At 35.1% G+C, this 144,179-nt stretch overlaps 1 protein-coding gene across 3 annotated transcripts; it reads right to left on the reverse strand.

The window, feature by feature from the left end:
- Positions 1 to 28,765: 28,765 nt before the first annotated feature.
- LOC102968613 (butyrophilin subfamily 1 member A1-like) lies at positions 28,766 to 105,401 on the reverse strand. 3 transcript variants are annotated; one of them, XM_015542397.2, is made up of 13 exons: positions 105,211 to 105,401; positions 94,236 to 94,583; positions 88,268 to 88,549; positions 86,212 to 86,325; positions 58,242 to 58,262; positions 43,011 to 43,031; positions 41,587 to 41,607; positions 38,905 to 38,925; positions 32,065 to 32,085; positions 31,961 to 31,987; positions 31,787 to 31,813; positions 30,082 to 30,240; positions 28,766 to 29,349 (listed from the first exon to the last, which is right to left on the reverse strand). In XM_015542397.2, the coding sequence occupies exons 1-13, from the start codon at positions 105,275 to 105,277 to the stop codon at positions 29,291 to 29,293; spliced, it is 1,188 nt and encodes a 395-aa protein (XP_015397883.2). In that variant the 5' UTR covers positions 105,278 to 105,401; the 3' UTR covers positions 28,766 to 29,290. The 3 variants fall into 3 exon arrangements, with proteins under 3 accessions (XP_015397883.2, XP_015397882.2, XP_015397884.2); XM_015542398.2 differs by lacking the exon at positions 28,766 to 29,349 and adding an exon at positions 29,807 to 29,914; XM_015542396.2 differs by lacking the exon at positions 28,766 to 29,349 and having other exon boundaries at positions 29,658 to 30,240.
- Between the last annotated feature and the right edge of the window lie 38,778 nt (positions 105,402 to 144,179).

Consider the following 144,179-nt stretch of genomic DNA (forward strand, 5'->3'; position numbering starts at 1 on the left):
CACATTTCACACACACACACACATATATATATACACATATACATATTCAAACAACGCTAGCAACATGGATGAACGTGGAGTACATCAAGATAAGTGAAATCAAGCAGACACAGAAAGACACTGTTTAGTTACAATGACGTGTGGAATCTGAAATGGTCAACCTTTAGAATTAGCAGAATCGTGGTTGTCAGCAACTAAAGAGAGAGACAATGGGAAGATGTGGGTCAGATGCTACGGTTTCCATTATACCTAATGAATAGTTCTGCAGATCTATTGTACAGCAATTTAAATGTAGTTAATAACGTTGTATATTTGAAATCTTCTATTAGAGTAGATGTCACCAGATGGTAGTATGGTAGTTGATGGATTTGTCAATTAGTAATTTGATTGTAGTGGTTATTTTATTTTTTATAAATTTTTTTTAACGTTTATTTATTTTTGAGACAGAGAGAGACAGAGCATGAGCAGGGGAGGGTCAGAGAGAGAGAGGGAGACACAGAATCTGAAGCAGGCTCCAGGCTCCGAGCTGTCAGAACAGAGCCCGATGCGGGGCTCGAACTCACGGACCGTGAGATCATGACCTGAGCTGAAGGCTGCTTAACCGACTGAGCCACCCAGGCGCCCCTGTAGTGGTTATTTTAATATGTAAGTATCTTAAATCCAGTTTACACCTTAGATACACACAATTTTTGTCAATTATACCTCAATAAATCTTGGGGAAAAGATAAGTTGTTACAAGATTGAATGGGATAATTTATACTGGATATTTCAATTGTGAGCTGCATGAGTGATCAGTGAACAGTCTGTAACATTTTTTAGCATTTTTATCAGCACCATTGCCACTAAAATCTACAAAGTTACCATCGTATCTTTTTTTTATCCACACACCTGTCATTCTTAGATTTCTCAGTGACATTGTTCCCAAAATGTTTCAATGTTTTCAAAGAACATCCTATGATGATAACACAGGTATAATTATTATTTAACTGGAAATTTAGTGGTATACAAAGAGTTTTTCTTTTTTTTAATGCAAAAATTAAACACATAAAGGTGTACAATTGGGAAAATTTGTGTTAAAAATAATCATAATATCTCCACTCTACTTATGAATACCTAAATTATTTCCAGAAGGTGTCATTTACATTAGGAAATATATTACCGTTTCCATAGACAGATATATTTAGTCATTACTATTTGACTTTTATTATAAATTCTGATACTTTTGAATAAAATCTAGGCAAGAAATCATTTAATTAGAAATGACAGACTCATATAAAGGGAAAAATGTGCATAAGCAATAATAAGTTTACCTTGGGAACCATTAAACCACTTTGTACTCATTGACAAAATAATCCTAGTCCCCAATCCAAGGAAGAAAAAGGAAATGTTATTGCTGATTGGTGGCCACATGAGAGCTTCATTCATTGAATTTCATGTGAGCCCATCTAAAGCCTTTCCCAATATGACTTAAACCTGTCTCTTACAAAGACCCTCATTTCCTCCTATCCAGAGAGTATGTTTATGAACTAGCTCCAAAACCACTTTTTAAAAATCTATTTATTTTTGAGAAAGAGAGAGAATTGGTGAGCAGGGGAGGGGTGGAGTAGGAGGGAGACAGAGAATCCAAACAGGTTCCACTCATCATGGAGCACAACACTGGGCTCTTGCCATGAACCATGAGATCGTGACCTGAGCCTAAATCAAGACCCAGATGCTTAACCGACTGAGCCACCCAGGCACCCCAATACCACTTTCTATTGTAAAAAATGCAACTCCAACTCCACATTAAATCTTCTAATCTGAACTTGGACAACTCTCACATAGATTATGTCACTCTTTTTCTAAACTGACAACCTTAAATCTGGAATGATTTCATTCCAGTCAATAATATATAATTCCAAAAGAATTAACTCGATAGGATCATCTATGTGACCTCATCATATGCATGCATGAAAACAGCTCTATTTTTGTAGAATAAAATCTATGTTACATGCACTATACCAAAGCAGTCTTTATTTATCTGCAATCTTTCCCATTGGCAGGGAGTGCATTATAGGCTCTAGACACAGTGTACCTTTCCTTTGTCAATGGATAATATATATCTTTCAAAATCAGTTATTTTTTTCTAAAAATGTCTTGGTTCAGACAAAGTCTTCTCACACTTGCAGGCCCATTTGCATTCATATAAATATTTACTATGTATTTTATCACAGGGATTTATTATTTTTAAAGTGGCCATATTTTCATGAAATTAGTGTCTACTATAAGTTTTCTTTACCATAAACCCAGAATAGAAGTTCATAGATGCTCATAGAAAATATCAACCATTGATTATAATATCAATTCCACCATATTCTACTACCACTTCACAATAGCTTATTAGGTGTAAAACCATTTTTTTCCAGAAAAACATAATGTTTTGTTTTAGGCTTAAAGAGATTTTTATGTTTTTTTAAAGTATACAAGTGTATAAACAATCTCTTTACTTCTTATTTTAATTATATATAAAATTTAAAAACAAATTATAATAAATATATAAAATATATAAAAATATATAAAATATAAAATATATATTATTTTTATATATATATATAAATTATTGTATATATATATAAAATATATATATATTTATATAAAAATATATAAAAATATAACAAATGTATAATATCTCTTAAACCAAGTTTAGTCAAATAAAATTTTCCTTTGAAATTCCATAGTTAATTAGATGATTTAAAATGTATCAGCTGCTTATTCTAATAGCTTACTAAAAATAGTTTTTTATTAAATCTAATCAAAATTATGTTAAGCACTTGCAGAAGTATCTCAACTTTTAAATGATTAATAAATTTGGGGCGCCTGGGTGGCTCAATCGGTTAAGCGTCCGATTTCGCTCAGGTCACGATCTCGCGGTCCTCGAGTTCGAGCCCCGCGTCGGGGCTCTGGGCTGATGGCTCAGAGCCTGGAGCCTGCTTTTGATTCTGTGTTCACCTCTCTCTCTGCCCCTCCCCCGTTCATGCTGTGTCTCTCTCTGTCTCAAAAATAAATAAACGTTAAAAAAAATTAAAAAAAATAAATGATTAATAAATTAAAATACAATGGAGACATGTACCTTTTATTATCTCTCACACTTACACACTTACTAGTTTGAATAGCTGATATTGGTCCTCCAGTCTTCATATGAACAAAGTCATTTTTTCTGAATAGACTTCTTTGAATATTTTTCAAATCAATGTTTATATTTATCTCTCATCCCTGCACTTGACATTTTAGATAACTCCATAAGGACTCAACAGCAATCATGATTTCAGGACATCATGGAGATTAAGGATAACACTTGGTGTTTTTTTGTGTGTGTGTGTTCATTTGGGAATGTCCACTGAGACTTTAATAATGTAAGTTAAATCACCAATAGCTCTGCATGGCCTTAGGCCAAAGTTTGGAAATGAGTTCTAATAATTTGTGTAGTTGTTTTCATAGTTGTGTTAAAGGTCAGTTCAGTGGGTTAACAAATATATTTATTCAGACTTTTTGAATATTATTTCTCTTGTATATATGTTCTTTATATATATTGGATATTACCCTCTTATTGGATATATCATTTGCAAATGTCTTCTCCAGTTAAGAAGATTGCCTTTTTATTTGTTGATAGTTTCTTTCACAATGTATTTAAAAAAACATTTTTGGTGTATTTCCAATAGTTTAATTTGGATTTTTATTTCCCTTGCCATAGGAGTGATATGTGTCTATGGCTAATGCCATGGAAATTACTGCCTATGTTTTTTTTTTAATCCATTTTGGTGTTTTTTTTTTTTTTTAATTTTTTTTTCAACGTTTTTTATTTATTTTTTTTGGGACAGAGAGAGACAGAGCATGAACGGGGGAGGGGCAGAGAGAGAGGGAGACACAGAATCGGAAACAGGCTCCAGGCTCCGAGCCATCAGCCCAGAGCCTGACGCGGGGCTCGAACTCACGGACCGCGAGATCGTGACCTGGCTGAAGTCGGACGCTTAACCGACTGCGCCAGCCAGGCGCCCCTTTAATCCATTTTGAGTTTATGTTTGTGTATGGTGTAAGAAAATGGTATAGTTTAATTCTTTTGCATCAAACTGTCAAGTTTTCCCAGCATCATTTACTGATTCACTCTTGGTAGTGTGTGTATTTCTGAAAATGTGTCCATTTATTCTTGGTTACCCAATTTTTAATGTATGGTTATTTCTATTCAATTCACAATTATTTGACTTCTATACAGTTTATAATAATGTACCCACTCTCTTCGCTGATACTGATATTTTGAGCCTTCTGGTTTTGTTTTGTTTTGTTTTTGTTTTTTGGTTAATATTTGGTAAATTTTCTAAGAATCATGTATTAGTTTTGATGTTTTCTTTGGTGTTTTTTTCTATACAATATATTATTTACCTCCACTTTTTTTGTAAGTTATCTCACACCCAAAGTTGGGCTTGAACTCACAACCCCGAGATCAAGAGTCACTGTTGTGAGGCACCTGTGTGGCTCAGTCAGTTGGGTGGCAGACTTCTGCTCAAGTCATGATCTCACAGCTAATGGGGTTCTGTGCTGACAGCTCAGAGCCTGTAGCCTGCTCCAGATTCTATGTCCAGATTCTCTGTCTCCCTCTCTCTCTGCCCCTCCCCCGCTTGCATTCTGTCTCTCAAAAAATAGATAAACGTCAAAAAAATAATAAAAGAGTTGCATATTCTACCTATTGAGCCAACCAGGTGCCCCATCTCTTCTCTGTATTTTTTTTTCTTTCGTTACTTTTGTATTTTTTTCCGAGTTAAGTTATAACATTTATTTGTTGATTTGAGACCTTCCTTATTTTTAACATGTATTTGTTTACTGTGATAAATTCCCTTTTAGCACTGCTTTTTCTCAGCTTACTAAGTTTCAGTATCTTTGTTTATATCTTCATATGCCTCAAGTTGTTTTTTTGTGAATCTCCATTGTGATTTCTTAAACTTTCTATTTAATAGTGTATTGTTCAATTTTCATATAATTATAAGTTCTAGTTTTTCTTCTGTTATTCATTGCTTGCCTCTTTATATTTTTATCACAAAATTTGCTTTATATGATTTCAACATTTTAATCTTATTACAATGTATTTCATGATAAAATCCAGGATGTGGTCTATCGTGTCCATACGGATTTAAGAAAATTGCATATTCAGATGTTGTTCAGAGAAGAGTTTTGTTTGTATCTTTTAAGTCTGACTAGTTTACAAGTCTTTTTTTTTTTTTTAATTTTTTTTTTTTCAACGTTTTTTATTTATTTTTGGGACAGAGAGAGACAGAGCATGAACGGGGGAGGGGCAGAGAGAGAGGGAGACACAGAATCGGAAACAGGCTCCAGGCTCTGAGCCATCAGCCCAGAGCCTGACGCAGGGCTCGAACTCACGGACCGCGAGATCGTGACCTGGCTGAAGTCGGACGCTTAACCGACTGTGCCACCCAGGCGCCCCGACAAGTCTTTTTTTTTTAATATCTCTTTTATCTGGTTGTTCTATCCATTACTGAAAGTGGGATACTTGAAGTTTCAACTGTTCATGTAGAATAGTATCCAATTATTTTTCCATTCAATTCTTTCAATATGTGCTTCACATATTTTGGGAATCTGAGGTTTGGTGCATATATGCTTATAACTGTTATATATTCTTAGTTTAAATTCAACTGTAAATCATGTATAATGTCCTTCTTTATCTCTTACAAATAATTTTGGACCTAAGTTACACTTTGTCTGATATTAGTGTAACTATTTTTTTCTGGCTATACTTTTTGTGGATTATCTTCTGTTTCACATGCTTTTATTTTCAGGCTATTGAGACTATTTTTTTGAGACTTTACATATATGAAGTGAATCTCTAGACTGCATGCCCTTATATATGTATAATGTTTGTATGGCAAAATTGGGATATTTAATCCACTTACACTTACAGTAATTTCTGATGAAGATTGACTATATGTTGCCATTTTGCCATCTGATTTCTGTATATATGATAGTTTGTTTGCTTCTTATTTTCCCCAGTACTCTCTTTTGTTCATGTGTAGTTTATTTTATTTGTAGTAGCAATTTTTGATTCCCTTTTATTTCCATTTGTATATACTCTATAGTTATTTTCTTTATGGTTACCACTGAGATTACATGTAATATTTTAGAAGTTTATCAATTTAATTTGAACTGATACTAACTGAAATTCAATCACATATAGAAACTCTATTTCTATACATATTTCCTCCTCACTTTAGGTTATTGATGTCACTAATTCTTTATATTTTGTGTAAAATTAGGTTTACAAATCAATATTAGAGTAATATCAACTTTTATATTTTCCCATGTATTTAAGTTACTGGAAAACCTCAGAATGTCATATGGCTTCAAGTTACAGTGTAGCATCATATTATTTCAACCTAAAGGTCTCCTTTTGATAGTTCCTCTAGGAAAGGTCTATTAATAATGCATTTCTATTGCTTTTGTTTACCAAAAATATCTTTGTTTCTCTCTTTCTTTTTTGAAGGGAAATTTTCCAGATATAATTTCCGTTAGAAGTTTGTAATGCTGTCATCATTTTTAATATATTTCTCATCATGTTCAATTCTCAATCTCTGCTGAGAACTCAACAGATAATCTTACTGACAATCTTAAATTTGGCAAGTTTCTTATGTCTTGCTGTTTTCAATAGTTTCCTTCCATCTTTGGTAGTTTGATTAATTGTAGCTGTTAGTGAATCTTTTTGAGGTTATCCTAGCTGCAGTTTGTTGAGTTTCTTGAGTTTCTTGGATTTTATATTCATGTCTTTCATCATATTTAAGAAGATTTACCTATTTTTTATTCAAGCAATCTCTCTGCCCCTTTAACTTTAATTTCCTCTGGGACTCCTATAATGCATGTATTGTTCCACTTGATGAACTCCCACTTAAACTCTTTGTTATGTTCCCCTTCATTCTTTGGTCTTTCTGTTCTCAGAATTTACATATATGTTCCCGACTTTGTCTTCCTTATTTTTTTTCTGACTGTTTAAATCTTCCATTTTATCTCTCTGGTAAATTTTCATTGTAGTTTTTGTACTTTTCAGCTTTAGAATTTCTGATTTGTTTCTTTTTTAGGATTCCCATCTCTTTTTTATATATTCTCATTTTATTTATATGCCATTTTAAACAAAATCCTTGACTTATTTTTTTATTTGCCCATCTGATTATATTAAAGACAGTTTAATATTTTGTCTAGCAATTCTTCTGTGTTTTTTCAGAGACATTTTCTATCGATGTATTTTTTTTCAAAGTATGGTCCATGTTTTCCTACTTTTTTGTAAGCCTTACGATTATTTTGTTGTTTTTGTCAAAAAAAAAAAACAGGCATTTGAAAAAACTGCCATCTCTAAGTTTATACAGACTTCCCCTTGTATCCATCACTATAGTACCACACAAGTAGTTTTACTGCCTTTAAAACCTGTGCTCTGCCAATTCATTCCTCTCCTACTCATGACACTGGCAGCTACTGAACTTTTAATGTCTCCATAGTTCTGCTTTTTCCAGAATATTGTATTGTTGGAATTACATAGTATATACAGTCTTTTCAGATTGGCTTCTTTCAATTAATAATATACATTAGAGTTCCTCCATGCTTTTTCATGAATTGATAGCTTATGTCATTTTATCACTGAATAATATTTCATTGTTTGGATGCACCACAGTGTATCAGTTCATCAAATGAAGAAGATCCTGTTTGCTTTCAAGTTTTATAGTTATAAATAAAGCTTCCATAAACATCATGTGTGCATTTTTGTGTGGACATATTTTCAAGTTAATGACTGCTGGGATGTTTTAAAATATGTTTAGCTTATTTATTAAGAAATTATCAAACTATCTTCCAAAGTGATTGTGTCATTTTGCAAACTTCCCAGCAACAAATGATACCTCCTATTGTGCCACGTCTTCAGCAGCATTTAGAATTGTTAGTGTTCTGGATTTTAACCAAATATGTATGTAATGTTATCTTATTTCTCTTTTAATTTGCATATCCCTGATGACACATAGATCTGAAATCAATGATTAAATTAAATTAAATCAATGATCACATTTATTTATTTTTTGTTGTGTATGTATTTGTATCTATTTATTTATTTATTTATTTATTTATTTATTTATTGAGATACAGAGACAGACAGAGGAGGGGCAGAGAGAGGGAGACATAGGATCCAAAGCAGGATCCAAGCTCTGAACTATTAGTACAGAGCCTGGCCCCAGGCTTTGAATCCATGAACCATGAGATCATGACCTAAGCCAAAGTTGGACCTTTAACCAACTAAGCCACCAAAATGCCCCGATTTATTTTCTATATTAATTCAATTATAGTTAACATACAGTGTTATATTAGTTTGAGATCTACAATTTAGTGATTCAACAACTGTTCATATTACTCAGTTCCTATCAAGATAATTGTACTCTTAATCCCTTACACTTATTTCACCTATCCCCCAACCCACCTCCCCTCTGGGAACCATCTGTTTTCATTTTATGTGTTTCATAATTCTACATATTAGTGAAATCATATAGTTTTGTCTTTTTCTGACTAGATTATATTGCTTAGTGTCCTGCCCATTTTTTACTGAATTATTTGTTTCTTTTGGTGTTTCATTGTGTAAAATCTTTATATATTATAAAGAATAACCATTTATCAGATATTCATTTGCAAATAGCCTCTCTCCTTCAAAAGGTTGTCTTTTACGCTTTTTAACTGTTTCTTTTGTTGTTCAGAAAGGTTTTATTTTGATGTAATCCCAAAGCTCATTTTTGTTTTTGTTTCTCTTATCTCAGGAGACATATCTAGAAAAATGTTGCTATATCTGATGTCAGAGAAATTACTATTTGTGTTCCCTTCTAGGACTTTTATGATTTCAGGTCCCAAATGTAACTACTTAATCTATTTTGAGTTGATTTTTTTTTTGTATGGTGTAAGAAAGTGGTCCAACTTCGCATGGTTACTTTTGCATGGAGCTCTCCAGTTTTCCCAACATTATTTGTTGAAGAGATTGTCTTTTCCCATGGGATATTCTTTCCTACTTTGTCAAATATTAATTGACATGTTAATGTGGGCTTATTTCTGGGTTTCTATTCTGTTCCATTGATTCATGAATATATTTTTATGCCAGTGCCATAGTGTACTACTACAACTTTATAATAGAACTCGAAATCTGGAATTTTGATACCTCTAGCTTTGTTTTTCATTTTCAAGAGTGCTTTGTCTATCCAGAGTCTTTGGTGATTCCATATAAATTGTAGGATTGTTTCTTCAAATTCCGTGAAAAATGCTGTTGGTAATCCATTAAAAATGGATTGTACTTAATGTGTAGATGCTTTATGCAGTTATACACACTTTAGCATTATTTGTTCTTCCAATCCATGAGGATGAAATGTCTTTCCATGTGTTTGTTTCATCTTCAATTTCTTTTATCAGTAATTTATAGTTTACAGAGTACAAGTGTTTAGCCTACTTGATCAAGTTTATTCCTAGATATTATATGATACTTGGTGCAATAGCAAATGGGATTCGTTTTTTTTTTTAAATTATCTTTCTGTTATTTCATTAGTGGAATACATAAATGCAATGGATTTCTGACCACTTATTTTGTGTCCTACAAACTTACAGAATTCCTTTCAGTTCTGGTGCTATTTGTTAAGTCCTGATGGTTTTTTATATAGTATCATGTCATCAATACATGTTTAAAGTTTTACTCCTTCATTACCATTTTGGATATCTTTATTCCTGTTCCTTGTCTCATTGGCTAGGACCTTAAGACCTATATTGAATAATAGTGTTGATAATGAAAATCTTTGTCGTATTCCTAATTTTAGGTGAAATAAAGTTTTTCCCTAGAGTAAGATACTTGCTGTGCTTTGTTGTTGTTGTTGTTGTTGTTCCATATACAACGTTTATTAGTCAGGGTTATGTTCCCTTGAAATTTATTTTGTTGAGGGTTTTTATCATGAATGGATGTTCTACTTTGTAGATGTTTTCTCTGAATCTATTGAAATGATTGCATTTTTTATGTTTTATTTTGATGTAATGAATCACATTAATTTGAAAATATTGTACCAGTTTTGCATCCCACAAATTAATCCAACTTGATTGTGGTAAATGACTTTCTAAATGTATTGGTGGATTCTGTTTGTTGATATTTTGTTGACAAATGTTTGCATATATATTAGAGATACTGGCCTGCCATTCTCTTTTGTTTATACTGGGGTTATCTGGTTTTGGTATCAGGGTAATTCTGCGCTCATAAAATGAATTTGGACATTTTCCTTCCTTTGGTTAAATTCTGCAATATTTGGAGAAGAATATGTAATCCATCTCCTTTAAATGCTTGGCAGAATTCACCTGTGAAACCATCTGGTCCTGGACTTTTGTTACTTGAGACTTCTCTGATTAATGATTTAATTTCACTGCTGGTAAACAGTCTGTTCAAATTTTCTATTTCATTCTGATTCAGCTTTGGAAAGTTATGTGTGTTTAGGATAAATTTCTTCTAGTTTGTCCAATTTATTGGTACTTAACTTTTTATAATATTCTCTTTTTATCCTATATATTTCTGTGGTAGCAGTTGTTATTTCTCCTCTTTATTTGTGATTTTGTTAACCTGAGTTGCTTACTTTTTTTTGAGTCTGGTAAAGGTTTATCAATTTTGTTGATCTTGTCAAAGAACCAGTCTCTGTTTCTTTGTTCTGTTCCATTTTGGCTTGTTTTTCTTTTCTTTTTTTTTTTTTTTTTCTTTTGCTTTTAGTGTCTTTATTTCTGTTCTAATACTTTCTCCTGTTCTAATACTTATTATTTACTTCCTTCTACTGCTTTTGTTTTCTTTGGTTTGCTTGTTTTTTACTTCCTTTATGTGAAAGATTATCTTTTTATTTTAGATTAGTCATGCTTCATGAGGTAGGCCTTTATTGCTATAAACTTCCCAATTACAACAGCTTTTCCTGCATCCTAAAGATTTTGGACCATTATGTTTTTATTTTCATTTCATGCATTCATAACTTCCTCCTTGTTTTCTTTGTTAAACCATTAACTGTTTAGAAGCATGTTATTTAATCTCCACTTGTTTTAGCTCTTTCCGTATTTAATCTTGTGGTTGATTTCTGCTTTCATGGAGTTGTGATCAGAAATATGTGCAGTATGACTTCTATCTTGTTTTAATTTGGGGAGAATTGTTTGTGATCTAATATGTGATCTATTCTGGAGAATATTCCGTATGCTTTTGGAAAGAATGTGTATTCTCCTGTTTTAGAATAGAAAGTTCTGAATATATCTGTTAAATCTCTCTGGTCCAAAAATCAGTCAAAGCCACTGTTTCCTTGTTGATTTTCTGTTTGATCTGTCCACTGATGTCTGTGAAATTTTAATGTCCCTTATTATTATTATATTACTCTTAATTACCTCCTTTGGGTTTGTTATTAACTGCTTTATAATTTGGATACCTCCATGTTGAGTGCATAAATATTTACAATTGTTATATCTTCTTGTTAGATTGTTCCATTTCTGATTATGTATTTTCCTTCTTTGTCTCTCTTTACAATCTTTCTTTTTTAGCCTATTTGGTCCCATATAAGTATTACTATCACTGCTTTCTATTAACAATCTTTTTTCATAATGAATTCTTCTCAATCCCTTTTCTTTCAATCTGCATGAGTCTTTAGGACTGATGAGACTATTTTAGACAGCATAGAGATAGAGCTTGTTTTTTGCCCATTCCTTCACCCTATGCCTTTTGATTGCAGAATTTAGTCCATTTACATTCAAAGTAATTATTGATAGATATGTATTTATGGCCATTCTTTTACTTCTTTTGTGGTTATTTTGGTAGTACTTTTGTTTTATGAAAAGTCTTTATTTAAATTTCCATTAGTGAATATACAGTGTAATTTTACTTTAAGGTATGTGGTATAGTGATAAACACTTCCATACAACACCTGGCGCTCATCACAAGTCCACTTCTTATTCTCCATTACCTATTTAACCAATTACCCTGCCCAATTTCCTTATGATAACTATCCATTTGTTCTCTACAGTTAAGAATCTTTTTTGTTTCCCTCTGTCTTTTTTTTACTCTTTGTTTTCTTTTTCTTTTTCCTTGTTTCTTTTTCTTAAATTCTACATATGAGTGAAATTATATGGTATTTGTTATTCTCTGACTGATTTTGCTTAGCATTACAGTCTGCAGCTCCATCCATGCCACTGCAAATAAATTATCTTGTGTTTTATGACTGAGTAATATTACATATATATACATATATGTGTATATATGTGTATATATACACAAAATATATATATTTATATATATTATATTATATATTATAAATATATATTTATATAATATATATAATATATTATATATATTATATAAATATATTATATAATATATATAAATTTTATATATAATTTATATATAATATAATATATAAATTTATATAATATATAAATATATATTAAAATATATATTATATATAAATAAATAAATGTAGATAAATATAATGTATAAATATATATAATATATATTATATATATAATACTATGCATTATTTATCTATTTATAAGCCAGTGGTCACATGGGCTGTTTCCATAATTTGGCTATTGTAGATACTGCTGCTACAATCTTTGGAGTGCATATAATCCCTGAATTAGTATTTTTATTTTCTTTGTGCAAATGCAGAGTAGTACAATGAGTACTACCCATCATAGGGTAATTCCATTTTTCACTTAATATTAATTAATTAATTTATTTATTTATAAAATTTTAGTTAATACACAGTGCACTGTTGGTTCCTGGAGTAGAATTAATTCATACACTTGCATACAACACCCGAGCTAATTACAACAATTGCCCTCTTTAATGCTCATCACACATCTAGCCCATCCCCCACCCACCTCCATCCATCAACCCTCAGTTTTGTCTCTATCATTCAGAATCTATTCTGACTTGTTTCCCTCTCTCATTTTTGAAGAGGCCCCATACTGTTTTCCAGAGTAGCTGACCAGTGTGGATTCCCACTAACAGTGCAAGGGAATTCCCCTTTCTCCACATCCTGGCCAATACATGTTGTTTCTTATACTATTGATTTTAGCTGTTCTGGCAAAAGCGAGATGACATTTCATTGTACTTTTGATTGTTGAGAATCTTTCGTGTCTCTGTTGGCCATCTGGATGTCTTTTTTTCTTTTCTTTTGGAAAAAAAAATGTCTGTTCCTGTCTTCAGCCCATTTTAATTAAATTATTAAGTTTTTAGATGTTGAATTTCATAAGTTCATTACATTTTTTGGATACTAACCCTTTATCAGATATTTTATTTGCAAATAACTTCTCTCAACTATAGGTGCCTTTTACTTGTGTCGATTGCTTTCTTCACTGTGCAGAAACTTTTTTCTTTTGATGAAATCCCAATAGTTTATTTTGTTTAGTTGCTTTTGTTTCCCTCACATCAGAAGATATATTTAGTAAAATGACTTTTTTGGCTCACCTGGGTGGCTCAGTTGGTTAAGCATCCGTCTTTGGCTCAGTTCATGATCTCACAGTCCATGAGTTCAACTCCCACATCAGACTCTGTGCTGACAGCCTGGAACCTGGAGCCTCCTTCCGATTCTGTGCTCCCTCTTTCTCTGCCCCTTCCCTGCTTACTCTCTCTCTCTCTCAAAAATAAATAAACATTAAAAAATACATTTAGAAAATGACCTTGCTAAAGCTGAAATCCAAGAAGTTACTGACTGTGCTCTTCTCCTCTAGGATTTTAGTGGCTTCCTATCACATTTAGCCTTTTAATTTATTTTGAAATATTTTTGTGTATTATGTGAGAAGTAGTCCAGTTTCACTCTTGTGAATGTAGCTATCCAGTTCTCCAGACACCAATTGTAGAAGTGACTGTCTTTTTTTCCACTGGATATTCTTCCCTGTTTTGTTGAAGATTAATTGACCATATATTTGTGATTTCACTTCTGGGTTTCTATTCTCTTCCACTGATATGTGTGTCTGTTTTTGTAACACTACTATAGTAGCTTGATAAATAACTACTACTTTGTAACAACTTGAAGTCTGTAATTCTGGAATTGTGATATCTCCAGCTTTGCTTTATTTATTTATTTATTTATTTCCCAGATTTCTCTAGCCATTTGGGCTCTTTTGTGGTTCAATACCAGTTTTAGAGTTATTCTAGCTGTGTGAGTATTGATTGTATTTTCATAGGGAGTGCATTAAATGTGTAGATTCCTTTGGGTGGTTGAGACGTTTTAACAATATTTATATTCCAATTCATGAGCATGAAATCCTTTCCATTAGTTTGTATCATCTTCAATTTCTCTCATCAGTGTTTTATATTTTTCAGAGCACAGGCATTTCACCTCTTTGGTTAAGTTTGTTCCTAGATATATAATGGCATTTGGTGCAGTTATAAATGGTTGTGTGCTTTTTGCACTGTGCTGTTTTTTTTTGGCTGATCTGTCCTTGAGACAAGTCATCTGCAGAGGCTCTCCTTGCCAGGTGCGGGCAGTGTTTGGTCTCTTGCCCGGAGGTGACAAGTTTTTCCTCGGTGTACTTTGGTCTGCTTATGACGTTAGAACTGACATCACTTCCACAGACCTGTGTGGCATCCCCATTGTGTGGGTCTTTTTCTCTTCTCTCACAGTGTCTGTAGCGTCCTTCACTCCCACATAAAGTCTTGTCTTATGTTTAGCTACAGATAATATCTTTGCTCCTCCTACTTTTTCTGATGTAGCCTCTTCTCTACATTTAGTTGTGGTTTATTCTGCCAGTGTTTTGGTCCTTTTATGGGTTGTTTACAAAAAATGAGTGTTTTCTAATTGTGTCCATAGCACAAGGTGAGTTTAGGATCCTCCTACTCTGCCATTTTCCCTGAAATCCACAATTAATTATTTTGAAGAAAAGAAAAGAAAAGAAAAGGCAAAGCAGCCTCGAGTTCTTTTCCAATAAGGTGATCCAGGTATACTCTGGACTCACTTCCTCCCTTCCACAGCAATTCTACAAACGTATTTAAAGAAATTCCTCCTGAAGAAATATGGGTTGAGTGAACAGCATCTACACTTCAAAAGATAGAAAGACCATATATAGAATGAAAAGAAAGATGGAAACTTGGTAACAAAGGAACCTCCCACTCCACAATGCTGTGAAATATAGTCAACCAGGACACTACTAAGGGAACTTGAACTGATTTTTCTGCCCTAGGGCAGAAAATAAACACAACTTATAAGTGCACATACAATGTAAAATGATGTGGGGCCATCAGTCAAAAGATTAGGAAGAATTCATGACATGTTTTCAGTGCAAAAGGATGTTTTTATTAAAGTACAGGTACAGGATGAATGGGCAGAAAGAGTTGCGCTTCTTATTGTGAGGAGTGACTGATTATTTTTCATTACTTTGGTTAAGGATAAGTAACTCTTAAGAATTTGTGTGTTCAAATGAGGTTTAAAAGACTTTGTAGGTCTGGCTATTGTAAACATAAGATTACCTTTTATTATCTACTAACACATTAGTCATGAGACCCTTTAGAAATGTCTTCTGTATGTTTCAGATGTGCATCTGCAGGACCCATTTTGTAAGGTTATTCCTTTTGGTTCCATTCTTTCTGCCTTTGTTTTCCTCATCATAAAAGTTTCAGGACTTGAATTTCTACAAATGGTAGAGAAGCTGCTGAAACTCTCTCTGGGATGGAGAGGTTTGTGAGAACCAAGGTTTACATTCTCCTTCCAACTTAACAGCATGGACAGTAGTGCAGTTACCATTTCCTACCCTGTCTGGCAATTAAGTGACTCATGGCTATTATCAAACGACAAAAGATAATAAGTATTGGTCAGAATGTAGACAAAAGTGGATATCTGTGCATTGCTGGTGGAAATGTAAACTGGTACAGCCACTAAATACAAGAGTATGGGAGTTTCTAAAAAAATAAAAAAAAATAGAAATAATACATGATTTTACAATCCCAATTCAAGTTTATATCCAAAGGTAGTGAAATCCATATCTTGAAGAATTATATGCACTCTTATGATTATTACAGCATTACCTGGAATAGCTAAGATATGGAAAGAACCATAATGCTAATTAACAAATGAATGGATAAGAAAATATTAAAAAAGAAAATACTTCCATTTGTAACAATATGTGGGGAGATTTGGGTCAAAGGCTATAAAATTTCCATTATGCAAGATGAATAAAAGCTGGAGATCTCTTCTACAATGTGAATATTGTTAATGATACTTTATTGTATGCTTGACATTTTCTACAAGGGTTAATCTTAAGTGATCTCACTAGGAAACCAAGAAGAAGGAAGAGGAGGAAGAGGAGGGGGAGGAGGAGGGGGAGGAGGGGTAGAATAAGGAGAAGGAGAAGAAAGGATAAAAAAAACAAAGAAGGGAAGAAAGAAGGAAGGAAGGAAAGAAAGAAAGAAAGAAAGAAAGAAAGAAAGAAAGAAAGAAAAGAAGACAACTGTGTAAGTTGATGGATATATTAATTAGCTGGTTTGTTGTGATTATTTAACAGTGTATACATATATGAAAACATTAAGTCAAAATTTTATTCATTTTTTACATTAATTTTGGTGAGATAGATTTTTATTATATATATATATATATATATATATATATATATATATATATAATTTTAAAAAAAATACATCCAAATTAGTTAGCATATAGTGCAACAGTGATTTCAGGAGTAGATTCCTTAGTGCCCCTTACCATTTAGTATATCCCCCCTCCCACAACCCCTCCAGTAACCCTCAGTTTGTTCTCCATATTTATGAGTCTCTTCTGTTTTGTCCCCCTCCCTTTTTATATTTTATTTTTGTTTCCCTTCCTTTATGTTCATCTGTTTTGTCTCTTAAAGTCCTCATATGACTGAAGTCATAGGATTTTTGCCTTTCCTGACTGATTTCACTTAGCATAATACCCTCCAGTTCCATCCACGTAGTTGCAAATGGCAAGATTTTATTCTTTTTGATTGCCAAATAATACTCCATTGTATATATATACCACATCTTCTTTATCCATTCATCCATCGGTGGACATTTCCATACTTAGGCTATTGTTGACCGTGCTTCTATAAACATGGGGGTGCATGTGTCCCTTTGAAACAGCTCACCTGTATCCCGTGGATAAATGCCTAGTAGTGCAATTCCTGGGTCATAGGGTAGTTCTATTTTTAGTTTTTTGAGGAACTTCCAGACTGTTTTCCAGAGTTGCTGCACCAGTTTGCATTGCCACCAACAATGCAAAAGAGATCCTCTTTCTCTGCATCCTCGCCAACATCTATTGTGGCCTGAGTTGTTAATGTTAGCCATTCTGACAGGTGTCAGGTGGTATCTCATTCTGCTTTCGATTTGTATTTCCCTGATGATGACTGATGTTGAGCATTATTTTCATGTGTCATTTGGCCATCTGGATGTCTTCTTTGGAGAAGTGTCTCTTCATGTCTTTTGCCCATTTCTTCACTGGATTATTTGGTTTTGGGGTGTTGAGTTTGATGAGTTCTTTATAGATTTTGGATGCTAACCCTTTATCTGATATGTCGTTTGCAAAAATCTTCTCCCATTCTGTTGGTTGACTTTTAGTTTTGCTGATTGTTTCCTTTGCTGTGCAGAAGCTTTTTATTTTGATGAAGTCCTAGTAGTTCATTTTTGCTTTTGTTTCCCTTGCCTCTGGACATGTGTTGAGTAAGAAATTGCTGCGGCCAAGATCAAAGAGGTTTTTGCCTACTTCCCCCTCAAGGATTTGATGGCTTCCTGTCTTACATTGAGGACTTCCATCCATTTTGAGTTTTGAGACTGTTTTTATTCCATTGGATATTCTTTCCTGCTTTGTCAAAAATGAGATGGCCATACGTTTGTGGGTCCATTTCTCGATTCTCTATTCTGTCACATTGATCTGAGTGTCTGTTCTTGTGCCAGTACCATACTGTCTTGATGACTACAGCTTTGTAGTATAGTTTGATGTCTGGGATTGTGATGCCTTATGCTTTGGTTTCCTTTTTCAAGATTTCTTTGGCTATTTGGGGTCTTTTCTGATTCCATACAAATTTTAGGATTATTTGTTCTAGCTCTGCGAAGAATGCTGGTGTTACTTTGATAGGGATTGCATTGAATATGTAGATTGCTTTGGGTAGTATCAATAACAATATGTGTTCTTCATATCCAGGAGCATGGAATCTTTTTCCATTTTTTTGTGTCTTCTTCAATTACTTTCATAAGCTTTCTATAGTTTTCAGTGTATAGATTTTTCACCTCTTTGGTTAGATTTATTCACAGGTATTTTATGGTGTTTTGTGTAACTGTAAATGGGATCAATTCCTTGATTTCTCTCTCTGTTGCTTCATTGTTGGTGTATAGGAATGCAACCAATTTCTGTGTGTTGGTTATATATCCTGCAACTTTGCTGAATTCATGAATCAATTCTAGCAGTTTTTTTGGTGGAATCTTTCAGGTGATCCATATAGAGTATCATGTCATCTGTGAAGAGTGAAAATTTGATTTTCTCCTGGCCGATTTGGATGCCTTTCACTTCTTTGTGTTGTCAGATTGCAGAGGTTAAGACTTCCAATACTATGTTGACTAACAGTGGTGAGAGTGGACATCCCTGTCTTGTTCCTGACCTTAGGGGGAAAGCTCTCAGTTTTTCCCCATTGAGGATGATATTAGCATTGGGTCATTCATATATGGCTTTTATGATCTTGAAGTATGCTCCTTCTATCCTTACTTTCTTGATTGTTTTTATTCAAGAAAGGATGTTGTATTTTGTCCAATGCTTTCTCTGCATCTATTGAGAGAATCATATAGTGCCTGTCCTTTCTTTTATTGATGTGGTGAATAACGTTAATTGTTTTGCAGATATTGAACCAGTCCTGCATCCCAGGTATAAATCCCGCTTGGTTGTAGTGAATAATTTTTTTAGTGTGTTGTTGCATCTGCTTGGCTAATATCTTATTGAGGATTTTTGCATCCATGTTCCTCAGGGAAATTGGTCTATAGTTTTCCTTTTTAGTGTGGTTTCTGTCTGGTTTTGGAGTCAAGGTAATGCTGACTTCATTGAAAAAGTTTGGAAGTTTTCCTTCCATTTCTATTTTTTGGAACACCTTCAAGAGAATAGGTGTTAACTTTTCCTTAAATGTTGGGTAGAATTCCCCTGGAAAGCCATCTGGCCCTGGACTCTTGGTTTTTTGGCAGATATTCAATTACTAATGGTAGTTCCTTATTGGTTATGGGTTTGTTCAAATTTTCTATTTCTTCCTGTTTCAGTTTTGGTCGTGTATATGTTTCTAGGAATTTGTCCATTTCTTCCAGGTTGCCCATTCTATTGGTTATAATTGCTCATAATATTCTCTTATTGTTTTTATTTCTGCTGTGTTGGGTGTGATCTCTCCTCTTTCATTCCTCATTTTATTTAATTGGGTTCTTTCCTTTTTCTTTTTATTCAAACTGGCTAGTGGCTTATCAATTTTGTTAATTTTTTCAAAGAACCAGCATCTGGTTTCATTGATCTGTTCTGTTTTATTGGTTTCAATAGTATTAATTTCTGCTCTAATCTTTATTATTTCCTTTCTTCTGCTGTTTTTGGGTTTTACTTGCTGCTCTTTTTTCAGCTCCTTAAGGCTTAAGGTTAGCTTCTGTATCTGAGATCTTTCTTCTTCTTTAAGAAGGCCTAGGTTGCTATATACTTTCCTCTTATGATTGCCTTTGCTGCGTCCCAGAGGTTTTGTGTTGTGGTGTTATCAATTTCATTGACTTCCATATACTTTTTAATAACCTCTTCAACTGCTTGGTTAGCCCATTCATTCTTTAGTAGGATGTTGTTCAGTCTCCAAGTATTTGTTACCTTTCCAAATTTTTTCTTGTGGTTGATTTCGAGTTTCATAGCATTGTGGTCTGAAAATATGCACGGTATTATCTCAATTTTTTGTACTTACTTAGGGCTGATTTGTGTCCCAGTATATGGTCTAATCTGGAGAATGTTCCATGTGCACTGGAGAAGAATGTATATTCTGCTGTTTAGGACGAAATATTCTGAATATATCTTTTAAGTCCTTCTGGTCCAGTGTGTCATTCAAAGCCATTGTTTCTTTATTAATTTTTTGATTAAATGATCTGTCCATTGCTTTGAGTGGGGTGTTGAAATCTACTATTATGGTATTATTATCAATGAGTTTCTTTATGTTTGTGATTAATTCATTTATATATTTGGGTGCTTTCACAATTGGTGCATAAATGTTTACAATTGTTAGGTCTTCTTGGTGGATAGACCCCTTGATTATGATATAATGCCCTTCTGCATCTCTTGATACAGTCTATTTACTTATTTATTTATTTATGAAATTTTGTTCATTATTTATTTATTTTTGACACAGAGAGAGACAGAGCATGAATGGGGGAAGATTAGAGAGAGAGGGAGACACAGAATCCGAAGCAGGCTCCAGGCTGTCAGCTGTCAGCACAGAGCTGGACTCGGGGCTTGAACTCACAGACTGTGAGATCATGACCTGAGCCAAAGTCCAACGCTTAACCAACTGAGCCACCCAGGCACCCCAGTCTTTATTTTAAAGTGTATATTGTTTAAGTATAGCTACCCGGCATTCTTTTGTTGGCCATTAGCATGGTAGATGGTTCTCCATCCCCTTACTTTCAGTCTGAAGGTGTCTTTAGGTCTAAAATGGGTCTCTTGTAAATAGCATATAAATGGATGTTGTTTTCTTATCCATTCTGTTACCCTATGTCTTTTAATTGGAGCATTGAGTCCATTGACATTTAAAGTGAGTAGTGAAAGTTATGAATTTATTGCCATTATGATGCTTGTAGAGTTGGATTTTCTGGTGGTGTTCTCTGGTCCTTTCTAATCTTTCTTGCTTTTGATATATATATATATATATATATACACAAATATTCATATTTTCTCCCCTCAGAGAGTCCCCCTTAAAATTACTTGCAGGGCTGGTTTAGTGGTCACAAACTCCTTTAATTTTTGTTTGTCTGAGAAACTTTTTATCTCTCCTTCTGTTTTCAGTGACAGCCTTGCTGGATAAAGAATTCTTGGCTGCATATTCTTCTGATTCAGCACACTGAATATATCCTGCCACTCTTTTATGGTCTGCCAAGTTTCTGTGGATAGGTTGCTTCAAACCTGATCCATCTTCCCATATGTGTTAGGGACTTATTTTCCCTTGCTACTTTCATGATTCTCTCCTTGCCTGAGTATTTTCTGAATTGGACTATGATATGCCTTGTTAATGGTTGGTTTTTGTTGAATCTAATGGGGGCCCCTTGTGCTTCCTGGATTTTGATGTCTGCTTCTTTCCCCAGGTTAGGAACTTTTTTCGCTCTGATTTGCGCACATAACCCTTCTACCACTATTTCTGTCTCTTCCTCTTCTAGGACTCCTATGATTCTGATGTTCCTTTTTAATGAGTCACTGATTTCTCTAATTCTTAAATCGTTCTCTTTTGCCTAACACCCCCTCTTTTTTTTTTGCTTCATTATTCTCTATAAGTTTATCTTCTATATTGCTGATTCTCTATTCTGCCTCATCCATCCTTGCTGCCGCTGCATCCACCCATGATTACAGCTCAGTTATACAATTTTTAATTTCATTCTGGCTATTTTTTACTTATTTTATCTCCACAGAAAGGGATTCTAATCTATTTTTTACTCCACCTAGTATTCTTACTATCGTGATTCTAAATTCTGGTTCAGACATTTTCCTTGTATCTGTGTTCGTTAAATCACTGGCTGTCATTTTTTGTGTTCTTCCTTTGGGAGTGAATTCCTTTGTTTTGTCATTTAGAAGGGAGAAAGGATTTAATGAGGTAGAAAAACTGAAATTAAAAAAAAATAAAGGTAAAAAAATGTTAAAATTAATAATTAAACACACACACACTCAAAAATTGAATAGATGATACTGGATCTTAGGTGTGTTTTGGTCTGGGTGTTGAAAGTGGTTTGACAGATGAGAGAAAAAAAGGGGGAAGGGGAAGAAAAAGGAAATCGTTTGAGAATTTGAAAAAATAAATACACTGAAGTAGAGTAAACTGAGATGTTGGAGGTAAAATAGAATTTGAAAAAAAATATACACAAAAGTAAAGAATATAGTAGAAAAAAATTAAAGAAAAATATTTTAATAAAATTAAAAATAGATGCGATTTTTTCCTTTTTCTGTGTTCAAGAAAAAAGACAAAAACAAAAAGAAAAAAATGAGAAAAAAATTTAAAAAAAATTGTGAGGATAGTCAGAAGATGGCGGCGTAGGAGGACTCTGGGCTCACTGTGTGTCCTGCTGATCACTTAGATTCCACCTACACCTGCCTAAATAACCCAGAAAACCAACAGAAGACTAGCAGAGTGGAGTCTCCGGAGCCAAGCGCAGATGAGAGGCCCATGGAAGAGGGTAGGAAGGGCAGAGAGGCGGTGGGCGCTGCACGGACTGGCAGGAGGGAGCCAGGGCAGAGGGGCAGCCCGCCGGCCAAGCAGAGACCCCGAGTCTGGCTTGCAAAAGTGGAGGGGCCGGATGGAGTGTGTTCCAAAAGCAAGCAGGACTTAGTATCTGGGAGGTCATAAGTTAACAGCTCTGCTTGGAAAGAGGGAAGGCTGGAGGGCAAAAGGGAGGGAGAGTTGCTGAGCCGCAGGACTACAGAGCTAAGTCTGGTGGGGAAAAAAGGCGCTCGCCAGCGCCATCTCTCTCGCCCATCCCCCAGCCAAAACCCCAAAGGAAACCAGTTCCTGCCAGGGAACTTGCTTGCCCTGTGCAAACACCCAACACAGTGCTTCTGCAGAGCCACCTCTCCGGCAGCAGGTCTGACTCCCTCACGCTGCCACAAGGCCCCTCCTGAAGTGGATTACTGAAGGAGAAGCCAGCTCAGCCTGCCCCTCCTGCCCCCATGCACCTTGACTACCCACCCCAGCTAATATGCCAGATCCCCAGCACCACAAGCCTGGCAGTGTACAAGTAGCCCAGACAGGCCAACCTACTCCAGAGTGAATCCCGCCCCTAGGAGAGGGGAAGAGAAGGCACACACCAGTCTGACTGTGGCCCCAGTGGTGGGCTGGGGGCAGACGTCAGGTCTGACTGTGCCCCACCCACCAACTCCAGTTATACACCACAGCACAGGGGAAGTGCCTTGCAGGTCCGCACCACTCCAGGGACTATCCAAAATGACCAAAAGGAAGAATTAGCCTCAAAAGAATCTCCAGGAAATAACAGCTAATGAACTGATCAAAAAGGATTTAAATAATATAACAGAAAGTGAATTTAGAATAATAGTCATAAAATTAATCGTAGGGCTTGAAAACAGTATAGAAGACAGCAGAGAATCTATTGCTACAGATATCAAGGGACTAAGGAACAGTCAGAGGGGCTGAAAAACGCTTTAAACGAGATGAAAAATAAAATGGAAATGACCACGGCTCGGATTGAAGAGGCAGAGGAGAGAATAGGTGAACTAGAAGATAAAATTATGGAAAAAGAGGAAGCTGAGTAAAAGAGAGATAAAAAAATCCAGGAGTATGAGGGGAAAATTATAGAACTAAGTGATACACTAAAAAGAAATAATATACGCATAATTGGTATCCCAGAGGAGGAAGAGAGAGGGAAAGGTGCTGAAGGGGTACTTGAAGAAATTATAGCTGAGAACTTCCCTGAACTGGGGAAGGAAAAAGGCATTGAAATCCAAGAGGCACAGAGAACTCCCTTCAGACGTAACTTGAATCGATCTTCTGCACGACATATCATAGTGAAACTGGCAAAATACAAGAATAAAGAGAAAATTCTGAAAGCAGCAAGGGGTAAACGTGCCCTCACATATAAAGGGAGACCTATAAGACTCGTGACTGATCTCTCTTTTGAAACTTGGCAGGCCAGAAAGGATTGGCACGAGATCTTCAATGTGTTGAACAGAAAAAATATGCAGCTGAGAATCCTTTATCCAGCAAGTCTGTCATTTAGAATAGAAGGAGAGATAAAGGTCTTCCCAAACAAACAAAAACTGAAGGAATTTGTCACCACTAAGCCAGCCCTACAAGAGATCCTAAGGGGGATCCTGTGAGACAAAGTACCAGAGACGTCGCTACAAGCATGAAAACTACAGACATCACAATGACTCTAAACCCGTATCTTTCTATAATAACACTGAATGTAAATGGATTAAATGCGCCAACCAAAAGACATAGAGTATCAGAATGGATAAAAAAACCAAGACCCATCTATTTGCTGCCTACAAGAGACTCATTTTAGATCTGAGGACACCTTTAGATTGAGAGTGAGGGCCTGGAGAACTGTTTATCATGCTACTGAAAGCCAAAAGAAAGCTGGAGTAGCCACACTTATATCAGACAAACTAGACTTTAAATTAAAGGCTGTAACAAGAGATGAAGAAGGGCATTATATAATCATTACAGGGTCTATCCATCAGGAAGAGCTAACAATTATAAATGCCTATGTGCCGAATACGGGAGCCCCCAAATATATAAAACAATTACTCATAAACATAAGCGACCTTACTGATAAGTATGTGGTAATTGCAGGGGACTTTAACACTCCACTCACAGAAATGGATAGATCATTTAGACACATGGTCAATAAAGAAACAAGGGCCCTGAATGACACATTGGATCAGATGAACTTGACAGATATATTTAGAACTCTGCATCCCAAAGCAACAGAATATACTTTCTTCTCGAGTGCACATGGAACATTCTCCACGATAGATCATATACTGGGTCACAAAACAGCCCTTCATAAGTTTACAAGAATGGAAATTATACCATGCATACTTTCAGACCACAATGCTATGAAGCTTGAAATCAATCACAGGAAAAAGTCTGGAAAACCTCCAAAAGCATGGAGGTTAAAGAACACCCTACTAACGAATGAGTGGGTCAACCGGGCATTTAGAGAAGAAACTAAAAAATATATGGAAAAAAAGAAAAATGAAAATACAACAATCCAAATGCTTTGGGAGGCAGCGAAGGCAGTCCTGAGAGGAAAATACATTCCAAATCCAGGCCTATCTCAAGAAACAACAAAAATCCCAAATACCAAATCTAACAGCACACCTAAAGGCAATAGAAGCAGAACAGCAAAGGCAGCCTAAACCCAGCAGAAGAAGAGAAATAATAAAGATCAGAGCAGAAATAAACAATATAGAATCTAAAAAAACTGTAGAGCAGATCAACGAAGCCAAGAGTTGGTTTTTTGAAAAAATAAACAAAATTGACAAACCTCTAGCCAGGCTTCTCAAAAATAAAAGGGAGATGACCCAAATAGATAAAATCATGAAAGAAAATGGAATTATTACAACCAATCCCTCAGAGATACAAGCAATTATGAGGGAATGCTATAAAAATTATATACCAACAAATTGGACAACCTGGAATAAATGGCAAATTCCTAAACACCCACACTCTTCCAAAACTCAAGCAGGAGGAAATAGAAAGCTTGAACAGACCCATAACCAGCAAAGAAATTGAATCGGTTATCAAAAATCTCCCAACAAATAAGAGTCCAGGACCAGACGGCTTCCCAGGGGAGTTCTACCAGACGTTTAAAGCAGAGATAATACCTATCCTTCTCAAGCTATTCCAAGAAATAGAAAGGGAAGGAAAACTTCCAGACTCATTCTATGAAGCCAGTATTACTTTGATTCCTAAACCAGACAGAGACCCAGTAAAAAAAGAGAACTACAGGCCAATATCCCTGATGAATATGGACGCAAAAATTCTCAATAAGATACTAGCAAATTGAATTCAACGGCATATAAAGAGAATTATTCACCATGATCAAGTGGGATTCATTCCTGGGATGCAGGGCTGGTTCAACATTCGCAAATCAATCAACGTGATACATCACATTAATAAAAGAAAAGATAAGAACCATATGATCCTGTCAATCGATGCAGAAAAGGCCTTTGACAAAATCCAGCACCCTTTCTTAATAAAAACCCTTGAGAAATTCAGGATAGAAGGATCATACTTAAACATCATAAAAGCCATTTATGAAAAGCCCACAGCTAACATCATCCTCAATGGGGAAAAACTGAGAGCTTTTTCCCGGAGATCAGGAACACGACACGGATGCCCACTCTCACCGCTGTTGTTTAACATAGTGCTGGAAGTTCTAGCATCAGCCATCAGACAACAAAAGGAAATCAAAGGCATCAAAATAGGCAAAGATGATGACAAGCTTTCACTTTTTGCAGATGACATGATACTATACATGGAAAATCTGATAGACTCCACCAAAAGTCTGCTAGAACTGATACAGGAATTCAGCAAAGTTGCAGGATACAAAATCAATGTACAGAAATCAGTTGCATTCTTATGCACTAACAATGAAGCAACAGAAAGACAAATAAAGAAACTGATCCCATTCACAATTGCACCAAGAAGCATAAAATACCTAGGAATAAATCTGACCAAAGATGTAAAAGATCTGTAGGCTGAAAACTATAGAAAGCTTATGAAGGTAATTGAAGAAGATATAAAGAAATGGAAAGACATTCCCTGCTCATGGATTGGAAGAATAAATATTGTGAAAATGTCAATACTACCCAAAGCTATCTACACATTCAATGCAATCCTAATCAAATTGCACCAGCAATCTTCTCGAAACTAGAACAAGCAATCCTAAAATTCATATGGAACCACAAAAGGCCCCGAATAGCCAAAGTAATTTTGAAGAAGAAGACCAAAGCAGGAGGCATCACAATCCCAGACTTTAGCCTCTACTACAAAGCTGTCATCATCAAGACAGCATGGTATGGGCACAAAAACAGACACATAGACCAATGGAATAGAATAGAAACCCCAGAACTAGACCCACAAACGTATGGCCAACTCATCTTTGACAAAGCAGGAAAGAACATCCAATGGAAAAAAGACAGTCTCTTTAACAAATGGTGCTGGGAGAACTGGACAGCAACATGCAGAAGGTTGAAACTAGACCACTTTCTCACACCATCCACAAAAATAAACTCAAAATGGATAAAGGACCTGAATGTGAGACAGGAAACCATCAAAACCTTAGAGGAGAAAGCAGGAAAAGACCTCTCTGACCTCAGCCGTAGCAATCTCTTACTCGACACATCCCCAAAGGCAAGGGAATTAAGAGCAAAAATGAATTACTGGGACCTTATGAAGATAAAAAGCTTCTGCACAGCAAAGGAAACAACCAACAAAACTAAAAGGCAACCAACGGAATGGGAAAAGATATTTGCAAATGACATATCGGACAAAGGGCTAGTATCCAAAATCTATAAAGAGCTCACCATTTTCTAAATCTTATTCTACAGGAGAGTTTAATGTTGGTAGAAATATGCCTCAATATTATAGATGTCTTTTCTCCTTAACATTTATCAATGTCCTCTAGGTAAAGGTTACCAGGAAAACACCTGTAATTGGATGAGTTGGGTATATTACTCACTGAAGTAAGGGAAAACATGCATTGTAGGGAATTGTGGAGTTTTGGAATGAGAGGGTTTTAAAGGTAACAGGAGTCAGAACATTTTTACTTAATTATTATTGAAGTGAGCTACATTTATTATTATTATTATTATTATTAATCTTATAACAAGAGTGAGATTTTTTTACTTGATCATTGTTGTAATGAGCTATATATAGAAATCATTTCAAGCTCATTTTTCCCTGTTTAGTTCTTCAAAGGCCCCCAAATATCTGAGGACTTTTTTCCTGCTGTTAACGTGAGGAAGGTGAAATATGTCTGTATTTTGGCTTGTCAAGACTCTGTTCTCAGCCACCAGGCATCTTGTGATACACAATGTGATTTCCACTAATATACTAATATGTATTCACTTTTTCAGGCAGCATCCCAGAGGGATTCTTTCTCATGAACCATATTCTATCCTTCAGGAGACATGAGATCTTCCCCCAGAAAAGCTCTAATTGCAAAGATCATACAATGCAGCACTGCTCCATTATGATACAGAGTAGCTACTGACCCTTCTCTCACTATCAATATTCAAGACAGAAGGCAAACATAGGTCCATTGTGTTCTTTAGATTTCATGAGACAGACTATCTTCTTAATTTTTTCCCACATGTTTTAAGTGAGGGGCAGGCAACCATACCAGCTCTTAATTTTCGGGGACAGCACCTCAGAATACACCTACAGTTCTCTCCTAAATTATCCATGTTCTCTCTTGACCTTATGAAATATTCCATGAATGTGAGCTGTTAGATCCACTTAATCATATTTAGGTCACATCTCTTGAAATAACTTAATGACAATAGGTTCAGCATTGATTTAGAACAGTTCATTTATTATTTGTTTATTAACTGATTAATTAATAAGTTAATTTTTCTCAAAAATTTTATTTTAACATTTCCTTACTTATATATTATATATTTTATTATAATAACACCAAATGGCCTGCTGGTGCATGAAGAAAATCCATGGCAGCTCCTCCTGTCTGGTTACTTAAGCTACTTAGTCTGCAGCCTAATTTAAAACCATTCTGTCTGAGCCCCATAGGTCTTCTTCTACTTTCTCACCCAGACCCAGTCTTTCTGCATTTTGCATGTTGTCTTGATTGTAATAATTTACAGCTATGCATGTGGGAAATTCCATATTCTATAGATCCCTTTCTCAGTGAGAGTTTTCCTGATGAGTAGACTGAAGTGAACCCACTCACTATTGTTCTGTATCTGGATACCTTTAGCCTTTCCCACACAACATTTTGAAATTAGTAACAATTTATCAGTGTTTGACTGTTTATTAGCAGTACCAGATACACAGTTACAGTTACAGATAATCAATCTAAGGTGTTTTAGATTATGGATACCTACAAAACATATATACAGTACCTAATAAGCATTTGTTAAGTAGATGAATAAATGATACAATTATATTAAATTAAGTTGGAGATTGTGTACATTTAAACTTCAAAAAAGAAAGGAGGTAAAAAAGTAAAGAAATGAGTAGTTGGAAGATATATTCACTTGAAGTTTTTTTTTTGTAGTGAATATTACATAGTCTGGGTTTAGAACTCCCTTGTCAAAGCCATCATACTCCTCTAGGTTTGGGCAAAGTCAATAAGGTATGGGCTCGAGCCAATTTCCTGACGATGTGGAGCAGAGTCCATGTCTTCTTCCATCTCAAAAGATGAATGAAGGAGAGACCATACCCATGAGGGTCAACTGGGAATTAACTTTCCTTCATCACTTGCACAAGTAGATGCTTCTTTTGGGTTTTGTATTTAGTTCTGTGGCCTTGAATAGTCATCAAGTAAGTTCTACATCATGTAGTTTAACTCAAACAATTCTTGTCCATTAACAAAAGATATATTAGGAACTGAAATGATAAAAAGTTATAAATTATGGCATCAAAATGATTTTTAGATTTTAGATTTATTTGAAGGGAGAAGTCCATCATTCTAAAATAAAACATTTTTGTTTTATTTAAATATTTATATATTTATTTTTATTTATTTATAAATAAAAATTTCCCTGCTGAAACTAGGGATTTTTATGAAGTTTGTAAATATTGTAATATACATATATAATAATATAATATAATATAATATAATATAATATAAATATATTAGAATATTTACAAACTTCATAAAAATCCCTAGTTTCAGCAGATTCAAAATAGGGCAATTTTTGCTCAGTCACATAGAATGTCTTCTTCCTATGGCTTTTCTAATATGACCTAAGGGCAGGATGGTGAGAGGGTGTTCATTTTGACCATTGTAGAGGGGGCCAGGATAAAAGTATGGCCTCAGAGAATCTGTGAAGCAGTTTCTATAAGTGTAGATGTGAGAAAGATTGGTCACATTATAAAACGACACTCTTCCAGCCTCATAGTCCAGGAAGATACCAATAGTCTCAGGAGATTCCTCGAGGTGGAGTGTTTTCTGTGGGTTTAAAAGAGCTTGATAGTCATTGTTTCTATTCAAGCCTATTGTCCAGAACCCAGTCTCAGAGGACACCATGATTTCTCCCCGTCTGCAGACAGAATCCTTACAAATGCCTAAAGTCCATTTTATTTTCTTTTTCACACTCACTTCCCAGTAGTGTTTACCTTTGGAAAAAATTTGCTGACCTAATACACAGACCAGGTTATCAAACCGCTGTTTTCTTTTGGGTAGTTCCTGAAAGGTATCACCTCCTTTCACACTTTTGTTGTCATCAGTAATTTGGAGATATGGGTTAGCTGTGTCTGGATCCAGGGTAACATTTTCTATAGAAGAACATGTTGTCAGTCTTGGCTATGATCAATAATATTCAACAGTAATTAATGCAATATACAAGAGTCCTTCCTTTATCTAGGAACTTTTTCTGCTTACTGGTACATGAAGCACATTTATAAATATTCAATTTTCAAAACAAAACATGAAATGAAGAAATATTTTCATTTTGTAGTTGAGACAACAAATACTTAGAGAAGTTTGTCCAACAATGATTACTAATATCCATCAATGTTTGGCTTCAAGTCCAGACTTACCTGATTCAATTTGTGAATTAACTGAAGACAATTATAAATATTTACATTGATTCTCAATGTTTTGACAGTTTAAAATTGTTATAAATCATCAAATGAAATTTATCTAGATTTACTCAATTAATTTTCCTAAAACTGCTTTCATATAGGTGCAAAATTCAGATACATGGATACAAAAATAATTTTTAAAGTGTTGTATGCTAAGTATATAAACACACAAAGCAAAGCTAAACTTGATTCAGATATTTACCTAATTACACAGGATTCTGTTAATGTACACTGTATGTATTTCTCCTATTAATTAAGTGATCATAGTTATAAGTAAAACTAAATTCTACTTGTATTAGTGTAACCACAAAGAAAATTCCATTAGTATTAATGCAATATTAAAAATAACTAAAGACTCTTAGTCTTAGCACTGTAAATATAAGATTGTATGCACTTAAAGCCATTGCAGCTTAGTTGCTCATGGGTATTTTTCCAAAGCAATATCTGATATCTAGACTATACTTAATTCAATTGGTAAGAGTGCCTCTAAAGTTGTCTCATGAAAGTAAATATTATGTAAATTAGTCATATAAACTGGAGAAATCTCCTAATAATATTCATTATATATATATATATATATATATATATATATATATATAACAGTATATTAATAAATACCTGGCATTTTTTCCTCACAGTGTATTTGTGTGAATCAAATGAAAATACTTTGAAATCATTAATACAAAGTTAGAAAATATAACACAAATTGTTGTTGTTCCTAATATTAAACAGAGGTCATATATTTGGCAATTTGTTAGATGTCAAAACTTCTGGTTTTTCAATTTGACAAATTAAATGAAGGGCCACAAATTTTGGTTCCTTGGAAATTAGTAGCATTGCGTCAGTAGCCTCCATCCTAACATAGTAACAAGGCAGCCTGCCCTTACCCCATTCCCTGTCAGCTACACCCTAGAGACATTCCCCAATGAATTTCTGGTTCTGAAAAGCATGTTAGATGATATCATTTTGGGCTCTAATGTTCTGCTTCCATCCATCACTGAACCTCAGAAGCAGGACCATTTGTGATATATAAGGAGCTATAGCTATAACATACTCAATAATAAGCATTACAAAGTGGAAATTTTGGAGAAAAAAAAGGGATGTGTGTGTGTGTGTGTGTGTGTGTGTGTGTGCGTGCGCATATGTTTGGTGTGAGTTTGTGAGACCCCTTGTCTGGTGGCCCAGTGTACTGGCTAAAAATAAGAACCAATATCCAAATACTTCAGTCTCTAGTTACCTGCATAGCGTCGAGCATATTTCAACCCTAAAATTAAAAAAAAAAAAAGAAAATAAAAGAAAAAGAGTATAGTTTTGTAAACAAGGTTTACCAATGAATAAAACAAGAAAAGGATGAGTGGTCAAAAGGCAAGTGCATGAGTCAGGGCTAGAGATGGTCATTTTCATTACTCACCTTCTTCTCCCAAGAATTTTATCCTTTCTGAAAGAATGAGATAGAGTAAGAGTTTGTTTTGAAATATATTTACATGTCTATCCTCACAGAGAAATATTACTTACCAAGTTCTTCATGAAGCTTTCCTGAAATGCAAAACAGTGACAAGTCTTGTGAGAATTTGGTCAGGACTCATTAACTAGACTCTCTTTCTAAATTTTTTTAGTGTTTATTTATTTTTGAGAGAGAGAGAGAGACAGAGCATGAGTGGGGAAGGAGAATAGAGAGAGGGGGAGACACAGAATCAGAAGTAGGCTTCAGGCTCTGAGCTCTGAGCTGTCAGCACAGGGCCCAATGTGGAGCTAGGACTCATGAACCATGAGATCATGACCTGAGCCAAAGTTGGATGCTTAGTGGACTAAGCCACCCAGGTGCCCCAACTAGACTCTCTTTCTAATCTTTGCACATGTAAATTGCTTGGGAAGAAGAAAGAGAAAGAGAGAGAGAGAGAAAGAGAGAGATTGAATTCAAGTTATATATTTGGAAAATAGGTATTTAGAGTCTTTGGCTGCCTTTGCTTTATCGTAATTCAAAGGATCATAATGCAAAATTTTGACAAGAAATAGCCTCTCCCAGGTGTTTGTATTAAGCCTATGGACAGACTGCCCTCATCAAAAGAACAAAAAAAAGTATAAATTTAAGAAATTAGCATTGAAAACACCAGTGAGTTTGGATATAATTTCTTTTTCTCCGCACCTTAAGAATTAAAAACTAAATGCAGTTAGTTCAGCTATAATGTTTGTTTTGAAAATGTAATTTAGTCCTAACATATTAAGAAAGAATTTCAGTATACTATGAATTTTTTCATTTTTTATGTGTGATTTTTATGGGATAGAAAACTGTACCCAGTTTAATCCACAGGTGCAGTAACATATAAAATATATAAACACACATACACACATACACACACACAGAAAAATACTCCCATACACACATATGCACAGATGTCAGAAGGACAATGAGATACACCCACCCACAAATGGCATTACAACTCTCTGTCCTGACACATCAGAGTAACTACAAGATTCCAGCTTCACCAATGGTATAGGGCTCCATGCCCTTCCTTTCTTTGGCTTTTAACCCTATTTATTTTCTGTTCATTTCCTCTCTTTCTACTTTCTTTCACCACTATTTATTATCTTCCTTTGCATGAGTTGTTGGGCATGCTGGTGGAGGTAGGGGCAATATATGCTGTCACATGTCTTTTTCATGGTGAAGTGCCATAAGGTTATAGTATTTAGGTATTTCCTGGCGATTTAAAAAGTAGAAAATTCTGTAACCTGTTTGCTAGGTTTTATTTTTTAAAAATATGTCAACAACAAGATTTTTGGCTACCGTGCCTGTAATGTCATGTTTATGGATGGAATTTATTTCTACAAAATTCATATGCTTTTAAACACAGTGTAATAATATTAGAAAGTTGGGGCTTTGGAAAGTAATTAGGTCTTTACAGTGGAGCCCTCATGAATAGGATTAGTGCCCTCATAAGAAGAGCCATGAACACTTGTTCTTGCTCTCATCTTCTGCCTTGTGAGAGAACAGTGAGAACACGGCCATCTGCAAACAAGGAAGTGGACTCTCAGACACCAGATTTGCCGGTGCCCTGTACTTGGATATCCCAGCTTCCAGAACTGTGAGAAAAATCAACAAAATGAAAAGGCAGCAATCAGAAAGCGAGACAATATTTGCAAATCATGAGGAAAGAGTTAATGTAGAAACCATATAAAAACATATAGGACTCAATAGCAAAAAGCAAACAATCTGATTTTAAAAAATGGACCAAGGGAATGAGCAGACATTTTCCCACAGAAGACATACAAATAGCCAAAAGAACAACAGGTACATAAAAAGATGGTCAACATCACTATGTATATTATTATTATTATTGTCACTGTTTATTATTTATTGACGGAAAAGAAGTAAATGCCAGTTGTAACCACATGAATGAAAGTGAATTGCGATGGCATTATGCTAAATTAAGTAAGTCAGAAAGAGAAAGAAAAATACTGTGCGATATCACTTATATATGGAATTAAAAAAAAAAACAACCTGAAGTCATAGAAACAGAGAATAGAATAATGATTACCAGAGGCTGGAGGTAGAGGGAATTTAAGAGATTTTGCCCAAGGGTATAAACTTAAAACTGGAAATGAATAAGTTTTTGAGATCTGTTGTACAGCATAATAATTATTGTCAAATACACAGTATTAGAAAAATCAAAATTGTTAAGAAGATAGATCTTGATTTTTCTTACTCAGTAAATAAATCATAATTATGCAACATTATGGAGTTGTTAGTTAATGCCTTGGTGATAATTATATTGCAATATATAAATGTATGGAATCAACACGTTGTATACCGTAAACTTACACAATGTAATTTGTCAATTATATCTCAATGAGAAAGATAAAAAATAAGCACAGTTTAATTTAATTTAATTATTTTATTTTATTTTATTTTGGTTTTAAAGAGCTGTTTCAAAGTTGCTAAGAGACTAGATTTTAAATATCCTCACCACAAAAAATAAATGATAATTATGTGATGTGATATTGATGTGAACGTTACCAGGTTATAGTGTGGTCAATATATTCCAAATAGAAATGTATCACATTAAAAAAAAAAAAAACAGAATTCTTAGGGATATGAGCTTTGCCAGATATAATGTTTAATATGTGTTCAATATAGTGTTCAATATGTACCTGAAATTGATATGTGACTTAAGAATATTTAGCATCCAGTTATCAATAGATTTTTTTTCCTTTGCAAAAGTTTTGCATTTACTAGGAAAAAAAAGTTTTTTTTTAAATTTTTTAAATTTTACTTATTTTTAAAGAGAGAGAGAGAAAGCATGTGCAAGCAGCAGAGGGGCAGAGAGGAAGGGTGAGAGAAAATCCCAAGCAGTCTCCACACTAATGGTACAGAGCCTGACATAGGGCTCAGTGCGGGGCTCAAATGCACGAACTGTGAAATCATGAACTGAACTGAAATCAAGAGTCAGATGCTCAACTGACTGAGCCACCCAATAACCCCCAAGGTAATTTATTTTAAATAAAGTCTACTATCAATATGTGGGTGCATCATGCATTCAGAATCAAAATGGTGATTTTATTTTATAATCCAGACAACAAATCATTCTTCTAAGAAAATTATAATAATTATTTATCATTTCACTATAATATAATCATGATTTATCATTTAATCTTTTTGTCTGTTTTTGTGCTACATATGTAAGCACAAAAATATAGGCACTACCACGGGAATCACAGTCATGTAAATTAAGGAAGAAATTGATATTCAAAGATAGGGCATAGAGTTGTAAGTAATATAAAAATTTATGAAACACAAATTGTCATGCAGTTAGAAACTGCACTTATGTGAATAGATAATAAAATTTTAAACTAGAGTCTCATGGTGGCCAGCTAGAGTTGGTTCAAAATATGAACAGAGCTTTTTCCAAATATAACCAAATTATATCTCTCCCAAGTGTGATCTGTGTGATATCAAGAAAGTACCATAAATTAGGTTGATACTGTTATTTACAATGTGATGGATAAATGAGCTAACGTGAAAAAAAAATCTGCATTCAGCATCTGGTATTTAACTTATCTGACATGTCCACAAGTAGCATTTATTACTTTTTATTCATGATATTCCTAATTTAACTGCAAAAATTTTCTACTTATCCAGCACATTTTTTCCTGAGACTCTTTTTTAGACAAAGCACTATTTTCATTGTGATGAATAAGACCCAGTTTCTTCACCCACAGAGGCATTAACAAGCTGCCTGACAATTGAAGCACCATTCCAAAATCAAGGTGCTTTAAGAGAAGAAGGGCCATCCGAGGTATTTGTGCTCATTTTCATAAGGGTTATATTCTTTGTGTTTAATTATAAACATAATTTGTTACAAAAATGATATGTATCAATTTATTTTTAAAAAGTCAAGGAAAGAAAAAGGGACCCATTAGGTGTCTATTACCCATCTATAATCCCTTTAAAATATCTTGCCATCTTCTCATTATCTAAATATGCAGAATAGTTTTACCCCACAATAGTGAAAGGAATAATCTAATGCATGTTTTTCATAATGTCCTCTATTTTTTCGAGATTAACTGTAACATTTTAATGAAAATAAACACTATTCTATAGCATAATTAACTGATTTATTTTTAATTTTTTTTAATTATTTTTTTTTTGAGAGACAGAGCATGAGCAGGGGAGGGGCAGAGAGGGAGACCCAGAGTCTGAAACAGGCTCCAGGCTCTGAGATGTCAGCACAGAGCCTGACGGGGGTCTGGAACTCACGGACTGTGAGACCATGACCTGAGCTGAAGTCAGATGCTTAACCGACTGAGCCACCCAGGCACCCCTTAACTGACTTATTTTTAAATAAAACTTAATAAACTTTATTTTTTAAGCGTTGAATTACTGATTTTTCCCTTATTCTCATAAAATTAAAAACAAAATTATTGTTCATTTATAAATCCCATCCTTCAGGTGATCTGACAGAAAGGGAATAAAAGACAAATGATATACAGAAAAATGACTGTGTCAAAAAATGTATAAAATAAAAATGCAGTTTGTGACTATAAAGAGCAAAGACAAAACAATAAATCAAAAACAGAGAATGAAGATTAAGCCTTTTTTTTTTTTTTTCCAAGTGTCACTGAGGGATTGGTTCTAATTATCAGAAGTTTAGGCAATTGAAGAGATTACTAATGTTAAGAGAGTTGATGAATTAAGTATTGAATTTGATTACCAACTTAGTGAATAAAATCACTGGATCCAGCTGTACAGGCCACTAAGAGGGGCATTTTGTTTGTATTTCCTTCTCCATTACCTCCCACTCCACCCTCCACATTGAATTATTCATTATGGTCATTTGAGTCTAGCTCCATCCTAGGTTTCCTGCTCTCCCAAGCCCTTCCACCAACCTCCACCCTTCATCACCCTTCTTCTGAGTCTTGCTCATTGACTGTGGAAGCTCCTTTACTGGTCTTCCAATGCCCACTCCTGCACACGTCAATGGATTCTCTAATGCAGTCTTTTTAAAACTCAGATCTTATAATTTTTATGTTGAATACCTACTTACTCAGAATTCCTCAGTTCCTTTCACCACTCATAAGATAAATATTAAATTCTAAAATTAAAAGGTTGGTTATTATCTGCCTTCTATCTACCTCCTCAGTCATAGTTGCTGCTAGTTCATTGGTGTATTATTTTATTAATTTTTATTCTTGTTTTAATTTTAGGTACATGACAGAAAGAAATATGTGCTCCATATTTGCCTATGTATTACTATTGTAAAGCACATTTTTTAAATGTAAAGAGCATTAATAAATAAATGTAGGTTGTTGGTGGTGAAGATGATGAGGAGGAGGACAATGATGACAAATATTTTTTTTTTCCTCTCAGGATATGTCCCACATGACAAACCTACCTTTGTTAAACTATAGATAAATGCTTTCATTCTTCCATGAATCACGTTTAATTTTTTTTTTGATAAGAGAAAAGATACTTGTTGGTATTTTTTATGAAATGAATTCAAGTTTTTCTTTACTCCAAAGAAGTATTAATTCAATTCTGGGAAAATGAGTTGAGAAAAATTATTGGAAATGTAACAAATATATGTATAGTGGTTTCAGATTTGGATTAATTTGTAGTTAATTCTGATTTCAGTCAGGATGGGCTTATGTTATATAGACCCATTCAGAGTACTTTTACATTTGATCAACAGCTTTCCTTAAGTGAGAATGTTTGTTGCATAGAAAATCTAAATCTTAATAGTATTCCAAAATTAAACACAGCAGGGACATAGGCTTCCAGGTCATGGAAATTAGAGTCAAAATTAAACCATAGACTTTACATAGGATTTCTCTTTTCCATTAAACTACCGATTTTACACAGACTGTACACAAACATGTACAGACTTTTAAGACCTGTTTATTTAGTTCAGTGTATATCTCAGAGTAGATTGTCCTAGCTTTTCTTTTTCTTTTTTTTCTTTTTTACCACTAACCATATAATCTGTTCTCTACCTTCAAGAAAATAACATTTTGAATTGAAAATCTTGTCACTGTACCCCTTTTTAGAATTTATATGATTTCCTTATTTTCTTGGATAATATTCAAAATTCTGTTTCTTAGAGAGCATTCAAAATTCTTAGAATGGTAAGGAGATGTTGCATTTACCAGCCTTTGCCTACGTATAGCCTTGTCTAGGTTTTCTGAACCAGAGGCACCTGGCTAATATTGCCTCTTCTAATAGAACCACAGGCTCACCTCCCCTCAGAGTTTAGTGCATGTTGTGCTTTCTGCTTTAAACGTGGTAGTTCTCTCTTTGACCTACCTGTCCTTTTCAATATCTCCAGCCTCTTCTGCATTGACTTTCTTTAGCAAATCTAGAACCCCATGTCTAAGCCCAGTCCAACTGTTGTACTATCCATGGCATCATTAACCTTCCTCCATAACAAATATTAGAATATTTGGTTTTTAATTATTATTTAAATGTGGAATTTGTATCATTCTTATAGCAACTTCCATAAAGAAAGATAGTCCTTTTGTCTCATTGTTTCTTAAGCACTGACTGTAAAATAGTCAATTACTATATATACAAAAGACAAATGACCTCACTGAATGGCACTGAATGTAAGACCTGAGTTCCAGCGCTAATGGCACACATGGATTCATCTTGTTCTTCTGTATTTATGCCTAAAACTTTGTCTTATAAATAGTTATGTTCACTTTTTAAAGTAGCAGGAAGATACTTTACTTGTTTCGAAAACTTTTAGGTCACACATGGGGTGCCTGGAATTTGTTCTTTAATAATAATGAAAGAACATCAATATTGGAATATTGATATCGGATATTCAAACACTGCTTCAGTCAAATATAAATATCACTTACCGTTCTTTTTTTCTATGTTCCCTATATAAAGAAATAAAGAAAGAAAATGTATGTCAGAACGTGTCCTCTTATCCCTATTCATGGAATATCTGTCCTATTACTTGGTCTCAATTTGAAAACAGAGACCCTGAGAAGAAAGACTTAATGATCCAGTGTATATGTGTGACACAGAGAGAGATAGTTATTTCCTGAATAATAATAATAATAATAATAAACATAAACTAAATACATACTATTTGACTTGTAAATGTGTTTATGTAGATATAAAATACGATATTAAAAGTGATCTCTTTTGGATGATGTCTCAAATTTGAGAATATAAGTGCCAAGGACCTACAAATTCTACCCATTCTTTCCAGGATAAGAGGGAAGTCTGAAAGTGGCCTTCAGACCCTCATTTTATCACACTTCATTTAGAATACCTGGCAGCTGATAAGAAGGAAATGAGGGGGGCCTTCTGAGAAAGGAGGATTTACTGAAATGGAGGGTTTGGTTTACCTTACTTTGCATTAAAGACGTGGTATATTTGGCATACTCAGCTCTAGCAATATATCCTTTATTTGAGCAACCATAAAAACTTAAGGTGTCTGTCTTGGATTTTTAGAAATAAAGAGGTACTTTCCCGCTTCACACCTTAAAATGTTCCAAACTACAGGCTGTTTAGATGTACAGTCTTGGAAACATACCATGTTTATCTTACATTAATATAAACTTACTGCAGATTTGTCTTCCAGAATGAACGCCACATGGCTGCAGACTTAGGGTCGATTGGAATTTCAATGGATTGTACCCCCAACCACTTCGGGATAACCCATTTCTTTGAGTGTTTCAGAGAAGAGTCAGCAAAACTGTTCACAAGGCCTTTCTTGAGAATTTTCTTAAGTAGATAATAATATAGTATGTTTCTTGACATTACCAAATTTATTTAAACAAGTATATTTTCAATAGCTGTTTATTAAACATTTGAGCAAACGTGAGTATAGGGCCATAGTTATATGTGGCTTTATAACTGGTTTGTAGAATAACTTAGAAATCATCAAGTTTATGCAAAAATCAGCCTTATTTAATCTCACTGTAAACGTTTCAAATAAATTTCCCAGAATTATTTTTTCATGTCTATTTTGAGTATTAAATTGTTCAGGCCATGCAATGGCCCATTTCCCTTCTGCCTCAGGTCTCCTACCTTCTCTCACCTCCCATGAAACTTGTGATTCCTCCAGGAAAGAGAACTGAAGGTGGAGTGGAGTGGGAGTTTGTGTAAAGGAAGGAGAAAAACTTGTCTCACATGAGGGTCGTCTGCGTGCTTAGATGTTCAAATTATCACTTTCTTTTGGAGAGGATTTTGGTAGATTCCTTAAGGTCCTCCCTGTCAATTCCCACATGAACGATAGCCTTTCATGGGAGAGGAGTACTTAGTAACTCTCTTAGGAAGTGTTCCCTCCACATCACTCTCTTGAGGTCACATAGAGCCTAACTGAAAGTCTCATGCCAAATATATTTCTAGGCACCTCCAGGACAAGATTCTTCACCTTGCCTCACTTGGCCTAGAGTTGCATGGCCAAAGACATGAGATTCAATTCAATATAGTATTAAGGAAATATAAGAAATTAATTTTGACATAAGTGTTTCTCCAAAAATTAGGTGTTATGTTATCTTTAAACCCTAGATCAGGAAATAAAACATTAGGTCTGTTTCCCAGCTAATATTTTCTTTCATACATAATCTAGAAAAACAAGGAGCAAAACAATTTGACAAAGAAAAATATAAATACAAATAATTTTTTCCACTCAACAGATATTTGTGGACTGGCCGCCCTTAGCTCCGCATGGATCAGGCTCCCTCAGTAAAGGAGGACACATAGCTCTGACCTGTCACATGCACAGATTACCATGAAAAACAATAATGAGAGAATGCATGGCTGTGGGATACCATAGACTACTCATATCCCTCTCTCAACTAGTGAGGGTTCACCAGGTTCCCACAGGAAAAACAGAGTTAATTAGGAAATGATTACAGAAATAAAATATTTCAGGAATAGAGAAAAACAAGTACAAAGGTACAGAGACCAAATTACCATAAAAAATTCTCCTAAAAACAAGGCCAAGAATAAAGAAAAATCAAAACAAAAATATGCATATGGTATATCAAAGCTTATGCATATCATATTTTTAAAATTTTATATATCATATAGAAAAATGCAAAGTCTTTAAAAGTGCCCAATATTGATGGTGATATATTTGATTGGCATCCTATTGTATAAAATAGAATTAGCATTAATTGTTATTTAATAATATAGATTCAGATATTAGAAGAAACCAATATGAAGATCAAAATTCAGGTATTAATTTGTATTTAAGAAGTAATAGTAGAAAAATCATAAAGGAATATCTGAACACCTCATTGAGACTGTAAAAAATAAAACAAATAATAAACAGGAGAAAGATTTCAACAAAGATGCCACAGTGTGACTCTTAAAATGCAAATCATTTATAGAACTTATAATTTATAATGTTACAAAATACAAAATAGTTTCAACTTATGACTAATCATATATAGAGAGACTGCTTAAAAGAAAGACCATTTAAAAAATAGTTTATGATATGGAATCAATTGCTAAATTTTAGTTGACCAATATACTTTTCTATGATGTCTGCCGCTAAAATTTAAGCAAATACTACTCACCTTTCTGTTCACGTAAGAGCTCTGTGTAAAAACAAATATATAATAAAGAATTCAACAAAGTATATATGGAAGAATTTCTAAAGAAACAGACTTTACTCAAATCTTTCAACATCTGACTTGGTAAAATATTAGGCAAGTAGGTGAAAATTAAAAGCTAGAGAAGAAAAAACAAAAAAAAAAGAAGGCATTGTGTACATTATCTCAAATAGATAATTTCTAAGAGACTGCATAGTATCATGAAATATGCTCATAACTCCATCATCTACGGTCTCCTTTCTCCAAGAACTAAGTCAGTCCATGCTGTTCCATCTGCTGATTGTGTGGATGTCATCCTAGAATATTTCCCAAGCAAAGTTCATCCAGATTACACATGGGGTTTGAACTACAAGAGACTGGGACAAGATCAGTGAGCCTTTGAGAGGAGAATATATCCAGAGCCAGAAACAACCTGAAACAGCTAATTAGTCTTTATTGCTCATCCCAAGAAGAAATCCTGGGCATTGAAAGACATAATTTTCCTCTAATGCTTCATCTAGGAGCGTAGTCTGATGATAATACAAACAGCAATTTCTACTTTGGGAACTGGTGTGTGGTACATGAGGAAAATTTTTTAAATTTGAGTGGGTCAGAATAGGTAAGAAAGAATCCTCAAGACATGAAGAAATTTTGAAAATGCAGACGAGAAAAAAAAATGTTCTCCAAGTACATTTTACACAAGCTTCCTTTTCTCAATTCCAGTGAAAGTGGGTTAGCAAGTAAAACATGCACTTCAAACAAACAACAAAAAGTGAGAATAGCTAACATTAGTAGAGATTTGAATAGTAGACAAGGCTGTGTTGTGCATTGAAATGTAGCACCCTGTACCTTTTCAGTATATCTGGTAGATTTAACTGCAGACCTTCCTTTAGTATTTTCCTCAAGTATTACCCAGTTTCTCCTCTCTGTAGAATCAAAGCAACATTTGCAAACTTCAAGGGATTAGACACAGCATGACCTAACAGAGCTCATGGACACTGGAACAACCTAATTAAGAAAAAATGAGGGGCGCCTGGGTGTCTCAGTCGGTTGAGCGTCCAATTTTGGCTCAGGTCATGATCTCGCGGTTTGTGAGTTCGAGCCCCGCGTCAGGCCCTGTGCTGACGGCTTGGAGCCTGGAGCCTGCTTCAGATTCTGTGTCTCCTCCTCTCTCTGCCTCTCACCTGCTCATGCTCTGTCTCTGTCTCTCAATAATAAAGTAAAAACCTTTAATTTTTTTTTAAAAAAGAAAAAAATGAAAGGAAATGCACAATCCCAAATTCCAAAGTGGTATTTATATACTTATATCTTTACCAAGTGTTTTTCTCTTAAAACTTTCCTTCAAAAAAGGCCTGACTTTTTATACTGTGATCAATATGATATACACAAGGAAGTAATGAATGACTTACCATATTCTTTCCGGAGTTTACCTTTAAGAGGAAATACACAAATTAGTTAGAGTGAAACTAAAAATTCTGAGAGTTCACTGCTCTGTGAAGGTGATGCAGTTTATTACAGATGGAGGTTGGAAACTATATTTTGTATCTGTGAGCCATGTGTTGTGCAGCTGGATAACAAGCAAATACAAGTTTCATCCTCATAGAGTTTATTCACAGAGTTTTGAGAACCTGTACTATGATTCAGAGAGGTCTGAGTCATGACCCTCTAACACTGCTCAGGATGATATTCTCTCGAGAATAGTGGACCTGTTGGGTATTTAGTAGTTCTGAGCTGTCTTACATTAAAATATTCCCAAAGGACAACACTGTAACAAGTATTGCCAAATGCTTTTAAAATTTTTCAAACTGTTTGAATAAATCTCTTTCTGACACTATTAACTACATTTATGACAGTTGGAGGAGGTCATTCAAAGAGAATGAGAGTAAAGTATGTATCTCCAAAATCATATCTCTATGCTTAGGAGAGTGCAAAATGTTATTATCTTAAACCCTTGTTCACACAGCGAGATTTTTTTTTAACTGAAGCATAATTGACCGGATATACTTTATTAGTTTCCACTACCAAAAGGTAGTGATTGAATATTTGTTTTATGAAATCATGAGTAAATTGAGTCTAGTTATTATTGACCACCATACAAATATAATAGAATAGTATTGACTATATTCCCTGTGCTGTACATTATATACCCGTTTTTATTTTATTTTTTACTTCTTTTTTTTAATATGAAATTTATTGTCAAATTTGTTTCCATACAACACCCAGTGGTCATCCCAACAGGTACCCTCCTCAATACCCATCACTCACCCTCCCCTCCCTCCCACCCCCCATCAAACCCTCAGTTTGTTCTCAGTTTTTAAGTCTCTTACGTTTTGGGTCCCTCCCTCTCTAATTTTTTTTTCCTTCCCCTCCCCCATGGTAAGTGAAATAAGTCATACAGAGAAAGACAGATACCATATGTTTTCACTCTTATGTGGATCCTGAGAAACTATACCCGTTTTCTAAATATATTTTGTTACTGAAAGATAGCACCTGTTATTTCCCTTTACTCATTTCATTTATTCCCTCACCAATATCCTCTATAACAACCATCAGCTATTCTCCGCATCTAAAACCACAGTTTGTTTTGTTCTGTTCCTTAGTTTGTTTTAATTTTTATTTGTATTTAAAAAATAATGTTTATTTATTTTTGAGAGTGAGAGAGAGAGAGAGAGAGCACAAGTGTGGGAGGGGAGGAGAAAGAGAGGGAGATACAGAATCCAAAGAAGACTCCAGGCTCTGAGATGTCAGTACAGAACCCAAACTAGGGCTTGGACTCACAAACCACGAGATTATGACCTGAGCAGAAGTCAGACGTTCAATCAACTGAGCCACCCAGGTGTCCCTGTTTTGAGTTTTAGATTCCACATGCAAAAGAAATCATATGGTATTTGGCTTTCTTCATCTGAACTATTTCACTTAGCATAGTACTATCTAGGTACATCCATATTGTCTCAAATGGCAATATCTCATTCTTTCTTAATTCATTTTTATGGCTAAGTAATATTCCATTATATAGATATAAACATATATATATATATATATATACACACACACACACTATGTTTTATTTATCCATTCAACAATCATTGGACATTTATGTTTCTTCCATATCTTGGCTATGTAAATAATGCTGTAATAAACATAGAAATGCTTTTTAAATTTGTGTTTTTAATTTTTAGATAATTACCTTGTACTGGAATTACTGGATAATGTGATAATTCAATTTTATTTATTTTGAATATCCTCATGCAGTTTTCAATAATGGCTGCACCAATTTATATTCCCACCAACAGTTCACATTATCCCCTTTCCACATATTTACGATTTGTTGTTTCCTGTCCTTTTGATATTAGTCATGGTGATAGATGTGAGATTATATATTACTGTGGCTTTGATATATATTTTCTTAATGGTTAGTGATGTTTAGCATATTTTCCTGTAACCATTGTATATCTGTACGTCTTTTTTGAAAAGTCCAGTCAGATCTTTGCCCATTTTTAAATTGGGTTGCTTGAGTTTTTAAAATTTTTTTTTTTCAACGTTTTTTATTTATTTTTGGGACAGAGAGAGACAGAGCATGAACGGGGGAGGGGCAGAGAGAGAGGGAGACACAGAATCGGAAACAGGCTCCAGGCTCCGAGCCATCAGCCCAGAGCCTGACGCGGGGCTCGAACTCACGGACCGCGAGATCGTGACCTGGCTGAAGTCGGACGCTTAACCGACTGCGCCACCCAGGCGCCCCAGGTTGCTTGAGTTTTTGATATTGAATTGTATGAGTTTGTTATATATTTTCATAGTGAATCCCTTATTAGATACATAATTTGAAAGTATCTATTCCCATTAAGTGGGTTGTGTTTTCATTTTGTTAATAGTTACATTGGCTGTGAAAAAAAAATTGTTTGATATGGTCCTAATAGTTTGTTTTTGTTTTTGCTCTCCTTGCCTGAGGAACCAGATTCAAGTAAATATTGCTCAGACTTTTGCCAAAGAACTCACTGCTTATGTTTTCTTCTAAGACTTTTATGGTTTAGATATTACATTTATGTCTTCCCACCCATTATCAATTTACTTTTGTTTATGGTGTGAAAGTGGTCAAATTTCATTTTTTTGCAAGTATCTTTTTAGTTTTCTCAACATCATTTATTGAATGGATAGTTTCCCCATTGTATATTCTTGCCTCTTTTGTCACTGAATAATTGTCCATATAAGTGAGTACTTATTTGGGGGCTATTCTGTTGTGCTCATGTATCTATTTATCCACATTTGTGTCAGTAAAGTACCGTTCTCATTATTATAGCTTTACAGTACATTATGGTATCCAGAAGGGTGATACCATGAGCTTTTCCTTCCTTTTCAAGGTTTCCTGCTTCAGAGCTAAGATGATTGCATAGTAGGAGAACTTTACACTTTTCTCATTACTTAAAAAAAACTAGATGGCTGTCAAGTCATTCTGAATACCTATGAAATTGACCTGAAGACTGACAGAACAACTTCACAACTAGAGGGAGAGAAAAGGCGACATTGAGGAAAGTAGGAAATGCAGAGACATGGTTTGGGGGAGACATGGATCCTGGGCACTGTGGAAGGGAGGGACCCCTGGTTGAAGAGAAAGACGAGAGAGAGAGAGAGAGAGAGACAGAGACAGAGACAAAGAGACAGAGAGAGAGAGAGAGAGGATTATGCAGGGGAATGCACAAGGAGGACACTTCCTCAAAGCCATTGACTGGGAATAACAAAGGAGCTTATTTCCTAGAATTTTTTTTTTTTATACAATAGGGCTTAAAGCCTGGAGTTTTTAATGTCAGGGGGCTTAACTGGGATACAGAACAAAAAGTACTGTCCTACTCCTGTGGAGAAGGCAGGCAAACACTACAAGGGCAGGTGGCTTGGCTGGAGGAATGCTTGGGGAACACAGGTAGGGATTGTTATTCTTCTTGGAGCACTTGAGTGACAGATGGCATTCATAGGGACCCCTCTACAGGGACAAAAGTGTCAGAATGTTCCACTTCCCTCCCACACCATTGATAATAATTACAAAGCCTTCTGTCAAAGGCAGCTCAACCCTGACACTGTCTTCCTGGCCTGTGATTGCCCTTATCAGCAAAACCTGCATCAGTCTCAGTGAGATGAGATCCTCTTCCAGAAGACCAGTGCAGCCCCTGCCCAAACCATGTCCCTAAAGTCTGTTGTTTTCAAAGTTGGGAGCCTTTACTGGAATGGACCCTGCAATGCTCATTGCTAGAAGACAGGCAAACTACCTAGGGACAGACAACATGGAAATGGGAATCTGGAAAACACAGGGAGCACACAGAGGGGAGATTATTCACTCTTCAGTGAGTGCTTCTCTGAGAGCACCAGACACAAGAACCCCTCACTGGAAACAAAGGAGTTGGTTGGTGATATCTGTCTCCCTCACCACTCAGTATAAACACAGAACAACCTTTAGTAAATACACAGTGCTGAGACTGGCTGCCTACCTTGCTTACACCAAGTCTCACACCCCTGTGCTCTGCCAATATTTCCATTCCCTGTCAAGTGTGCCTCAGTCCCAGCAAGGCAGGTTCCTTCCTCAGTGGACCAACAGAAATGCTGTCCACACCATGTCTCCCAACCACAGTGTCCTGCAAGGCTTCAGTTCTACTGGAAGTCACATCAGCTATCATATAATAAGCAGACCAGAGCATACCTAGTTAAAATTTGCCACACTCTGGCAAACAAAAACTCAAAAAGTAGGGATTGAGGGAACATACATCAAAAAAATAATGGCCATATATGAAAGACCCATAGTTAACATCATCTCACTAAAGAAAAATTGAAAGATTTTCATCTACAGTCAGGAACAAAACAGGGATATCCATTCTCATCACTGTTATTTGACACTGAAAGTACAAGCCTCAGCAATTACACAGTTAAAGAAATAAAAAGCATCCAAATAGATAGGGAAAAAGTCAATCTTTCACTACTTGCAGATTAAATGATATAGACAACCCAAAAGACTCCATCAAAAAATTCCTAGAAATGATACAGGAATCCAATAAAACCACAGGATACACAATCAATGTACAGAAATCTTGTACAGAAGTACAATGTATAGAAATGTGCAGAAATGTTGAATTCCTAATACATCAACGATTAAGCAGCAGAAAAAGAAACTAAAGAATTGATCCTATTTATAATTGCACCAACAACCATAAGATACCTAGGAATAAACCTAACCAGAGAGGTGAATGATTTGTAATCTAAAAACTACAAAATGCTGATGAAAGATATTGAAGAAGACACAAGGAAATGGGAAAAAATTCTATGCTTATGGTTACAATGAATCCATACTGTTAAAATGCCTCAGCATTTTAGAATGCATAAGTATTCTATGTTGTAAAAAGATGTTGAGAATGGACATACTTGTCATGTTCTGAATGTGGAGGAAAAGTTTTCAGCTTTTCACCATTAAGTATAATGTTAGCTGTGGGTTCTCAAGTAATCAATCTAAACTTACTGCTAAAGGAGCTAGAAAGGGAAAGGACAACCAAAAATGCTACTGAAAATGAAGATTAGAGCAGAGGTAAATGAAATAGAGACAAAAGTTGAAAATATAAATGAAACCAAGAGCTGTTTCTTTGAAAAGTTAGACAAAATTGGTAAATTTATAGCCAGGTTTATCAAGGGAAAAAAAAGAGAGGACACAATAAATAAAATCAGATAATGGAAAAAAAACACAGCAGGTATGCAAAGATTATAAGAGAATATTATTTAAAAAAATGCCAACAAATTGGACAACCTAGAAAAAAATAGGTAAATTCCTAGAAAGATACCAAGTTCCAAAACTCGATCAGGAAAAATAGAAAATTTGAAAAGCCACTTAATAATAATAAAATTAGTAATTAATAAACTTTTAACAAACAGGAGTCCAGGACTAGTGGTGTCACTGGTAAGTTCTACCAAACATCTAAAGAAGCATTAATACCTATTCTTCTGAAACTATATTAAAACATAGAATATGGAAGAAAGCATCCAAATTCTTTCTATGAGGTCAGCATTACCCTGAGACCAAGCCAAAGGTACAGAAAAACAGAACAAAACAAAATACTAAAAATAAACAAAAACAAACAAAAAACAAACAAAAAACAAAAATACAACTACAGGCTAATATCTATGATGAACATGCGTGAAAATTGCCAAAAAAAATATTAGCAAAGCCAAATTCAACAATACATTAAAAAAAATCACTAACCATGATCAAGTAGTAATTATTTCAGGGATGCAAGCATGTTTTCACCATTCACATACCAATCAATGTGATTAATGTCATTAATAAGAGAAAGGATAAAAAACATATGATCATCTCACTAGAGGAAGAAAAAGCATTTGTCAAATTATGACATTCCTTCCTGATAAAAACTCTCAACAAAGTGGATTTAGAGGGAAAATATCTCAACATAATAATGGTGATATACAAAAAATTCAACCTTAACATCATACAATAGTGAAAAACTGAAATCTTTCCAAGTTTTGAATATGACAGGGATATTCAGTCTCACCACTTTTATTCCTCATAGTAGTGCTGAAAATCCTAGCTGCCACAATTAGACAATAATAATAATAATAATAATAATAATATATTCAAATTGCAATGACATAAGCAAATGGAAAAATGTATTATGCTTACATTTTAGAATAATTTATATATTTAAAATGTCCATCCAACCTAAAGCAACCTAAAGTTTCAGTACAAATCCAACAAAATGCCAATAACATCTTTTAAGATAACTTGAACAAATAATCCTAAAACTTTTATGGAATCACAGAAAAAAAAAACTTGTATAACTAATGAAATCTTGATTTCAGAACAAAGATAATGGAATCACAATGGCAGATTTAATGATAGACTACAAACTGCAGTAATCAAGGCAGTATAGTACTAACACAAAAATAGACACATAGATCAATAGAATAGGATACAGAGCACAGAAATAAGCCCACATTTATATAGTCAACCTATGACAGAAGATGCAAGAATATATCATGAGAAAACAAGGTTTTTCAACAAGTGGTGTTGAGAAAACTGCACAGGTATATGTGAAAGAATGAAACTGGACCACTTTCTTACACAATACACAAAAATACAATAAATATGGATTGATGATCTAAATGTGAGACCTGAAGTCATAAAGCTTCTAAAAGAAAACAGAGGCAGTAATCTCTTGGTCATTAGTTTAGCATCATATTTATGAACATATTGCCCCAGGAAAGGAAAAATAAAAGCAAAAATAAAGTACTGGGACAACACTATGGTAAAAATTCTTCAACAGAAAAGGAAGTCATCAACAAAACATAAAGGCAAATACTTGAATGAGAGAAATTTGCAAATAATATATCCAAGAAGAGGTTAATATCCAAACATGTAAAGAATTTATACAGCATGAACAATACCAAAAACAATCTGATTTAAAAATGGGCAGAGGACCTGAATAGACATTTTTTTTCTAAAGAAAACAAACACATTGTCAACATATACTTGATAATATATTCAACATTAGTAATTATAAACAATTTACAAATCAAAAACACAATAAGATTATCACCTTACACTTGTTCGAATGGCTGTTTCCAAAAAAGACAAGAAATAACATAAGATGACGAGGCAGTAGAGTAAAGGGAACTCTCAGACACTGTTGGTGGGAATGTAACCTGGTGGAGCCATTGGGGAAAACAGTATGGAGATTGTGCAAAAATTTAAAAATAGAAACACCATATGATCCATAAATCCACCACTGGGTATTTACCTCCAAAATGAAAATGCTATTTTTTTAAATTTGAGTTTCAAGTCTTTACTTAAATTCCAGTTAGTTGAAATACAGTGCAGTATTGGTTTCAGAAGTAGAATTTAGTCATTCATCAGTTCTATAGATACCCATTGCCCATCACAACCAGTGCCCTCATTAATACCCATCACTCATTTAACCCATTGGTCAGCCCACCTTCCCTCCAGCAACCCTCAGTTTGTTGTCTACTCAAGAATCAGTTTTATGGTTTACGTCTCTCTCTTTTCCCTTCATATGTTCATTTGTTTTGTTTCTTAAATTCCACATTTGAATGAAATCATATGGTATGTGTCTTTCTCTGAATGACTTATTTCACCTTGCATGATAATCTCTAGCTAAATCCATGACTTCCCAAATGGCAAGATTTCATTCTTTTTTTTATTGCTGAGTAATATTCCATTATACACACACACACACACAATTACATTATACATTACATTACATATACATTATGTATATGTATATTTTTTCACATGTTCATTATTGATTCATCAGTTTATGGGAATTTGAGCGCTTTTTTTTTGCAAATTTGCATAGTTTGGATATATTAGATAATGCTTCTAAACACAACAGATGCATGTACGCCTTTAAATCAGTATTTTTTGTATCCTTTGGGTAAATACTTAGTAGTGCAATTGCTGGATCTTATGGTAGTTCTATTTTTAACTTGAGGAATTTACATACTGTTTTCCAAGTGGTTCAACCAGTTTGCATTCCCATCAACAGTGTAAGGGGGTTCCCCTTTCTGTGTATCCTTGCCAACATCTGTTTTTTCCTGTGTTGTTAATTCTGGCCCTTCTCACTGGTTTGAGGTGATATTTAATTTTACTTTTGATTTGTGTTTCCTTATTGATGAGTGATATTGACCATCTTTTCTTGCTTCTCTTAGCCATTAACACCTTTTTTTTAGAAAAAAGTGTATATTCATATCATTTGTCCATTTTTTAACTGTATTATTTGTTGTTTTGATGTTGAGTTTGAAAAGTTCTTCATCTATTTTGGATAATAACCCTTTACCAGATATGTCAATTGTAAATATCTCCTCCTATTCCAAATGTCTCCTTTTAGTTTGATTGTTTTCTTCACTGTGGAGAGGCTTTATCTTGGTAAATTTCCAATAGTTTGTTTTTGCTTTTGTTTTCCTTGCCTCTGGAGAAACAGCTAGTAATGGCCAATGTGAAAGAGGTTACTGCCTGTTTTCTCCTCTAGGATTTCAATGATTTCCTCACTAACATGTATGCCTCTCACCCTCTTTGAATTTACTTTTGTGTATGGTATTCAGAGTGGTCCTTTTCCTTCTTTAGCCTCTTGTTTTCAAGTTTTCCCAACATCATTTGTACAAGAGACTGTGTTCTTCACATTGGATATTCTTTCCTGTTTTGTCAAAGATAAGTTGCCCATATAGTTGTGGGCCCATTTCCGGGTTTTCTATTCTTTTCCATTGATGTATGGGTCTGTTGTAGTGCCAGTATCATATTGTCTTGATCATTACAACTTTGTAATATAACTTGAAGTCTGGAATTATGATGTCTCCAGCTTTTCTTTTCATTTTCAAGGTTGTTTTTGCTATTCCAGGTCTTCTGTGGTTCCATAAATTCTTAGAAATATTCCATTTCTCTGAAAAATGCTGGTGTATTTTGTTAGGGTTTGCATTAAATATGGCAATTTTTTTGGTAGTATAGACATTTTGACAATTTTCTATATTCAGTATCATGTTGTCTGCAAATAGTATTTGACTTCTTTGTTGCCAATTTTGATGCTTTATATGTCTTTTTGTCGTCTGATATCTCAGGCTAGAATTTCCAGTAGTATTTTTAATAACTGCTGAGAGTGGGTATCACTGTACCCATGTACAGGCGTACATGCTCCTGTATCATGGAGGAAAAACTCTCAGTTTTTCTCCATATCAGATGATATTAGCTGTGTGCCTTTTCCTTATGGCCTTTATGATGTTGCAGCATGTTCCCTCTATCTCTACTTTATTGAGGTTTATGTTTTGTTTTTTTTTAATAATTGATGCTGTACTTTGTTAAATTCTTTTTCTGCATCCATTTAGAGGAATGTATTGTCCCTATTCTTTATTTTGTTAACGTGGTGTATCATGTTGATTGATTTTGCAAATATTGAAACACGCTTGCAGCCCAGGAATAAATCCCACTTGATCACGGTGAATAATTCTATTTCTGTACCTTAGATTCAATTTTCTACTCGAGGGATATTGTTGAGGGATACTGGCCTTTAATTTTCCCTGTTTGTGGGATTTTTATCTGGTTTTGGAATCACAATAATGCTGGCCTCATAGAATGAGTTTGGAAGTTTTCTTTCCATTTCTATTTTTTGGAACATTTTTAGAAAAATAGGTATTAAGTCTTCTGTACATTTTTGTTGAAATTCACTTGTGAAGACTCTTGCCCTGAACTGTTTTTGTTGGGGGATTTTTGATTAATGATTCCATTTTTGTTGTTGGTGGTGGTTATTGGTCTGTTCAAGTTTTCAATTTCTTTCCATTTAACTTTGGTAGTTTATATGTTTCTAGGAGTTTGTACATTTATACCAAGTTGCCCAGTTTCTTGACATATGATGTTTCATGACATTCTCTTATAATTGTATTAATGTAGTGTTTGTTGTGATCTCTACTCCTTTATTTGTGATTTTATTTATTGAGGTCCTTTCTCTTTCTTTTTGATAAATCTGGCTAGGAGTTTATAAATGTTATTAGTTTTTCAACCAGACCCTTTTCCCATTCGTCTGTTCTTTTTTTCCTCATTATTTTCTCTATCATAAATTTCTGCTCTAATCTGTCTTAATTATCTTATTCTGCTGGTTTGAGGCTTTGTTTGTTGTTGTTTACATAGCTCTTTCAGGTGTAAGCTTAGTTTTTGTATTTGAGATTTTTCTTACTTCTTGAAGGAGGCTTCTATTACTCTATATTTCCCATTTTCTACAGCTTATGCTTCATCCCAAAGCTCTTGGGCCATCTTGTTTTCATTATCATTTGTTTCTGTGTATTTTTTTTATTTCTTCTTTAATTCCCTGGTTGATCCATCCATTCCTGAGTAAGATGTCCTTTAACCTCCATGTATTTTTGATGTTTCCATTTTTTTTTTCTTGTGGTCGATTTCAAATTTCATGACATTGTGGTCAGAAAACATATATGTTATGATCTGAAAGTTTTTTGTACTTGTTGAGGCCTGATTTGTGACAAAGTAAGTGATCTATTCTGGAAAATATCCCATGTGCACTTGAAAAACATGGTAATCTGATAGTTTAGGAGGAAATATTTTGACTATATCTGTTAAGCCCATTTGGCTCAGGGTGTCATTCAAAGCTATTGTTTCCTTGTTGATGTTCTGCTCATATTATCTTTCCATTGCTGTAAGTGAATGTTAAATTCCTCTCCTATTACTTTATTATTACCAATTAGTTCCTTTATGTTTGTTATTAATTGTTTTATAAATTGCAGTGCTCTCCTTTTGGGTGCATAAATATTTACAATTGTTAGAGTTTCTTGTTGGATAGCCTCCTTCATTATGATACAATGTCCTTCTTTATCTCATATTATAGTCTTCAATTTAAAATGTAGTATGGCCGGGGGTGCCTGGGTGGCTCAGTCGGTTGGGCATCCAACTTCAGCTCAGGTCACGATCTCATGGTTTGTGAGTTCCAGCCCCGCATCAGGCTCTGTGCTGACAGCTTGGAGCCTGGAGCCTGCTTCGGATTCTCTGTCTCTGTCTCTGTCTCTCTCTGCCCCTCCCCTGCTCATGCTCTGTCTGTCTTTCTCTCTCTCAAAAAATAAATAAATGTTAAAAAAAATTTTAAAATGTAGTATGTCTGTTATAAATATTGCCAGTAAAGCTTTCTTTTGACATCTATTTGCATTGTAAATGTTTCTACATCCCCTCACTTTCAGTTTGCTTGTGTCTTGAGGTCTAAAATGAGTCTGTTGTAGTCAGCATAAGTGTGTCTTTTTTCTTACATATCCATTTTGACACATTGTTTTTTGATTAGATCATTTATTCAATTTACGGTGTAAATTTTTTTCAGAATAATTATTGATATATCATAATCAATGGTCTTAGTGCTGTTGTAGTGATTGTTTTGTAATTATTTTGAGAGATACTCTCTGTGTCTTTCTAGTCTTCTTCCCATTGAAAGAGTCCCCTTTCATAATTCTTGCAGGACTGGTTGAGAGTACTCTATTTGTTTCTGTTTATCTGTGAAACTCTTTATCTCTCCTATTCTGAATGATAGCCTTGCTGGATACCTCACTACTGACTGCAGATTTTTCCCATTCAGCACATTGAATATATCATGGAGCCCTTTTCTGGCCTGCCAAGTGTCTGTGGAGAAAACTGCTGCTAACCTTATTGGTCTACCTTTATGAGTTAGTGACTTCTTTTGTCTCGTTGCTTTTAAGATTTTTTCTTTATATTTTGCAAATTTAGACACAATATGTCTTGATTTTTACCTGCTTTTGTTCGTTTTGATGGAAGTTATATGTGCATCCTGAATTTGGAAGTCTATTTCCTTCCCCAGATTGGGAAGTCTTCAACTATAATTGTCTCAGACAAACCATCTGCCACCTTGTCTCTCTCTTCTTCTGGGACTGCTATTGTAAGAATGTCATTACATTTAATGAAATCACTGATTGCATATGTCTACTTTCATGGTTCAAAATTTTCCTTCTCTCTTTTGATCAGCTTCTTTATTTTCCATAAATCTATCCCCTTTGTCACCTCTTCCTTCCTCTGCTTCTTTCATTCTTGTAGTCATTGAATCCAGTCAGTTTTGAATCTCCATTATTGTATGTTTCATTTCAGCATGATTGGTTTTAAGATCTTTTCTATTTGGGGTAATAGGCTCCCTGGTGTCTTCTATGCTTTTCTCAAGCATAGGTAGTATTCTTATAATTGTTGCTTCAAATTGTGAATCATGTATATTACCTGTATCTGTTTCAAGTGGATCACTGGCTGTGACATTTTGTTGTACTTTTTTTGGGGAATGAGTTGGTCTGTCTTGACATTTTGTCTAAGTCTCTTTTCTTCTGTGTTAGGTACGTCTGTTATGTTTTGTGCTCCTGAGAGTAATGGCTTTATGAAGAGCAGGTCAAATCATGTCCAGAGACCCATGCTTCAAAATGTATCTGTGGTGTGGCACTCTGCTGCTGTTATGCATGCTCTATTCCTCAAGTTAGTCCTCTTGAGTTGCTCCTGCCAGCTGTGGGGAATGTATGGACCTTGGCCACAAATTGTCAAATTTTAAATAGGTGTCCTCTAATCTACTTGTTAATAAGGATGTGAGTCTATTGCCCTTATACTTCCCCTTATACATGAATCTTTGCAGAACTCTATGATTGGTAGAGGTGGTGCATAAGAAGGATTCTGCTGGTCCTCTGGAGGGGACCTGCTTTACTAGTCCTTTGACACACTTGCCAGAGAAAAGTAGTACCAGTAGAATGCCGGACAGTGGGGCTGGGTGTAAGCAACTGAAACAGCCAATGTTGTCACTGTGCTGTTTAATGAAGTTAGTTTATGCTGCAGGACAGAGGAGGAAAATTATCACTCCAGCTCCATTGTCCCCAGAATGGGGAGTTTCTGCTGTCTGCAGTCAGGGAAGTTCTCCCAGAAGAGCAGATAATTTCCCCTTTTGTGTGATAGTTTTTTCGAGACTGCTGTTTTTACACTGTTTCTGGTTTTCCTGCCTGACTGGAGAAGCACATTGTGCTTTGTTTCTATCCTGGCCAAGCCAGCTGAGTTTTAAAATCCAAACTTTAGGGACCTGGTGTGGTGGCAACATATATAACGTTACTTAGCTTTAAAAAAATAATGAGATCATGCCATTTTCCAAAACATGCATTGTTCAAGAGGGTATTATGATAAGTGAAATAAGTCAGACAGACATGTACCATATAATTTCACTCTATGTGGAATCCAAAAATTCAAAACAAAAAACAAAAACAAAACAAAACAAAAAACAAGGAAACAAGGAAACAAAGAAAAGGCAAACTCTTAAACACAAACAATAAATTGTTGCCACACAGGTGGTGGGTGTGGACAAGGGCACAATAAAAAGGATTAAGAATGCAAACATCTACTTATAAAATAAATAAGTCACAAAAATGAAACGTTCAACCTAAAGAATATAGTCAGTAATGGTATAATAGTGTATGGTGACAGATGGTGACTATACTTATTGTGGTGAATATTGAGCAAAGCATAGAAATGTCAAATAAATATGGTGTACACCTGAAAAATTCAATAATATATGCTAAATTCAATTAAAAAAATACATTACAAAAAAAAAAAACAAAAAACAAAACAGTATTTTCTTTCTATATGGAAAGCTGTCTCCAGAGATGGCACTTAAACTTCTACTGTGTCTAAAATCTCCTACTTCCCAAGATACCTGTGTATATGATTAAGCCCAGAACTCACAATTCAAAATTCCTGCAATAGGGTACTACTTGTCTTCAATCTCTGACTACCCCAGATTCACATTATCTTTTCAGCTCCAGGGGCCTGTCTCCCCAAAGGCCTAGACTCATTCAGCTAGACTGTGTCCTGGGAATAGGACTAGGAATAATGTTCAATATCTACATCTTACAGTATTGCACTCATTGTAACTAAATGCAAGTACATGCATCTGTCCCAGTCCAAAGTGACAAAGAGAGTGTAATTTCAGTTTTCAAAAGTGCTCTGGTCTTTCCTAATGATTCAACACTTTTCAGTACTTAATAACTTTTTTCATTGATATTGTGATTTCTTTAATTTTTTAATGTTTATTTATTTTTGAGAGAGAGAAAGAGAGAGAGAGAGAGGAGGCGCAAATAGAGAGGGAGACACAGAATCCGAAGCAGGTTGCAGGCTCCAAGCTATCAGCACAGAGCTCGACTTGGGGCTGGAAGTCATGAACCATGAGATCATAACCTGAGTCAAAGTCGAACTCATGAACCATGATATCATGACCTAAGCCGAAGTCGGATGCTTAAACAACTGAGCCACTCAGGCACCTCGATATTGTGATTTCTTAACCAAAGCAGAAGAATGCTTACTTACCTTAGAAACAAGGCTTGGTTTACTCCTAGATATCTTACCACTTATTCTCAAATTGTAATACCAAAAGTTAAACGGCATCAATTTCCATGTAGCCTGGGAAGCTCCATGTTTTTTTCCTGGATTTGATCTGTTTCTTGTGCATTAATACTCTGTATTGCTTTAGTCCATCAGGTAATTATAAATAAAATTTAAATTCTAATGTTAATGGTTCTTAATAATTTTGTAAATTATCAAGTAAATTTTGATACAGCCACATTCTTCATGGTGTGGCTCCTGGCTGCACAGCATTGGCATTTCTCATATGGGACCTTGTTAGAAATGACAATACTTGAGCCTAACACAGAAATATTGAACCAAAAATTAAGGGATGTGTCCCAGTATTATGTGCTCTCCATGGCATTCTGATCGATTCTTGGTTTTGAGAACATTTACTTTAGCTGGTCCTTAGAAATAACTTAATGAACATAACAGTACATTGTTTCTGCCCTAGTTCTCTGAAACTGACAAATCACAGCTCCTCCTTAGGGATGTTGTTAGAACAATGTTCATATATATTAAACAGTTAAATAGCCCTTACTTAAGTTCTTATCCTGGGCTCTCTTTTTTAACATGGATAAGATTAGTCCTATGGCAACTTGCCTTGCATACACAATTCCTGCAATCTTTTCTTTGGATTCATGTTGGTCAGGCACAACTGGAATTTGTGACCCTGTCCTGTAAACAAATGCTTGAACTGCTCTGAGTTAGAAGTAAACCAACTCACCATGCTTCTTCTTGAGTGAACCTAAAAGGAAAAAGAAAAAGAAAAAGAAAAACAGACAAAAATGAATTTATTAGTAGAACTCATCTATGGTGTGGTTGAGCTTCTCTTTTGGCTCACAAGAGGATACTCTATTAATCCAATTTGACATTCAGGTTTTTAGAGAGTTTCCTTCCACTGTTTGAAAGCATCATGAAGTTTTGTGTGTGCGTGTGTGTGTGTACATATATACCTATATTTTAAACCTAAAATAGTAGAATAAAGGATTAATAAAAGGGGAAATAAAGGTAAAACTTTAAAAGACTTTATTTTTTTTTTACCATTTATTTATTTCTGAGAGACAGAGAGAGACAGAGCATGAGCAGAGAGAGAGGGAGACAGAATCCTAAGCAGGCTCCAGGCTCCGAGTTGTCAGCACAGAGTCCGATGCGGGCTCGAACTCACAAACCGCGAGATCATGACCTGAGCCTGAGTCGGATACTTAACCGAGCCACCCAGGCGCCCCTAAAAGACTTTAAATCAATAGCCTGGGGTTAATTATTTCTAACTGCAATGCAATCATTATAGAGAAAAATACCTTATTATTTTAAATATTGTAAATATATATATATATATATACACACACACACACACACCATATGTAAATTATATAAATATATAAGAATATATGTAGGATAGATAGATAGGAAGATAGATAGATGATAGATAAATATAATTATAAGATACCATCTGACTTCTTAATTATTATTAAGTGTATAATCTTTGGCAGTAGTACATTCCACTGTTGTGCAAATATCACCACTATTTCTGAAATATTTTTATCACCCTGCACAGAATATCTATATTAATCAGTAACTTCCCACTGTCTCAAACCTCCAACTCCCTTTAACTCTATGTCTGTTTCTATAAAATCTGATTAGTCTAGCTATTTAATATCAGTTAATCATGCAATATTTCCCTTTTTGTGTCAGGCTTATTTTACTTGGTATAATGTTTTCAAGGCTCATTCATGTTGGACTATATATCACAATATCATCCCTTGCTATGAATAATGAATAATATTTCACTATTTTATGTAATATAGTTAATTTGCCCATTCATGTAATGATGAACATTTGTGTCGTTTCTATATTTTGGCTGCTATACATAATGCCACGATGAACATTGGCATAAAAAAACTCTTCAACTCCTTGTTTTTAATTATTTGGAGGTATGTTACTAGGAATGGAATTACTTGATCATATGGTAATTATATTTATAGTTTTTTTGAGGAACTGCCAAAAGTTTTCCACAATGGCTGCAGCATTTGAAATTTGAACCAGCAATGTCCAAGGGTTGTAATTTCTCCATATTCTCCCCAACACTTGTTATTTTCACTTTTAAAAATAATATAGCCCTCCTAAAAGGTGTGAAGTGGTATCTCATTGTGGTTTTGGTTTTCATTTCCCTAATGACTAATAGTGTTGAGCTTCTTTTCATGTACTTCTTTGCCATTTTATATCTTCTTTAGAAAAATATGTATTTTTTTTTCTATTTTCAAATTAGGGTTGTTTGTTTTGTTGTTGAATTTGTAAAGTTCTTTATATGCTCTTGAGATAAAACCCTTATTTGATATATATTTTGCAAATATTTTCTCCCATTCGGTAATTTGTCTTTTATCTCTCTTGGTAATGTCCTTTGATACAAAGTAGTTTTAAATGTCAATGAAGTTCTGAGCACCTTGCTGGCTTAGTCTGTGGAGCAGGCAGCTTGATCGTGCAGTTATATGTTTGAGCCCCACATTGGGTGTAGAGATTCCTTAAAAATAAAATCTCTAAAAAGTTAATTAAAGAAGTCAGTGAAGTTCAATTTATGTGTTTTGTTTCCCCCTTTGGTGTTTGTGCTTTTGGTGTCCTGTTTAAGAGTACAAGGTCATGACTTGCCCGTGTTATTCATTCTATACTTTTTTTATTAATCTTTATTTCACTGATATATTTTGAGTTAGTTTTTCTATATATATGAAGCAGAGATCCAACTTCATTCTTTTGCATGTGGAAATGCAGTTATTCCAGAAACACTTGTTAAAGGGACAATATTTACACATAGAATGGACTTAGAGCTTTTGTGAAAATTCAATTTGCAATAAAGGTGTAGGTTTACTTATAGACTCTCAATTCCATTTCATTGATACAGATATGATATACATGATAAAGAGATGAAAGATAGATAGAAGTTAGACAGATAGATATTTATTCAATAACCACACCTTTTTGATTACTGTAGCTTTGTAGTAAGTTTTGAAATGAGAAATTATGCTCCTTCTAACTTTGTTCTTCAGTTTCAAGATTTTTTTGTTGTTGCTATCCATGGCCTCTTGTGATCCATAAAAATTTGTATACCAGCTTCCCCACTGTAAGAAATGAACTTGGAATTTTGATAGTGATTGCATTAAGTCTGCTGATCACTTAAGTAATATTGGCATCTTAATCATATTAAATTTTCATTTTTATGAATTTGTGATTTCTTTCCATTTGAAGTCTTTAATTTCTTTCATAAATGGTCTGTAGTTTTTAGTGTGCAATTTTTTACATCCTTGTTTAATTCATTTCTCCTTGCTTAATTTTTCTAGACACTATTGTAAACAGAACTGACTTTTTAATATATTTTTTTCTGATTTTTTTTCAGGTCTATAAATATATAACTAATTTTTGTATGTTGATTATCTACCCTATGAATTTGATAAATTGATTCATTATTTCTATTAACTTTCTTGTGGGTTGTTTGATTTCAACATAGAGGATGATGTCATCTGTGAATAGATTTTGTTTCAATTTTTATTTTCCAATATGAATATCTTTTACGTATTTTTCTTTTCCAGTTGCTCTGGATAGAACTTTCAGTACAATGTGTTGAATAGACGTGGTAAAACTGGCAAATTGTTCTTGTTCCTGACTTTAGGAAGAAAGCTTTCAGTTTTTCCCTTTTCATATAGTGCAAGCTTGTGGATTTTGAAAACCTTCCCTTTCTTATGTTGAGATAATTTCCTTATATTCGTATATTTATTAATGCTTTTAATAAGAAAGAGTGATAGATTTTTTTTAAATGTCTTTTCTGTGTCGCTTGAGATTATCATGTAGGCTTCTACCTTTAATTCACTAGTATGGCCAATTACATTATTTGATTTTCTTATATTGAAACACTCTTGTATTCCCGGGAAAATTCCACTTGGTTATAGTGCATGAATCTTTTCATATGCTGTTTAAGATGCTTTTAGATTCAGTTTGGTTGCATTTTGTTAAATACTCGTAAGGATATTAGTCTGTATCCTTTTTTTCTTTTCTTTCTTTCTTTCTTTCTATCAATCAGGCTTTGGTATCAGGGTAATGCTTGCCTCATAAAATGATTTATGGAGAGTTCTGGACTCTTCTATTCCTTGGAAGTGCTGTGAAGCATGGTTTTTAATTCTTTAAATTTTTATATAATTCACCACTGAAGTCATATTGCCCTGAAAATTCTTATTTTGAAAGACTTACGTTTACTTATTCAATTTTGTTACTTTTTATAAGTCTGTTGTGATATGGTAGATTATTTTGAGTCAGTTTCGGTAATTTTTGTGTTTCTAGAGATTTGTTCTATATGTCTTGATTATGCAATTTTTGGTAAGCAATTGTTCATAATATTCTCATTGTAACTCGGATTTATTCACAGATCCTAGTACTGTCCCCTTTCATTTATGCTTTGTTTGTATTCTCTTTTCTTCTATTTTTCTTTCCAGTCTAGTCAAATGCTTCTAAATTTTTTGACCTTATAAAAGGCACTATAAAGTGCCAATTTATTTTTTTTCTATTCTATATTGTTTCCTTTTCTTCTCTCAGCTTTTCATTTAAATTGCTCTTTTTTTTTTAATCTTCTACTTCCTCATGTCTAATTTTATTTACTAAGGATGTTCTTTTAGAACTGTGTTGTTTACAACTATAGTTTTCTCTATGGCCACTTTCTTCACTGTATTCCATAAACTTTGTTATGTTGTGTTCTTTTTCACTTTCATTCATCTATATTTTCTAATTTCTATCATAATTTTTACTAAATTGTTTTGTATTGTTGAGTTTTGACATATTTCTAAATTTTCCAAGTGACGTTTAAAAAGTCTAAATATGACTTCAAACTTTCAAAGTGGATTAAGGCATGTTTATTGAGTCACCATCCAATTTACACTTGTAATGAAGATCAGTCACCCCAACCAACACTGTAACTTTTTTCTGCCTGTTGGCTCAGACACATAAGGATTCCTATGTGGCCAGGTGGCATTCTCAACTTCCAGTTCTGTTGGAATTATTGTTGTATATCCCAATGGAACATTCCTCCCTCTGGAACAAAGTCTGCTAGGCCAACAGAACATAAAGTCATGGGAACAAAAATTAAAATTTTGTTTATCGTTCACTGTAGGTAACTGTGAATGATGCCACTCCATTGGCTCTGCTTTGATTTCAAGATTTGTGAATTAAGATAATCAGCACCATTGATTGAATGCTGATTCAGAGCAGACACATTCTTCAGGAGAAAGTTCTCCTGGTCCTGTGAATATTGCAACCTACTTGGTGTTCTACTTGAGCATTTAAAGTTTATTTACTACCTTTCCCTTCATTGAGATATCACATTGTTCCATAATATTGATGACATGCTGATTGGACTTAGTGATAAATTGTAACAACTATTCTATACTTATCAGTAAAAAAGGGGGTGGAAACATTTCAGACTAAAATTCAGGGCTTGTCTAGAAACTTCTAAGGGTGCAGTGGTTTGGGACATGTTGAGATATTCTTTCCAAGGTACATGATAAGTTGTTACATCTGGACCTTCCTACAACCAAGAATGAGGCACACCATTCATTGGGCAGCATTGGATTTGGTAGGCAATATTTTCCCCAGTTGGGTGTGTTATTTTCTCTCATTTACAGATTCAATAGTCTGCTCATTTCGTGTGGGACCCTGAACTAGGTAGGTCTATATTATTGTGGAAGCTGTTTTGTCTCTACTCTGGTGAGACACAGTGACATTTTTGGTCTCCTAGACTTAGTGTAGGTTCAGATATAGTGTGTAGTCGTCCCAAATTGTCTGTTTATTTCCCTTACTGCAATGTACATTTACTCTGGTAAAAGTCTTAGAACCCTTGGGGAAAGTCTGTGAGAAAGTTTGAGTATCAATTTTCAGTAATATGGTGGAGTTCATTCTCAAAGAAACACAAATTGCCATTACTTAAGGACTTTGATCTATAAATTGGCTTAAATCAGAAAATGATTGAATGACTGTGACTATGTTTTTTTATGATTTAAGTTAGACTTCTGTTTACCTGACTTATAACTTTTCTGCTTGTACAAATCAAGCAAAATTTTAGCAGACTTCCTATTTTACTTCTAAGACCACCATGTTTAGTCAACAGCATAAGTCTGCATGAGTCAGACTCCTAAAAATGCTGCTTTGACTCTGCTGTCCATTACAGTAGTCCCACCCCCTGTGACTTTGGAGGTTGAGTGCCTCCACTTAACCCTTACCACCTTGGGGTCTAATTCCTCCCACTGCATTTAAAATTTTCAAGTAAGTGACTGAATTTACCACTGTGAATTCTGACCCAGAAAGATGAGTGATCACAGTACACTTCAAGGATGTTCTTAATGAGGCTCGTCTCATAAATTTATTCCTCACAGTTATGATGTGAGGCATGTCATTTAGACCCTCCTAGCATGGGTGACTGGTCTTAAAAAACAAATTCATTCTAACTTTCTAATCTACCTAAATCTTCGAATTCCTTCCTTCACATTAAAGAAAGTAATGTCTGGTATACCCAGTTCACTTACATTTGTTGTTCAGTGTTTCATCCAAACAAAGTGCTTTCTGACCACTTGAGTTGCAACATTAATTAAATGCAGACTTCATACCAATAAAGTTTACCTGATCCAAATTTATGTCCCTTCTACAATTATTCCATACACTTATTATCCATTCCCACTCACATTACATGCATTATTACTTGTATTAATTAGAAAACTTAAGTTTCTAATTTACACTCCTTTAGATTGTATCACACCTCCACATGGGTTACACTTTAATACCAAATTTAGGATTCTGCTGGGACTCAAGTCTAATTAGAAGTATAGAAGCAAAAAGGTGCTATAAGTCTTGTGAGAATCACCATTATCTTGTAAGGCAATTTCCTCAGAGGAAACCATTATTAATTTTAGGTAATACAGAGTTAACCCCCATCAGGTGGAGGTGGACTCAGAGGCCAGTGTGGGTAAGGATGCCGCTGCTACTGGGGTTATGCAGGACACTTCTGTGGGCTGGGAGGTCAAATCTAGAATTGAGGAGGGAAACCTTCATGGAGGTAAGTTAGTTTCTTCCATTGGTTAAAAAAAATCAGAACTTAGGGGCCACATGTTCCCAGGTTCACCAGGGTCTCCCCACATACCCATCTCAACATATAAAATTCCATTCTCCTTCACCAATGTTGTCACTTTAAGAGTGGATGACATTTAGGGGAGCCTGGGTGGCTTAGCTGGTTAAGCATCCAACTCCACCTCTGGTCATGATCTCACAGTTCGTGATTTGAAGCCCCACATCAGGCTATGTGATGGCAGCTCAGAGCCTGGAGCCTGTTTCAGATTCTGTGTCTCCCTCTCTTTCTGTCCCTCCCCTGCTTGCACTCTCTCTCTCTTTCTGTCTCTCTCAGAAGTAAATAAACATTAAAAACATTTTTTTTTAAAATTTTAAAAAAGAGTAGATGACATTCAGTACTGGGAGTTTAACTTATGTTTCAATTCTCCTAGTCACAGGCTGAGGTTCTGTGTTTGGTTTTAAGCAATTTTAACCATGCAACTACAAGAAGAAAGGGACTTCTTCAAGGCACACATAGAAGTTCTTAGATTATTTATGTCACACTTGAGCTGAAATTGTAGTCCCTGAGCTCATCTTTTTCTTGCATCACTTTGCCTAGTGGCAATAGGAGTAACCAAGCAACATCATTACATTTTTAGTTTAAAAAAAATGAAAAATATCATATGCAGTCATGCAACTACTTGTTTCTTATAAGTGGTTGATTAGGAATATCCAAAGCAGATATTTTGCATATTTCTATAAACAGTCAAAAACATGAACTATCTGTGCTCTCTTTACTACTGGAAATAGAGTCATTAATATATTTTTTAAGTTTATATTTTTAGAGGGAGAAAGAGCCAGCGAGCAGGGGAAGGCGCAGAGAGAGGGAGAGAATCCTAAACAGTGTCTTTAGTGTCAGCACATAGCTTGACACAGGACTCAAGCCCATAAACTGGGAGATCATGACCTAAGTCAAAATCAAGAGCAGAAGCTTAAAAGACTGAGCCACCGAGGTGCCTTAAGTCACTAGTTAATCTTCAAATCTAATCAGAACCAACCCATCCTTAAAATGATGTTTCTCTAGATCCACTCTTAGTAAAAAATTCTGTATTAGTCCATGTTCTCCTGGAAACAGAACCAATATGGTATAAACTGATAGGTGATAGATCATATACATATCTCTATCTATCTATCTATCTAATCTACTGGTAGGGAAAAAGAGATAAAGAAAGAGGAAGAGAGAAAGGAAAAGAAATTTAATAATGTAGGCTTAGCTCACACATTTCTGGAGGTTGAGAAATCCCAAATTGGCCACTTTTAGGCTGGAAACCCAGAAAACCCCATTGTGTAGTTCCAGTCAAAATCTAGAGGCCTAACAAGCATGACATCCAATCACATAAGTCTCAATCTGAGTCTGAAGGACTAATAGTTCAGTAGCCCAATGATGTAAATTCTGGTCTGAGTCCAAAGGCCTGAAACTCAAGTGCATCAATATCCAACAGTAGGAAATGGATGTCCCATTTCAAGAACAGAGTCAATTCTCTGTCATTCACCCTTTTTGTTCTATTCTGGGCATCAATGGATAAGATGATGACTACCTGTATTGGTGAAGATTATCTTCTTTACTTACTGTATTAATTTACATGTAAATAACTTTCATAAACACTCCTACAGACAAATCCAGAAATGCTTTATAAGTTATTTTGACATCATTTAACTTATTCAAGTTGAGACACAAAATTTACCATTACAGTGTTCCACAAGTCCCTTAGACTGTTAATTTTTCTATATATTTTTTTTGCTTTTCAGATTTAACATTTGCAATCATCACTAGTTATTTAGAACATGTATTCAAAATGCATTTGAACCCCTCTAGTAAATTTTAAATTTTATTTATTGAATTTTATAGCTCCACAAGTTTTGTTTGATTTTTTATATTTTTGTATTTTTATTAAAATTTTATTTTGTCCATTCAGTTTTTCTGGTTTCCTTTGTTCTTCCCTCCTTCCTTCCTTCCCTACTTCCTTCCTCTAATTCTTTCCCTTTCTTTAATATTTTTTTTATTTACATTTTGAGATAGTGAGAGACAGAGCACAAGTGGAGGAGAGGCAGAAAGTGAGGGAGACATAGAATCCAAAAATACTCCAGGCTCTGAGCTGTCAGCACAGATCCTGATGAGGGACTTGAACTCAGAGCCTTGAGATCACGACCTGACCTGAAGTCGGACACCCAACCAACTGAGCCACCCAGGTGCCCCCATCCTTTCCGTCCCTCTGTCCTTTCCTTCCTTCCTTCCTTCCTTCCTTCCTTCCTTCCTTCTTCCTTCCTTCCTTCCTTCCTTCTGTCCTTCCTTCCTTCCTTCCTTCCACCATTCCTTCTTTTCTTCTCTTTTCTTTTCTTTTCTTTTCTTTCATTCTTTATTTCTCTTTCTTTCTTTCTTTCTTTCTTTCCTTCTTTCTTTCCATAGTGTTCTTTAGCTATTTGATTATATTTTAAAACTTGCTTTAGAGTCCTTTTTTGGTAAGTCATAGCTCTTCTTCAAGAATATTTTGTTGAAGTTGTTGTTTAGTTACTTTCCAAAGTTATTCATTAATTTAGTTTCTGCTTACTTGTTGTAAATTTTTTATTTTTGTTCAGAATTCTGAAAAATTGGTTATGATCAATTCTGAGACTTTGTTTTGATGTTTCTATATGGGAATGAGAGCTTAGGGTTGGCAACTCTGTCATTTTGTTCACTGTTTGGAAAACAGCTTTTAAATGCTACTTTCGCTTTCACAACTGCTGATGCCAATTTTTTAGAGGGTAAGATTAGTGCGGGAGAAAGGTTGACATTCATCAAATACATGGTGATTCTAAGACTGTTGGTTCATATTGTCTTTAAATATCAATACCTTGATCAAAAGTACACATGCACTGAGCACCAAGACACTAAGTAATTTTTTTGACAAAATGATTAAAACAATTTTCTTCCCACAAAAGTACTGAAATCACACCTGTAATGTGCCTGTCATGTTCTTAATGTACAACCATCCTGATGCATAGTATTTCTTAATAAATGCATCCAAAATAAATGAATAAACGTGTATCCTTTAGTATGAGTGTAGCAGATCATTGGTAAGTCACTCTTACAACCTATAGTACACAGTTACAAGTTTAATTTGGTTTTAACATTCAGAAATATGTACAGAGACCCAAAGTAATCTGTTTTAAGAAAAGTAATTAATTGAACAAATTTTAAATATATATTACCAACAATAAATTATATGACTATTTAATTGTTTTTTTCCCTGGAGTTAGCTCAAGCTAATATCTGTATTAAAAAAATAATATAAAATGAAAATAGCAAAAAAAATTTATTGTGGATATGTTTGGAAAATGGTGATGTAGTAGGACTCTGAACTCTTCTCTACCACGGATACACCAAATCTACACACTGAATTTATAGAGTAATTCCTCCTGAAAAAAAAGAGGTGATGGGTTACTGGACAGTTTCTACATAACAAAAAGATAGAAAAGGGCAAGATATATGGAGATATAGAAATAAACAGAATCTTGCCCCCAGTGCTGTAAATTTTAGTGAAATAAGATAGTACTAAGTAACTATGAGCAGATTTGTCTGCCCTAGGGCACAAAATATTCCAGTAGTTTATAGAGGTAACTAGAATATAATGGAACCTGCCCTAGAATCCTGCCAAATAGTGCAGGAACTGGTAGAGCTCCCTCTGTGTGGGAGGGGCTGGTAGCACCACTGTTTGTCCCACACCATCGACTTTAATACTGCATACAGGGACATAGTTTAAGAAACATAAGTGGCTTGCCTCAGTGAGCCCCAGACTCCTGACCCATGCCAGCCCTGGACATTTTGTAGCACATAAAAAAAGCTATAGTTTAAAAAGGCCAACTAGAATAGAGAAGATCCAGCCCTAGAATGCCACCAAATCACACAGGAGTTTCTGTGACTATCTATAGATCCAAGGGGCTGTCAAATATAATGCTTTATATTCTTTCACCCACCCTTAAGGATAAATACAGAGCCAAGTGTAGGAAGCAGGTTAGCATCAAAGTTGTCTTCCTAACTTGTTTACACCAAGTGCAACACCCCTGAACTATGATGGGATTACCCTTCTCACTCAAACTTGCCTCAGTCCTAGTGCAGTAGGCTCCACCCCCATGTGACCAGCATAAACCCTACCCACACCACATTTCCCAACCAGAGAGTTCTGAACATCCTCTGTTCTTATTGAGGTAGTGTCAGGTCTCATTTGAGAAGTAGACCAGAGTCTCACCTCAAACACTGCCCACAGAAGGCAAGGGGAGCCTCCTAAAATGACTGGTCTAAAAGTTATATCATCTAAAGCACTATAGCAGAATACATATAGCACTCATACAAGAAACTTCATGAAATGGCAGGTCCTAGATTATACACAGTCTGTTCTTCATAAAGTCATTATTTTCAGGTGCAGGAGACATAACCAGCTTTTCTGACATGCTGTAGAGGGCAGGTAATTAGACAGAATGGAAGGGTGGATGACTGTGCCTCAAATGAAAAAATAAGATAAGGCCCTGATCAGAAATCTAAGCCAAACAAATAAACATACCTGATGGAGAATTTAAAACAACATTCATAAGGATACTCACTAGGCTTGAGAAAAGAATAGAAGACATCTGAGAGAATCTTACCATAGATACAAGAGAGTGAGAAAAGAATAATTAAGAAATTAAAAATGTATAAACAAGGTTGGAAACAGGCTTGATGAAATAAAGAGAAGGATGCAAGAAGCAGAGTGACAAATTAGTGACTATTTTTCCATAGAAAAAATATGGAAAATAATGGAGCTGAACAAAGGAGAGAGCAAAGAATTATGGAACAGGAGAATAAACTTAGGGAACTCAGTGACTACATCAGACGTAATAACATTTATATTATTGGGGTCTCAGAGAGGAAAAGAAAAATAAGGGGGCAGAAAATTTATTTGAAGAAATAATATCTAAACAACTGCCTAATCTGGGGAAGGGAACAGACATCCTGATCCAGGAGGCAGAGAGAACTCCTATCAAAGCAACAAAAGCAGGCCAACACCAAGTCATATTGTAATTAAATTTGCAATATACACTGACAAAAGTAGTCCTTAACATACAAGGGAAGACCCATATACTAGGGGCAAATCTTTCCACAGAACTTTGAGTAGAAAGGAAACATATAAATTAGCAGAACTGAAATTGGAAGAAATAGAAACCTTGTTCAAAACAGTAAACAAAAATAAATTGAATCAGTAATCAAAAAAAACTCCCAATGAACAAATATCTAGGGCCACTTATATTCATAGGCAAATTCTATCAAAAACTTAAAGACGAGTTAATAACTGTTATTCTCAAATTTTTCACAAAAAAAATAGAAAAGGAAGGAAAACTTCCAAATTCATTCTAAGGGGCCAGCTTTGCCATGATACCAAAACTGAATAAAGTATTCACTGAAAATTAAACTACAGTCCAATATCACTGATGAACATGGATGCAAAAATTCTCAATAAAATACTAGCAAACCGACACACACACACACACACACACACCTTTAAAAAACTCATTCATATGATCAAGTCAAATTTATTCCCGGGTTGTAAGGGAGGTTCAATATTCATGAACATGTCAACATGATATACCACATTTAAAAAAAAAAAAAAGAAAAGAAAGAATAGGAATCATATGACCATTTCAATAGATGCAGAAAAAGCATTTGACAAGGTAGAGTATTCATGATTTAAAAAAAAAGTTGAAAAGTATGTTTGGAGGGAACACATCTCAAAATAATGAAAGTCATAAGGTAAAATTCACAGCAAATATCCTCAGTGGGGCAAATTGAGAACTTTTACTTTATGGTCAGGAAAGAAAGACAGTGCTGACCATTCTCATAACTTATTTAACATAGTACTGGGAGTCTTAGCTATTGCAATCAGACAATATAAAGAGAAAAAGACATTTAAATCAGCATAAGGAAGAACTCAAACTTTCAGTATTTGCAGATAACATGATGCTCCACATAGGAAACCAGAAATACTCAAAAAACTACTAGAACTGACATACAAATTCTGTTAATCTGCAGGATACAATATCAACATATAGAAATCTGTTACATTTGTATAAATCACTGCAGAAAGAACAATTTAAATAACCAATCCCATTTAAAATAGCACCAAATACAATAACATATATACAAATAACCTAACCTAAGAGGTGAAAAACCTGTTTTCTGAAACGTATAAAACACTCATGAAAGAAATTGAAGAGGACACAAAGGAATGGAAAGACATTCCTTGTGCATGGATAGGAAGAACAAATATTGTTAAATGTCTATATTATCAAAAGCGATCTACACATTTAAGGTAATCCTTATCAAAATACTAACAGCATTTTTCACAGATGTGCAACAAACAATCTTAAAATTTGTAGGGAACTACAAAGACCTCAAAGAGGCAAAGCAATCATACAAAAGAAGAGTAAAGCTGGGAGAATTATAATTCCATATTAAGTTATATTACAAAGCTGTAATGGTCAAAACAGTATGTTAGTGGCACAAAAGTAGACACAGGGATCAATGGATCTTAACAGAAAACCTAGAAATGAGCTCAAAAGTATGTGGTCAATTAAACTTTGACAAAGCAGGAAAGGATTACCACTACTAAAAGAAAGTCTCTTCAACAAATCATGTGAAGAAACTGGACAGCTACATGACAAAGAAGGAAACTGGATCACTTTCTTACACCATTCAGAGAAGTAAATTGAAATAAGAATAAAGACCTAGATGTGAGACCTGAAACCATACAAATCCTAGAGTATAACATAGGCAGTAGTTTGACATTGGTCATAGTAACTTCTTTCTTGATATCTGTCTTGAGGCAAGGATAACAAAAGTAAAAAAATAAATAAATAAATAAAGTATTGGGGCTTCATCAAAATAAAAACCTTCTGCAAAGGGAAGGAAACAACAAAACTAAAAGGCAAGCTATGGAATGGGAGAAGATATTTACAACTGACACAGGTGAGAAAAGAGTTATTATCCAAAATATATAGAGAACTTACAAACTCAACACCCCAAAAATGAATAATCCAATTATAGCATAGGCAGAAGAAATGAATAGATATTTTTACAAAGGAAACATTAAGATGAACAAAGACAAGGAAAGACGCTCAACATTAGTCAGCATCAGAAAAATACAAATGGAAACTACCATGAGGTATCACCTCACAACTGCCAAAATGGCTACAATTAACAACACAGGAAATAGCGTTCCTTCATAGGATGTCGAAAAGGCAATTGCTCATGCACTGTTGGTGGGTATGCAAACTGGTGCAGTCACCCTGGAAAATAGTATTGAGGTTTTTCAAAAAGTTAAAAATAGAACTACCCTATGATTGAATATTTTCACTACTTGGTATTTACCTAAAGAAACAATACTACTAATTCTGGGCTATATGCACCCTGATCTTTGTAGCAGCATTATCTACAATAGTGAAATAGTGTAAACAGCCCACATCTGTCAAGTGATGAATGGATTATATATATATATATATATATATGTAACAAAATACATATATACAAAATAACTACATTATGTATATATATATATATGTATATATATACATATATATGTAACAAAATATATACACACAATAACTAAAATTATATATATATGCAACTGTAATAAAATAGATATACACATAACTGCAATTATATATATGTATATACATACACACACATACACACACACACACACACATATATATATATATATATATACATACACACAATGGAATATAACTCAGTGATATAAAAGAATTAAATATTTCATTTGCAATAATATGGATGAATCTAGAGAATATTATGCTAGGAAAAATAAGTGAGTCAGAGAATGACTAGTACCATATGATTTCTCTCATATTTGGGTTTTAGAAACATACCAAATGCTCAACTAGGAAAAATAAAGAAATTGAGAGGGGAAAATCAAGTAAAAGATGTTTAACAATGGAGAACCAACTGATGGTTGCCAGAGGAGAGGTGGGTGGGGCAATGGATTAAATGATGGAAACTAAGGAGAGTAGTTTTGATGAGCACTGGTGTTATATGGAAGTGTTGAATTACTATATTGTGCATGTGAAACTAATATAACCCTGCATTCCAAATAACTAAATTTTTTTAAAAAGTTAAAAGAAAGGAGCAACTAAAATACAAAGGATCCAGCCCTAGAACTCTACCAAATGGCAGGGGAGCTAATGAAACTCACCCTTGGTCAAGGGGTCTTCATTAAAACACAGGTTATATTTTCCCTCCATATTAATAGTATGGATAGAAATAGAGTCCAGAACCTTTAGCTGGCTAACTCCTTAGTGATCCACAGACCTAGTCCACACCAGCCAGCCACTACACAAATGATGAGCCAGTGCAGTATACACCAGGGCACACTGGGTCTACACTCAGCACAGCTCCAGCTGAATCACCATGATGTCACAGGTGCAAAACACAGTGGAACGCTCCAGGACTGCATCAGTCTGACTCCAAACATCTTACCAGGGAAAGCCCTGACACAAAATGTCCAGGGAACACCTGGCCAGAACCCACCTCAGATACGGAGCCCTGCCAGAGACCCCTAAGTGTGGTGATCCCAGTATTACCACAGCCAGATCCCACTTAATATTTGGCTACACCTTTATGGCAGCCAGAGTATATTGAGCACTATGCTCCAGAGCCCATGGAAACCACAGTTCCAGCCATCCAGCCAAATGCACTAAAAACAGTCTACACAGAGGATAACTATACACATGATCATTTCTTCAAGTTCAGGAAAACGAGCTGTTTTGCCTAATTCATAGAAAGAAACACACACACACACACACACACACACACACTAAATGAGCAAAATGAGAATATGTTCCAAATGAAAGAAGTAGAAAAAATGTCAAGAAAACAACAGAATGAAATGGAGGTAATCATATACCTAATGAAGAGTTCAAAGTAATGTTCCAAAATATTCTCACAGGTGTGGAGAGTAAATGAACTCAGTGAGAATTTTAACATATGTAGGAAAATATAAAAATCAGAGTTGAAGAATACAGTGACTATAATAAAATTGTGCGAAAGGGAATCAACGGTAGCTTAGGGAATACAGGAGACTAGACCAGTGATCTTGAAGACAGAGTCATGGAAAGCACCTAAGAAGAAAAGCAAAAAGAAAAATAAATAAAAATGAGGGTAAACTAAAGGATCTATGAGATAATATCAAGTGAATAAGTGTTTGCATCATATGATTTCCAGAAAGAGAAAAGAGAAAGGAGGCAGAAAACTTACTTGAAGAAATAATAGTGGAGATATTCACTAACTTGATGAAGGAAACAGACATCCAGGTACCAAAGCTCAGAGACATCCAATGAGGTCCACACCATGACACTTAATAATTAAAATATGGAAGACTAAATATGAAGAGATAATTTTAAAAGCAAAAAAAGAGGGGTGTCTGGGTGGCTCAGTGTGTTAGTGTCTGACTCTTGATTTTGACTCAGGTCATGATCCCAGGTTGGTGAGATCAACCCTATATAGAGCTCCATGCTGAGGGTGGAGCCTGACTGAGATTGTCTCCCTCTCCCCCTTTGCCTCATCCCCCTTTGTACTAAATACATACATTCATACATACATACATGCATACATACATACATACATACATAAATGCAGAAATATTGGAGCAAGTAGTTACTAAAAAGGAAAATCCCAATAAGTCCATTAGCTGATTTTTTTTAGCCGAAACATGTAGAGCAAAAGGGAGTGACCTACTGTATTCAGAGTTTTGAAAAGAAAAAAAAATAAATAAAAACTACAACCGAGAACAGTGTAGATGGCAAGGCTATCATTCAGAATTCAAAGAGAGATAAAGACTTTCCTAGAAAAAGGAAAGTTAAAAGAGGTTATAGCCACTAAACAGGCCTTACAATAAGTGTTAAAAGGACTTTTAAGTGAAAACGAACAGACCATAATGAGAAGGAAGACATTTATAAAAGGAAAAAAAAATCATGAGTAAAAGCAAAATACAGTAAAGTTAGTAGAGCAGACATGTAAAAAGTCAACATAATGATTAAAAAACAAAACTATTAAAATCAATTATATCTAAAAAATTTGATAAGGGGACTCACAACATAAAAGGATGTAAAATATGACTATATAGATAGAGAGATGATATAGATAGATAGATAGATACATAGGTACATAGATACATAGATAGATATAGAGATAATAGAGAGGTGATATAGATGATATAGATAGATATCAATAGATTGATGATAGATGATAGAGATAGATAGATATAGATATATATAAATGTAGATGTTGATGTAGATTTAGATGCAGATGCAGATATAGATATAGATAGATATATAAAATGGAGAGTGAGAAGATAAATGAAGTTCATTTAAAATGTATTTGAATTTAATTGAACATGAACTTATGTTAAAATGTTATATACTTAAGATCTTATGTATGAACCTCATGGTAACCATTAACCAAAAACTTATACTAGATATTACAAAAATATAAAGAAAAAAGCCAAGAATTCCATTAAGTAAAGTAACGAATCACAAGAAAAGAGAACAAGGGAGGAAATAAACTGAGAAAGATGAAAAAAGCTAAGAAAACAAATAAAAGCACAATAATGTACCTATCAATAGTTATTTAAAATATACTGTTCAAAATGCTTCAATGTAAGATGTTGTATGATAGAATGGATTAAAATAAAAGACCCATGCATATGTTGCCTGAAGGAGACTTACTTTAGACATAAAGACATATAAAGATCAAAGTGAAGGGATGTAAAAGTATTTGCCATGCAAATGTAAGTGAAGAAAAATGTGGGTTAGATGTACTTATACAAAATAGACTTAAAAACAAATATTCTAGGAAGTGAAAAAGAAAGACACTATCTAAAGATAAACAATCCAAAAAGAGAATATAGCAATTGTAATTATCAATGCACTCAATACTAGAGCACCTAAATACACAAACCAGATATTATCAAACATAAAAAAAAGAAATTGACAGTAATCCAATAATAGTAAAGGACCTTAGTACCCCACTAATCTCAATGGAGAGATCAGCAGGGCAGAAAATCCATAAGGGAACAATGTCTTTGACTGACAAATTAAACCAGATGAACTTAACACATTTATACATAACATCCTATTCAAACATAACAATACACATTCTTTTCAAGTGCACAAGGAACATTCTCCAGAATAGATCACATTAGGACAAAAGCAAAACAAAACAAAACAAAACAAAGCAAACAAGCAAACAAACAAAAACTCAATAAATTTAAGAAAATTGCAATCAGGAGAAGAATGTTTTGAACCAAAACAGTAAGAGACTAAAAATTACTTACAAGAAAACAACTGGAAAACACACACACACACACACACACACACACACACACAGACACAAGCATGAGGAGGCTAAACAATATGTTCTTAATCAAGAAATGGGTAATCTAAGAAATCAGAGGAAATAAGAACATACATGGAGACAAATGAAAATAAAAATACAACTTCTCACAAACTTTGGGATTCAGCAAAGAGTTCTAAGAGGGAAATTCAATATTATAGATGCCTGCATCAAGATCAAGAAATACATAATAAACAATCAACACTTCACCTAAATGAACTAGAAAAAGAAGAAGAAACAAAATACAAAGTTAGTAGAAGGAAGAGAATAATAAAGATGAGAATGAAAATAAATAAAATGAGACAAAAATAGAAAATATCACTGAAACCAAGAGCGGGGTCATTTGAAAAAATAAACAAAATTGATAAACCTTTAGATACACTTATTGAAAGAAAGAAAGAAAGAAAGAAAGAAAGAAAGAAAGAACCCAAACAAATGGTATCAGAAATGAAAGAGGAGAAATCAAAACCAACACCAGAGACATATAAAGGATTATAATTATGCCACTATGAAAAAATAGACACCAACAGACTAGACAACCAAAACAAATGGATAAATTCCTAGAAACATAATATTCCAAAACTGAATCACAAAGAAACAGAAAATCTGAACAGTCCAATTCTGAGTAATAATATTGAATTGGCATCCAAAAACTCTTGACATACAACATCAGGACCAGATGTATTCACAAGTGAATTGCACACATAATTTAAAGAAGAGTTAATACTGATTCTGCTCAAACTATTCCAAAAAATGTAAAATGAATTAATTTTCCAAATAATTCCAAGATTAAAAAAATGGTTTCCTTTATAGCAAAACCAAAGACATTAAAGCAAACAAAACAAAACAAAACAAAAGCAGGTCAATATTCCTGATGGACACAGATGCAAATTCTCAACAAATTATTACCACACCACCTTTAATAATATCTTGAAAAAACGTCATTCACCATGATCAAGGGGGTTTCTTCTGGGGATGCAAGGATGGTTCAGTATCCACAAATCAATCAACATTATATAACACATTAATAGAATAAAGGATGGAAGTTATGTAATCAACTCCATAGATGCAGAAAATACCAGCTGACATAATTTGATATTTATCATGATAAAGAAATTTAGCAAAATGGGTTTAGAGAGAACATACTTCAATGTAATTAATTTTGTACATGGGAAAACCACACTTATTATCATATATAATGGTTAAAAAAATGACAGCTCTTCCTCTAACAACAGAACAAGAGAAGGATGTCCATTCTTGTCACTTGTATTCAAAACAGTAATGAAGAAGAGATACAACATGGTGGAGAAGTAGGGGGACCCAAAGTTCCCTCCTCCCTCAAAAAAAAGCAGTGTTGAGTCCAAAGGGCATTGAATTCCAAGAGTCTGGACTGCAAAGTGACAAAGACATCTCCAGGGGCCCATGGGGACAACGTGGAGGGTCATAGGGCCACTTCCGTGAACATATCAAAGCACACCTGGTGGAGGGTCCAAAACATCACTTTGAGTAGGGAGATAAAACAACTAGAGTCACAAAAACAAAGAGCAAGTAACATACTCCAAGAAATACCTGCTGAATGGCCAGGGCCTAGACAGTGTATGACCACTCTATAATATAGTAGTGCTCACAGGTGCAGCATACACAACAAGCTTTTAAAATGCAGAAGGGACAGAAAACTAGAAAAAATGACAAGACAGAAGAATTCTCCTCAAAGAAATTCCAATAAGAAATGGCAGCTAAAGAATTAATCAAAACAGATATAAACAATGTAACTGAACAAGAATTTAGAATAATAGTCATAAGATTAATCACTGGCCTTGAAAAAAGCATAGAAGTCAGCAGAGAATCTATTGCTCCAGATATCAGGGAACTAAAAAGTAGTCATGGTGAATTTAAAAAATGCTCTAAATGAGGTGCTAAATAAACTAGAGGCAGTGATAGTGAGGATGGAAGAGGCTGAGGGGAGAATAGGTGAAATAGAAGATAAAATTATGGAAAAAGATGAAGCTGAGAAAAAGAGAGATAAAAAATTCTGAACCATGAGGGGATAATTAGACAGCTAAGTGATCCAATGAAATGAAATAATATCTGAATCATAGGAGTTCCAGAATAAGAAGGGAGAGAAAAGGACACGAAGTGTACTTGAACAAATCATACCTGAAAATTTCCCCAATCCGGGGAAGGAAACAGACATTGAAATGCAGGAGTCACAGAGAACTCCCTTCATATGTAATAGGAATTGATCTGCATGACATATCATAGCGAAACTGGCAAAATCCAAAGATAAAGAGAGAATTCTGAAAACAGCTAGGGATAAATGGGTCTTAGCATACAAAGGTAGACACATAAGGGTAGTCGCAGACCTATCTACTGAAACTTGGCAGGCCAGAAGTGGGTGGCAGGAAATTCTCAATGTGATGAATAGGAAAAATATGTAGCCAACTATCCTTTATCCAGCAAGCTTATCATTCAGAATTGTAGGAGAGATAAACGTTTTCCCAGACAAACAAAAACTGACGGAATTCATCACCACTTAACCAGCCCTACAAGAGATCCTAAGGGGTGCTCTGTGAGTGGAATGTTGCAAAGACCACGAAGGACCAGGCATCACTACAATATGAAAACTACAGATAACACAATGACTCTAACCCCATATCTTTCAATAATAACACTGAATGAAAATGGAATAAATGTTCCAATTAAAGGACACAGGGTGTCAGAATGGATAAAAAACCAGACTCATCTATTTGCTGTCTAAAAATGATCCATTTTAGACCTGAGAACACCTGTAGATTGAAAGTGAGGGGTTGGAAAACCCTCTATCATACTCCTGGAATTCAAAAGAAAGCTGAAGTAGCCATCCTTATATCAGACAAATTAGATTTCAAAATAACGGTTGATACAAGAGATGAAAAAGAGTATTATAGCATAATTATAGGATCTATCCATCAAGAAAAGCTAAAAATTATAAATGCTTATGTTCCCAATTCAGGAGCACACAAATATATAAAATAATTAATCACAAACATAAGCTACCTTATTGATAAGAATGCAGTAATGGCAGGGGATATTAATATTCCACTTACAACAATGGACCGATCATCCAGACAGAAAATCAATACAGAAAATATATGGCCCTGAATGATACCCTGGACCAGATGGACTTTACAGATATATTTACTTTTCACCCTAAAGCAGCAGAATACACATTCTTCTCAAGTGCACACAGAACATTCTCCAAGATAGATCACATACTGGGTCACAAATAGACCTCAATAAATATAAAATAATTGAGATAATACCTTGCATATTCTCAGATCACAATGCTATGAAACTTGAAATAAATCACAGGAAAACATTGGGAAAACCTCCAAATGCATGGAGGTTAAAGAAAATCCTATTAAAAATCAATGAGTCAACCAATTAAAGAAGAAGAAATTAAATTAAATTAAATTAAATTAAATTAAATTAAATTAAATTAAAGAAGAAAATTAAAAATATATGGAAACAAATGAAAATGAAAACACAACAGTCCAAAACATTTGGGACACAGCAAAGGCAGTCCTAACAGGAAAATGCATTGCAATCCAGGCCTATCTCAAAGAATAAGAAAAATCCCAAGTACAATATCTAACAGTACACCCAAAGGAAGTAGAAGCAGAACAGCAAATAAACCCCAAGGCCAGCAGAAGGATAGAAATAATAAAGATCATATCAGAAATAAACAATATAGAATACAAAAAAAAGTAGAACATATCAATGAAACAAAGAGCTGTTGTTTTGAAAAAAAAACACAAAATTGATACACCCCTAGCCAGACTTTTCAAAAACAAAAGATAGAGGACCCAAATAGATAAAATCATGAATTAAAAAGGATTTATCACAACCAATCCATCAGAAACACAAGCAATTATCAGAGAATACTATGAAATGTCATATGCAAACAAACTGGACAACCTGGAAGAAATGGACAAATTCCTACACATCCACATACTGCCAAAATTCAAATGGGAAGAAATAGAAAATTTGAACATACCCATAAGTAGTGAAGAAATTGAATCAGTTATCAAAAATCTCCCAACAAATAAGAGTCCTGGCTCAGATGCCTCCCAGGGGAATTCTACCAGACATTTAAGGAAGAGTTTACACGTATCCTTCTCAAAAAGTTCCAAAAAATAGAAAGGGAAGGAAAACTTCCAGACTCATTGTATGAAGCCAGCATTACTTTGATTCCCAACCCAGACAGAGACTCCATAAAAAAAGAGAATTACAGGCCAATATCCCTGAAGAACATGGATGCAAAAATTATCAGCATGATACTAACAAATCAAATTCAACAGCATATAAAAATAATTATTCACCATGATCAAGTGGAATTCATTCGTGGGCTGCAGAGCTCCTTCAATATTTACAAATCAATAAATGTGATACAATGCATTAATAAAAGAAAGGATAAGAACCATATGATATTGTCAATAGAGGCCGAAAAAGCATTTGACAAAATACATCATCCTTTCTTAATAAAAAACCCTCAAGAAAGTCAAGATAGAAAGAACATACTTAAACATCATAAAAGCCATTTATGAAAAGCCCACAGCTAATATCATTGTCAATGGGTAAAAACTGAGAGTGTTTCCCTTGATATCAGGAACATGACAGGGATGCCCACTCTCACCACTGTTGTTTCACATAGTGGTGAAAGTCCCAGCATCAGTAATCAGACAATAAAATGAAATAAAAGGCATCATAATTGGCAAAAAAGAAGTGAAACTTTCACTTTTTGCAGATGATATGATACTCTACATGGAAAACCATGAAAGCCTCCACCAAAATGCTGCTAGAACTGATACAAGAATTCAGCAAAGTCACAGGGTAAAATATCAATGTACAGAAATCTGTTGCATTTTTATACACCAATAATGAAGCAACAGAAAGAGAAATCAGGAAATTGGTACCATTATCAATTGCACCAAGAACCATACAATATGTAAGAATAAACCTAACTAAAGATATAACATATATTTATGTTGAAAACTATAGAAAACTTATGAAGGAAATTGAAGGGGAAACAAAGAAATGGAAACACATTCCATGCTCATGGATTGGAAAAATAAATGTTGTTAACATCTCAATAGAACCCAAAGCAATCTATACATTAAATGCAAACTGAATCAAAATTGTACTGGCATTCTTCCTGAAGCTAGAACACACAATTCTAAAATTTGTATGGAACCACAAAAGACTCTGAATAACCAAAGTAATATTGAAAAAGAAAACCAAAGTAGGAGGCATCACAATCCCAGACTTTAGCCTCTACTATAAAGATGTAATTACCAAGAGAGTACAGTATTGGTACAAAACAGACACATAGACCAATGGAGGAGAATAGAAAACCGAGAATTGGACCCACAAAAGTATGGCCAATTAATCTTTGACAAAGCAGGAAAGAGCATACAATGGAAAAGAGTCTCTTTAGCAAATGTTGGGAGAAATGGACAGCAACATGCAGAAAAATGAAACTAGACTACTTTCTTCCACCATACACAAATATAAACTCAAAATGGATGAAAGACCTAAATGTGAGACAGGAAACCATCAAAACTGTAGAGGAAAAAGGACGCAACCAATTCTTTTACTTCAGTTGCAACCAATTCTTCCTCAACACATCCCCAAAGGCAAGGGAATTAAAAGCAGAATTAAACTATTGAGACCTCATCAAGATAAAACAGTTCTGCACTACAAAGGAAATAATAAACAAAAGTAAAACGCAACTGGCCCAATGGGAAAAAATATTTTCAAATGACACATTGGATAAATTTAGTGTTCAAAATATATAAAGAACTGACCAAACTGAACACCCAAAAAACAAATAATCCAGTGAAGAAATGGGCAGAAGACATGAATAGACACTTTCCCAAAGAAGACATTCAGAGGGCCCACACAGACATGGAAAGATACTCCACATCACTCATCACCATGGAAATACAAATCAAAGCCACACTGAGATTCCACCTCACACCAGTCAGAGTGACTTAAACTAACAACTCAGGAATCAATACATGCAACCTAGGATTTAGAGAAAAGGGAACCATCTTGCACTGCTGGTGGGAATGCCAACTGGTGCAACCGCTGTGTAAAACAGTGTGGAGGTTCATCAAAAAATTAAAAATAGAAATACCCTATAACCCACTAATAACACTACTAGGAATTTATCCAAAGGATACAGGAGTGTTGATTCATAGGGGCTCATGTATGCCAATGTTTATAGCAGCACTATCAACAATAGCCAAATTATGGAAAGAGTCTAAATGTTCATGAATTGATGAATGAATAAAGAAGATGTGATTTATATATACAATAGAATAGTACTTGTCAATGAGAAAGAATGAAATCATGCCATTTGCAGTAACATGGATGGAAGTGGAAAGTATTATGCTGAGTGAAATAGGTCAGTCAGAGAAAAACAGATATCATATGTTTTCACTCATATGTGGATATTGAGAAAATTAACAGAATACCATTGGAGAAAGGAAGTGGGGGAAATAGTTACAGAGTGGGACGGAAGAAAACCATAAAAGACTCTTAAATGCAGAGAACAACCTGAGGGTTGATGAGGGGTGGTGGGGGAGAAGGGAAAATGGGTGATGGGCATTGAGGAGGGCACTGGGATGTGCACTGGGTGCTGTGTGTAATCAATGAACCACAGGAATCTAACCCAAAAACCAAGAGCACACTTTACACACTGTATGTTAGCCAATTTGACAATAAATTATATTAAATAATAAATAAATAAATAAATAAATAAATAAATGGCAATAAAACAAATGGAACTTAAAAAGAAAAAAAAAAGTAATGAAAATCATAACCACACCAATCAGACAATGCACAGAAATAAATGCATCCAAATCAGTAAGAAAGAAAGCTGTGCCGTTTAGCAGAAGACAAAATATTATGCTTAGAAAACCCTGTAGAATACACCAAGGAACTATGAAAATTAATAAATGAATTCGGTAAAATTTCATGGTGCAAAATTAATATACAGAAAACAGCTGCATTTCTAAACATTAATAATGAAGCTGTAGAAAAAAAAATGTCTTTAAATATCCCATTCAAAATTGCACCAAAAAATAAAATACCCAGGACTAAACTTCGCCAAAGTGGAAAAAGACCTGTACTCTGAAAACTATAAAATATAGATTATAGAAATTTAGATGACAGAAACAAATGGAAAGATATTCCATGCTCCTGGATTGGAAGAATTAATACTGCTAAAATATCCATATTACCCAAATCAAAATACAGATTCAATGTAATCCCTATCAAAATACCAATAGCAATTCCTCATAAGACAAATAATTATAAAATGTATGGAACCACACAACACTTTGAATACCCAAAGTAACGTTGAGAAAGAAAAACAAAGCTGGATATATCACAATCCAAGATTTTAAAATTATGCCACAAAGCTGTAATAACTAAAAAAGTATTTTATTGATACACAAAAAAGAAAGAAACCCACAAATCGATGGAACTAAAGAGAGAGCCCAGAAATAAACCTATGCTTCTTTGGTCAGTTAATTTATGACAACGGAGGCAAGAATACACGATAGGAGAAAAAAAATCTTCCTCAATAAATGGCCTGGGTAAACTGAATAACTATATGCAAACAAATTAAACTGACTCACTTTCTTACACCGTACCAAAAATAAAAATAAATTAAAGACCTATATCTGAGGTCTGAAACCATAAAGCTCCTGGAAGAAAACATAGGCAGCAATCCCTTTGATATTGATCTTAGCAACGTATTAATGGATATGTCTGCTAAGACAAGGTCAACAAAAGCAAAAAGTACACTACTAGGACTGTACCAAAAAAAAAAAAAAAGTGTGCAGTAAAGGAAACTATCAACAAAGCAAAAGGCAACCTACTGAATGGGAGAAGATACTTGTAAGTGATATTTCTGATAAAGGCTTAATATCTAAAATATCTAAAAGAAATCAGCAGCAAAAAAAAAAGGAAGAAAAAGAAAATGAGTAATTCATTTAAAAAATGAGCAGATTATCTGAATAGAAAGTTTTCCAAGATGGCCAACAGACACATATAATAATCGTCAACCGCCTCGCTAATCATCAGTGAAATGCAATTCAAAACCAGGCAATGTTTTCTGACACCTATCACAATGACTAGTATCAAAAATATAATAAATACTAAGTGTTGGCAAGGATATGGAGAAAAGAGAACCCTAGTGCACTGTTGGTGGGAAGCTAAATTTGTGCAGCCACTGTGGAAAATATCAGGAAGTTTCTTTATGAAATTAAAAATAGAAATACGGTAAAATCAAGTAATTCCACTATTGGGTATTTAACCCCCCAGAAATGGAAAAAGTAATTCAAAAATATATATGCTCTACTATGTTTATTGCAGTATTATTTACAACACCCAAGATATGGAAATATCCTAAATGCCTTGGAAAGATGAAAGAATAAATATTATTTATACAATGGATTATTATTCAGCCAAAAATAATAATAAGATCATGCCATTTGCAACAACATGGATGAAACTAGAGAGTATTTTGGTGAGATGTCAGACAAAGAAAAAATACATATGATTTCAATTATGTGTGGAAAACAAAACAAAACAAACAAATAAAAGAGAACCAGACCATAAATACAGAGAACACACTGGTTGTTGCAGTACTGGAGGAGGAAGAGGTGAAGGGGAGTGGGAGGTATGGGCTTCCAGTTATGAACTGAGTAAGTCTCATGAATGAAAGGTACAGCTTAAGTAATATAATTTATGTATAGTAATAGCTGTTAGTGACAGATGGTGGCTACACTTTTGGTGAACAAAGCATATTGTGAAGAGTTCTTGAATCAATCTGTTGTAGACCTGGAACTAACGTAGTATTGTCAGCTATACATTTTTATTAAGTTTTTCATTTTAATTCCAGTACAGTTAACAATTGTTTTCAATTAAATAAAATTTATCAGCTATGCTCTAACTGATAAATACCATTTTTCTGCCATGAAAATATATTTCTCACATTTTTAGAAAAAAAAACTATTTTTTTTCATATTGACCAAGTAGACAGTATTGGATATTTAAAGGATTTCTAAGTTGTACAAAAATTTAGGAGTATGAACTATATCATTTTTGTGAACTGACAGGTGATGAGAGAAGAACTTTAACACAATGCAATGCTTCTCTTCATGGTCAGGGTTTTGTGTTTTTTTGTTTTGTTTTGTTTTGTTTTGTTTTGTTGTTTGTTTGCTTGTTTTGTTTTACTTTTGATCACTGCCCTGATTCTCTTCTCCTACCTAGTGGAGGTAAATCACATTGGCAGGAAAGTAACCTTCAAGATACTGGAAATTCAATCAATGAAGTACAAATGTAAATAGAAATATATCATAGTTCTACAGGAATAATGACCTAAGCCTGTCTACAGCACAAATATTATTTCTGAACAGAGCATTTCTTTAAAGAACTCACTGAACACATTGAGAGTGAGGGACAGAAGTGCCACAGGCTGTGGGTAGCCAGGCCTATGTAGAGAAACGTAATTAAGCCAGAGCACAGAAAAATGGGTTCTTATGATGCATTATTTTCTAGGGACTGGAGAAAGGCAGTCACAGGCACTCATGGCCTGGAAAAAGCTCTAATCTGTTAATATCTTCTTGCTTTTGCTCACAAAGAAATGTTCTGAATACTGCTATACTGATTTCTGCCCCCTCTCCCAATATTAGAGAAAAATGGCATTCTGATGACAGAAAAAAAAAAAATCCTAATGCTACACTAAGATTTCAGTTAAATTATATTGTAGAGAATTTGATTATCTCTGAGTGCATATATAAACACATAAACAAAGCATTATATAATCTTGTTTCTGAACCCACAAATTTAAGTGTCAGTTCATAAACAAACCAAGCATGTTTTTTTTTCCTTGATGAAGTAATTGACCTTCATCAGATAACCTCTAGTTTCTGACAAACATTCCAAGCTATAAGTTTGTGGATGAGTCTGTTCAGGTTTTCTTATTCCCAATTTTAAATGCTAAAGACCACCTACAGATCATTTATGATTTTTTTGTTACTGTTATATTCTAATTCTTCCAAAAATGAGCCAATTCACCATTTTTTAAGTTTACCTTTGGCTTTTCGGGTACACACAAATAGAACACTGATTGTTGCACCAAAGGCCAGGAGAGACAGGAAAACTGCAAACCCCACTGCCCAAGGACAGTCCTCAGGAAACAAGGTATCTGAAAAATATAAAATTTCTCACTTAGTATCCAGCTTGCTATCAGAGACTTGGCTGTTGAGAACAAATCCCTAGATATTTTCCTTTAGGTGACATTATGAGGAAGAGCACAGATTCTAAGCCTCATCTACCTCTCCCTGCAATTCTAAAGAATTTTGGAATCCTAAAGAGGCTTCAGTTTCCTTTCCTGTTCTTGATATATGGAGACTCAGATGTTTATTTTATAAATTATCAAATGTTTTAATATGCTGAACACATACAAATAATTTATCAGGCATCCATGTACCTACAATCAAAATTTAACAAATATTATTATATTTGCAACAAATAATTCTCTTACAACAAATAAAAGTCTAAAAATGCATTTAAGTATTTTTTTCAACCTTTTCTCCATTATTTCTGCTACAGACCCCACACTGACTTTGCCATGTGTCTTTTCTATCTGATTATTTTCTATATAAATATATATGTGAGTTTGACAATATACCAATGAGTAAGAAGCATGTGGAGCTTTTCCAAAGATTAAAGGAAAAATTGTGACATCTTGGATGATAAGCTAAATGGAATTCATGTCTATGTTCTTGAGACAGAGATTATTTCAATTCCCCATTTCTTATGAGATATGTGTCATCTCGCAAATAAAATCTGTAAAAATGAGTATCATTTTTATATTCTTTTATTTAATACTGTTACTTCAAAAGAGGTCCTGACTGAGTCACCCAGATGCCCCAAAATGTCTGTGTAATTTTTAATTGATGATCTCAAACATATATGTATATATAAATATATGAGCATTTTAAAATGTTTTCTCTATCATGGTGTATGGTGTATGTGTTTGCTTCTTTCACATTTTCCACCTCAAGTTTTCTTTCTAACTAACTTAAACCAATGTGATGTCCCAAACCAAAGCACAAAGGAAATGTCACTTCACTTACTGATTAAAATTTATGCATTGTAGAAAAATATATTGTGGCTCGGTATTTTTCTAAGTAACGGGGATATAAAAAATAGATACAGTATCCTCAGAAGTTGATATTCATTCTAGGGAAATAGTGAAACATATAATCAAAATAATGTATGGGTAAAGAGGGCACTTAAGACAGAATAGCTTTCTGAGAGGTTAAGGTTAAATATAGAGGGAGCAGGAAGAAACCTTTGGTTAGAGGAAAAATAGAAGAAATGTGTCAATAACAGCCTACATGGGATATTGCATGGATGAATATGTTCTGGGAATGAATGAGGGGTAGGAAGAATTGGAGGCAAAGGAAGACAGGGCTGAAGGATGAAGCTGGAAAGATTAGAAAGGACAAGAGATAAATAATGTTATTGACAGGCTACAATACTTCAAATAAGGATATTTGTATATCCAGGAAATTGGAAGAGATCACATGGGCAAACTATTTCTTTGAACTGTCACTTTGGATAGTTATTGGAATGTCTGAGCTCTTCTCTGCCTGTGCTATTAATCATAAGAGTTAATACTCATAACAACTTTATGAGGTAGACACTATGATTATCCATATTTAACACATGGGAACTAAGCACAGGCAGGTCAATAGTTACTCACGACCATGAAGCTGATAAATGGCACTGCCAGGATTCAAATTCATTTTGAAAGGTGGGAGAAAACAGAAAATTGTGAAAAGATGCTTTCCCTAGGCAGTGGGATTAGAAGTTTAGAAAGAACTTTGATGGTTTCCTCAAAAACGTTATTACTTTTTTCCACTCATGTATTCATCTGCATAAAGTAGAAGAATGACATTTCCATCATAAGAGGAAATATAAAACAAGACAGAATGTGACTTTTTCCAGGTTCTCTGCATTAAAATTTAGAAATGGATAAATTAGAATATCCTTCTGGTGTGTCAGTCATAGGTCTTTACCAGTAAGAACTTCCTGATCAGCAGGGACTTCTCAAGATATCAACTTTGGAGGAAACTGACCTGCTACAGAGACATGCACCTCCTTCTCCACACTGAGTATTAGGTTCCTTATAACACAGGACACATCTGCTCTTGAATTTTTATCAACTGTGATAGACGATTCCACATGAAACAGTCCATTTTCTTCTATTTTCTTTGTCTCAAAGGCTGGTGCCAAGCGTAGGCCTTGAAGGTTCCTCCATTGTACCTCAGGCTCTGGATACCACCCCATGGATGTGCAGGTCATCTTCATGTCCATCCTATTGCCAGGCTCAATGTGAATATGAGGAGCTGTACCCGAGACTAGGAAAGCCAAAGAGAGACAGAGAAAGTACGCATCTCCAAGAGTTTTCTTGCCAGTTTACATTTTAATTAACTTCTATGAAGTTCATCTTTCTTATTCATAAAAGAGAGTTAGAAAAATAACTAAGCCAAAGAACTTTGGGGAAAAAATCAGCTGTATCAACATTTAATAAAGTACCCACATACCAAGCATGTCTGTATTGTTTTCCTTTGCCGCCCTTCCAGTTGAAACATCACTGATTATATTATTTGATGATTCTTAAAGTTGGTTAGAAGAATGTGGCACCTGGGTGGCTCACTTGGTTGAGTGTCCAACTTTGGCTCAGGTCATGAACTCATAGTTCATGGGTTGGAACCCCATATCAGGTTCTGTGCTGACAGCTCAGAGCCTGCTGACTGCTCTGGATTCTGTGTCTCCTTCTATCTTTGCCCCTCTCTGGATCATTCATATTCTCTCTCTCTCTCTCTCTCTCTCTCTCTAAAAAATAAATATTTTTAAAAAACTAAGTTGAGTGGAAAAACTATCAATTTGCAGTCACTGAATTTAAAGGAACACAGGATGGTTTTCTGTAGTAAATTTGTAGTCACTTTACAATTGTCTTTTAATGCCTAACTCTAAAGAAGTTATTTTTAAATAAATAACTTCTCATGACGTTGGGAATGCTATGAACATCAGTGTGGTCCAAATAACTAGCTACAGGTCGTTCCTGAGCACCCGAAGTTTTGTTAGGAAATGAATTTCATATTTTAGTCAATTAAATTCATTCCAACTAAATTTAAATTTAAGAGAAATATGCAGTTAGTAGCTGCTATTTTGGATAGAACATTTCGGGGAATAATATAAGTTTTAACTATGAATATCCCAGTCCCGTTTAAGACTGAATGTTCCAAACCACCTTACATTTAAAAGTGGCCTTGATATGCTGATAGAAGTGTTGTGAAATGGAAATGATATATGTGCTTTCTGGAATATTTCCCTCAGAGAAAAGAGATACACTTTTTTCCTTCATTTTTTCTCACTTCTCAAGGACTGGAGCACAGACAGTTCCTATGAATCATCTTAAAAGGTGAATTTTGTGGATATGGCAAAACATCAAGTTAAGAGAGATGTGTAAACCTCACAGTGTGTACCTACTCTTCCAGTTCTAGTTCCTTTATCCCTGTACCACGGGAGAAATTCTGGTTTAAGCTACTGTGTGTTGAGTTCATTGAATAGTAGTGTAGCATTCTGTACAGTATTATGTACAGTAACTATTACAGTCTATTACAAAAAATAAAATTTACTAGGACAAAACTATCCTTGTTTTGTGTTGAATTTTGTCTTCTATAAGATATGTTCAAGTCTTAATCCTTAATATCTGTGCATTTATTTGGATGCCTTCTGTACATGTAATTAGTAAAAATGAAATTATACTGGAATAGATGGGTCTTAATCCAAAAGGATTATGGTCTATGTGAAAAGAAAGGAATTTAGGCACAGAGACACAGGGAAACTGGTCCTTTGAAGATAGAGCCAGAGATTGGAATGATCCCAACAAAAGCAGAGGAATGCCTGGGCCACAAGAAGCTGTCAGAGGCAAAGAATCATTCTCCTTAGATGCTTCCAATGGACCATAACCTTGATAACACTTTGATTGTGGACTCTGGCCTCCAGAATTGTGAGAAAATAAATGTCTTTTGTTTTCAGTCCATCACATTTGTGGTAATTTGTTATGATAGTCATCCTAGGAAGTTTATGAAGGAAAATTATCCAATGATATCTGATATTGCATGGATGGCCAAACCCTTAACACCATTTGGTGACTAGTATATAGTGTGTCAAGTCAGTAATGACCTAAGTGGCAGAGTGGTGCCGACCAGTGCTAGTACTGATACATGGAATTCTCAGAACGCAATGGCTTTGAGAATCAGTAGAGCATCATGCTTATGAGAATAGGCTCTGTAGTCAAAGAGTTACACTTGTACTTGCTGGGACTAGTGACCCAGTGTATCTAATGACTCAATCTCCCTGTGCCTCCATTCCCTTTTTATAAAACCAGGAAAAAAAAGAGTCTCAACACATATGATGGCTATAAATATTACTCCATATATAGTGCTTACTATGTTGTAATAAATATTATTCATCTTAAAGAAATAATAAATTAAGAATACAAAGAAAATATGGTTTTCATTTGCTGGATCCTTCAATTTGAAAGGCCATCCATTGTATTTCATGTGTTTAGGCTGGTTGCTACGAGTTGAAGGGAAATGGGTAATTTCTAAAGAGAAGATTATATTTGGCAGGTCTTTGTAGAAACGCAATAAATGCTTAATTCGTATCTTATTTTCTATAGAGAGAAAAGTTGTATTTCGAATTATGCTATTCTGTTTGCCTTACTAAATTTGGGAGCTAAGGGTAGAACACAACCTCTGGGTCTGGCATCAATTAAAAATAGGATTGGAAATTAGGGGTGTTGGGTATGGATAATTTCACAGGCTTGAAAAATGTGTTCCAAGTGCTGCCTTAGCCATTAATGTTCTCTTATGAATTATCAAGTCAAGACTGAAGGGTCAAAGTGGAGAAAAGTTTGCCAGCAGGTGAGTAAACTAGGCCACCATGGTTCTACTTTCATGGGTTTCTAATGGGCATACTTGAGACCTATATGTTTTCTGACATAGCACAGGCTGAGTTTAATACATATTGTATCTATTTTGAGAGTCTGGGATTTGTATTGTCTTATGACCATGGCAGGGAGAGAAATCTCATAGTTTTCACCATTATGACACCATCTGATTATGTTACCTAATATCAGGGCCTTCATTTTTATCTCTTATCTCCTAGAAAATATTTTGGTTATGTTTTCAACCTATATTTGTGGTTGCCTTAATAGTTATTGATTGATAGATTTGCTTACCTATACTCTACAACTATCAAACAGATAGTAGAAGTTAGTCATGCTTATTGTATTTAAGTAGAATTTAATGTAGGTGTTCACTGCAGTTGTGGGTTCTGCAGAAATTCTGTTACCCAGAACCTCCTGGGTATTTAAACATAACAGGAAATGAGTTGGTTCCATTTGACTCAAGATACAGAAGAATCTTTTCTCTAGGAGATAGTATAGAATTCTTGAGCTGCCTGCAGAGACTGCATCCTTATCAGAACTGATTACTGACCCTGAGAAAAATGTTATTCCTCCATGAAGGAGAGATATTTCAAAGAAATTCATGACAAAAATCATAGTAACTAAGGCAATCACAGAAAAATATGAGGTATCCAGCTAGAGAAAACCAAGGACTTGGTCTCAAGATCTGGCACAAATGAAAACTATAAAGTCACACAGCACCAGATATTATTTTGCAGTGGATATGGGATTGGAAACAAATGGATCCATCCCAGGATGAACTACACAAGCTCATGGATAATTCATCTGGAAGAGGTAAGAACATCAGAGCATTTTATCAATATAGGACTTTATTTTTCTTATTTATAATGAATGAGGATTGCAGGTCCAAAAATGAGATATCTCCCATTAAAATCAACAAAATGTGGCAAAAAAGCAGCACACCTACATTTTAGTAGTACAGAAGTCTTTTTTTTTTTTTTGGAAAAAAATCTGGATTCTTAAAAGCTTATTTGTAATCACTTATTATGTCAATATTTAGATACCAGTTTATTTTACAATAGGCCAGAGGATGATATAATTTCTTAAGAATTTAAAAGTACACCTATTTTCATTAATTTCTAAAGTCAAAGGTTGTTTATGCAAATATTTTACTTAGTTCAAATATTAAATCCACATATTTGTACTGCCCACAGGAAACAAGAGAAAAGCCAAACAAGAGAAAAACCAAATATCTTTGGATGATGTGGGGTCTTCTGGGCTTCATAAAAAAGATGGGTGGAATGCATACTTTTTTTAAAATATATATTCACAGTGCAAATTAAAGTGCTTGGCACTGGCTTTTTGTGCTTAGGTAGCAAATACAACTTCCCTTGCATAAATGATTTGGAACAAACAATGAGTTGATGTATAATAAAAACTCATGTACAAGATATAAGAGATTCGGGAAGGTGTGTCAGTTAACCATTGTTGAAGCTCAAAACAAATTCAATCACAAGGATGATGTCAGAGTTTAGTGCCAAGAGCATCAAGGTAGGAAATGCACTCTTCTAAAGACTGGGTTAAAAAGGACACATAGTGGAAATTTGTTTTCTATTTAGTGGTAGAGTTACTCTCAACAAGGAGCAAGTAAAGAAATTGAGATAAAGAAATTGAGATGATTCTGAGGAATGACATATTGTTCGTTGCAGAAGCAATTACAGTTTTCAAATCCAAAGCCCTTGATAAGAGTTTATCCAAAGTTTAGGAAATGTTTGTAGGATTTATAGAAGTGGATGTCTAACTCCTGGATTGCTTCAGAAGTTACCACAATAGAGTGAAAGATCCCTGTTCAAAAGGGAAAACTTAATGAATGAATGAATGAATGAATGAATGAATATAATTGGTTTCATTCATGCCTCTTCGTGACTGGTTAAATGTCTCCAGTACACTGAAAGTCATTTGCATACAATAGACACTTGCAGTGAAGAACGCGAGTAACTTGCATAAAAAGCAGATATTCTTTAAATTCAGGAAGGAATCTCAGAAGGAGGTTACTATTCTTTCCATGATTCATCAGAAATATTATCAGAGGATGTGTGGCTCAAAATGTCTGGTTACAAAAATGGTAACTCAAAAAGGTGTTTAAAACTTGCAGGCGAGTGTCTTTGCACATGCTCCCCTTTAATTTATGAATAATTATAGAAGAATACATCCTTTATTGTGTAAACATGGAATAAGGGTTACTTGGGACCTATGCACAATTGTCACTAAATAAGAGGAAGGAGCATTTGCACACAGGTCAGGGAGTTCTGAAGGAAAACGTTTTCCTGCCTTTGGGAGGAAGGTCAATATTATTGTCTCTTTCATTATATTGGGTTAGTTTATCTTATGTCCATTGTAAGAAAGATGATACAAAAACTCATCTTCTGAGCTCAGTAAAGGCCCTATAATGTCTATAGAGAAAATGGTGTTTCAGGCTCAGTGTGTGGTTGAATTACAGTCCTTCCTTAGTCTTTCACTATGGCAATATAGTTTTGTGGGGTTTTTCTTGTTTTGGTGTGTGTGTGTGTGTGTGTGTGTGTGTGTGTGTGTGTGTGTGTGTGTGTGTGTTTTGGTCAATATCTGAGCACGAGTGAGATCTAAGGGGACAAATTATGCAGGGATCTGAATAAAGAAGGATGTCATACTAAATAGTGAACAAGACCACATGTGACTGGGCTTTTCCCAGAGTGGGTAGCAGCAAGGTGTAGAAAACCTAGCCAGAGGGCAGGCTACTCAGATTCTTTCTGTCTCTTTTAACTCCTTCTGAAATTTAGAAGATAGACTAAGATACACTTCTGGGACTCTTCTGAGATAGAACATACTATAATACCTACTTTTTCTTTTCTTCAAAGAAATTATGTTGACAAATGATTAAAATGTGTTTTTACTACCACCCAAGAATGTTGAGGCAGACTGATTAGATTGCATATTTAACTTTCTTAGCATTCAGTCATAGTGTTTGTATAGATTTAGCCACCTCTATTCATATACAACACTATTTTGGCTGCTGATGGAAACAAAATAGTACAATTTGGACAGTAGTTTTAATTGCAAAGACTCACCTGTGACCAACACTTTGAACTGTGCTTTATTGTAGAATGTAGAGCTTTCAAAGAAACACACATACTCCCCTTCATCTGAAGGTCTGATGTAATGGATCCTTAGGGCAACAAGCCCTTTGGTAATATTCTCCTTCAGGAACTTGGTCCTCCCTTGGTACTCTGGCATTTGCTGGTCCATATGATCCTGGGAAGTCCCATAATAATGCACCAGGCCTGAAGGATCATTTCGGTACCATCTCACTTCCATGTTCTGAGCATTTATTGATGGGTTGAGATGACAGGAAACCACAACCTCTTCCCCAACAAAGGCAATGACTGGTTCTCTTGGTCCTATGACCTGGAATTGCCCTGGAAATAATTTTTAAAACAATGGAATCATTACTGAGACCTTGACAAGCATGGTTGTGGCCATCTGATCAGTAAAAAATTAGACCAGTTTAATTAACATAGGAAATTGTAGATGATTAATGAACAGATTTCAAATAAAGCTGTCCAGGGGTGCCTGGGTGGCTCAGATGGGTGAGCGTCTGACTTCAGCTCAGGTCATGATCTCATGGTTCTTAGTTCGAGCCATGCAACAGACTCTTCTCTGACAGCCCAGAGTCTGGAGCCTGCTTCAGATTCTGCATCTCCTTCTCTCCCTCCCCCACTCACACTGTGTCTCTCAAAAATAAATAAATGTTAAAAACAAAAAAAATAAAAAATAAAATAAAATATAGATGCCCAAATACACTGTTAGCATAAAAGATAATACAGAACATAATGCCAACATGCAATAGTCATTTTATCTTAAAAAAAATATATTAATTGTTTTTCCCTTTTCCTAGGATTAGAATTCAAATTGTATAAATCTCATTGTTTATGGCTTATAAAAATTTCATGTGTTATAGAATATATTATCATTTAACACATGAAAGTATTGAGTCAGTCAACAATTAATAATTGAGTCAATGATTAATGGATTCAGTAAATGTTAAATTGCCCCTAAATACTTATTCTTTGTTAGATTGTATGATCTCAGTATTCTAATAGTAATACCCAAATGTTTCCTTGCTTTACACCATGTGTTATATAATATAATCTATAAAGAAATATAAGATGAAACTATTAAAACTTAAGTGGTTATGTTAAGAAAGAACATAATTCTATTCATAATATTTACCCAGTTTAGAACATAAGTATGAGATCCTGTCTACAACATAAATTTTCTAGAATTTTACTGTAAGTTCTCTCTGAGTATAGGCATAAAGAGTAACCATTGGTTAAAACCAATCTTAAAACAATAAATTTTACCTGGCTTATATATTTTAAAAGGCTACATAATCTTTTGTTCCAATATTGAAATTCAAATATATTTTTTAAATGTTTATTTATTTATTTTTGAGAGAGAGAGCAGGAAGGGTCATGGAGAAAAGAGATAGAGACTCCAAAGCAGGCTCCATGCTGTCAGCACAGAGACTGATGGCAGTTCTCCATGTCAGGCTCGAAATCATAAATCGTGAGATCATGACTTGAACCGAAATTAAGAGTCAGACGCTTAACTGACTGAGCCACCCAAGTCACCCATCGAATATATCTTTCTTAAGGATGGAGGGCTATCATTCTGAAATGTAAACATCAAACATGATAGTACCACTTTCACTCTGTCACTGTGTATGTTTAACCTAAGCATGCATGGCTCCAAGTTCTAACTGCTCACATGTCATTAATGTAAGGAAAGTTGTACAGATAAACACACTAATAACAAAATGAATTTAAAACAAAATTTACTTTCATATTTAAGTATTTAAGTATCAGTTTTTATCATATATTTTGAGATATGCAAGTAATGGACTGAACCAGCTTGGCTGGAAAAGTGGGCTAGGTTTCTTTCTCTCTTGAAACCTTACTGACTGTTCCATGACAAATTTCATTAGCAGATTGCTTACAATGTCATTGCAGTATGGTTTGGTGTTATTATTATTATTATTGTCATTATTATTATTATGTTTAAGTTTATTTATTTATTTTGAGAGAGAGCATGAGCAGGGGACGGGCGGAGAGAAACATTAAGAGAGAGAATCCCAAGCAGGCTCAACACTATCAGGGAGAGCACAATGTGAAGCTCAATCTCAGTTAGATCATGACCTGAGCTGAAATCAAGAGATTGAAAGTACTTCTACCCTAGGTATATGATGCTTAATATGATATCAAATAGCTGCCCCTTCTTAACAACCTATGCCTTATCCATTAATACTAGACCTTGAGGCTATTACTAGTTGCCAAATATATTGACCCCTTCAAAATGGAAAGAAATCACACTCTTTGTGGCATTTCAGTCCATTCACGAACACCTGTTGTAGCCTAGGATACAATAGGGCAGTGAAAATTTGAACATCCCTTTTCAGGTAGTACAAAAGTATCAGAGTGGTCACCAAAGAAGGATGCCTCCCACCACTCTGATCCCAGGAACCTTCACCAATATTCATGATGTGGTGGCATTCAGAGCTGAGGGGGATTTTGGTAATGGACTCCTAGATTGTTAATGTGATCTCCTTGTTTTCTATGAATCGACCATGTGATCAACTTCCTCACTCCCAAAGGATTTTCCCTTCAGGCTGTCTCCTAACACACTGGGGTGACCTTGGACAACAGGATTTAAGGAAGCATCTCATCTTCTTCAGTAATAGTGCCTGGCCTCAACATTCTCTGAAGAATGATGAAAATTGGTCCATTAATGGACCTTCAAATTCAATACTATTTATAGATTAGACCTTCTTTGTAGGTTTCAGGGAAAATGGAACAAAATCACATTTGGTCAGATCTTTATGGCCGTGTGCCACAAGGATGATCTGTCTATACTCCTTTACGGGGACTAAAGACAACTTCTTCTTACCCATTTGCATCAGTTCTTCTACTTCTGTTAATTTACCACATCACTTGTGTTCTGTCATGTTTTCTATGCACCCCCACCTTGTCTCTCTTATAAACACTTTGCTAACAAGATCCTATACATGCCTGCTGTGTTTTTCCTAACTCACTAGCTTCCTTCTTGTTTCTTCTTCTGTTATGTGGGATCAGGAATAGATTTTGAGAGTCCTGGAGGAATATTTCCTGAGTCTTGTTGTCAGTGGACTTTTCTCCTTCATTTGTCCACTAGATTAATGGCTATGCTAATTGCAGCCAATTATCTGGTTCAGCTACCTCTGGACAGGGAATTTAAGGAATGCCAAAATTCCTTTTGTTTCAGGGAGGTTCCCTGATCTCTACAGCTCAACATGGACTGCCTATTTTCACTTTTTGTTGGGGAAAATAAATGTGTGTCTGCCCTGACTTCTCTATCTTGACATGAGCTGCCTTTTTTTCACTTTTGTTGGAGGAAAGAAATATGTGTATGTTCCTGTATGAGCTGATGAGCTTTAGGACTAGAAGTCCTCTTTGCACTCTGGGTTTGATCCTCCCCCAGATTACTGGTAGTGCCTCACCTCTTCTGCCTCCACCTGCTCCTCCTCCCGTTTCTGCACCACAGTGGGTGCAGTGTGCATAACTCTCCTGGACCAGTCTCCATGCATCCAGTGCCATTGGCTCTTCTCCTTCTACCCTTGCTATCGAGGAGCAAAGAGCACCCCAAGCTGTTGCAACACCTTCTTATCAAGTTCAAACTGGATATGTCCCCAGTCATCATGAAAGGGCCCAAGGGTTCTCTTGGACTTAAACTGCCCACTTCCTCTCCCCAAAGATGCCTCAGGTCAACATGCACAGTGGGGACAAGTGGATTGTCTCTGAAGTCGACCTAGGTGCAACATATTCTGTATTTAAACTCGTATAAGTTTGTTAGTTTAACTAAGGAAGACTTGTCTTTACAGTTATCAGCATTAGGGGTGCCTGGGTGGCTCAGTTGGTTAAGTGTCTGACTTCAGCTCATGATTTCACAGTTCATGGGTTCAAGCCCTGCATTGGGCTCTGTGCTGACAGCTTAGAGCCTGGAGCCTGCTTCGGATTCTCTGTCTCCCTCTCTCTGTGTTCCTCTCCCGATCATTCTCTCTCTCTCTCTCTCTCTCTCTCTCTCTCTCTCCCCTTCAAAAATAAATAAAAACATTAAAAAATTAGAGTTATCAGCATTAAATATATAACTTTTATTCTACCAAGGCTTACTAAGTGTGAAATAAGCTCATGTGATTTCTGTTGTAATTTGTCAGCAAAATAAATAAATAAATAAATAACTTAAAAAGATGTTTGTTTCATCTCTCTTAAACTTTTCATGGATAATTTAAAAAAATGAAATAAATTAAAAGGTTTACACATAAAAGTTTTCATAGCTTTCAAAATCTTTGGTCACTTAAAATTTGAATTTTATCTAAATTAAATGATAAAATTGGACTGAATTAACTGGATATGTAAGTCTTGTCCAAATAATGTAGAAAAGCATTGATTACTGAACATAGGTTTGTGTTTTGGGGTTTTTCTTGCAGAGAAACTGAAGATATTTGGGCCTGTTGGTAAATATGTGGTATGCTTTATTGAAAGAATACTATGGAAAACGTTTTTAGAATTATACAAGGTAAGCATGAATTTCCTATCTTAAGAATTCTGGAGGAACAGTTCACAATTGTTTCCTATTTAACTTTAACTGTACACTAAAGCTTCTAAAAATAAAATTCTGCTAAATGTAATGAGGACTGATGGAAATAAGGGAAGAAACTATGTATTTAAGAAAAGATGAGTTTTTAATAAGAAAGGCATAAGGAATGAGGACAAATATTGTTGAGGGAAAAATAATGTAATTTTATCCTAAAATGAGACCGGTTGTTTAGAGAAAATAGGCTTAGGACAAATTCTGAATGAAAAAGAAAGCTGTAGGACGTTTGTGAAGGAGAATCTTTGGAAAATAATTTTATATGTGGTTAAGTTTGAAATAAATGGAATTTAAGGCACACTGGTATAAGTTTGAAAATGTTTCTCCTCATTTTTAAAAAGACTTTTTTTTTTTTTAATTTAGATTGCTGGTCTGCTCATGATAAGAAAATAAAGAAAGGAGCTTTTCTCTTTTGTCTACCCAGAATACCAGTGTTTTTCTTTATCTGCCCTGAAAACCAAAACTTCTATGTTTTGTCTTTATCAGGTCTTTGATTACTTAAGAAAGTGCCTGCCTGGGTGGGTAGATAGAACATGGGACTCTTGAACTCAGGGTTGTGAGTTCAAACACCACAGTGGGTGTGGAACCTATTAAAAGAAAAAAAAAAAAAGAACCTTAAGACTTTCCAGTGTTGAAATAGTATAGTATTGCTAACTGATATATGATATCCTAATAGGGTCCATTATTGTCACCTTGGTTAAATATAAATACTAGATTTGTAATGATCTATAACACTTTTTAGGAATGTGCTTAAAACTTTCTGAGGGTTTTAACAAGCTTTACAAGATTTAATTATACAGGAAGTTTTCTTTTTTTTCTTTTTTTTATTTCAAATTACATTTGTTTATTTGGTATTTGAAGTTACTTGGACGACATTTTAAAACCAATAATGATAATCTTTAGATTGTATTTTATGGATAAATCTATAATTATTCTAGGAAATATATGAAATTCCTGAAGTTTCTATGTCCTCATAGAAAGTCATTGCTTGTATTATTGAAATTCTGTATGTCACAGAAATAACCAGATGTCCTTGCCAGTTGCATTATAACAAATTTTCATACAAGATTTTTAACCATGTGCATTTCTGAGGGGTTTTATTTTGTCATTTATAATTATTATTTGAGTGTTATTGCAAAATGTGTTTCATCTTCAAGGAGATTCATAGAAAGGATTTTTTACAAATACAAGTTTTTGGTATCTTTAAAATCATAAAACTGACCCAGGTAAGATTTCCAGAACTAATGAGCAATCTGCACTTAAAATGAACAAAAATTAAAAACACAAAATTGATTGAATTGAAAAAAAATGATAGAATAATCCTTGTTGAATAAATGGAAGCATTTAAAATTTTCCCCTAACTGAATCCTCCAGAATTCAGAAACTCTTAGTGAGTGTTCTTTCTTCCATGGAAATTATAATTATTTGAATAAGTTTCATGAAAATCTGGTCTCCTCATATCAGGACACCACTGGCACATTGGTTATATTACCAAGACTTTATCTGAAGTGTAATATTTTAAAGAGACATGCATAGACACATATATGACCAGACAGCTTTAAGGAATTAAGGTTGATGTTTTGAAGCCAATAACTCCCCTTGAGAATATTGGCCTGATATCTTGTTTAAGAGTTCCCAGCAGTCTTACTGGGTGAGCAGAGAACATCACTTCCAGGGACATCAAGTTTCTTGCATATATTGGATGAAATATATATCCAGGATAGATTGGATGATATATATTTCCAGGAGACCTCAAGAATAGGAATACACCAAAATATACAGGTATCGTAGGCAAGTGTGATGACAAATATTGGCTTGGCTCTGGCCTCAAGAGGCTATTAAGAGTTCAGTCTAGAGATTCCTCATAAAAAGTTCCAGAAAGATTAAAATCCAGCAAGATTTTAAAGGCTGTATATGGTCAATAACTATTCTTGGTGAGCTTATGTAAATAATTAACCCAATTTTGTCAAAACTGGAATTAATCTACAAGCAAATTAGCCTTGGTTTGGCTATCTCTGGAAATAAAGGAGAATGTAGAGAGAAAATACATGTTTTAATAACGTTTCCTTTTGGATGCTAGATTCCAGTTTTCATTAATTATCTTTAAGTGTTTGTTACTTGCCTAAACTAAACAACTTGAGGTAAAACAGAGAAAATGCCATAAGAGTTTGCATATAGACCATCTTCTAATTTGTTACTCTGTGGGGCTAATAACAGGTGTTCCATGGACATATGATTATTTAACATCTAGACAATAAAATAAACTCCCCAACAACTGTGTAAATTAGCTGTCAACTTGACCAATTCCATGTGGCTGAGATAACAAAATTGCTCTTTAAAAGTCAGAACACATCCCACTCTATGGGGTTAGCTATGAACTTGTGGAGATAAAATCCTTAAAATTTGATTGGAGAATGAACTTGGTGATACCCTTATCTCACAGAGCAAATCATAGCCCACTTGTCAGTGATTCATTTCAAGTATAATATAGTTAAGTCTAGACATCAAGCAAAGAAGCTTTCTTCATAGTTTAATCCCTTAGTCATATTTATCCTTGGAGCCACCCCTATTGAACCAAGATTTCAGGTAGATGCTTTAGCCAAGCATACAGTGGCCATGTTTAACCAAACCCAACAGAAAGTCACCCCAGTCCCAGCACATATAGGGAAATTTCTATTAATAAAAATAATAGAGTTTCTTTTTTTATTATTTATTTTTGAGAATATGTGAGCAGGAGAGAGGCAGAGAAAGGGTGGGAGAGAATCCCAAGAAGGCACTGCACTGTTAACACAGAGCCTGATGTGGGGCTTAATCCCATGAACTGTGAGCTGAAATTAAGGGTTGGATGCTTAACCAACTGAAGCCACCCAGGAACCCCAAAATAATAATGTTTCTTGCTGTATTATGCTAAAAATTAGATGGGCCACTCCACGTCATAGGAGGCCTTTCTCTTATCCTTGAATTATCAGAATTTTAACTGAATATGCCAACCAACAGGTAGACTCATTACCACACTTTCCACATCTATGTAGTCTTTCCTATCAATACACTCAGGAAGGAATATATAAGATATGGGATGCATATATGAGGCTTACTCCCACAATAAAACAACTAAGCCAAGTGGTCCTTTTATGCTGGGAACAGAAAGAACATACACTTGATTCATGACCCTATGGTACTCACCAAAGCAATGGCTCCCCCCCCAGAAGCCTGGGACCATACCATTATTTTGCCAGCAACCAATTGGTTTGCCACTGACTGGACAAGGCGACCAAATATCACATGGCTGGCACTTAACAGAACACAGTTGCTATTTGGGCAAAATTAGTGGCCATAGCTTCCAGAAGGCTGGATTAGGAAATGGACTATAGGTTATGCATGGATACCTGGTTGTAGCATTAACTATCACAAGTCCAACTAATCTTCCATATCTAAAACAATAATGGGCAAGATACATATTTCTTTGGTATTACTATCTAGCATCTATTTTTCTTCCATCAGTAGTTTTAGATGTCATATAGCACATGGATGCCCTTGATAAATACACGATTATGGCCTTAAATAACACAAAATAGCTTTACATTATTAAACACTGAAGTAACTCAAAAGCATAAACAAATTCTACACAATAAAATGGCACTAGATAATTTAACAGCAGCATAACCACAAACATATGTCATTATTAAAGTGGAATGTTGCATCTACATTACACATTTTAACAAAACTATAACAGGATTACTTACTGATACAAATAACCAAATTGGTGCTCTTAAAACCCTACATTTGGGGTAATCAAGACTGGCTAAGATCCTGGTTGGATCTACCTGGTTGGCCCACACTAAAACATCTTCTTATCATAATTTTTAGTTTTATTACAGTAATAATCTTGAGATGTTGTATTTTTCACTTTGTTGTCTCCTATTATTGAGATACACACAACCTGTTCCTGTACCCTTTACCCATCAAATGGTCCTCTACTTGAAACAAATTCACCCTGAGGGCCACTCTAGACACTAAAGCAAGAGCCTTCTGTAATGATTACTTGGAGAACAGATAGTGACCAATTTTAGTCCATGTGTAGTGACATCTCTACAATCCTTGTCAGGTTGCAGGTTGAAGAAGTTACAGATGATGAAGGACCCTTTGTCCTTCAAAAACCTTAATGATTTAAGCAATGAAAATTGGTCAGAGGGAAATGATAACAGCTAGAAGCAAAAAAATGTTCACCTTTAACCAAGAGAGCTTAGCTATGGCCTGCATAGTTGCAATAAGGATCAAATATGTGGTGGTTGCTACATTCTTAAAGAGAGTCATGACTGCCTGTGCATCTCATGAAAGTCAATATGGAGCTGAGTGATATTCACCAGAGAAATCTTGCAAAAGTAATTTTGTGAGTAGAAATTTGAAGAAAATACTTATGACTCAGTGTACTTATACTCAAAATACTTATACTCAGTGTAGACCCTTTCCCCTTTGAGCACTAAGCATATAAACACCAGCTTCATACAGAAAAAGTGCAGCTCTTTCTGCCCATGGGTCCTGTCCCCATGCTACATAAATGAACTTAAACAAGCTTCAATGTAAAATGTCTAAAATTTCTTTCTTGAGTGCCATGCTCAGTGATCCTGCAACATGCTTAACAGAAGAACATTTTACCTACTCCCCTAACAAAAACTGCATCCCACTTCTCCTTTTTTGCAATTAAAGAGAAATTCACATTTGGCAAGATTCATAAGTAGTAAAGACCTGCTACAACATAGGATGTATACTTGACAATATTGTACTATGTGCACTTAGAAATTTGTTAAGAGGGATAACTCAAGTGTTATTCACACACACATACACACATACACATACACACACATACACATTTAAAATAACAGCATAGCAGGAGGAAAATTCTAGATATATTGATTAACTTGATTGTGGTGATTGTTACACAAGGGTTTGCATTTGTATTGTAAATTTTCACATGTTACCGTTTCCTGATACCTCAACATGCCAACAGATTTGGGAGCACTTTTCCTAGGTGACCACAGGCACCACTATGATAAGATGACCTTTGCCACAAATTCCCTGTCTTGCCCTTCTCAGACTAGGTCCTTTTGATATTCAAATGCAGAAATTTATTTGTGCCTTTTATTTATGGATCCCACCTTGATTCCAATAACGATACTTGCCAATGAGCTTTCCACTGTCTAGGCTCCCAAACTGCTTAGCTGACCCCCCTCCCCAGGCACTTTCTCTGTCTTTCTCAATGTAACCCTTTTCATGGAATAGGACTTTATCTAGGACATGTGAGAAAGACAAGCTTTGTTTTCCTGACCCTCTCCTGTATACCCTATGGTGGCTGCACCTTATTGATTATTTTATGAAAGAAAACAAAATAGTGAATGTCCAAAATTACAAATTGTATATGTTAAATATTTGAATTTTATATATCAGTTTGATCTCTTTAAAACTAATTTTTAAGTAGAGAGCTTCACAGATATGATAGGTTACTTTTCCAGTTACGGCACACATTAATTTTCTAATGTACTAATTGTTTTCTTGTATTTTTAATAGATGATGTTTCTGAGGTAGTGGACTAGGATGCGGTTTTAGAATTTAAAATGGATCCCTTTTACTGCTTGGCAAAGTGTGTATACTTACCTTATTGTTCAATAGCCCCTTTTTCACTAAAATCAATATGAATATTCTCTACAAAATGTGTTGATATTCCACTGTTTACATTTGAATTCAAATGGAATATCGTGAACTTCTTTCAACTAACTTACTGTCTGGCAAGTGCGTGTCTTCTCAATTGTACCAATTTCCTCACAGCACTATTTAAATACAAACTTTCTATATTGGAAGTAATATTCAAACTTATTTCAATGCACTCATGTAAGCATAAAGGCATTTATTAAGGCCAAAAGTATTTAATAGCCCTACCAATGGTCATGAAGGGCATGGGTGCAACATGACCATGGGATCCCAAAGATTCTGACTGTAGGTTCTGGCAGCAGTGGATAGAGAGCATCCCTCAGGGCAGCAAACTGAGTTTCCTTTTCGAGGCTCAGCTTAGAAAATGCGCCACATAAACTAGGCAGGATTAATACCAGTATTTTGAATATTACTCATATATTATTTATATTAACAAATTACATTTGCATAATTATATGATTTTATTCTAAAAAGTGTAGAAAAGGAAAGGGACACAGGAAGGCAGAAAAAAAAAAGATAAACTGAAATGAGAACAATTCTCAAGTCTTCACATCTAGATAATGGGAAAAAAGCTGAAGTCCAAGGAATGGAAAAAATGACTTCTGAGCGAAGACCCACAGTAGTGAAAAATAGTCGTTCCTCTGTCCTACTCACCTTCACCTGGCCGGGAAAGCAGAACTGAGAGAAGAAGGGTCCTGATGCTCACACAGAAAGGCTGCATCCCAGTCGGGGTCTCAGTCCTGGAAGGTCAGACCTCTATCCTCCCATGAACTATCATGCGTCACAGTCCTGAAGTTTGGTTCACTTATATTCACACCGTTTCTATAACAATGTGAATCTGATTCCCAAACAGAAAACTAACTTGTTATGCCAGTCACATAGGGGTAAGTGAGAGCAGGAAGTAAGTGGACTCTGAACAAACTGACTCATGCTTTAAATAGTAAAGACCAAATAAGGAAGAAGATTAAAGCAGGGTTACTGATAATAGGATGAAATAATCACCTTACCGAATGAAGAAAACTTTAACCCTAAACTCTTCATTTCAGTATCAAGATTGGTTTTCTGATTTAGAATTTGAACTACTTTTTTACTGTTTCAAGGAAAATGAAATTAGTGAGATTCAAGTTATCTTACTTGGCAGAAGGCAAGCATGAGCAGTGTCACATAATGCAGACAGAAGCTCTGTTTACAAATACAGAGGTTGTGAGATGTGTAGACCAAAGCATCTGGAGAGAGAGGATCTTTCAGGAATGTGATTTAGCAGTGGAAAATTCGCCTTATTTGATCCTACATTTGGGAATAAGCATGGGAGCACCTGTGCTACATATTTTAGCCCTAATATACACACAAACATCATAAATGAAGAGTAAAAATGAAAAAAAAATAAACTAGTTACAAAACGGGGCCAAACAACATAAACAGTCCGTCCTGTTTATGGTTACTTTGTTAGCTATAGAGAAGGAATAGGCATATAAATACTTGTATGAAAATATTTATGACATAATTAGCCATAAAGAAAATATGAAAGAAAACCTTGATGAGATATCACTACTCATATGTTGTAGCAAAAAACTTATTTTTTTCTTTTTATAAAAGAGCATTTTCTAATTTCAAAAACCCTTTCCTGTTGAAGGCTTTTTGGAAATTAGAAGACACTCTTGACTTATTCATTGAACATTGTAGTTAGTATGTGCATTAATTTCTATATCCTTAAGCCACACTGATATTTAAAATAAATAAACTCTCAGAGATTGTGGTTTTCAGTCTGGCATGTAAGGAAAGAACGTGGAAGTCCTCACTCCAATTCTCACAACAAGACACACACAACACATACACACACAAACTCAAAGACAAACTGAAAAGGATCAACTCTTCTTTGGTCCATCAGAAAGTTGATATCACAGAGAAAACACCTGCTCCAAAGTTAATGACCAACAGATATAGAGAATCAGTTTATTATGGTAGGAACCATCAAGAGAACTCAGGAAAAAAGTTAAACTGTAATGGATGAATGCTGGAGGTTTGAGATAGATAAACTTGAGAGTTAAATCTTAAAAGAAAGAACTCCTTCTTAAGGGGACCTATACAGTTTTCTGAATTTTACATCCAGGAGCTTTTCTAGATTATCATAGTGAAGACTGAAGAAAAATCTCCTCCATCATACAAACAGTAGGAAAAGTAAAAAAAAAAAAAAAAGTGATAATTTTGAAATCTGCCTCAATCATCCTGTTCCTAAAAGGCTTGTTTGCAAAAGAAACTATTTTAACAAACCCTAAAAACTAGATTTACCAGAGCTTTAGCAAACTTGGGAGCAAAATACCCAGCTTCAGCCTAGCCCCTACTAACCATGCTGTCACACCTAAGGGTAGGAAAAGGGGGACAGCTTTGAAACTCTTATACAAAGTGTTGTGCAAAGCCACAGGCACACTAAAAGATTGGAACCTAATTATAGAAATAAAGTATGCCGTTTATCCTTACCTTACCACCATATCAATTAGCATCCTGTAAAATAACAAAGAAATACAACAAAAGAAACACGTTTCAGATCTTATTGAAGTAGAAATCTCTATAGAGACCCAAATGCAAAAGGAGAGTTAAAAAAATAGCAGACATTTTAGCCTTTGACACCTACAGCTAGAGCAAACAGTAGACACAGACTAACTCCTAGCCAGATAAACATAAAATTTCCCCCTGAAAGCCTACCTACCTCAGTGTTTTTACCTTGTATTTAGGCCCAGCTTTCAATAAAAAAGATTACATGGCATACAAAAGTCAAGAAAGAGATTCTAAGAGATGGAAAGAACATCAGCATCACACTCTCATAAAGAGGTGTAGAAATAATCAGACTAAGAATTAAAAACAAATATTTAAAAGTTGAACAGACATGAAAAGCAAAGCCCATAGATGATAGGTAGGAAATGTGTCTGAACCATACACTTAATATCCATTCCTATTCACATTACATACATTATTACTTGTATAAATTAGAAAACTTAAGTTTCTAATTTACACTCCTTGTTGATTGGTTCAGGTCATGATCTTAAGTTTCGCGAGTTCCAGCTCCACATCAGGCTCTGCACTGTCAGTGATGAACCTGCTTGGGATTCTTTCTCTCCTCTCGGTCCACCCTTTCCCATCCATAGTGTCTCTGTCTCTCTAAAATAAACTTTAAAAAGAAGAAAAAAAGAAAAGAAAGACTGAGACTTGTCTTTGTGTACCTGGGCAAAAGTTATATACTTAATGAATACTAAGTTCATGATTTAACCTTAGGTCAGTCTGAATCCCTGTCAGTCTGTTGCTTCTATAAATTGAGAGAAGCATGACTAAAACTTAAACTTAAGGTGACTTAGGATCTATTCCCTTTATCTTTGCAGCAGTTTTACAACTTCATTTTTGGCCTTTTCATGTTTGGGGAGTTTCTTTTGTGCTACGTGATTTATACGTTTTATTTAAATTTTATTTAAAGCATAAATTTAGTTAACATATAGTGTAATAAATGGTTTCAGGAGCAGCAGAATTTACTGATTCATCACTTACATACAACACTCAGTGCTCATCCCAACATGTGCCTTCCTTAATGCCCATCACGCATTTAGAACATCCCCCCCTACATAACATCCCTCCTCCAGCAACCCTCAGTTTGTTCTCTGTATTTAAGAATGTCTTATATTTTGCCCCCTCTCTGTTTTTTTTCTCTTATTTTTTCTTTCCCTTCCCCTATGTACATCTGTTTCGTTTCTTAAATTCCACATATAAGTGGAATCATATCATATTCGTCTTTCTCTGACTTACTTGCTTAACATAATATATTCTAGTTCCCAAATATTTAAAGAAAATATAACACCAAAATTCCTCAAATTCTTCTAAAAAATTAAAAGTATAAAACACTTCTGAATTCATTCTAAGAAGCCATAATTGTCTTTATACTGAAAAAGGATACAGACACTACATGAAAAAAGTCACAGACCAATACTCCTAATGAATATTGGTAAAAATTTTAAGATAAACACTAGTGGCATGCTGGGTGGCTCAGTCAGTTGGGCATCTGACTTTGGCTCAGGTCATGATCTTACACTTTGTGGGTTTGAGCCCCACGTTGGGTTCTGTGCTGACAGCTCCGAGCCTGGAACCTGCTTCAGATTATTTGTCTCCCTCTCTCTCTATTCCTCCCCAGATCTCTTTCTCTCTCTCTTTCTCTTTCTCTCTCTCTCTCTTTCAAAATAATGAAACTTTAAAAATATGTATTTAGAAAAATAAAAAAAATTAAAAAAAAACCACTAGCAAACTAAATTAAGCAACATATTAAAGGATTGTATACCATGATCAAGTAGGATTTATTCCTGGAATTCAAGAACTATCAACATACAACATCAAAGCATGTAATGCAACATGAAGCCATGTTAATAGAAAGATGGAAAATGCATTAACATCTCAGTTGATGCAAAAAATTGATATATTCCATCACCCTTTAATGACAAAAACACTCAATTGGGAGATGGGAGATGCTATTTGTCAATTACGTATCTGAAGAGGGTTAGTATTCAAATATATAAAAAGCCTATCAAACTCAACAACCAAAACCAAATAATCCAGTTAAGAAATGGGCAGATGACATTTTTCAGAGAGACTATACAGATGTCTAAAAGTTCCATTAAAAGATGCTCAACACCACTTATCATCGGGGAAAAGCAAATTAAAGCCACAATGAGATATCACCTCACACATGTCAGAAAGCCTAAAATTAACAACACAAAAACAACAGGTGTTGTCAAGGATGCAGAGAAATGGGACCCTCTTTCACAGTTGGTGGGAGTGCAAACTATTGCAGCCACTCTGGAAAACAGAACGGAAGCTCCTTAAAAAGTTAAAAATAGAAATACCTTACCATCCAGAAAATCAGTACTAGGCATTCACCCAAAGGATACAAAATACTGATTTGAAGGTGGAAGTGCATCCCAAAGTTTATAGCAGTGCTCTCAACAATAGCTAAATTATGGAAAGAGCCCAAATGTCCATTGGCTGATGAATGGATACAGCAGTTGTGGCATATGTATGTATGTGTGTGTGTGTGTTTGTGTGTGTGTGTAATGTAATATTACTCAACCATCAAAAAGAATAAAATACTGTCATTTACAAGGACATGGATGAAGCTAGAGTGTGCTGTGCTCAGTGAAATAAGTTAGTCAGAGAAAGACAAATACATATGATTTCACTCATGTAGACTTTAAGAAGCAAAACTGATGAAGATAAGGGGGTAAAAAAAAAGGCAAACCAGGAAACAGACTCTTAAGTATAGAGAACAAATTAAGGGTTACTGGAGGGTAAGTGGGCAGTGGAATGGGTTAGATAGGTGATGTATATTAAGGAGGACTCTTGTGATAAGCATTGGGTGTTTTATATAAATGATGAATCACTAAAGTCTATACCTGAAACTAATATAACACTGTATGTTAACTAACTGGAATTTTAATAAATACTTAAAATAAAAACATGTTCACTTATTAATATTTAAATATTTAACTGTTTGAATTGAGTGATACCATACTTTTTTCTAGTATGAATTTCTAATATCAATGATCTTTAAGTTAGTTTTCTTTCAGGTTAGAGCTTTAATCAATTTTAATTATTATTTCAATTAATTAAAATTAATTAAATTAATTAAAATTAATCAAAAGCTCTTGTTTTTGTTGATTTCCTTTATTTATATCTTGATTCAATTATATTGACTTCTACTCTAATTTTTATTTACTTTATTCTCTTTATTTAAATGTAATTTGCATTTCTTTTTCCAATTTTTTTAAGGCGGGTTAGATTATTGATTTTAGTTTTCCTTCTTTTCTATTTATTTAATATTAATAAACTTATTTCTAATCACTGTTTTTGCTGCATCCCACACATTTTGATAAGATGTATTTCTATTTTTATCTACTTCAAAATTATTTTGAATTTTTAGAGACTTCTTCCATGACACATATGTTGTGTTTAAATCAGTTGGTGCCCAAGTATTTTTAAGTTTCAAAGTTATCATTCTCTTTATTTCATTGTTAATTTCATTGAGTCTGAGAACACTGATTTATATTATTTTAAGTTTCTCATGGTGTGTTTTAATTTTTTTTAACGTTTATTTATTATTGACAGAGAGAGACAGAGCAGGAGCAGGGGAGGGGCAGAGAGAGAGGGAGACACAGAATCTGAAGCAGGCTCCAGGCTCTGAGCTATCAGCACAGAGCCGGATGCAGGGCTCCAACTCACAAACCGCAAGATTATTACCTGAGCCAAAGTCGGATGCCTAACTGACTGTGCCACTCAGGCGCCCCTATATATAAAATCAACTTTTATCATTTAGTATCAATGCTTTTTCTATGACTTTTTCCTCTTTTTTTAATGTTTATTTATTTTTGAGAGAGAGAGACAGAGTGCAAGTGGGAGAGGAGCATATAGAGAAGGAGACAGAATCTGCAACAGGCTCCAGGCTCAGAGCTGTCAGCACAGTGCATAATGTGGGGCTTTAATTCAGGAAACACAAGATCATGACCTGAGCCAAAATATGCTTAACCCACTAAGCCACCCAAGTGCACCTATGACTTTGTCTTTCTTAAATTTTGTATTTTATTTTTTTTAATTTTGAAGTAATCATAGACTTATGAAAAGTAACAAAATTGGTATAGGGAGTTCCTTCCCGTCTCCCTCTGTGGTAATATTTTGTTGAACTCCAGCATAATGTCATTAACTACGAAACTGAATTGACTACAATCCACAGAAATTTTTCAGGAGTTACTGCTTTAATGTGCTCACTGACTTCTTTTTGTGTGTTTGAGTAGTTTTTTACAATTTAACTTATGTGTAATGTGAGTAACAACCTCAACCAGGAAATACAAAGGTATGATCACCAAAAAAGATCTCTTGTGTTACACTTTTTAAGTTGCATTTGTCTTCGACCCTACACCTCAATACTATTCACAGTCCCTAACCTATGTGAAATACTTAATTAATCCACATTAATGTAATTTTATAATTTAGAAAACATTATATGGCTAGACACATGCAGTATATAATTTATGTCATTAGATTTTTTCACAGTGTAATTCCATTTGGATCCATCAAGTTGATTCGTGTACCAACAGTTTCCTTTCCATTAATGAGTAGTATATCATGGTATGGATTTGCCACAGTACAACTATTCACTCATTGAAGTATATTAGGATTACTTCAAAATTCTGACTAATACAGATTAAGCTTATGGACATTTCTGTACACAACTTTTTTGAACATAGTTTTTATTTCTCTGTGAATATTGCCAAGAATTAAAATATTAGGAGAACGGGACAGCAACATGAAAAAAAAATGAAACTGGACCACTTTCTTATGCCATACACAAAAATAAACTCAAAACGGATGAAAGACCTAAATGTGAGACAGGAAACCATTAAAACCCTACAGGAGAAAACAGGCAACAACCACTTTGACCTCAGCTGCTGCAATCTCTTGCTCAACACGTCTCTGAAGGCAAGGGAAATAAAAGCAAAAATGAACTATTGGGGCCTCATCAAGATAAAAAGCTGCTGCACTGTAAAGGAAACAATCAACAAAACTAAAAGGCAACTGGTGGAATGGGAGAAGATATTTGCAATGATATATTGGATAAAGGTTTATTATCCAAAATCTATAAATAACTTACCAAACTCAACACCAAAAAAAACACAAATAATCCAGTGAAGAAATGGCAGAAGGTATGAATAGACACTTTTCCAAAGAAGACATCCAGATAGCCAATAGACACATGAAATGATGCTGAACATCATCCATCATTAGGAAAATACAAATCAAAACCACACTGAGATACCACCTAACACCAGTCAGGTGGCTAAAATTAACAACTCAGGCAACAACAGATGTTGGCGAGGATGTGGAGAAATGGGAACCCTCTTGCACTGCTGGTGGGAATGCACACTGTTGCAACCACTCTGGAAAACAGTATGGAAGTTCCTCACAAAATTAAAATTGACCTACCCTATGACACAGCAATAGCACTACTAGGAATTTATCCAAAGGATACAGGAGTGCTGATTCATAGAGGCACATGTACCCCAATGTTTATAATAGCACTGTCAACGATAGCCAAATTATGGAAAGAGGACAAATATCCATCAGCTGATGAATGGATAAAGAAGATGTGATTTATATATGAAATGGAATACTGCTTGTTAATGCTGCCATTTGCAACAATATGGATGGAACTGGAGGGTGTTATGCTAAGTGAAGTAAGTAAGAGAAAGATATCATATGTTTTCACTCACACGTGGAACTTGAGAAACTTAACAGAAGACCATGGGGGAAGGTAATAATTTCAGAGAGGGAGGCAAACCATAAGAGACCCTTGAATACAGAAAACAAACGGATGTTTGATGGATGAGGGGGAAGGAGGAAATGGGTGATGGGCATTGAGGAGTGCACTTGCTGAGATGAACACTGGGTGTTGCATGTAAGCGATGAATCATGGGAATCTACTCCTAAAACCAAGAGCACACTGTATACACTATATATTAGCTACCTTGACAATATTGTATTAAAAAATAAAATAAAAAATAAAATAAATTAAAATAAAATAAAATAAAATAAAATGTAATATAATATAAAATGTAAAATAAAATAAAATTTTAGTGTTATGTGGCATTCGGATGTTTAGTTTTATTAGAATTTATAAAACTATTTTTTGGAGCATGTGTACCATTTTACATTCACATTAACAATGTATGATTGATCTAGTTTATCTGTACAATTACAACTTTTGGCATTGTCACTTAAAAACAACAACAAGAACAAAAAACATAACAAAAAAACCCACAACGTTAATTTGCTACAACAGATGTACAATGATATCTCATAATGGTTTAATTTCATACTTTCTTTGTGGCTAGTGATGTTGTACATATATTCATATAAGTATTTATTACCCACATATAGTCTATGGCGAACATAGAGAAACCGTAAACCAGGCCTATTTAGGTTGTTTGGCCCAGTTTTGTAAGTAGTTTATTTTTTTTCACTTTTACTCTTGATTTTTGATTTTTGTGTACATATTGGAGCTAAAATATGTAGCACAGGTGCTCCCATGCTTATTCCCAAAAGTAGGATGAAAGGAGAAGACTCCCTTTACTAAAATTCATCCCTGAAACACCCTCTCTAGCGCTATGTTGAGGTCCAGGCATCTCACAACCTCTGTACTTGTGCACAGAACTCCTGTCTGTATTATGTGACACTGTTCATGTTTGTCTTCTGCCAATTAAGACAACTGGAATGTCACTAATTTTGTTTTCCTTGAAAGAGTAAAAGAGTGGTTTAAATTCTAATTCAGAAAACCAATCTCCATACTGAAATGAAGAATTTAGGGTTAAAGTTATCTTCATTCTGTAAGGAGATTGTTTCATCATGTTATCAATAACTCTGCTTTAATCTTCTTTCTTATTTGATCCTTTACTATTTGAAGCATGAGTCATTTTGTTCAGAGTCCACTTACTTCCTGCTTTCACTTTCCCCTATGTGAGTGGCCAAACAAGTTAGTTTTCTGTTTGGGAATCATGTTCACAGTATTTTAAAAATGGTGTGAATGTAAGTGAACCAAAATTCAGGACTGTGACCCATGATAGCTCATGGGAGGACAGAGGTCTGGCCTTCCAGCACTGAGACCCCCCAACTGGGAGGCAGCCTTTATGTGTGAGCATCAGGATCCTTCTTCTCTCAGGTCTGTTTCCTTGGCCAGGTGTAGGTTAATAAGACGAAGGAACAGCTGTGTTTTTCTTTACCCTGGAACTTAGCTCAGTGTCCTAGACTCTGGGTCTAGGGTTCTTTCTTGTCTAGCAAGAAAGCGGGATGCAGGATTAAAATGCAAGAGATGGCTAATGTCTGGGGGAAGGGAAGAGCTCCAGTTAAGGGTCCTTCCTCCGTTTTTATTATGATCAAAAGGCTTACAAACATGGTGATGGATGTGCACAAAGAGACAATGAAACTGTGAACATTAACTCATGGAAGTGAGGGAAAGGGGGTTTTGAAGATATTTGGGGTTGGGGGTTTGAATTAATACAAACAAAATCCTGGTGCCAGGCGGCCCTGTGGAAGTTTGTTTACAGCAGACATGAGGTACCACCTCTGTTTACCTAAACTGGTCTAGGGGACAAGATAGAGCAAGCTACCTCAGGGTCAACAAGGCACCTTTCCTTTGCTAATTAGCTCCACTCTGGGCAACTTTGCCCCACAGCAGTCTATAGCCCTATTTACCTGTTTACCTGATTTGGTCCTTCCTTCCTGTGAAAGCAGCTTTCTGCTACAGTACTAAGTTGAGTGTGTTTCTGTTCTGAATACCTAATCTTGTTTACCTCATATAAGTTTGTTTTGGGGCCTTTGCCCTGTGCTCTCAATACTTGGACCTTTGCCCTGCCCTTTCTATACCTATTTATTTAATCTTGCTTACCTAAATTTGGGTGTGAGCATCCTGTGACTTTCTAATTCTTTATGCCTTATTAACCTATCTGTGAAAACCCAGGGAATTCCTAAGCTTATTCCCCACAGCTCAGAAGAAATCTGTTTTTCATACAACTTTTCCCATTATGTTGACCTAATGACCTGAAAATTGTCCAGATGTTTGCCTTTAGTAAACCTTGGTAGAAGAAAAGTTATACTTAATGCTGATATATCTAAAGACAAGTCTACTATAATTGAACTAACAAACTTATATGAGTTTCAATATTGAATATTTTGCATCTAGGTCGACATAAGAGCCAGTCACCTTGTTCCCACTGTCCATGTGGACAGATGTGCAGCACCTGTGGGGAGACGGGGTGGGTAGATTAAATCCAAGAGAACCCTTGGGCCCTTTCAAGTTTATTAGGGACATGTCTGGTTTGAACCTCATAAGAAGGTGTTGCAACAGCTTAGGGTGCTCTTTTCTCCTAGATAAAAAGGATACAAGGAGCAGAGCCACTGGCACTGGAGGCATGGAGACTGGTACAGGAGCCAGTTATGCTTGCTCCACCCATGGTGGTACAGAAACAGGAGGAGGGGTAGGTGGAAACAGAAGAGTTGAGGTACTACCAGCAAGCCTAGGGGAGGATAAAAGCTCACAGTGAAGACAAAGAAGACTCCCAGTCCTAAAGCTCATCAGCCTGGACAGAGGAACAGACATATATTTCTTTCCTCCAACAAAAAGCAAAAATAGGCAGTCCATGTCGAGCAGGAGAAGACAGGGAACTTCCCTGGAACAAAAGAAGTTTTGACCACTGCTTGGGAATATTCCTTACAGCCCCTGTGCAGAGGTAGCTGAACCAGATAATTGACTCCAACTGACATAACCATTAACCTGGTAAATAAATGAGGGAGAAAAGTTCACATACAAGGAGACTCAGGCAACATTCTCCCAGGTTTCTCAAAACCTATTCCAGATTGAACTCACAAAAGAAGAAGCAATGAAGGAGGAGACTAGAGACTTGGAAAAAACACAGGAGGCATGTATAGGAAATCGGCAGCAAAGTGTTTATAAGAGACAAGGCAAGGTAGATAGAAAACATGACAGAATATAAGTGATATGGTCAATTAACAGAGGCTTAACTGACTGAGCCACCCAGGCACCCCAACCCCAAAAGGAATCTTAAGAAATGAGAATTTGAATCTGAATTTCATAATATTTTAGAGTACATGAAGATGAATAAAAAATGTATATTTTACCTATATTCTATATTCTACCTTTCCAACTAGAAACATAATTCACTGACTTGCCTCCTCTTTTTTAAAGTTCAGGGGAAAATTGTCCTTATACAAATATTGCAATCTTCCTGATGAGGAAGAAATGTGTAAATTTTGCTACATTGTAAATTTATAAAAGTAGTATTTCTAACTGTTTATGATCCTTCATTTTTCTATATCAATTGTGTGTCCCCTCTACTTCCTGAGCATTCTTATAGCTTTCCAGTTAAATTCAAACATATGCCAAGTTACTTATATCATACGCAAATACTTATTTTTGCTTGTTTCCCAGAAGTTTCTATCTTTTTGGTTGCTGGAATGTTACCCCAATATGCATGGCCACTGCTTCCAGGAAGATGTTGAGCAAAAAAAGCATGTTACATGGTATTTAATATCCTGATGGTATAATTGATGGGAAGCATTGGGAGTTTTTTATCTTTAATGTAAAGTGGCTATGAATTTTACCATATTATAGACATTTTTGCTACATTACCAAAGAGTTTGTGTGTGTGCATGTGTATTTATGTTTGTGTGTGTTTGCATGTTTTTGTTTAGTGTTTGGAAGTCATCTATGTTCTTTTTTAACAAAAATCTGTCACCATTCATGTGATATCGTAGTTTTCCTCTAATTTAGAATCATTATTGACTCTTCTCTTTCTCTAACATCTTACTTTCAATTCACCAGCATACCTGTTGCTGCATCTTTAGAACAGGTTCCATATCTGCCCACTTCTCAACAGCTCCCTTGTAGACTCTTGAACTCAGACAAAATTGTCTCTTGCTTTGGTGCCATGAAGAAGTTTTAACTGCTCTTCCAGTTTTCATCCTTTTCTTCTAAAATGTCTCCATGACTGGGGAACCTGGGGGCTCAGTCATTTAAGCATCTGACTTCAGTTCAGGTAATGAACTTACAGTGGTTCCTAAGTTTCAACCCCCACATCAGGATGTCTACTATCAGTGCCAGCCCAGAGTCTGCTTTTTGGACCCTCTGTCTCACTCTCTCTTTCCTCCTCTCTCTCTCTCTCTCTCTCTCTCTCTCTCTTTCTCAATAAATAAATAAATAAATAAATAAATAAACATTTAAAAATGTACAATGTTTCCAGGACTTCTAAAGGTGTTCTCTAGAAAAATTAGACAGCTGATATAGCTCTATGCTCAAATTTATTCAATATATATTAAATAAGTCCAAGTTGACAAACAGATACTGGATACATGTGTGAACTTAACCATAGTATTTCCCTCTTTCACTGGATTTTTACTGCTGCCATCTTTACTTTTCCTCATAGTGTCAAGGACTTTACACTGCTGCTCCATCCTCTAGACTTCTTTCTGCATAAATTGGCTCACTCCCTCATCACATTCAGATCTCTTTCAAATATCATTAATAAAAGAAGTCTTGACCAAACAAATTAAGGGTACAATGGTATTCTATCTATTGCCTCCCACGTTTTAAATTCACAATCGTTACCATTATTTGGCATTATAACATTTACTTATTTACGTATGCATTTGTACATTCCCCTATTGGAATGCAAGCCTCTGAGTGTAACAAATCTGTCTTATTTACTCCTGTAATTGTAGAACCAAAAATAGGAGCTGATGAATAACATGAATGAAATAATTTTTAATTAATGGATTATTGCATTAGTCCTAATCCTGGGACATCTTTGGAATTCCGTAATTACTAATGTTGTTTAAAATATAGAATTTATCTGCAATAACTGCATATTTTCTCCTATTTTATTTGCCATGATGAATGATATTTGTGGGTAACATTTTCCTAATGTATACAATTGTACTCATTCTTTTTCTTTTTATTTTTTCAACTTTATTTTTAAAGAGTAGTTTTATGTTCACAGTAAAATTGAGAGGAAGATACAGATATTTCCCATATACCTCTTCCCTACACATCTCTGGTCTCCCTCATTATCAACATCCCTACCAGGGTGGTGCATTTGTTACATTTGATAAACCTACATTGACACATCACAATCACCCAAAGTCTATAGTTTACCTTAGGTTTACTCCTGGTGTTATACATTCTACAGGTTTGAACAAATGTATAATGACTTGGATCCATCATTATAGTATCGTACAGAATAGTTCACTATCCTAAAAAAAAGTCTGTTTTCCACGAATTCACCCCTTCCCCCTCCTCCAATCCCTATCTCCATAGCTTTGCCCTTTCCACAAGAATATTGTGTAGTTGGAATCCTATAGTATATATCCTTTTCAAAGTGGGTTATTTCATTTAGTAATATGCTTTTGAGGCTCTTCATGTCTTCTTAATGGCTATCAAAGTTTCAGCTTGTTTGTTTTTAGTCTAGAACAATATTCCAATGTCTGAATGCACCATGGTTTATTTACACATTCACCTACTGCAGGACTTGTTGCTTGCTTCCAAGTTTTGTCAATTATAAATAAAGCTGCTATAAATATCCATGCAAAATTTTTGTGCGGACATGACCTTTTAATTCTCTGGGTAGATACCAAGTTGTGTGATTGCTAGGTTCTAAGGTGAGTTTGTTGAGTTTTGTGAGAAACTGCCAATCTATTTTCCAAAGTGGCTGCATTCCAATTTTTCTGCATTCCTACCAGCAGTGAATCGGAGTCATTCTTGTTGCATATCTTGGTCCACATTTGGTGTTGTTAGTGCTCTGGGTATTGGACGTTCCAATAGATGTGTAGAAGAATCTAATTGTTGTTTTAATTTGCATTTTTCTGATGACATTTAATTGAAGCATGTTTTCACATGCTTATTTGCCAGCTATCTGTCTATCTACCTATCATCTATCTCTATCTGAGACTATCTCTATCTATCTCTATCTCTATATATCTATATATCTATGTATCTATATCTATATCTATATCTATATCATCTATCTATCTACATCTACATCTATATCTATACAGTTTTGGTTCAGTATTTGTTAAAGTATTTGTCCCATTTTTTAAATCAAGTTGTTTCCTTACTGTCAATTTTAAGAGTTCTTCAAATATTTTGGATAACAGATGTGGTTTTGCTGATAATTTCTCACACTGTTTCTTGTCTTCTTACTCTCTTGATACAGTTTTTCACAAAGCAAAAGTTTCCAATTTAATTAAGTTCACCCTCTTCATGATTTATTTCCTGGGGAGAAATTCATTGGTATTGTATCAAAAAAGTCATCACTCTACCAAGGTCATCTAGTTTTTTCCCATTATTTTAGAAATTTTATAGTTTGGTGATTTACATTTAAGTCCATGATTCAATTTTATTTAGTTTTTGATAAGGGTATAAGGTTTGTGTCTAGATTCATTTTTTGCTTATGTATGTCCAGTTGTTCTAACATCATTTATTGAAAAATACTACATTTCCCTTTGCTTTACTTTTTCTGTTTTGTCAAATAACAAGTTATTATATTTATATGTGTCTATTTCTGGGCTTTATACTCTTCCACTGATCTACATGTCTATTATTTTGCCAACAACACACTGCCTTGATTACTGTAGCATTATAGCAGGTCTTGACTCTGTGTTTTATCAGTTCAAATTTGTCCTCCTCCTCCAATACTTTGTTGGTTATTCTGGGTCTTTTATCTCTCCATTTAAACTTTAGAATAAATTTGGCTTTCATTATATTCTGTAACTTTTTTTTTTCCTTTGGACATTCTTACTTAGCTCCTACTTTAGGACCTTAATCTAGTTTACTTGCTTTGAACACTTTACTACCAGATGTATGCATACCCACTTCTTTTAATCTATTTAGTCCTCTACTGAAATTTCTCCGTAGTCGAGGACTTATCCTTGTTCCTCCAACTTAAGCCCACCACTGTTTTCCCCCATATTGTACTTTTTTTAAATGTTTGTGTTTGTGTCTGTTTCTGCCTGTCTAAACTTGAAGGCATATACATTAAAAACTGACTTTTATATCTGGCAAATGGTTGGTACTATATAATATTTATTGAAAACATGAGTAGAATTTGTATAGATTAGACTATTGGTTAGGAAACATTAACACATCTTCAAACACACACCTATATGATATAAATGGGATGAATATGTTTTCATGATTCCTTGACACTGGTGATGGTCATGTTAGTTAGCTCATAAAATGTGGATTAAAGTAGGAGACTCTGCTTATTCTATACGAGGTTTTATCCTGAAAACTTGAGTTTCCCCCACAAGATGAGCATGACCTGAGTAGCTGCTGTCCATTCAGTTGGTTTAGGATAAATAAAAGACACATGGAATCAATATCTACTCACAACCCAGCAACCAACCTGTAAGGATGTGTGAAATAAATGCTTATTTTTTATGCCACTAAGATTTTGTGGTTGCCTTTTTTGCATTATAATATTTTTTAAGTAAAAACATAACTAATGATGGGTATATTATAAGCCAAATGCAGACCTGGGCATATATGAAATCTTATTATACCATTCAAGCAATAAAAGTACTACACCTGGGAAAAAGGGGGGAGATTTTTCTTCAGTGCATCCAGATCAGTGGAATATTTCCCATCTTTTTTAATCTTTATTTTTGAGAGAGAGAGAGAGCTAGAGAGAGAGAGAATTCAAGCATGGATGGGGGAGAGAGAGAAAGAAGGAGACTGAATCCAAAGCAGTTTCCAGGGTCTGAGCTGTCAGCACAGAATCTGACTTGGGTCTCGAACTCATGAGTGGTGAGATCGTGACCTGAGCTGAAGTCCCACACTTAACCAAGTGAGCCATATAGGAGCCCCCAACTTTTTTTTTAATGAAAGTTTCACTGTGTGACTTGTTCTGGCAAATGGAATAGGAATAAAAGTGAAAGATGTGAGACCAAAACAGAAGCTTTAAGACCCGTTACATAGGACTACCATTGTTCTTATTTCTGTACCGTGATTGTAGTGGCGTAATGGGTGCCTTTGAGAATTCAAAACAGAAAACAGGAATAAAAGTCAGACGTGAGTTGTATTTGACACAAGCCCAAAAAGATTATTTCAGTAAGAAATTGATGGCTAGCATAGAGAACCATTGACTTTTGGAAGTTGTGAACTAATATAGAGTTCAAGGTCAGTTCCACTACTCCATTCTTCATGATGATTTCAGGAGCATGCATGCTACAAATTGTGGTCAGTTTGGTCAGGTGTTATTTGGGGTCGGATGTTGATAAAGAACTTTCCTTACAGAGCCACCTGCGTTACTCAGTTTGTTAGTGTCTGACACTTGGCTTCAGCCCAGGTCATGATCTCAGGGTTGTGGGATGAAGCCCCGTGTGGGGCTCAGCACTGAGTATGGCACCTGCTTAAGATTCTCTTTCTCTCTCTCTCTCTCTCTCTCTCTCTCTCTCTCTGTCTCCCCCTCTCTTTAGCTTGCATTCTCCCTCTCTCTCTCTCTCTAAAATTAAAGAAAATGATTTTCCTTACTATTCTGACAGCTTCCTATGTAGCATATTGTAGACAACTGGGAATGTCAGATGCAAATCCGGATGATGCTGTTTTCATAGTCTCCCAGCCACAGGATCCGCATTTACAATGAAACTTAAACTAATAAAAACAGAGAAAATAACATAACACAATTGAATTAGTGATATCATCAACTCACCAAATAAAATCATGTGTGATACCTTTAACATCAAAGTCAATCTGTAGGGATGCCTGGGTGGCTCAGTGGGTTGAGCGTCCAACTTTGCCTCAGGTCATGATCTCGTGGTTGGTGAGTTGGAGCCCTGTGTTGGGCTCTGTGCTGACAGCTCAGAGCCTGGAGCCTTCTTCAGATTCTGTGTCTCCCTCTCTCTCTACCCCTCCCCCACTTGTGCATTGTCTCTCTCTGTCTCTCAGAAATGAATAAATGTAAAAAAATCAATCTGTAATTATTAAATAAATTTGAATTGAGTTTTTAAATTATTTCTAAAAGAAGGAAATTTTAAATGAGTTTATAATAGTGAGATTATATGTTGAGCCATGCCTGCTGTTGGTAATTATATACACCCATTCCAAAACATTTATATTCAATATAATTCTTATATACAGTATTGATTTATCTTATAGGGCTTCACAATAGATCAAAGAGATATCATAGATGTGTCTTATGAATCACTGGAATTTTGTTTTTGCAAAACTCTGCTGTTTCCTATTTATATTCCACTAAGTTTAGATATATTTCTGTAATTTTTATACCCAATTTTTATTTTCTTTATGTAAACAAATCTATGTGGTGTCTAGGACAATAATATGTCCTTAGAACTGGACCTTAAGAGTGATTAATAAAGGACCATGGATATATTTTAAATTGTCACTTCAATGATTGTTTACTACACTTTAAATAAAGATCCTATAATTCTGGGTGAATCATAGCTGATATGATATTTCAAATGGACTTCACTGATTTCTTATCAATATATTTGAAATAATACAACTAAGTAATTTTCAGTATTTTCTCTACAGCTTCCATTAACCTAATTGCACAACGAAACTGAGCACTAGTTGAACTTTATTTAAGGCTGTTTAGTTTCACCTCATTTCTCACACAGAAAAGCTTCCATTGATATATAACAACATTTGTAAATAACAGTGTTGATACTTGTAAATATATTCCATTATCTGATGGTTTACCTAAATCATATTAAACTCCAGGCATTCTTCTTCTCCCCCTCAGGAACACGAGTGTGTTGAGGGACTTAGGAACATTTCACAGTTGTCTCCAATTAAGTAGATCCTTTATCCTACTCATTTCCCTATGATAAAAATCCCACTGGAGATGATTCAAAAGGATCAATGATCAGAATGGAATAAAATCCCCATATTTGCACATCCTGATGTTTAAATTAATTTGTTTAGTGCTTATTTTCTGGTGCCACATACAAGGAAATGCACAAAGAAGATATTCTTTAAAGGCCTTTCTACTTATTCAGCTTAAACATCCAAGATGTTACCCAGTGAAGGGGGGCATGACTGCATTTGTTCAGTTTCCTAGGATTTGTGAACAGATCATTAGTAACCAGGAAGTCAAGTAGCTATAAAAATGGATATTTCTGCACACATGATGTCAAATCCATGACTACACAACATCCCAATGCTTAAATTTTAGGTAAATGTTGTATTGGTGACTAAAATATAAGAGAATCCTCTGCTACTTTTAAGATATTTGTTACATGGACAAAGTATCCTTCAAACGTGGCTGCATGTACATGATCCTACCAAAATAACCATTTTAATTGCATTACTACAATATCAATGAAGGAATAAATTCAGCCTTAAATTACTTACCTTGTCAACTTTTTACATTATTTACAAATGAGCAATTTCTTTCAAATACTAGTACAGTGATATGATCTTGATTATGAAAGACTCATGAAGAATGTGGTTACCTAGATATTTCCATGAAGCAATCATATGAAATTCAGTGCCAAGTGATTTTCTGATCAAATATTCATTATTTTATTTTAAACACCCTTATGATACCAATCTATTAGAAAGTCATTATTTAACATACTTTGCATTTGTAGGACTGATATATTCTACATACTTTCCTTTAAATAAAGACTCTTTAAGTTTTTATTGTTTTAATTTAAATTCCAGTTGGTTAACTTACAGTGTAATAGTAGTTTTAAGTGTAGAATTCAGTGATCAACACTTCCATACAACAGGAAATACTCATCACACCAAGGGCACTCCTTAAATCCCACCACCTGTTTAACTGAAATACCAATGAACTTTCTCCCTTGTAGCCATCAGTTTGTCCTCTATAGTCAAAAATTATTTTATTGGTTTGCCTCTCTTTCCCTATTTTTTTCCCTTTGCTCATGTGTTTCTTAAATTCCATATATGAGTGAAATCAAGTGGTATTAGTATTTCTCTGACTGACAAATTTCACTTGGCATAATGCTCACTAGCGCCATCTACATCATTGCAAAAGGCAAGATTTCATTCTTTTTGGTGGCTGAGTAATATTCCAGTGTGTGTGTGTTTGTGTGTGTGTGTGTGTGTGTGTGTGTGTGTGTGTACACATACTACATCATCTGTATCTATTTATCTGTCAGTGAACAACACTTGACCCTTTTTCATTTTTTGGCTATTGTAGTTAACACTGTTATAAACATTAGAATCCACATATCCCTTTGGATTAGCATTTTTATTTGGAGGGGGAAGGGGTAAATACCCAGTAGTGGTATTGCTGTATTGTAGACTAGTTATACTTTACTGTTCTGAGGAATCTCCACACTGTTTTTCAGAATGGCTGAACCAGTTTGCATCCCCACTAAAAATTCAAGAAATTTTCCCTTTCTCCATATCCTTGTTAACACCTGTTACTTCTTGTGTTGTTAATTTTAGGGAAACTGGTGTAAGATGATATCTCAGTTCAGTTTTCATTTGTATTCCTGATGATGAATGATACTGAACATCTTTTCATGTGTGTGTTAAGCATCTGTATGTCTTCTTTGGAAAAATGTCTACTACTGTCTTCTGCCCATTTTTTAACTGGATTATTTGTTTGTTGCATGTTCAGTTTCATAAACTCTTTATATGTTTTGGATACTAACCCTTTATCAGATATGTCATTTGTAAATATCTTCTACTTCTGCCTTTTAGTTTTGTTAATTGTTTCCTTCACTGTGCAGAAGCCTTTTATACTGATGATTTCCCAATAATTTACTTTTGCTTTCATCTTGCCTCAGGAGACATATCTAGTATGACTGTGCTACAGTTGATGTCAAAGATGTTATTGTCTGTGATCTCTTCTAGGATTTTGATGATTTCCTGTCTCACATTTAGATCCTTTGTCCATTTTGATTTTTTTGTATGTACACTGTAATAAAGTTGTCAAATTTTATCCTTCTGCATTCACTATCCAGTTTTCCCAAAGCCATTTGTTGTAAAGGCTGTCTTGGGGTGCTTGGGTGGCTCAGTCAGTTGAGTGTCTGGCTTCAGCTCAGGTCATGATCTCACAGCTCGTGAGTTCAAACCCTGCATCGGGCTCTGTGCTGACAGCTCAGAGCCTGGAGCCTGCTTCAGATTCTGTGTCTACCTCTCTCTCTGCCTGTACCCTGCACATGCTTGTCTCTCTATCTCTTTCAAAACTAAATAAACATTTTTTTTTTAAAGAAAAGACTGTCTTTTTCCATTGGATGCTTTTTCCTGCTTTGCTCAAGATTAATTTACCTTATAGTTAAGGGTTTAATGTTAGGTTTCCTTTTCTATTTTATTGATATATGTGTCTGTTTTTGTGCCAGTATCATACTGTCTTGATGATTACAGCTTTGTAAGACAGCTGGAAGTCTAGAATTGTGATGTCTCTTGATTTTCTTTTATTTCTTTCCTTTCATTTTTTCTTTTTTTTCTCTTCTTCTTCTTTTCTTTTCTTTTCTCTCCTTTCTTTCTTTCTTTCTTTCTTTCTTTCTTTCTTTCTTTCTTTCTTCTCTTTTCTTCTATTTTTCCTTTCTTTTCTTTTCTGTCCTTTCCTGTCCTTTTCTTTTTCAAGGTTGCTTTGACCATTTGGTATTGTTTGTGGTTTCTTACAAATTTTAGATTTCTTTGTTTTGTTCTGAGAAAACTGCTGGTGTTATTCAATAGGAATTGCATTAAATATGTAGATTGCTTTGGGTTGTACAGACATTTTAACAGTATTTGTTTTTCTAATCCATGAGCATGGAATACTTTTCCATTTCTTTGTGTCGTCTTCAATTTCTCTTTTCAGTGTTTTTTATGGTTTTTATAGTACAGGTTTTTATAGTATAGTTTTTATAGTTTTTATAGTACAGGTATTCCTCCTCTTTGGTTAGGTTTATTCCTAGATATCGTATGGTTTTTTGGACAATTGTAAATGGAATTAATTCCTTGATTTATCTTCCTACTGCTTCATTATTAATGTATAGAAATACAAAAGACTTTTATGTTGATTTTGTATCCTGCCACTTTACTGAATTCATGTATCATCTCTAGCAAATATTTGGTTGTTTTTTGAGTTTTTTATATAGACTATGATGTCATCTGCAGATAGTGAAAGTTTTATTTCTTAATTGTTTTGATGTGTTTCTTTTTCTTTTCTGATAGTTGTTCTTAAGTATCCCAGGACTATGTGAAATAAAATTGGCAAGAGTTCACACCACTGTCTTATTCCCAACCAGAGAGGAAAAGCCCTCAAATTTTGCTCATTTTGGATGTATTACCTATGAGTATTCCATATATAGACTTTATTACATGGAAGTACATTACCTTTCAACCTACTTTGTTGAGGGTTTTTATAATGCGTTGATGTTGTACTTTTTCAATTGTTTTTCTGCATCTATAGAGAGGATCATATATCTCTTTCCCTTTAATGTATTTATGTGGTGTTTCCTGTTGATTGATTTCTAAATGTTGATACACCTTGCACTTGATGAATAAATACCACCTGATCATGGTGAATAAATGTTTTAATGTATTGTGGAACTAGCTTGTTATAATTTTATTGTGAATTTTTACATGTTCTTCAGGAATATTGGTCATTGGTTCTAATTTTTAGTGTAAATATTTTGTGGTTTCCATATCAGGGTAATTTTGGCTTCATGAAATGATGTTTTTTAATTTATTAAAATAAAATGATTTTTTTATTATTTTATAAATATATTTTATTGCCTAATTGGTATCCATAAAACACCCAGTGCTCATCCCAACAAGTGCCCTCCTCCACGCCCATCAAACACTTTCCCCTCTCTCCCAACCCCCATCAACCCTTAGTTTCTTCTCAGTACTCAAGAGTCTCTTATGGTTTGCCTCCCTCCCTCTCTGTAACTTTTTTTCCCCTTCCCTTCCCCTAGGATCTTCTGTTAAGTTTCTCAAGATCCACATGTGAGTGAAAATATATGCCATCTGTCTTTCTCTGCCTGACTTATTTCACTTAGAATAATACTCTCCAGTTCCATCCATGTTGCTACAAAAGGCCATATTTCATTCTTTCTCATTGCCAAGTAGTATTCCATTGATATATAAACCACAACCTCTTTATCCATTCATCAGTTGATGGACATTTAGGCTCTTTCCATCATTTGGCTATTGTTGAGAGTGCTGCTATAAATATTGGGGTACAAGTGTCCCTATGCATCAGTATTCCTATACCCCTTGGGTAAATTCTTAACAGTGCTATTCCTGAGTCATAGGGTAGATCTATTTTTAATTTTTTGAACAACCTCCACCCTGTTTTCCAGAGCGGGTGCACCAGTTTGCATTCCCACCAACGGTGCAAGGGGGTTCCTGTTTCTCCACATCCTCTCCAGCATCTATAGCCTCCTGATTTGTTCACTTTAGCCACTCTGACTGGCATGAAGAGATATCTTAGTGTGGTTTTGATTTGTATTTCCCCGATGAGGAGTGACATTGAGCATCTTTTCATGTGCCTGTTGGCCATCTTGATGTCTTCTTTAGAGAAGTGTCTATTCATGTTTTCTGCCCATTTCTTCACTGGGTTATTTGTTTTTCGGGTGTGGAGTTTGGTGAGCTCTTTATAGATTTTGGAAAGTAGCCCTTTATCTGATAGGTCATTTGCAAATATCTTTTCCCATTCCACCGTGGCCTTTTAGTTTTGTTGATAGTTTCCTTTGCAGTGCAGAACCTTTTTATCTTGTTGAGGTCCCAATAGTTCATTTTTTTTTTTATTGTAACACCCTTACCTTTGGAGATGTGTCCAGCAAGAAATTGCTGCGTCTGAGGTCAGAGAGTTTTTTTCCTGCTTTCTCCTCTAGGGTTTTGATGATTTCCTGTCGCACAGTCAGGTCCTTCATCTTTTTGAGTTTATTTTTGTGTATGGTGTAAGAAAGTGGTCTAGTTTCCTTCTTCTGCATGTTGCTGTCCAGTTCTCCCAGCACTATTTGTTGAAAAGACTGTCTTTTTTTCCATTGGATACTCTTTCCTGCTTTGTCAAAGATTAGTTGGCCATACTTTTGTGGGTCCAATTCTGGAGTCTCTATTATATTCCATTGATCTATGTGTCTGTTTTTGGACCAATACCATACTGTCTTGATGATTACAGCTTTGTAGTGGAAGCTAAATTCTGGGATGGTGATGCCTCCCATTTTGGTTTTCTTCTTCAATATTACTTTGGCTGTTCTGGGTCTTTTGTGGTTCCATACAAATTTTAAGATTGTTCGAGCTTTGAGAAGAGTGCTGATGCAATTTTGATTGGGATTGCATTGAATGTGTAGATTGCTTTGGGTAGTATTGACATTTTAACAATATTTATTCTTCCAATCCATGAGCATGGAATATTTTTCCATTTCTTTGTATCTCCTTCAATTTCCTTCATAAGCTTTTTATAGTGTTCAGCATACAAACCTTTTACATCTTTGGTTGCACTTCTTCCTAAGCAATTTATGGTTCTTCGTGCAATTGTGAGTGTGATCAGTTTCTTTATTTCTTTTTCTGTTACATCATTATTGGTGGATAAAAATGCAAAAGATTCCTGTACATTAATTTGGTACCCTGAGACTTTGCTGAATTAATGTATCAGTTCTGGCATACTTTTTGTGGAGTCTGTCAGGTTTTCTATATAGAGTATCACGTCGTCTGGGAAAAATGTAAGTTTGACATCATCTTTGCCAATTTTGATGCCTTTTCTTTTGTTTTGTTGTCTGATTGCAGATTCTAGGACTTACAGCACTATTTTCAACAACACTGGTGACAGTGGATGTCCCTGTCGTGTTCCTTATCTTAGGGGGAAAGTTCTCAGGTTTTCCCCATTGAGGATAATATTAATTGTGGGCTTTTTACAAATGGCTACTATGATGTTTAATATGTTCCTTCTCTTTTGACTTTCTTCAGGGTTTTCATCAAGAAAGAATGTTGTATTTTGTCAAATGTTCTTTCTGCATCTATTGAAAGGACCGTATTGTTATTATTCTTTTATTAATATGATGTATCACATTGATTGATTTGAGAATACTGAAGCAGCCCTGCAGCCCACGAATGAATCCCACTAGATATTGTTGAATAATTCATTTCATACGCTGTTGAATTTGATTTGCTAGTATCTTGTTGAGAATTTTGCTTCCATATTCATCAGGGATATTGGCCTGTAGTCCTCTTTTTTTGCTGGATCTCTGTCTGGTTTAGGAATCAAAGTAATGCTGGTTTCATGGAATGAGTCTAGAAATTTTCCCTCAATTCCTATTTTTTGAAACAGCTTGATAAGTATAGGGATTAACTCTGCTTTAAATATCTGACAGAATTCCCCAGGGAACCCATCTGGTTTTGGACTCTTATTTGTTAGGAGATTTTTGAGGACTGATTCAATTTATCCACCACTATGGGTCTGTTCAAATTTTCTATTTCTTCCCATTTGAGTTTTGGTAGTGTGTGTGTGCTTAGGGATTTGTCCATTTCTTCCAGGTTGTCCAGTTTATTGGCATATAATTTCTCATAGTTTTCCCTGATAAATGCTTGTATTTCTGAAGGATTGGTTGTAATAAATCAATTTTCATTCGTGATATTATCTATTTGGGATTCTCTGTTTTCTTTTTGAGAAGACTGGCTAGAGGTTTATGACATTAGTTTATTTTTTATTTTTTTCAAAAAACCAATTCTTGGTTTCATTGATCTGCTCTATTGTTTTTTTTTCTTTTTGTAGATTCTATATTATTTATTTCTTCTCTGATCTTTATTATTATTTCTCTTCTTCTGCTGGGTTTGGGGTGTCTTCATTGTGCTGTTTCTAGTTTTTTTTTGTTTTTTTTTTTTTTTTTTAGGTATGCTGTAAGATTTTGTATTTGGGATTTTTCTTGTTTTGAGATAGGCCTTGATTGCAATGTATTTTCCTCTTAGGACTGCCTTGGCTGCATCACAGTTTGGATTGTTGTATTTTCATTTTAATTTTTTTCTGTATCTTTTAATTTCTTCTGTAATGTCCTGGTTGATTCACTTGTTCTTTAGTAGAATTTTCTTTAATCTCCATGCTTTTGGAGGTTTTTCAGACTTTTTCTTGTAGTTGATTTCAAATTTCGTAGCATTGTGATCTGAAAGTGTTCATGGCATTATCTCAATTCGTTTTTATTTGTTGAGGGCTGTTTTGTGACCAATTATGTTATCTATCTTAGATAATGTTCCATGGGCACTCAAGAAGAAAGTATATTCTGCTGCTTTGGAATGTAGTGTACTAAATATATCTGTCAAGTCCATCAGGTCCAATGTATCATTCAGGGCCTTTGTTTCTTTACTGATCCTGTGTCTAAATGATCTGTCCATTGTTGTAAGTGGAACATTAAAGTCTCCTGCAATTACCACATTCTAGTCAATAACATTGCTTATGTTTATGATTATTTTAAATATTTGGGTGGCTCTGAATTTGGTACATAGACATTTATAATTGTTAGCTTTTCCTGATGGATAGGCCCTATAATTATTTTATAATGCTCTTCTTCATCTCTTATTATAGCCTTTAATTTAAAGTCTAGTTTGTCGTTTATAAGTCTGGCTACTCCAGCTCTCTTTTGACTTCCAGTACCAAGATAGACACTTCTCTGCACCCTCACTTTCGATAAGAAAGTGGCCTCAGGTTTGAAATGAGTCTCTTGTAGACAGCAAATGGATGTTTTGTTGTTGTTGTTGTTATTGATGTTTTTGTTTGTTTGTTTGTTTAATACATTCTGATACCCTATGTCTTTTGGTTGGAGTATTTAGTCCATTTATATTCAGTGTTATTATTGAAATATATGGGTTTGGAGTCATTGTGTTATCTGTAGGTTTCATGCTTGTAGTGATGTTTGTGGCCCTTTGTGAGCCTTGTAATATTTCACTCACAGAATCCCCCTTAGGATCTTTTATAGGGCTGGTTTAGTGGTGATGAACTCCTTCAGTTTTTTTGTTTGTTTGTTTGGAAAACATTTATGTCTCCTTCTATTCTGAATGGCAGTCTTGCTAGATAAAAGGATTCTTGGCTGCATATTTTCCTGTTCATCACATTGAAGATTTCCTGCCATGTCTTTCTGGTCTGCCAAGTTTCGGTAGATAGGTCTGCTATGACCCTCATCCCTCTACCTTTGTATGTTAATGTCCTTTTCTCCCTAGCTGCTTTCAGAATTCTCCCTTTATCCTTGTATTTTGCTAGTTTCACTATGATATGTCCTGAGGAAGATCGATTCAAGTTACATCTGAAGGGACTTCTCTGTACCTTTTGGATTTCAATGTCTGTTTCCTTCCCCAGACTGGGAATGTTCTCAGCTGCAAGTTATTCAAGTAAACCTTGAGCCCATTTCAATCTCCCTTCTTCTGTATTTCCTATGATATAGATATTATTCCGTTTGATTACATCGCTTAGATATCTAAATCTCCCCTCTTGATCCTGGATTTTTTTTATCTCCCTTTTTCACATGCATCTTTTTCCTAATTTTATCTTCTTTTTTTGTCTTGTATTAAAAACATATATATATATATATATATATATATATATATATATATATATAGTTGTCAAATAGGTTTCCATACAACACCCATTGCTCATCCCAACAGGTGCCTTCCTCAATGCCCATCACCCACTTTCCCCTCTCCCCCACCCCCCATCAACCCTCAGCTTGTTCTCTGTTTTTAAGTGTCTCTTATGGTTTGCATCCTTCCCTCTCTGTAACTTTTTTCCCCCCTTCCCCTCCCCCCCTGGTCTTCTGTTAAGTTTCTCAGGATCCACATATAACTGAAAACATATGGTATCTGTTTTTCTCTGCCTGACTTATATAACGTAGTATACTATTCTCCAGTTTCATCCATGTTGCTACAAATGGCCAGATTTCATTCTTTCTCTTTTCCAAGTAGTATTCCATTGTATATATAAACCACACCTTCTTTATCCATTCATCAGGTGATGAACATTTAACCTCTTTCCATAATTTGGCTACTGATGAAAGTGCTGCTATAAATATTGAGGTACAAATGCTTCTATGCATCAGCACTCCTTTATACCTTGGGTAAGTTCCCAGTAGTGCTATTGCTGGGTCATAGGGTATATCTGTTTTCAATTTTTTGAGGAACCTCTACACCTTTTTCCGGAGTGGCTGCACCAGTTTGTATCCCCACCAACAGTGCAAGAGGGTTCTCATTTCTGCATCACCTCTCCAGCATCTATAGTCTCCTGATTTGTTCATTTAAGCCACTCTGACTGGTATGAAGTGATATCTCAGTATGGTTTTGATTTATATTTCCCTGATGAGAAGTGACATTGAGCATCTTTTCATGTGCCTGTTTGCCTTCTGGATGTCTTCTTTAGAGAAGTGTCTATTCATGTTTTCTGCCCATTTCTTCACTGGACTATTTGTTTTCAGGTGTGGAGTTCGGAGAGTTCTTTATAGATTTTGGATACTAGCCCTTTATCAGATATGTCATTTGCAAATATTTTTCCCCTTTCTGTCCCTTGCCTTTTAGTTTTGTTGATTGTTTCTTTTGCAGTGCAAAAGCTTTTTATCTTCATGAGGTCCCAATTGTTCATTTTTTTTTTATTGTAACACCCTTGCCTTTGGAGATGTGTCCAGCAGGAAATTGCTGCGTCTGAGGTCAGAGAGGTTTTTTCCTGCTTTCTCCTCTAGGGTTTTCGATGGTGTCATGTATCACATTCCAGTCTTTCATACATTTTGAGTTTATTTTTGTGTATGGTGTAAGAAAGTGGTCTAGTTTCATTCTTTTTCTCCCAACACCATTTATTAAAGAGAATTTTTTTTTCCATTGGATATTCTTTGTTGCTTTGTCAAAGATTAGTTGGCCATACATTTGTGGGTCCAATTCTGGAGTCTCTATTCTATTCCATTTGTCTACGTGTCTGTTTTTCATCCAATAACATACTCTCTTGATGATTACAACTTTATAGTAGAAGCTAAAGTCTGGGATTGTGATGCGTCCCACTTTGGTTTTCTTCTCCAATATTACCTAGGTTATTTGGGGTCGTTTTTTTATTCCATACGAATTTTAGGGTTGTTTGTTCTCACTTTGAGAAGAATGCTGGTGCAATTTTTATTGGGATTGAATTGAATGTGTAGATTGCTTTGTGTAGTATTGACATTTTAACATTATTTATTCTTCCAATCCATGAGCATGGAATGTTTTTCCATTTCTTTGTATCTCTTTCAATTTCCTTCATAAGCTTTCTATAGTGTTCAGCATAAACATCTTTTACATCTTTGGTTAGGTTTATTCCTAGACATTTTATGATTCTTGTTGCAATTGTGAATGGGAACAGTTTCTTTATTTGTGTTACTGTTGTTTCGTTATTGGTGTATAAAAATGCTACTGATTTCTGTACATTAATTTTGTATCCTGAGATATTGCTGAATTCATGTATCAGTTCTAGCAGACTTTTGGTGGAGTCTGTAGCATTTTCCCTGTAGAGTATCATGTCGTTTTTGAAAAGTGAAAATTTGATTTCTTCTTTGACAATTTTGATGCATTTTATTTTATTTTATTTTGTTGTATCATTACTGAGGCTAAGACATCCAACGCTGTGTTAAACAACAGTGGTGAGAGTAAATATTCCTGTCATGTTCCTGATCTCAGGGAGAAATTTCTCAGGTTTTCTCTGTTGATGGTGATATTAGCTGTGGGATTTTCATATATAACTTATGATATTTAAGTATATTCCTTCTATTATGATTTTCTTCAGGGCTTTTATTAACAAAGGATGTTGTATTTTGTCAAATGCTTTTTCTGCATCCATTGACAGGATCATATGGTTCTTTTCTTTTGTTAATGTGAAATATCACACTGATTGATTTGCAAATACTGAATCAGCCCTGCAGCCCAGGAAAGAATCCTACTTGATGATGGTGAATAATTTTTTTATATGCTATTGAATTCGATTTGCTAGTATCTTGTTGAGAATTTTTGCATCCATATTCATCAGCAATACTGGACTATAGTTACCTTTTTTTGCTGGGTCTCTGGTTTGGGAATCAAAGTAATGCTGGCTTCATAGAATGAATCTGGAAGTTTCCCTTCCCTTTCTATTTTTTGGAGTATCCTTAAGAAGGATAGGAATTATCTCTGCCTTAAATGTCTGATAGAATTCTCCAGGGAAGCCATTGTTCCTGGACTTTTATTTGTTGGGAGATTTTTGATAACTGAGTGAATTTCTTCGTTGGTTATGGGTCTGTTCAAGTTTTCTATTTCTTCCTGTTTGGGTTTTGGAAGTGTGTGGGTGCTTGGGAATTTGTCCATTTCTTCCAGATTGTCCAGTTTGTTGGCATATAATTTTTATAGTATTCCCTGATAATTGCTTGTATTTTTGAGGGATTCATTGTAATAAATCCATATTCTTTCCTGTTTTTATCTATTTAGGTCCTCTCTTTTTTTTTTTTTTTTTTGAGAAGCCTTGCCAGAGATTTATGAATTTTGTTTATTTTTTCAAAGAACCAACTCTTGGTTTCATTGATGTGCTCTTTCGTTTTTTTTTGTTTGTTTGTTTGTTTGCTTTTGTTTTGTTTTGTTTTGTTTTGTTTTTGTTTTCATTTTTGGAGTCTATATTATTTATTTCTGTTCTGATCTTTATTTTTTCTCTTCTTCTGCTTCATTTGGGGTGTCTTTGCTATGCTGGTTCTATTTCGTCTAGGTGTGCTGTTATATTTTGTTTGGGATTATTCTTGTTTTGAGATAAGCCTCAATTGAAATGTATTTTCCTCTCAGGACTGCCTTCGCTGCATCCCAAAGTGTTTTGATTGCTGTATTTTCATTTTCATATGTATATATATATATATATATATATATATATATATATCTTCTCTAACTGCATATTTGCCTCATTCATTATTTAGCAGGATGTTGTTTAACCTCCATGCATTTTTGGAGGTTTTCCAGACTTTTTCCTGTGGTTGATTTCAAGTTTCATAGCATTGTGATCTGAAAGTGTGCATGGTATGATCTCAATTCTTTTATACTTATTGAGGGCTGTTTTGTGACTCATTATGTGATCTATCTTGAAGAATGTCCCATATGCATTCGAAAAGAAAATATATCCTGCTGTTTTGTAATGCAGAGTTCTAAATATATCTGTCAAGTCCATCTGGTCCAATGTATTCCTCAGAGCCTGTGTGTCTTTACTGATTCTCTGTCTAGGTGATCTATGCATTTCTGTAAGTGGAGTAGTAAAGTCCCCTGCAATTACCACATTCTTATCAATAAGGTTGCTTATGTTCGTGATTATTATATATATATATATATATATATATATATATATATATATATATATTTGGGTGCTACCAAATTTGGTGCATAGACATTTATAATTATTAACTCTTCCTGATGGATAAACCCTGTAATAATTATATAATGCCCTCTTCATCTATTGTTACAACCTTTAATCTAAAGTCTAGTTTGTCTGATATAAGTATGGCTACTCCTGCTTTCTTTTGACTTCCCAGAAGCATGATATATAGTTTTCCATTCCCTCACTTTCAATCTGAAAGTCTAAAATGAGGTCTAATCATTAAGACCTCAATCAGGTCTAAAATGAGTATCTTGTAGACAGTAAATAGATGGGCCTTGTTTTTTGTTTTGTTTTGTTTTTTGTTTTTGTTTTTGTTTTTTACCTATTCTGATATCCTATGCCTTTTGGTTGGAGCATTTAGTCCATTTACATTTAGTGTATTATTGATATATATGGGTTTAGAATCATTGTGATATCTGTTGGTTTCATGTTTGTAGTGGTGTCTCTGGTACTTTGTGGTCCTTGCAACATTTCACTCACAGAGTCCCCCTTAGGATCTCTTTTAGGGCTGGATTAGCGGTATTGAATTCCTTAAGTTTTTGTTTGTTTGGGAAAACTTTTATCTCTCCTTCTATTCTGAATGACAAGCTTGCTGGGTAAAGGATTCTTGGTTGCATATTTTTTCTGATCATCACATTGAAGATTTCCTGCTACTGCTTTCTAGCATGCCAAGTTTCAGTAGATAGGTCTGCTACTACACTTATGTCTCTACCTTTGTATGTTAAGGCCTGTTTAACCCTAGCTTCTTTCAGAATTCTCTCCTTATTTTTGGATTTTGCCAGTTTCACTATGATATGTCAAGCAGGAGACCAATTCAAGTTACATCTGACAGGAGTTCTCTGTGCCTCTTGGATTTCAGTGCTTGTTTACTTCCCCAGATCTGGAAAGTTCTCAGTTATGATACGTTCAAGTACACTTCATCCCCTTTCTCTCTCTTCTTCTGGAATTCCTATGACATGGATATTGCTCAGTTTTATTGCATCACTTAGTTTTATAATTCTCCCCCTTGATCCCCAATTTTTTTATCTCTCTTTTTCCCAGCTTCCTCTTTTTCCATAATTTTATCGTCTAATTCACTTATTCTCTCCTCTGCCTCTTCAAGGCTTGTAGGCTGCTGTGGCCACCTACATTTTATTTTGCACCTCATTTATAGCATTTTTTAATTCATCATGACAATTTTCTAGTTCCTTGATCTCTTCAGTAATAGATTCTCTGCCGTCTACTATGCCTTTTTCATAATCTTATGAATATTATTCTAAATCCTTGTTCAGTTATATTGCTTAGATCTGTTTTGATTAATTCTTTATCTGTCACTTCTTCCTGGAATTTTTTTTGAGAGGAATTCTTCCATGTTGTCATTTTGGCTAGTTTTCTGTCCTTATGAGTTTTAAAAGCTTGTTATGTGCTCTGCACCAGTGAGCAGTGCTATATTAAATGGAGGTCATACACTGTCAAGGGCCTGGTCCTTCAGGAGGTGTTTGTCAGACAGTGTTACTTGTTCTCTGTTGTTGTGACTTTGGTTACTTTATTTCTCTACTCGTAGTGATGGTTTGGACCCTCTATGAAGTGTGCTTTATTTTTTTCCTAGAAGTAGCCCTGGAAAGGAAAACAAACACACAAACAAACAGGAAACAAAGGCATCAAACACACCGAAAAATAAAACAAATAAACAGACAAACACACACACACACACACACACACACAAGAACAAACAAATGAACAAAAACAATCCAAAAGCAAAAGCGAGAAACACACAAGTGAAGAACAGGGTAGAGGCAATGCTGATGGAAGAGCACATACAAAGAGAGAAATGACAGGGGTGGGGACAAAGAGGAAAAAAAAGATTGACTGGGCAGAGAGATTAAATGGCTTAAACTGGAGAGAGAGAGAAAGGAAAATAAAGAAGGAGGCAAGAAATAAAAAAAGTTACCCAGACAGAGAAACTATATGGCATGATTATTCCAGAGAGAAAGGAATGTACCAAAGGAGGTCTAGAACATGTATCAAGAGAATGGATTACATATATTTGTTTAAACAAACCAATGACCAGAGTAACCAGCCTACAGGAGGAAAGAAATAAGAAGGGAGAATATATCTAAATAACAAGAATTGCCCTGGAATTAATCTGGGCTATGCAGCATCACTGGCCTGGATGATGGAGCCGTCTGGTTACACAACATCTATCCGGCTCCAGCAAATATGCAGTTACCCAGCAAGGAGGGGCCTGGTTTGGTGTAGGCTGGACCACCTCCACTCTGGTCCCTGAGGACTGATCCCTGAAGCCCCACCATGGTGGTGGTGGTGGTGGTGGTGGGGAAATGGCGATCCCCCAGTCTCTTCTCCAAGAGCCTGTGGACTCTGTTTGAGTTGTCCTCACTGTGCTGTGGGCACAGATGAGGTGGTCCTACTCACTCCACTGATTCCCCTGACCCGGCACTTTGCTAGGATTCAAAGTTCCGCTCCCTGTGCTCTGGCACTGGGGAAGTGCTTCTCTGTGTGGCTTGATATGTGATACCAGCTGGCTTTGTCTGTGCTGCAGCACTTCAGGGAAGAATAACTTTTCCTACTGCAGACTGTGCTGCTGACGTTGCTGCCTAGTCAGGGGGTTGTGGACACAGGCAGGCCTTACCCTGTCCCACAGCACTCCAGGGAGGACTGCTCTCTCCTACTACAGACTGTGCTCCTGACCTATCACTGAACTGGGGGCTGCTTCCCCTCCTCCCTAGGGGCGCAAATGGGGAAGCTGACCCCATTCAGAAGAAATTTCCACAGAGATGGAATCCCTCTCAGTCCCAGTCCAAGGTTTATCTTTTGTCCAGAAACACTTCTGTGCTTCCCCAGCCACTCTTTCTCTTCCCTTTGTCTCTCTGCAAAAAGGGATCCCTCCCCTGCCATGCTAACGTGGCCTGTTTCATCTCCTCCAGTATGCAATCATCCACCTATAGCACATCATGGATGTTCCTTGTGTCTCCCTTTTAGACTCATTCTCTTTTCCTCCCAGACTCTTGGGGTTCAAATTCCTTTGGCTTTAGCCCTTCTTTGTTTGAGAGATGTGGGAAGTACAGATCTCCCTACTTCTCCACTATGTTGGATAATCATGAAATTATTTTTGAAGTTTTTCTTTCCTATATTTTTCACATAGCTTGAGAAATACAGGTATTAACTCTTCCTTAAATGTTTGTTAAAATTCACCTATGAATCCATCTGGCCCTGGACTTTTGTTTTCTGGGAGTTTTCTGATTACTGAGTCAATTTCTTTGCTGATTATCTGTCTGTTCAAATTTTCTGTTTCTTCCTGTTTCTGTTTTGGTAGCTCATATGTTTCTAGGAATTTCTCCATTTTTTCAGATTACAAGATTTGTTGCAATATTTGTTGACATATATTTTTCATAATATTCTCTTATAATTGTTTGTATTTCTGTGGTGTTGGTTGTCAATTCTCCTCTTATTTGTGATTTTATTTATTTGGGTTCTTTGTCTTTTCATTCTGACAAGTTTGTCTGAGGGTTTATCAATTTTACTGATTTCTCAAACCACCAGCTCCTGGTTTAATTACTTTGTTAATTTTTCTTTGTTTCTATATCATTAGTTTCTGCTCTATTCCCTATTATTTCCTTAATTTTGCTGGCTTTGTGCTCTGTTTGCTCTTACTTTGCTAGCTAATTTAGGTAGAAGGTTAGGTTGTTCATTTGATATGTTTCTTGCTTCTTAGGGTGGGCATGTGCTGCTATATGCTTCCCCGTTAGGACTACTTTTGCTGCATACCAAAGATTTTGATCCATTGTGCTTTCATTTTCATTTGTTTCCATGCATATTTTTTTAATTTCTTTTTTTAATTTACTGGATGACCCATTCATTGTTTAGTAGGATATTCTTCAACCTGCATGTATTTTTAGTCTTTCCATTTTTTTTTCTTGTGGTTGACTTTGTGTTTCATAGCATTTTGATCAGAAAGGGTTCATGGTATTATTTCATTCTTTTTATATATGTTGAGACCAGATTTGTGATATTCTAATATGTGATGTGTTCTGGAGAATGTCCAGTGTGCAGTTGAAAAGAATGTTTAATGTGCCCTTTTAGGATGGAGTGTTCTAAATATATCTGTTAAGTCCATTTGGTTCAGTGTGTAATTCAAATACTCTGTTTCCTTGTTGATTTTCTTTTTAGGTGATCTTTTCATTTTTGTAAGTGTGGTATTATTGTTTCATTACCAATTAGTTCATTTATGTTTATTATTAATTGTTTTATTTATTTGGGTGTTATTATGTTGGAGGCATAAATATTTACAATTGTTATGTATTTTTGTTAGAAAGTCCCCTTTATTTTTTTAACTTTTTAATGTTAAATTTAACTGTTTAATGTTTAATGTTTTAATGTTTTTAACTTAATGTTTAACTTTTTAATGTTTTTAACTTTTTAATGTTTAATATCAAATGTATATTTGAGAGAGACAGAGAGACAGAGAGAGAGAATGAGCAGGGAAGGACAAAGAGAGAGGGAGAGAATCCCAAGCAGGGTGGACACTGTCAGCACAAAACCTGATGCAGAACTCAAACACATGAAGCTGAGATCATGACTTGAGACAAAATCAAGAGTTGGACACTCAACTGACTTAGTCACCCAGGAGTCCTTGGATTCTCCCCTTTATTATCATATATTGCCCTTTTTTCATCTCTTGTTACAGTCTTTCTTTCAAAGTCTAGTTTGTCATATGCAAGCATTGCTACTCCAGCTTTTTTTGACATCCATTTGTGTGATAAATGTTTCTGCATCTCTTCACTTTCAATATGAAGTGTCTTTAGTATGAAATTTGTCTCTCGTTGGTAGTATATAGATGGGAATTCCATTTCCACCCATTCTGACACCCTATATCTTTTTATGGGAACATTTTTTTCCATTTACATTCAAAGTAACTATTGATGCCTATGTATTTATTTCCATTTTATTACTTCTCTTGTCATTGTTCTAGAGATTTCCTCTCATCTTTTGTTGTCTTTTTCACTTTTGGTCTTTCCTTTCAACTCAAAGAGTTCCTTGTAGTATTTCTTGCAGGGCTGGTTTAGTGCTCATGAGCTCCATTGTTTTTTGTTTGCTGCGTAACTATCTTTCCTTCTTTCTGAGTGATGGCCTTGCTGGACAGATTATTTTTGGCTGCAGGTATTTTTCATTCAGCACTTTTGAATATATCATACCACTCCCTCTAGCCTGCAGTGTACTGTTGAAAAAAATTCTTGCAACACTTAGGGTTTTTCATTGTAAGTTAAGGACTTCTTTTGTCTTTCTGTTCTTTAAAAACTTGTTTAATGTTGATTTTTGTGTGTGAGAGAGAAAGAGACAGAGTTTGAGTGGGGAAGGGGCAGAGGGAGAGACAGAGACACATAATCTGAAACAGGCTGCAGGAGCTGAGCAGTCAGCACAGAGACTGATGTGGGGCTCAAACATATAAGCCATGAGATCATGACTTGAGCTAAAGTCGGATGCTCAACTGACTGAGCCACCCAGGGACCCCTGTCTTGCTGCTTTTAAGATGTTTTCTTTATCACTATATTTTGTACATTTGATTTTAATATTTCTTGGAATTGACAGCTTTTGTTAATTTTGATGTGAGTTCTCTATACCTCCTGGATCTGGATTTCTCCTTACTTAGATTGGGAAAGTTTTCAGTTGCTATTTCCTCAAATATATTTTCTTCCCTTTCATTTATTTCATCTTAATCTGGGACTCTTACAATAAGAATGTTTTTATGTTGATGGAATCATTGTGTTCTCTAAGTCTATTCTCTTGCTCATATTTCTTTTTTTTCTCATTTATTCAACTTCATTTCTTTCCACCATGCTGTCTTCTAGGTCACTAATTCATTCCTCTGATACTTATTGCCTGGCCTGCATTTCATGATGCCTATTTCCAATTTAATTTATTTTATTCTTCATTTCATGTAGTGTCTAGGTACTGGCAGTTCATGGAGTTTCTCTGGTGTGTGCTGCATGCACTCTGTTGTTGTGTTTTGGCTACTCTATCCTTCAGGCCAGTCCTCTACAGAGACTCTCCTTGTCTGCTGTGGGCAGGTTTTGTTCTTTATCCAGAATGTTGAAAGTTTTAACTAGTTGTTCTCTGGTCTGCTTGTGAAATGAGAGCTGATACTACTCCACTGGAATTGAAGTCTTGCATAACTCTCTATTTGGGAGATTTGGTATTTGGTTTTGTGCTGGCCTTCTGGGGGAGAATCCTATCCCACTGGGACTGAAGCAATCTAAAGGAAGAAGGGAAGTCCCTCCAGAGGACAGGGAGTAGGGCTTTGTGTAAACAAGTTAGACAGCCAGTGAGTTGCTTCCCTTAGGTGGCTCTGTGTTTATGCTAAGAGGCAGAGATGGTGGAAGTGGCACCATCCAACTCTTTGTATCTGTGAATGCTTCCTCTCAGGAAATAACTCTGAGAAGAACAAAGATTCTCCCATTTTGTGGACCAGAGATTTTCAGATTGCTGTTTCCAACCTGTCTTCCTCTGATTGTTTTTTCAACTTCTCTCCTGGAGTAGAGTAGTTCCTCCAGAGCTCTAGCCAAGAAAACCCTGCTGACCCTTAAAACTGTAGTCTTGAAGACCTTCTTGTTGCAAGAACTGAAATAAATCAGCCCATCTAGTTTTCCAAGTCAATATCCTTGGGAAAGTGTTCTTCTTTTGTGTTTGCCTATGTGCTCCACACTTTCTCTCTTGCTTTTATCACCAACCAGTCTCATTTCCCTCTGTAGCACCTATAATCTGTACTCTCCTAAACCATAACACAGCATGTCCTAGATTCTTAGATGTGTCCTTTTATCTCCTTTAAGTTGCTTAGTTTGTTTTGTTAGTCTTCAGCTTGACTTCTGGTGTATTTAAGTTGATATCATAAGTATCTACTTGTGCTTTTGGGACAAAATCAGAGTAAGGTCCTGCTATTCTGCTGTCATCATCCCAACATCTAAAAAAAACACAAATCTTTGGAAATATTCACCTGCACTGAATAAAGTATTTTTTAAACATTATTTTTAGGTTAATACCACATTATTACCATCTATAACTATAATGCATCATTTCAACATACTGGGTAAAGTATCTGGATATTTAGTAGATATAAACAAAACATTTTAAGTATTCTTATTCTCTATTTTTTTAATGTTTATTTTATTTTTGACAGAGAGAGAGAGAAAGAGAGAGAGAGAGAGAGAGAGAGAGAGAGAGAGTGGGGGATGGGCAGAGAGAGAGGGAGACACAGAATCTGAAGCAGGCTTCAGGCTCTGAACTGTCAGCACAGACAGAGCACGATGCGGGGCTCAAACTCTACAGACCATGAGATCATGACCTGAGCCGAAGTCGGACGCTTAACTGACTGAGCCACCCAGGCACCCCATTTTTTAAGTATTCTTATTCTCTTATTGAATTTTCTCACACCATGTGATGTAAGCAGAGCATGAGCGGGGGAGGGGCAGAGAGAGAGAGACACAGAATTGGAAGCAGGCTCCAGGCTCTGAGCTGTCAGGACAGAGCCCGACTTGGGGCTCGAACTCACAGACTGTGAGATCATGACCTGAGCCGAAGTCGGATGCTCAACCAACTGAGCCACCCAGGCGCTCCAAATTCTTTATTTTTTTTAATATTTATTTATATATCCTATTTTTATATTTTTTTAATTTTTTTAAACGTTTATTTATTTTTGAGACAGAGAGAGACAGAGCATGAATGGGGGAGGGTCAGAGAGAGAGAGACACAGAATCTGAAACAGGCTCCAGGCTCTGAGCTGTCAGCACAGAGCCCGATGCGGGGCTTGAACTCACGGACCTCGAGATCATGACCTGAGCCGAAGTCAGACGCTTAACCGACCGAGCCACCCAGGCGCCCCTATATATCCTATTTTTAAATATTTATTTATTTATTTGCTTATTTATTTATTGAGAGAGAGCAAGCAGGGGAGGGGCAAAGAGAGAGGGAGACAAGGAATCTGAAGTAGACTCCAGGCTTTGAACTGTCAGCACAGATCCTGTCATGGGGCTCGAACTCACAAACTGTGAGATCATGACCTGAGCTGAAGACAGAAGCTTAATCAACTAAGCCACACAGGTACCCCTCATTTGATAAATTTAGGTCTACTGGATTCACTGTTTTCTCCAATATTCTTTAGGTAATACAAAGTTTTCTGGTGGGTTATCTTCTGTGCTAAACACTACCAGTAATGAAATAGTTTCCATATTACATGTTTTTACTTTTACCGCTATAGAGATTTCCAGAGTGAAAACCACACTATCACTGGATTCATTCTTCTGGGTCTGCTGAAATACACCCCAATTCACTTCTGTCTTTTTGACCTTATAACAATAATGTTTCTTTTCACACTAACTGGAAACAATCTCTCAAAATCTCCTGATCCTGGTAGACCCCTATCTTCATATTCCTATGTATTTTTTTCCTTTGGCAACTCTCTCTCATTGTCATCCTCTTCACAGTTGCCTTTGTCCTCAAGATGATGAATGACTACCTTCTGCATAAGACAGCCAAGTCTGTTAGTCACTATGGCACCCTGATCTTCCTGGGGTTGTCTCTGGGTGGGAGTGAGTGTATCCCCTTGGAACTCATGTCCTATGACTGACATGTTTCCATCTGCAATCATTTACACTATCTACTCCTCATGAACTGACCCCTCTGAAGGTTGATGGCTGTTAGCTCATGGAACAGTAGTACTTGCAATGC

The sequence above is a fragment of the Panthera tigris genome, chromosome A1 (genome assembly GCF_018350195.1).
Source record: "Panthera tigris isolate Pti1 chromosome A1, P.tigris_Pti1_mat1.1, whole genome shotgun sequence".
Classification (NCBI taxonomy): domain Eukaryota; kingdom Metazoa; phylum Chordata; class Mammalia; order Carnivora; family Felidae; genus Panthera; species Panthera tigris.

What these genes read in the sequence shown, in the direction of transcription:
- LOC102968613 (XM_015542396.2), bottom strand. Translation starts at nt 105,277, where the DNA reads ATGCAGCCTTTCTGTGTGAGCATCAGGACCCTTCTTCTCTCAGTTCTG. An exon ending in TAAACTCCGGAAAGAATATG is followed by an intron (nt 41,608 to 43,010) that starts GTAAGTCATTCA and finishes GTTTTTACACAG; the next exon opens with AGCTCTTACGTGAACAGAAA. An exon ending in GCTCTTACGTGAACAGAAAG is followed by an intron (nt 38,926 to 41,586) that starts GTGAGTAGTATT and finishes TTCTTTATATAG; the next exon opens with GGAACATAGAAAAAAAGAAC.